This window comes from Gopherus flavomarginatus, chromosome 5 (assembly GCF_025201925.1).
Source record: "Gopherus flavomarginatus isolate rGopFla2 chromosome 5, rGopFla2.mat.asm, whole genome shotgun sequence".
Lineage (NCBI taxonomy): Eukaryota > Metazoa > Chordata > Testudines > Testudinidae > Gopherus > Gopherus flavomarginatus.
In genome coordinates, this window is record NC_066621.1 from 3344244 (window position 1) to 3484137 (window position 139894).

At 49.2% G+C, this 139894-nt stretch overlaps 9 protein-coding genes across 12 annotated transcripts in view; 6 read left to right on the plus strand and 3 right to left on the minus strand.

Moving 5' to 3' along the window:
- Nucleotides 1-6313: 6313 nt before the first annotated feature.
- Nucleotides 6314-9368, plus strand: LOC127051291 (up-regulator of cell proliferation-like). The gene is made up of 2 exons (XM_050953378.1): nt 6314-8880; nt 9008-9368. The coding sequence occupies exons 1-2, from the start codon at nt 6368-6370 to the stop codon at nt 9366-9368; spliced, it is 2874 nt and encodes a 957-aa protein (XP_050809335.1). The 5' UTR covers nt 6314-6367.
- Nucleotides 9369-20234: 10866 nt separating this feature from the next.
- On the plus strand, nt 20235-21165 carry LOC127051292 (up-regulator of cell proliferation-like). The gene is given in 2 exon segments (XM_050953379.1): nt 20235-20789; nt 20791-21165. Coding segments are annotated over 2 exon segments (930 nt in total).
- Nucleotides 21166-36893: 15728 nt separating this feature from the next.
- LOC127052845 (sulfotransferase 1C2-like) lies at nt 36894-45613 on the plus strand. Its single transcript, XM_050956966.1, has 8 exons — nt 36894-37014; nt 39265-39481; nt 40668-40793; nt 40863-40960; nt 41206-41332; nt 42104-42198; nt 42584-42764; nt 43394-45613. The coding sequence occupies exons 2-8, from the start codon at nt 39313-39315 to the stop codon at nt 43504-43506; spliced, it is 909 nt and encodes a 302-aa protein (XP_050812923.1). The 5' UTR covers nt 36894-37014; nt 39265-39312; the 3' UTR covers nt 43507-45613.
- A 9842-nt stretch (nt 45614-55455) lies between these two features.
- FUS (FUS RNA binding protein) lies at nt 55456-69146 on the plus strand. 2 transcript variants are annotated; one of them, XM_050956820.1, is made up of 15 exons: nt 55456-55546; nt 56781-56805; nt 57730-57884; nt 58525-58666; nt 59113-59309; nt 59746-59938; nt 61535-61569; nt 63055-63087; nt 63417-63526; nt 64503-64632; nt 65810-65911; nt 66552-66690; nt 66780-66868; nt 67013-67163; nt 67786-69146. In XM_050956820.1, exons 1-15 carry the CDS (start codon nt 55534-55536, stop codon nt 67823-67825), a joined length of 1554 nt encoding a protein of 517 aa, XP_050812777.1. In that variant the 5' UTR covers nt 55456-55533; the 3' UTR covers nt 67826-69146. The 2 variants fall into 2 exon arrangements, with proteins under 2 accessions (XP_050812777.1, XP_050812778.1); XM_050956821.1 differs by lacking the exons at nt 63417-63526; nt 64503-64632.
- An 11570-nt stretch (nt 69147-80716) lies between these two features.
- Nucleotides 80717-88932, plus strand: PRSS8 (serine protease 8). 3 transcript variants are annotated; one of them, XM_050956930.1, is made up of 7 exons: nt 80717-80829; nt 84094-84120; nt 85131-85293; nt 85790-86061; nt 86474-86640; nt 86926-87319; nt 88007-88084. In XM_050956930.1, the coding sequence occupies exons 1-6, from the start codon at nt 80784-80786 to the stop codon at nt 87301-87303; spliced, it is 1053 nt and encodes a 350-aa protein (XP_050812887.1). In that variant the 5' UTR covers nt 80717-80783; the 3' UTR covers nt 87304-87319; nt 88007-88084. The 3 variants fall into 3 exon arrangements, with proteins under 3 accessions (XP_050812887.1, XP_050812888.1, XP_050812886.1); XM_050956931.1 differs by lacking the exon at nt 86926-87319 and having other exon boundaries at nt 88007-88932; XM_050956929.1 differs by having other exon boundaries at nt 86926-88099.
- Nucleotides 88933-89898: 966 nt separating this feature from the next.
- On the minus strand, nt 89899-99136 carry KAT8 (lysine acetyltransferase 8). The gene is made up of 11 exons (XM_050956881.1): nt 98929-99136; nt 97828-97902; nt 97225-97400; nt 96958-97011; nt 96684-96848; nt 96321-96410; nt 95788-95928; nt 95274-95367; nt 94834-94984; nt 94369-94523; nt 89899-91451 (listed from the first exon to the last, which is right to left on the minus strand). The coding sequence occupies exons 1-11, from the start codon at nt 99134-99136 to the stop codon at nt 91387-91389; spliced, it is 1374 nt and encodes a 457-aa protein (XP_050812838.1). The 3' UTR covers nt 89899-91386.
- Nucleotides 99137-102094: 2958 nt separating this feature from the next.
- LOC127052914 (zinc finger protein 883-like) lies at nt 102095-117795 on the minus strand. The gene is made up of 5 exons (XM_050957060.1): nt 117256-117795; nt 116621-116734; nt 111264-112205; nt 109790-109791; nt 102095-104403 (listed from the first exon to the last, which is right to left on the minus strand). The coding sequence occupies exons 2-5, from the start codon at nt 116697-116699 to the stop codon at nt 103657-103659; spliced, it is 1770 nt and encodes a 589-aa protein (XP_050813017.1). The 5' UTR covers nt 116700-116734; nt 117256-117795; the 3' UTR covers nt 102095-103656.
- A 14719-nt stretch (nt 117796-132514) lies between these two features.
- LOC127052905 (pyrin-like) lies at nt 132515-136614 on the minus strand. Its single transcript, XM_050957053.1, has 2 exons — nt 136111-136614; nt 132515-132824 (listed from the first exon to the last, which is right to left on the minus strand). Exon 1 carries the CDS (start codon nt 136375-136377, stop codon nt 136114-136116), a length of 264 nt encoding a protein of 87 aa, XP_050813010.1. The 5' UTR covers nt 136378-136614; the 3' UTR covers nt 132515-132824; nt 136111-136113.
- A 3219-nt stretch (nt 136615-139833) lies between these two features.
- The window catches only part of LOC127052865 (uncharacterized), a 2018-nt gene continuing 1957 nt past the window's right edge, over nt 139834-139894 (plus strand). The window contains exon 1 of the mRNA XM_050956991.1: nt 139834-139894. This exon is cut by the window's right edge and continues 343 nt beyond it. The gene's annotated coding sequence lies outside the window, so the exon portion shown is untranslated.

A 139894-nucleotide genomic window follows, 5' to 3' on the forward strand; every position in this document is an offset into this window, starting at 1 on the left:
AGAGTCTCCTTCCCATGGGTCCAGATGATGAAGATGTCATCAATATAGCGTAGGTAGAGAAGGGGCATGAGTGGACGAGAGCTGAGGAAGCGTTGCTCCAGGTCGGCCATAAAAATATTGGCATATTGGGGGGCCATGCAGGTGCCCATAGTGGTGCCACTGATCTGGAGATATATATTGTCATCAAATTTGAAATAGTTGTGTGTGAGGATACAGGCACAGAGCTCAGCAGCCAGTTGTACTGTGGCATCATCATGGATAGTGATCCTGACAGCTTGTATTCCATCTGTGTGTGGGATGTTCATGTAGAGAGCCTCTACATCCATGGTGGCTAGGATGGTGTTTTCTGGAAGGTCACCAATGCATTGTAGTTTCCTCAGGAAATCAGTGGTGTCACGGAGATAGCTGGGAGTGCTGGTGGCATAGGGTCTGAGTAGAGAGTCCACATATCCAGACAGTCCTTCAGTGAGAGTGCCAATGCCCGAGATGATGGGGCATCCAGGATTTCCGGGTTTGTGGATCTTGGGTAGTAGATAGAATAACTCTGGTTGGGGCTCTATGGGTATGTTGATTTGTTCCGGTGTTAGTGTAGGGAGTGTCCTGAGTAGATGGTGCAGTTTCTTAGTGTATTCCTCAGTGGGATCTGAGGGAAGTGGCCTGTAGAATTTGGTATTGGAGAGTTGTCTGGCGGCCTCCTTTTGGTAGTCAGACCTGTTTATGATGACAACAGCACCTACTTTATCAGCCTCTTTGATGATAATGTCAGGGTGGTTTCTGAGGCTGTGGATGGCATTGCGTTCTGCACGACTTAGGTTATGAGGCAAGCGATGTTGTTTTTCCACAATTTCTGCCTGTGCACATCGGCGGAAGCATTCAACGTATAGGTCCAGACTGTCATTTCGACCCTCAGGAGGAGTCCATGTGGAGTTCTTCTTCTTGTGCTGTTGGTGGGAGGGTACCTGTGTATCAGTGCGCTGTTCAGTGTTGTCCTGAAAGTATTCTTTGAGTCAGACGGCGGAAGTAGGCTTCCAGATCGCCGCAGAACTGTATCATGTTGGTGGAGGTGGCTGGGCAGAAAGAGAGTCCCCGAGATAGCACAGACTTTTCTTCTGGGCTGAGCGTGTAGTTGGATAGATTGACAATATTGCTGGGTGGGTTGGAGGTACCACGGTTGTGGCCCCATGAGGCAGGTAGGAGTTTAGACAGCTTACAGTCCTTTTTCAGTTGTAGAGAGATGAAGTGAGTAATGTAGATCTCCTGTCTCATTTTAGTGAAGTCCGTTTGTATGGAAGTTTGGTTATTAATGAGAGTCTCCAGGTTGGAGAGCTCTTTTTTGATGTTTTCCTGTTTGCTGTATAGGATGCTGATCAGGTGGTTCCTCGGTTTCTTTGACAGAATATAGCATAATCTCTCACTGTGGTCTATGTAGTATGTAGATAGCAGTGGATTTTTTACCTTTAGTCCATTTGGTATGATGCCCACCCATTTGCATTTGGAAAGGAAGATGATATCTGTCTGTATTTGTGCAAGTTTCTTCATCCACCAAGCATTCTCAAAACTACAATACCCGCACGAGGAAATAAGGAAACAGATCAACAGAGCCAGACGTGTACCCAGAAGCCTCCTACTGCAAGACAAACCCAAGAAAGAAACCAACAGGACTCCACTGGCCATCACATACAGTCCCCAACTAAAACCCCTCCAATGCATCATCAGGGATCTACAACCCATCCTGGACAATGATCCCACACTTTCACAGGCCTTGAGTGGCAGGCCAGTCCTTGCCCACAGACAACATGCCAACCTGAAACATATTCTCACCAGTAACTGCACACAGCACCATAGTAGCTCTAGCTCAGGAACCAATCCATGCAACAAACCTCGATGCCGACTCTGCCCACATATCTACACCAGCGACACCATCACAGGACCTAACCAGATCAGCCACACCATCACCGCTTCATTCACCTGCACGTCCACCAATGTAATATATGCCATCATATGCCAGCAATGCCCCTCTGCTATGTACATCGGCCAAACTGGACAGTCTCTACGGAAAAGGATAAACGGACACAAATCAGATATTAGGAATGGCAATATACAAAAACCTGTAGGAGAACACTTCAGTCTCCCTGGCCACACTATAGCAGACCTTAAGGTGGCCATCCTGCAGCAAAAAAACTTCAGGACCAGACTTCAAAGAGAAACTGCTGAGCTTCAGTTCGTCTGCAAATTTGACACCATCAGCTCAGGATTAAACAAAGACTGTAAATGGCTTGCCACTACAAAACCAGTTTCTCCTCCCTTGGTTTTCACACCTCAACTGCTAGAACAGGGCCTCATCCTCCCTGATTGAACTAACCTTATTATCTCTAGCCTGCTTTCATATATATACCTGCCCCTGGAAATTTCCACTACATGCATCTGACGAAGTGGGTATTCACTCATGAAAGCTCATGCTCCAAAATGTCTGTTAGTCTATAAGGTGCCACAGGATTTTTTGCTGCTTTTACAGATCCAGACTAACACGTCTGATACTGATACTCTGATACTTGTTAAAAATCAGTGCCTTATATCTAACTGGAGTGTTTTAACTTCCAGCTATTGGTTCTTGTTCTGCCTCTCTCTACTGGGTTAAAAGCCCTTTAGTATCTGGTATTTCCTCCCTGGTACTAACACACCGTAAACAAGTCACTTCTCCCATCCTTTTTGATATACCAGACACATTGAGCTCTTTCAATGTCTCACTATAAGGTGCCTTCTCCAGACCTTGAATTATTTATTGTGTCTTTTCATTGCACCCTCTCCAATTTCTCATCATCCTTTTAAAAATATATGGACATCAGATGTCAGTGACCAAATCATGGGCATTCTTTCCTAATGGTTGGAACAACAGTCTGGCCTATCAGTTAGACCTGAATCCAGTCCAGGCAAGCTCCTGCAGCGAAGCCAAAGGTCAGAGTAGGGAATCAGAAGCCAAAGCTTAAGCCAAAGGAGCCATAGTTGGGGGTTGGAGCAAGGAGTCAGAAGCCAGGACAGGGCTTGGTGCTGGGGCAGGAACAAGTACAGGCTGAGTCTCTTTAAGAACTAATCTTTCTTGCAGATGGTATCTTATTCACAGAATGGAGTTGAATAGCAGGATACCATTATCCCCCGCAAAAGGGAAGGCAGAGGGTCAGTGAATAAGTACTAATCACTTGGATCTCCTGTGTTTCTCTTGGTAGATTCATCAATCCAGGAGCCGAAATCAGAAACTCAGCAAGTTCCTGAAACAGCAGACCCAGAACTTTTTCAAGGTATTTGCTCTTAATATATATGTATCTCAGATAGAGCTGAGCAAATGATTGATTTTTTTATTATCATTAGCTGAAGCAAAAAATCTGGAAAAAAAATAATTTACAAACTGAAACCATATTTTTGTTTTTTTTCCCACCTAAAAGGAAAAAAACATAATAAAATTAATTATGAGGTGAACAAAATATTTTATTTGACCTAAAAAAGTTTGAGGGTTTTTTTAAGTTTTACATTTTATTTTGGGTCATTTTCAGGTGTTCGTCACATATACACCTGCTCTTTTTTAGTCTAGTGAAGTTTCTAAATGAAACACCATTTCAAAATGAAAAATTAAAAGATTTAGTTTCAAAATGGCTAAAATGGACATTTAACTTTTAAAAAACAAACAAACCACCTTTTTTTAGGGGGATGGGTCAAAACTATTCACTGAATTCAACCTCCGAGGGAAGAATCCAACTTTATGCTACATGAAAGAAATATAAATTTCTGACAGTATTTGTGAATAATGATTGATTATTAGTCAAGGCTGTAGGAGACTCAGCAATTGCTGGCTGTGGCTCAGCCACCACTAGAAGGGGCCAGAGCTCCATAAAGAGTGTGTGTGGTTTATAACAACTAGCCTGATACTTAGTTGTACAATGATGTAACCAGCACTCACTCTACCTGCCTATGGAAGATACAAAGAGACCTTGGGAACATATTACAAAAGAATGTATGGTTCTGAGAGTTTGGAACAGTTGAGAAAAGTTTTTTTCTGGCCTGCCTATAGAGTGTAAAGACTCTGATCACTAGCGGGAGAAGAGATAGGGTAAAGTGTGGTATCCAGCCAATATTAGGGTAGGGGGCAGATTCTTTATTTTATGTATTCTTAAGTGAGGTGTTGTGTGCTACAGCCCTAGTGTAGAAAGGCGGTGGGGCTGGGCTCCAGGGTTCAACTTAAACCTCTGAAAAATACCAAGTGAGGGTATAAGCCAGCCCCACAACACACCCTTAACTTTACGTTCCAGAGCTGGCAGTAGTCATTGGAAATAGTTGTCAAAGTAGTGCCATTATTAGTAGACATGAAGAATGACTAAGAACGTATGTACACCACTCTCTAAAATAGGACTCTGTATTATAAGTGTTTCCTGATGCTCAGCAACCCCTTTGATCACTGTGACATTGAGGAGAGTTGCAGCTACTTGCTTTTCTTTGATCACACTAAGTCCTATTACTGAATATGTGGCATGATTACATTACTATAATGCTGCTGCTTACTGGAGACTTTCATCTTCCCTTTGTTTAACTAATGCTATTCTCCTTAACAATGCATTTTAATCTCAACCTGCATGTGGACTTTAGAGTACTTTGAAATGTTAGCTCTTAAACAAGAAGCTTTGCTCCCACAGCAAAAATTCCAGAAGAAACCCATACAGAATGCAATTAATAGGCACAAGAACCATTCTCCGAAACCTGCCGAGGGCTGGACTAGATCTCACAGCCCAGGGCTACCACTTAGCTACAAAACTATAGCATGTCATCTTGATCCACCCATTTACTCTGACAACAGGTTACCTGCAAACTCTCTGCCTTGCAACAGAGCCTCAGTCCTACTGTCCATGTACAAATGACTTTGTCTCATCAATTTTGCTCAAGCATCATCGGAGAGCCAACAGTTTGCCCTGATTAAATTTATCAATATTGCTTTCCCAGAGAGGCAGGGGGCACGGGACAATACCTGAGATCAGTCCCACCTGGGTGAGATCAGAGCCATTGTTTGAGCACCAGGTGTGTCCAAAAATATTGTAAGAACTTTAACATGTCGATGTAGCATGATTTTTAGGAGTTCTCTATCTAAAGAACCACTTGCCCAAATGACCTCAAATTTGGATCACTGAACCTACATGGTGACAAGTTTCAGAGTGGTAGCCGTGTTAGTCTGTTTCAGCAAAAACAACAAGGAGTCCTGTGGCACCTTAAAGACTAACAAATTTATTTGGGCATAAGGTTTTGTGGGTTGGAACCAATTTCTTCAGAGGCATCTGAAGAAGTGGGTTGCAACCCATGAAAGCTTATGCCCAAATAAATTTGTCAGTCTGTAAGGTACCACAGGACTCCTCGTTGTTGGTTTGGGGTTGTTTTTTTTTTTTTGTTTGTTTGTCTACATGGAATCCTCATGAGGTACAGAAATTTTCAAAACAATCTGATTCAGAATGTGGATTTCACACACTAAGGTCTGGTCCTACACTATAGACCTATATTAGTAAAACTACGTCACTTAGAGGCGAGAAAAATGCGCACCCCTGAGCAATGGAGTTACACCAACCTAACCCCCCAGGTAGATAGCACTATGTTAGTGAGAGAGCTTCTCCCATCGACATAGCTACTACTTTTTGGAGAGGTGGATTAACTATGCCAACTGGAGAATTCTCTCCCATCAGCATAAAGTGTCTCTACTAAAGCGCTACAGCAGCACAGCTCTGTTGGTGTAGCTGTACTGATGCAGCATTTTAAGTGTAGACCTGCCCTAAGGAAAACTAGCTCTTAAACAGTAAGATAGGATCTCTGTAATTAAAGTTGAGACTACCTCCCTCCTAGAGTTCTTCAGCCTTGACATCAGTGCTAAGTATGACCAACATTATGTAGATACTGTGTTTAAGATGACTTCATCTAAAAAGTTTATGTTCATCTTTTTCCTGCAGAGAGAAGAAAAGCCACACAACAAGTCCTAGAAAAGCTAAACCTGGTGCAGCACAGAAGAAAGAAGCTCAGGCTGACAGATATCCAAAAGATCAGCTCAGAGAGTCTAGAGAACCAAACTCCTCAGATGTTAGAAGATTTACCTTGGCAGTTCATGAGAAAGGTCATGTCTTTGAATGTGGGGGCCAGAAATACAAGTCTTGTACATAGGGCATACGGTAGTCAAGGAATTGGGGGGGATGAGGAAGGAGCAAAGGAAAAAGAGGGAGATATTGATTGCAATAGTGTTTGTGTGACTAAGGCAAAAACTAGTGAGTCTCTGCACTCCCTTGATGTTCTCTGCGCCGTTCTGCTTTGCTCAGACAGTTTCCTGCAGCAGGAGATCCTGTTCAGAATGTCCATGTGCCAGTTTGCCCTCCCTCTGCTGCTACCTGCCCTTGACACCCCCAAGTGCACCCTAATGCTCTGGGCCATGAGGGACATTGTGAGGAAGTGGAGGCCTCACCCCCTGGCAGAGAGCAGAGGGTTCAGGGAGGAGAGCCTGGTGCTCACCAAAATGCCAACCATTTCCTTTGTGCGACTAGGGAGCTGCGGCTTCTCCAAGTCCCAACTTCTCAATGAGGTTCTCAGCCCCTCCCAGCAGCACCACGATTTCTTCATCCATCGTGACATGGAGTCTGGGAATGTCCCTCGGGAAATCGCAGATGGGTTGGTCGAAATTTCCTGGTATTTCCCTGCGGGGAAGGAGAGTTCAGATCTTTTTGCAGAGCCCGTTGCGGTTACAAACCTGCGTGGAGACATTAAGTCCCACTGGCTACAGTTCAGCTTTTTAACACAGGTCTCCTCAGCAGTGTTCATAGTTACTGAGAGCATCAGTGAGAGAGAATATAAACTATTATCATCTCTGGAGGGTTCAGATACGAAATACTGCTTCATCCTCAACGCCCAGGCTGAGAAACACAGTGAAGTCCATGAACAACTTGTAAGGTTAGCACCTGTGCTGAAATTGTGTAAACCCTGTGTGCTGGTTAAATCCACCCTCTTGAATAAGACAGAATTTGTGGAAAAGGTACAGACTACCATAGGAACAATAATGAATTCTACAACCAAGATGGACAATATGGAAAGCATTGCTGTTCATGCACGTAAACGAGGAATCCAAGTAGATGAGGACTGCGAAGAATGTCAGGGGGCAAAGAAACGTGTTAAAATTATCACCGAAGAAATAAGTAATGTGGTAAAGTACAAGAAGGAAATTATGAGACCCCTGCGCCATCCAAGGAAGATGCCAAGAGTAGAACAGTGCAGAATAGGACAGCAAGGAGATACCCCCGCTGGGGGAGAGAATAGGTTGAAATTATATACACAGCACAAGCAATATGACCTTGCTCATGGCATGGAGAAATTTATTCAAGGAATAGAAAAACTCCCACGAGAGGAAAATGTTTACTTCTTAAAGTGGATGACACTTTATCTGGATAACATTGCAAGGAAGAATAAGATTTCTCAAATGAAGGCCAACTCCTTAAGAGTGGAGCATTTCATGCGTGGATTCGGGCATGTTTATGAGACAGAAAGCACACAGGTGAAAGAAGGCAAAATGCTAAAAACCCAAAGAAAATACAGCTATCTCCCAGAAATAATTGCTGACCTGATGCTGGAAGGGTTTCCCATGGAGCTAATCGATGGAGATGCACCCAACGTTCAACTGCAGTGCGTAACAGATGTTCTGACTCAGCTCCATGCCAAACTGGGGGGAAGGTCCAGAATGCTGGTTCTAACGGTGCTGGGAGGACAGAGCACTGGGAAATCCACCCTCCTCAACACCATGTTTGGCCTGCAGTTTGCAGTGAGCAGTGACCAATGTACGCGAGGAGCCTTCATGTCACTCATTAAAGTGGCAGAGAACTTTCAGCAGGAGCTGGGCTGTGACTTCATCCTGGTGATAGACACAGAAGGCTTGAAAGCCCCTGAACTGACCAGACAGGAGGATTGTCATTTTAAAAACTATCAGCTGGCCACAGTTGTGACTGGACTGAGTGACATAATGGTCATTAATTTGGAGAATGCCACCAAAAAGAAGAGTGTTCTGCAAATTGTGGTCCACGCATTTCTCAGGCCCAACCACCAGTTTGTCCATCAGAACATCAGTGATGTGTCTGCACCTGATCAAAACATGAGAGACAGGAAACGCCTCTTGGAGCAGTCGTGTGAAATGACTAAAGCTTCAGTAGAAAAACAAAGCAGGGAAATGGTGTTTTCTGACATTATAGCGTATGAACTGGAGAAACACAATTGGTACATCCCTGGACTGTGGCATGGAGTCCCTCCCATGGCTCCAGTGAACACTGGATACAGTGAGAGTGTGTGTGAGCTAAAGAAATACCTGTTTGAATCCATAAAGAGCTCTTCATGTCACAGAAGCATCAGGAACATTCCCCAGTTTACTGAGTGTCTGAAGAGCCTGTGGAATGCTGTAACGCATGGACATTTAGACAAGACCTATAACCAACTTCATGTGGAGTATTTAGAGTCAGCATATAATTTCAATGAGGAAATGGACCCCTCAGTATCTGAAAAAGTAACTTTCATCCAGAGTCAGCCACCCAATGAATTAGATGTTGGTAAATTACTCTGTGAGAATCAGGACAAACTGTTTTGTGAGGAACAAAAGATATTGGATAATCCAAACAAATACTTTGAAAGCAGAGCAAAAACTCTTCATCTGATAGAAAAACACAGAGAAGAATTTATCAGGACAACAACTAGTCTGAAATGTGAACCTGAACATTATTCAATTAGCAAGTGCAAAGAAGTACCTCAGAGGCAAAGAACAGATTTTATCAAGTCCATATTTAGGAAAGTATTTGAAAAGATGTTCTTAACAAGCCACAGGGAGAAAAAAAGGTAAATTAAACAAGTGAGAATCTGAGGAAAAAAGGAAAAAAGCATCAAAGTTATTGCTTATACTTTTTGCTGAGAAAATGATGATCCATCTGGAAAAGGACCTGGAGAATCAATTGAGTACCACCAGTATCAAGATACCAAAATTGAAAAATTTGTTAAGTTATAAAACAAAGCCTTTCAAGATTAAAGTTAAGTATTTTGAATTAAGATATTTTAAACGTGTAAAAGAATTTTATACCAAACGGCATCAGCATAAAGCACAAGAACTTGTTAAATTCTTAATGTATAATTACAAGAAATACACCGCAGAAAAGATCAAATCCAGAGCAGACTATGATGACACTTACTGCACGGAATTCTTGCTTATGATCAATGAGTGGCTACAACAGGATGATGTTCAGGAACTTCACACCAATACTTACTTTGAAATTGTCTTGAAGATTCACAAATTGCGGGAAACTCTTTTTGAATTCCAGAAGACGTGTTAAGATTTTATCCAAGAAAATTACCCTTAGCAGCCTCTGGAGAAGCTGAGACCTCAACATTTCTCCCTGCTCAGAAACCTACATCAACAAGAGACCTGGGGGTGGTGGGAAGTGAACATCTTTCTTAGGTGGGCATAATCCACTGAATATGGTAAATGGAGCTTTTTCCTGTTCCTTATGCAGAAGAAGCTGTTGGAGGAGAAGAATGCTCAGAACTGTATGAAATATATTAATGATTATGAAAGGTTTGTCAAAACCTATATATGGACATGACTGATAGATGACTACAGATAGACATGGGGTTTGACAGTTTAGAGAAATAAATTCTCTCCACAATTCTCCAGAAAATCCAAGATGCTCTGAGACCCTCCAGAGGTGAAAAAGTGAACACAATCTTTCTATTTTTAATCAAATTTTGTAAAACGCTGCCAGTATATTTAATCATCCTCAAAGGCAGTTTAGCTCAAATAAGTTCTAGAATCACAGCACATATTTACACATTTTCTTCGTTTATTAAATATTTTCTTTCTTATCTGCAAGAACAACTGCTAGCTGAATTTGTAAGTTTAGAAATTGAAACTAAACTTTCCAAGCTGAAACTGAAGCCACAGGATGAAATCTTGAAGCAAATATTTGGCTGGGGGAAGCAGTGTCCACTATGCAAAGTCCCCTGTGAAGCCAGAGGTACTAATCATAAGGAGCATTTTGCATCAACACATTGGCCACAAGGGCTCAGGGTTGGAGGAGACAGGATATCACCACTAACAAGCTCTCTGATTCTTTATGTTCCAATTATATGGTTTCCAATGGCACGTTCCAGACTTCCACCCCAGGATGGAAACCTCCTCTCTATAAAAATGATTATTTCCCCAATCTCCCAGAGCCCTGGGGAGAAATAACCAAAGAGCAAGCATGGGAAAGCATAGAAGTATATAATGGATTTCAGTATAACCATTCTGCTGGGAAAGACTGTACTGAACCCAATTACAGTGGAACCCTGTTTGTCCAGTCTAATTGGGATAGGGCCAGATCAGATAATCAAAAATTCATATAATCAGGAGAATGGATAAAAAGCTCTCTCTCCCTTATTTTAAGATGGGGGGTGCTCAGGGCCTCGGCCTGTCAATCCCCCACATGGATGAGGTTTGGGCTGATAGCCCGAGCCTTGCCGCTTGGGACTGGCAGCCTGAGTCGCACCGTCAGCCCCAGGCGGCTGGTGATTCGGTTAATGCAGAGAGCTAAATAATGGAGGCTCGGATAAATGGGATTCTACTGTACTTTGGTGGAGCAACAAAGAAATTACAAAATTAAACACCGTGAATCACAATAATTTCCTTATTAATTTTCTGAAAATTAATACAGAAAAGACGTTTCATACACTGCTTCCCTATCCATTCACCGCGATGACACATTCCTCCAGGAAGTCCAGCAAATAGAGGAATATGAATGTGTCTCCATCCACTAGGACCTCAATAATGTCCCTCACCACTGCTTGAAGTCATGCAAACCCTTTTAGGCCTACACGCTTAACCTTCAATAATGTGACTTCAACATTCATGAAGCTTGGAAAACTGAATGGAGTTCACAAAAAGTCTCAAACAAACACTTCGCGAAAGACCCGATGCAGAAGATCCCTGTCTTCAATCTTCTGCAAAGTTCATGGGCAACCCTAAACTACATCCATGTGAACCATGGCAGATGCAGATACTTGATGAACAAATGGAAAATAAATAAACTCTCCAGTGTGCGACTGTGGTCATCCAGAACAGACTCCAATTCACAGTATGAAGAAGGCATCATAGCAATGTGCTCTGCTACTCCAGATGCAAGTATCTGGCTTAATCGTCTAAATGTAAGATTACAGTTGTTGATCTACATATGATGAAGAAGTTTTGTCAAATTACAATTTATTCTCCAAATAAATTGATTGAGATAATGAAGCCTGGTGTATGTGTGTCTTTCAAGAATAACCACCTTGGGGTTATCATTAGACTTCTCCTAACAGTACATACAAACTCCATCAGGTCCAAATGCCAATGGTCAGGCATATATGTGCATGGCCCAGTCTTCCCACTGCCTCTATCTATGTGGTTAATGCTCTGATGGAAACTGAACAGGGGCTGGTGTTGTCTCTGGGCTTTGCATGGGGCAGAAGAAAAGGTAAGTCTCCTTGTGCCATCCCTCCATCCTGCCCCACCTCAAATAGGGCCTTAGATCAGAAACTCCTTGGGACATGGACACTGCTTCTTAACCTGCTGCAAAGATCTAGGCACCTATGGTGCTATGGAGCTGCAGTTATGGCTCCTAAGTGTCAGGAACCAGGATGTGGGCAATCATGTCAAGTGGTCAGAGCACAATTCAGGCACCAGGAAACAGAATCAAGGAACAAAACATCAGTCAGAGGACAGATGCCAAAGCCATGTGTCAGAGTTGGAATCATAGTCAGAGAGCCAAGCCAAGGGCTGAAGCTGGAGTCAGAGAACAAGGGCAGGGGCCGGGAACAGGGGAGTGCTCAAGATAGAAACTAGGGATGAGGCTGGGAGTCAAGTAGCAGACAGCAGGCTCTGTAGCAGCAGCAAGCCAGGATCCACCTTGCCGCACAGACAACTTGTGTCTCTTTCTGGCTTGAATTCTGTACCTGGCCCAGTCAGGGGCTGGGGAGCTTCTCCAGTCAGGAGCTCGTGGTAGGTACCTTTAGTGGAGCATAAGACCTCCCAGTTCTCCGGTGCCTCATAGAACTGTCAGGTGGTATTGAGGATGCATGTACATAAACCGCTTCCTGATTTGTAATCTCTACCTTTCTCTCTCTCTCTCTCTCTCTCTCTCTCTCCACAATGGCTTAGGAAGTCGCTCGGGCCCTGTCTTAAAGGTCAGCATGGAGTAGGACAAGGGAGGCTTCCTCTGGGGCAACTGGGGCGGGGGGGGATCAGTTGATGAGATTCAAGCATAAGCATCTGACTGGAGGAGGATTATCAAGCCATCCCCTGGGGCTGGCTGAAGAAAAGGCATTCCGGGGGTAACACTGACCTGCTGATCAGCCACTGTGGAGTGGAGATGACCATGGATATGCTGAGAGACATCAACCACAGAGACCTGGCAGAGAGACTCAGAGGTAAGGAATAATCTAGGCAAAGACCAACCCTGTCCTTGCTGTGAAGGGGAGAAACTAGGTGGCTTCATATATCCATTCCATCTCAAGTAACCCTCTCCTCCCCATTGAGCACCTGCTTCCTGTGTCTGTGTTCATGAGCCAGGCTACAGGCACCACCTCAGCCCCTATCCAGACTCACTGACCAGGATCCTTCTAACTGCTTTCCGTTTACCGGTCACTGATGAGGACAGAGGCATTGCACAAATCAGGAAAGACGGTGCCTAGAGCCAGATTTTCCAAATGTTGGCAATAGATAATTTTACTCCAATTGCAGGTGCTGAGTACTTGAAAATGTGGCCCTGAGTTCTTTTGTCTGGAAACTATGATAAGATCCTTGGGTTGAAGATGATTAAAAAAATTCTAGATCTTCTATAGCACATCTCATCCATAGATCTCAAAGCACTTTAGAAAGGGAAGGTGGAGTTATCATCCCCTTTACAGAGATGGGGAAACTGAAGCATAGTGAAGGGAATATGCTCCTCCAAGGTCTTTCAGCAGGCCACTGGCAAAGCAGGGAATAGAACCCAGATCTCCCTAATCCCAATCCAGTGCTCTAACCATTAGGCAATGCTGCAACATATAGTTATATATTAATGATCATTTATTATAAACAATGCAGGCCTCTGTCACCATTCTTGTCAGATCATTTTAAAAACTCATCTTTCCTCTTTTTAAAGGGAGTTCTCTTTCACTGTCTGAAAAGTGGCAGGGAGACGGAAGGGGAAATGGTCATGAAGTAGTAATAACTGATGTCTCCTGTATATTTCTTGCTAGATTCTTTAAACCCAGAGCAGAAATCGGATGCTGAAACATCCCCAGAGACTGGAACAACACAACTTTCCCAAAGGTATTTCCTTCTAAGTCAGCATGCGTTTTTTGTAGCTGAAAGGGCTACTATCAAGAAAGAAACTCGACACTGCTTTTTTAACCTGACCTATTTTACCCTAGATAATCCCAGTGACTGGACGCTGGGAAGAAATTGAACTATCCTCCTTTGTGTCTATTAACTACAGTTATCCCTTTTCATCTGAGTGACTAGCCAAAAATTCAGGGTCTTTTGGTTTGTCCCAGACAGGGAACTTGGCAAGAGTCAACTGTTTCTTTGATGCAATTTGTTTATTTACAAAGCCTTGTTTTCCCTGAACGCAGGCAGAACCCAACAATAGGAGACAGTGTTTTCCCACATCTCCAAGTCTCTTGTAGCAAGTACACTTCTCAGAAGCTCTCTGTGGGCTTCTCTCAGAGCCACACAGCATGCTTGATGCTATGGCTGTTTGACTTTCTGTCTCTGGGCATCTCTCCCCTTGTGCGGAGTCTCACACACACACACATTGTGTCTACCCTGCAATCAGAAGTAGCGATTGATGCTCGTGTAGACATGTGGGTGGCAGTTATAAGAGGCCAGGGGAAGCTAACCTTCTCCAAATGGGGTGCACTGGCCTGCCGCCTTTGGAATGTCACTGCCAAAAGGGCACCTGTGCCGTAGACCCACCCATGGTCATCCTCTTCCCGCCCCTTCCCTGAGGCTCCCACCGCCCGCCACTTGCTCCTTTTCGTGAGGCATGAGCAGCAGGTCGCCTCAGGAAAGGGGGTGAAGAGGCACTAGTGGCAGGAGGCAGGGCCTTGAGAGAGGGGGCAAAGAGCAGGGGGCAGGACCATAGTCCTGGCACCCCTGCCCCCCTGCTTCTAGGGAGCTTCCAGTGCTCATGCCCAACCTCCCCAAATGCAGGAGTCACCCACTGCTACCCAAGCTAGTTTTAATCTATCTAGCTCATGTTCTAGAACAGTGAAGCCATGGCAGCATGGACTAGCCACCCACGTAACTATCCAGAATTCTAGGCGCCGTTGTACAGTTTGTGCGGCTGCCGCTTCCCTATCAGTACTTGGGCTAGCTAGGTCAGACCTAGCTTGGCTGTGCCATGCTGCAATCACCCACCCTGTGTGATTACAGTCTAGACAGACATACAGACCAAAACAGTTCCACTAGTCCAAGCCCCTGCATTTGAAACACCTTTTACACGTGGTCCAGCTTCTACTCATGTTCTTCCACCTGCCCGTGTTTTGAGTGATACGGCGGCTTCAACCACTTCTTTACATTGATCCTGAATGAAAAGAAGTGGTTAGGCCTGGCCCAGAACCAGGTTAACCCATAACAATACAATACCTCTTATGTGGCTCCACGCAGCTAGAACTTGCAGCCACCCTTCTGGCCTATGTCAGGTGCAAGGGGTTCTGTATGAACCTGTGTAGGGAAAGTGTGGGATGCAGACATGGGAAAAGATCATCTATCCTGCATCTGGAGGACAGGGCCTCTGAGCAACACCACAAGGGCACATGGAGTAGTGCAAGCCCATGGATGGGGATAGACTCATGTGACCCTCTCATTAAGAAACTAGGGAAGTACAACCTAGATGGAGCTACTATAAGGTGGGTTCTTTTCAATGTCTTCATTAATGATTTAGATCATGGCATAGAGAGTTCACTTATAAGTTTGCAGATGATACCAAGCTGGAAGGGGTTGCACATGCTTTGGAGGATAGGAGAAACTTCAAAACAATCTGGACAAACTGGAGAAATGGTTAGAAGTAAATAGGATGAAATTCAATAAGGACAAATGCAAAGTGCTCCACTTAGGAAGGAACAATCAGTTGCACACATACAGAATGGGAAATGGCTGCCTAAGAAGGAGTACTGCAGAAAGGGATGTGGGGACATAGTGGACCACAAGCTAAATATGTGTAACACTGTTGCAAAAAAAGCAAACTTCCTTCTGAGCTGTATTAGCAGGAGTGTTGTAAGCAAGACATGAGAAATAATTCTTCCACTCTATTCCATGCTGATTAGGCCTCAACTGGAGTATTGTGTCCAGTTCTGGGTGCCACATTTCAGGAAAAATGTGGACAAATTGGAGAGAGTCCAGAGAAGAGCAACGAGGATGATTAGGGGTCTGGAAAACATGATCTATGGGGCTAGATTGAAAGAACTGGATTTGTTTAGTCTGGAAAAGAGAAGACAGAGAAGGAACATGATAATAGTTTTCAAGAACCTAAAAGGTTGTTACAAGGAAGAAGGAGAAAAACCTCTGATGATAGGACAAGAAACAATGGGCTTAAATTGCATCAAGGAAGGTTTAAGTTGGACATTAGGAAAAACTTCCTAACTGTCAGGGTGGTTAGGTACTGGAATAAATTGCCTACGGAGGTTGTGTAATTTTTCAAAGCAGGTGTCAAGGCTGATTCCTTACTCTGGCACTTGAGTGAAGAAGGTGGGGGCCCACAAGGACTCCAAAATCAATACTGGCTACTGCAGGCTGGTAATGCTGCCACCACCGAAGTGCAGAACCCCTTTGAGAGCCCAGGAAGGCGCATTTGGAAAATTCCTCCCCTGTGTGGTACCCTAAAACCCTTTCACACCCCCTGAGGGGAAGAGCTGAGAAAGGAAAAGAAAAATAAAGAAATCAACTGTTGCCACCAGCTAACTAAAAAAACATGCACAAACCTCTTAAGACATAGAAATCCAATCAGGTTCTTAAAAAAGGTACATTTTATTTTTTAAAAAGGAAATACATTGGGAATTCAGTCTATTGCTAGGTTTTAAAAAAGATCAACTGCAGAATTAAGCACCAAGAATAGCTTTCTTGGGGTCCAGCTTAAAGGTTACAAGCAAAGAAAACAAAAGCACCTGGGGTTAGCATAGAGGAATCCACAAACCAAAATAAAAAAGGATCCCAATCTTGTCTGTCTAACATTTCCTGTGCTACTTACATATCTGGGATTCCAAATGAGTAGTTTCTAGGTATTATACTGATGGTTTTCCATACCTGGCCCAAAGCTTTTTACAGCATAGTTGCTGCCCTGTGTGCTTCTGTCCGACAGAACAAAAGACCCACACACCCAGCAGTTTTTCCCAATTTGAAAGTGTACAGCTTTCCTATTGGTTCCTCTGGTCAGTTGCCAACTCAATTTAAACTTCTCTTAACCCTTTACAGGTGAGGCAATTAGGGTACAGCTGCTAAGGAGGATTCTATAGCTACTAACTGGCTGGGTGTCCATAAAAGGGAGCTACCCCCCGTCATTTATCACAGCAGGTTAGACAAACACCTGTCAGGGATGTTATAGATGGTGCTGCTCCTGCCACGAGTGCAGGGGCCTGGACTTGATGACCTCTCAAGGTCCCTTCCAGTTCTATGACTCTTCTGTGCACTATCCATGGAGAACAACATGGGCTCCAGTGTGCAAGTCCTTATGGACATTTTCCTCCAGGATGCTGCTGAAGCTTCAGGAGTGGGGGATGGAATGAGGGATTTGATCCTGAACCCTTAAGTGTTTATAGTAGTTCCACACTTTGTGGCTTTTGGGTGTCTTGAACTGTTTCCTTCTAGTTTCCTGACATTCACATTTCTCTTTATTATAGAAGCATGAGCAATTGGTCTCAATACTAGGGGGAGCCAGGTGAAATTCTCTACCTTGGATTATACAGGAGGTCAGGTTAGATGATCGAATGGTCCCTTTGGGCCTTAAAATCTAGAATGTATAACAACTGAGTTGCTCAGACACTACAGTGACTAGCAATGTGGGGGCACACAAGTATTGAGATAGAGGCAATATAGAAAGATGTTGATTTACCATTAGATCATCTAGTCTGACCTCCCACATAGCACAGGCCATAATATTTCACACAGTTGCCCTTGTACTGAGCCTAATAACTTGTGTTTGCCTAAACTGTCTTCCAGGAAAGCCTCCTGTCTGGAGCTGAAGACTTCTAGAGATAAAGAATCCACCACTTCCCCAGTGAGTTTGTTCCAATGGATAATCACCTGCACTGTGAAAAATTGGTGCCTTATTTATAATTGAAATTTGTCTGGCTCTTAACTTCCAGCTCTTGGTTCTCGTTCTGCCTTTCCCCTCCACATTAGAGTCTCTTTTGGCACTTGGTATTTTCTCTCCACCAAGGTACTTTTCCAGAAGATTGAGAGGTGACTTGATCACAGGGTATAACCTAAATTGATTAAGCTTTTAAAGTCTCTCACCGTTGGGCATTTTCTCCATCCTTCCAAGCATTTTTGTAGCTCTTCTCTATACCCTCAATTTTTCTAACAAGTTTTTAAAAATGTGGACACCAGAATCAGATGCAGTATTTCAGCACTGGTCTTACTAATCCCATGAGGAAGAAGGACCTCTCAATTTATAATTAGCACCTTAAATGCATGTGGATTTATAGATTCTAAGCACTGTGATCATCGAGGCAGACCTGCTGTATAACAGGCTAGAACTTCCCTGAATTAATTGGTTTGAATCAGATCTTGATTTAAAAATTGCTAGTGATGGAGAATAATATGGAGCTTTACACATAAGAGAGTCCCTTCAAGATCACAACTAGCCAGAGTCTGATCTAGTTTATTACAGGGTGTCACATTTTGGGGTGCAATCCAGACCAGTAAGGGGTTGTATCACCACCTGCCCTGTAACCCTGGGTGACTTAAATGCTCTGTTGCTATAGCTCACAGTCTGGAAACCAACAGCCAGCAGACAAACATGCAAGTTCCTGAGCTGTCTATGTGCTGTGCAGCCCTGATTCAGCGCTCTGACCCCAGCTGCCTGCCAACAACACAACAGTTCCACTCTGGTCTCCACCAGCCCTGGTTGCTACTTGCAGAGTGATCCCAATGCACTCCCAGTCCTGAATTTTCCCCAAACTGTCGTCTTGTAGTGTCCAGCCCTTTCCCAGAACACTCAGCATCAAAGAGCAATGAACCTTGTTTGTTAAAGAGACAAAAGCACAGCTTCTGGTTTTTAACTGGAGTGAACAATCACATCAAGTCAAATAGCATTGGGCCGGTTAGATTAAAAGTAAAACAAAATGATTAAAATCAATCAAAAAATAGGTTTTAAGTGCATTCAAGTACAAGGAATATAGACCAATGGTTACTAGTACATAAAAGTAAAAACACTTTCTAGTGGCTAAGACTTAACTCAATCTATAGCCTTAGTTCAAGGTAGATTTCTTACCTATCTTCTTTCCAGCCATATGCTAACTTTCTCTTGGTCAGGACCATCCACAGACGTACAAGGTGCTGGTTTCCCTTGTCTTTCCAGGTGAAAGATCCTTGCCTAAGCATATTTCTCATCTATATTCAGTTCCAGATACTTCAGTTCCCATGACTGAAGGACCCATCTTCCTCAGCATGCAAGAGCTCTGGCCCCGTGTGTCCAGTAATGGATGCCAAGAAGGCTTCTTCTCTCTCCTTATAACTCCCCAACCTCACTGTTTTGTCCCCAGACTCAAGGTGAACACAAGATGTTTTTCCCTACCTGTGGACTTCCCATCCCCCTGCTGATTTGTGTGTAAGTGGGGCTTCCATTGTTTTTGGTCACACCATGCTTAATTTCACTGGAGACAGGTAAAGAGCTGCCTTCCTTCCTGTCTGGGAGAAAACCTGTTTCTGCCTTTGGTAACAGACTTTAAGGAATATCATTAAGTATCCATAAATCCTCATACAGTATTAATGACAACATTGTGTTGTACATTAAATGTTGGGGGTAACAAAATTTGTTAGTAACATAATTAGTTATCAGAACTTTTTCCAATCATGTGAACACTTCTTTCAGTTTAAAAGGCTTGACCCAAAGACCATGAATGTCACTGGTAGTCTCTGACAGCAAAGAGCCTTGACCAAAGGCTAGAGTGCAGTTCACCTTTGCATCAGTAAGACACCATCAACATGGAGTCTCACCATGCCCTTTTTATAGTCACTTTTCAGAGCAGTTGTGCACTTTAGCCAACACATAGGTGATTATTGTGAGTGTCAGGCCTAACAAGAGTTGCTGACAGAGTAGCAAACCATAAAAGGACCTCTGTGTTACACATGGTAAATCTGAAGCGATTCCACTGAAGTTGATGGAGTCATAGAATATCAGGGTGGGAAGGGACCTCAGGAGGTATCTAGTCCAACCACCTGCTCAAAGCAGGACCAATTCCCAACTAAATCATCCCAGCCAGGGCTTTGTCAGGCCTGACCTTAAAAACCTCTAAGGAAGGAGATTCCACCACCTCCCTAGGTAACCCATTCCAGTGCTTCACCACCCTCCTAGTGAAATAGTGTTTCCTAATATCCGACCTAGACCTCCCTGGAGTTACTCATCTGAGTTACACATGTGTCTATCTGGATTCAGTCCACCTACTCAATGGAACCAAGGTTGGGGATTCTTCAGTCACCCCGGTGTACATCCAGAGAGTTACCATTGACATTAATGGGATCAAGGCCAGATTCTGATCTGTTATCCCAGTGTAAATCTGGAGTGGCCCAGTGAAGACAATGGTATTAAGGCTCATAGTGAATGCCACTGGGAAGGGATGATAAGCAGGGAGATGCCTGACTGTAGGTTTTCCATTAGAAATATCTATGATTCTCTGAAAATGGCCCCAGCCACAAAATAAATTAGTGGGGAGGGGAGAAGGAGAGGACAGGGTTTACAGTCTACATCTGAGATGACATTCAGCCTGAATCTCTGCTCCTGTTTTACTGTCTTTCTGCAGAGAAAAATGCATTTCCTCATGTTCCTTCCAAGCTAACCCTAGAGTAACACAGAAGTTCAGAGATCTCCAGGAAATCATACGTGAGATCCTAGTGACTGGGAATCCGCAGACCTTAGTGGATTTACTGTGGCTTTTCCTGAGGAAGGTCATGGCTCTGAATGGGATGGCCAGAAACACAAGTCATGTGCATGGAACACCTTGATCCTGAGAACAAGACATTGGATGGAATTTCTCTGCACCCCCTCGATGTTCTCTGCGCCATTCTGCTTTGCTCAGACAGTTTCCTACAGCAGGAGATCCTGTCCAAAATGTCCATGTGCCAGTTTGCCCTCCCTCTGCTGCTACCTGCCCTCGACACCCCCAAGTGCACCCTAATGCTGTGGGCCGTGAGGGACATTGTGAGGAAATGGAGGCCGCACTCCCTGGCAGAGAGCAGGGAGTTCAGAGAGGAGAGCCTGGTGCTCACAGCAATGCCAACCATTTCCTTTGCGCGGCTGGGGAGCTGCAGCTTCTCCAAGTCCAAACTCCTCAATGAGGTTCTCAGCCCCTCCCAGCAGCACCACGATTTCTTCATCCATCGTAATATGGAGTCTGTGAACATCCCTCAGGAAATCACAGATGGGCTGGTTGAGATTGTCGGGTATTTCCCTGGTGGGAGCAAGAATTCAGATCTTTTTGCAGAGCCCGTTGTGGTTGCAAACCTGCGTGGAGACATTGAGTCTCACTAGCTGCACTTTAGTGTTTTTAAGAGAGGTCTCCTCAGCAGTGTTCATAGTTGCTGAGAGCACTGATGAGAGAGAATACACTATTCTCATCCCTGCAGGGAGGGATCAGACACTAAATACTATTTCATCTTTAATGGTCACATGGAGAAGTGTAGTGAAAATTTCTGCAATTCCTTTAAAAATTCACTCTGGTGCTCACACTGAGCAAATTCAATTTGACAGTGAAGGAGAGCACCATAAATTACATAGACTTGGTAGACAAGCTGAAACCACCGTGGGAAGTTTAGTGAATTCATCTTCCAAGAGAATGAATATAAAAGCCATGGCTGTAATAACACATAGCATAGGAATCCAGGTGAATGGGACTGGGAGATGTCAGGGCACCTGAAAACATGCTAGAGCAGGGGTACTTAATAGGTGGACTGTGGGTCAAATCCAGACTGCCAGACACTTTTGAATGGACCCCAAAATCTTTTTATTAATTATCATTGTTATTATTTTCTCTGACGTCTGGATCCTGAGTATACCTTGATCAAGAAATTTGGACCTTGACCAAAAAAAATTGACTAAGCCTGCGCTAGGGAAAAAAAAATCACTGTGGAGACACTGAGACTCCAGGGAGCGCTGTGGAATAATGTTGCTACAGCTGGGAAGGGGAGAGTGGTCAGAAACTGAAAAGCCAGATAGAGGCTTTCTACAATCATTCTGTAGTTCATTTGAGTGAGAAATGAGCAAAGCTCCACACCCAGCTGTGTAAATGTGACTTTATAGATGACAAGTAAGTGTGTTACTGAAATAGGAAGGCTCAAACTCCAAGATGAACCTTTTGAAATCCTTGGCAAAGATGGAAAAAACACTGTGCTAGATGAAGGAAAGATCTACCTATGCTGAGACTGCTAAACATCATCTGAAAAAGAGCCCCTTGGAGATACATACAGAATGGAATAAATATGACTCAGCTGGGGGAATGGTTAAATTCAACACTGGAATAAGACAATTCTCTCAGGTGGAAATACACTACTTCTTGAAATGGATGAAATTTAGCCTAGATTATATTGTGGGGAGCGGGGAGAATTTTCTAGACTGTGGGTTGGAAGGGGGCAGGGAGGAAAGCAAAAAAAGGTACGTGTCCAAGACATGATAGAAACTGCAACAAGAACAACATTTGTCAAAACTAGATAAACTAATATCTGCTGGTTTCTTAGAGGTGGAGCATTTCATGCATGAAATGGAGTGTTACGAGGTTTCTTACCATCAGTGGAGTGAAGTTCTGGGACAGTCTTCCAAAGCAAGTTGTGAGGACAAAAAAGCTAACTTGTTTCAAGACTGAGCTTGATAAGTTTCTGGAGGTGATGATATGATGAGATTGCCCACAATGGCATATGGCTCATCCACAGCCACTAGTAGAAAATACATCCAACAGCCTGCGATGGGACACTAGATGGGGAGGGCTCTGAGTTACTACAGAGAATTCTTTCCTAGGGGTCTGACTGATGCATCTTACCCACATGCTCAGGGTCTAACTGATCGCCATGTTTGGGGTCAGGAAGAAATTTTCCCCCAGGTCAGATTGGCAGAGACCCTGGGGGTTTTTGCCTTCCTCTGCAGCATGGGGCACGGGTCGCTTGCTGGTTTGAACTAGTGTAAATGGTGTATTCTCTGTAACTTGAAGTCTTTAAACCATAGATTTCAGGACTTCTGTAACTCAGCCAGAGGTTCTGAGTCTATTACAGGAGTGGGTAGGTGAGGTTCTGTGGCCTGTGATGTGCAGGAGGTCAGACTAGATGATCATGATGGTCCCCTCTGGCCTTAAAATCTGAGGCTGAAAGCTCAATGGTTAAAGGATAATTTACTTTGACTTCTTAATATTTTAGCTCCATCTCCCAGGATAGCAGCTCAGGTGATGATGGAAGGGTTTCCTATGAAGCTGATAGGTAGTGATTGTTATGCTGGCAAACCAACTAACCTGTGTATGACCCATAACAATGCAACAAAAGGCAATAGAATTGTAATCAGGACAAAAATCACTTGATGTAAAGAGACCAGCAATCACTAACCCATTTGTTTTTAGTAATAGGAATCAAGAGAGATGCTAAATAGTTGTACCTATATCCTGCTGGAAGTTTAACAGTGTAACCAAATTAGTGTGTAGATGATAAATCCCTTTCATGTCTTAATTGCCTTTTACATTATGTATGTGACTTTGTTTGTTTGGTCAACATTAAGATCAAAGATATGAGACATTGCAGAAAGCTAATAATATTATCTACATTGTCTTCAGCTTATCTCTGCGTGTTATGATGAATGACCAGCAGTTCCCATCTGCAAATCAATGTAGTGGAATTAGCTATGTAGGCATAAGAGTATTCACTTCAAAGGCTGGGCTTTGTGGGCTCAAAGAAGAGAAGTCTTCTGCCATACGCTGTGCTCAAAAACTGCAGCTATAAAAGAGAAACCTTAGGCCTGTTACTTGGAATACCCTGGAAAATGCATGGAAAGGCTCTAACAGACTCTACATCTAAGCTCCCCTTTGGATTCTGACCTGTTGGGATGATTCCAGAGAGACTTGTGTGCAAACCAGCAAATTCACTGTCAATGCTACAAATCTGATCTAAGGACTTTCCAGTCATTTGTATGTATGTGATTTCTTAACCATTTATAAAACTCTATTCTTTTCTTGTATTAATAAATCTTTAGTTAGTTTACTAAGGATTGGCTGACAGTATGATATTTGGGTAAGATCTGAAATATATGATTGACCTGGGGGTAAGTGCTGATCTTTTGGATTGGTAGAAGCTTATGTATAGTGAATAGGGTTTTCAATAACCTCTCACTGTACAAGACCAACTTGTCTGGATGAAAATCAAGGGCTGGAATGCCTAAAGGGGATTGTGTTTGTGGCTTCTTGCTAATCAGTGTTGGAGAAAAACTCAGTTCTCACTTTTTGGTTGGGTGCAGCAAAGTCAGATACTTTATTTCTCTAGCAATTGCGTGGAGGGGGAGAGTGCGCTAGGACACAGGGTTTCCCCCTCCTAGGCAAGTCTCTCTCCAGGTAAACAATTACAGCAAGCATTTATACCTTTTGTTACATACAATAATAAGCAACAGCTGCATTTTGTTTATACACAGGTCATCCTGATAACTTATTTTTCTCACTTATTTTGACTCTAGTCCACATTCTGTCTTATCTACAGAAGGTCGCAACAACTTCTCAGACAGTTCTTTCCTACTCGCCTCACACAATCCTCACTTCTACAAATCTCGTGTTATTAGGGTTACAGCTAGCCTGACTCTTGCTCACAGAGGTGACTGTTTGCATTGAAATCCCCTTCCAATCACTGTCAGGCCTTGCTCTACTTCCACACTCACCCCTTTTGTATTTCTAGTACAACAAATATTCTCAAACCTCTATTTGCCTTAAGCCATGGATTTCAGATTCTACATCAAATGTTTCAAACTTAGGGGTTTTGATTGGATGTAATGACAATGCATGATTAGCCTGGACATGAAAGGTATTATTATTATCACATCCTTTACCACAACAACATAATCCTAAACTAAATAACAATACAAAAAATAACATTCCCATAATAATAATATGATGGGGTTGTTGGACAGTTTTAGTCACAAAGCACAATACATCATACTTAGTACATAAAGTAGACACTCTATAAGCTGTATGAAAGGCATTCTTTTCAACTTGATATATATATTTTGAAGCATATGAATTTGCCCTTCTACTTCAGAGATTCTTTGAACCTCTGGTAACAGTGAAAGCACATTTTGAAATCAATCAGGCACTACACTAGTCCAATTAAAGGATACCTGAAACCTAAGGGCTACTTGTGAAATTTTATCTGCAGGCCAGTAAATAATATGATTGCCCGCAGCAGTAGTGAGATTAAAATGTATATCTCGCAACGTGGTGGCTTCAACATACACACAGCTATTATTAGCTTGAAAAAGTAGGTGTCCTGTCACGGTAGTTCATTGTCCCCTACCTTCCCAACAAACATTGTCATGAACAGTGACAACTTCCCCTGGCTTCAGTTTACATATACACTGAAGCTGTGGGGGTTCTAACAGCCAAATGTCCATTGACTCCTTATTCCTATCCAAATGTCAGGTGTTATTCTAAGGGCACTGACTATAAATCAGTTAGGTATACCAGGTGGTCTAATCTCCCAGATGTCAAGGTGAATAATCCAGTCCCACATGCATCCTCCCCATGGACCTGGCAGGATTCGGCATGTGGGAGCCCACACCTCTCCTACGAGTCCATATGCTTGGGAGGAGCAGTGTGAATATATACAATTTCATCCTAAAAATCTCCAAGTATGTCTTCATGGCCACAGATCAGATGGTACTCCTGAAGTGTCTGTAAGGGGAGTGGGCCATGCCTGGTGCTTAAGATCACTCCGAATGGCCATCAGCTGGTCATTCAGGAAATCCTGAATTTCTGAACATGCTAGATCCCACTGCAATGCCTTCCCAGCCTCAGTGATATTCAATACCATCTCTGTCAGTAATTTCTGGGTCATAGAACTAAGGGCAGAAATAACTTGTAACTCACCAACTCCAGCCTGCACTTGGGTTAGCTGTGCCAGTGGCCTTCTCTAGTTGGCCTAATTTCTCATCGTGTTCTTGGTTCCTAAAAATATTCCAAACTGCTGCTGCACTATTGGCCCCATCCCATAGGGAAATGGTCAAATCCCTCTTCTTTCTAAAGGAAATAACCCAGGCCCTCTGTTGTGCTAATCTAATGGCAGCCCCTTGTGAGCAATTTGGGTATGTAGAGGAGATCTGGAAACTGGATAAGGGCAACGTAAATGTGACAGTCTCAGTGTAGTATTAATCACAGTCCATTGATATCCTAATACATCTCTCTTTTGTGTAGTACTATATCACATCTGTTATTTAACTAATCTCAGATACTTTCAAGAGGCATTAACATTAATAGCATAGGAGGGGGTGTATTGCAATAAGGTACAGGTTACATTATTAGTCACTGGACTAATTTCTATACAGGTGAAATTTCCTGTGGCAGAACAAACTCTTTGAGTATTCTTTTGATTATTCACTAATTGGGTGACTAAATAACAATAAGGGCCTTTTTCATCTAACACATTGCAAACTCCAAGAACAGCCATCATAGCTATTTCACTATGGAACCCATCAATTTCAATTACAGATTCTTGGGGTTCATTTGTAGTGATATATATTTCTATTTCCACTAATCCATTTGTTTTCCACTCAACTGTTTGCTTATGTGGGATATCCTGAACTTTAAAAATATTTTTTCTTTTTTCCACACAATCTTTAAATAAATCACTTAAGTTTGAAGGCCTTGGCCATTGGTATATGGCATTGTCTGTATTTGGATGTATTACAGGGGTAACAGTGTAATGGAGGAGATGGCAGGGGCAGTGGCAACAAGGTACCTTTGGTACTTGTCATTTAAAATTCAATTCGAGAAGGCAATACATGCTGAAGAATTTATCCAAAACACAGGGCGCAGCCTGTAGAATAAACCCCAACATCCAATCAATACCACATTCCCAAGCATGGGTCCCACAAATTTCTTCCTGCCAGTGTATAATTCTTTGTTTCTTCACCAGGGTCAGTTCTTAATGTCCTTTATAGTCAGGAATTCCTGGATTTTGGCAATTTCAGTAGAGCGAGTGTTCCTTCTTTCCTGAAACAATTGTGGTTCAGCATCCTACAAGGGAGAGGTTACCAGCACATCACCCTGTAATGGTTTTGCTTCTTCTAGAAATATCCAAAGGCACAGTAGGTCTGTCAGTGGACAAGGGAGAGGTTAGTAGCACTTCACCTTATCCTTTTTCCCTGCTGTCCAGAAGGCACAGCAGAGCTAGAAGGAGAAATAGGCTAATCATCAGTAGGAGAATCCTCCCGAGGTGGAGGGGTCTTTTTGCAGTGAGAAGCATGGGGCCAAGCAGACAGTCCTTGGCACTTCACAGCAGTGTTGGAAGTTAGCAGGACTTGGAAAGGGCCTCTCCAGCATGGAGCCAAAGCAGTCTTTTGTTGGTGGACCTTTACATAGATCCAGTCTCCTGGTTCCAAGGAGTGGCAGGGCTGCTAGGGTCTTTGGGTAGCACTTCTTTACCTGTGAGAAAAGAAACTTAACACATTTCATTAATGCCTGGCAGTGTTTTGCAGATTTTACAGCTGCTTGGGCACATTCAAGCCTCCCCCTTCCCCCTTTTCTTGGTTGTCAGCCAATCCTTAGCTGTGAGTAGAACCCTTGAATGGGGCCAGCATCTTACCTTTGGACTGAGCTTGCTAGCTATTATTTTTTCCAGTTAATTTGTTCTGTTCTTTTTCCTTCTCATTTTTTCCTTAAATTACTTGCTTGTCTCCCAGCGCCACTTTTTATCAACTCAAATCACCATTTCAAGTATTGTCCTGGGTATTTGAAATCCGCATGCTTATACTTACTTACTTCTTCCTTCCACTATGCCCTCAAAATTTCCAACCTGTTTTCCAATCTCTCTATCTGTTGCCTGCCCATTTGGGCCCGATCCTGCTTTCCTCGCTGAACCGTCCCTTCCATGGGCACTGGCTTGTTCCACTACCAGTTTAGCTAGGAGGGTGGGCTTCTCAACTAGCCCCCACCCTTCCTGGTCTCTTCCTTTAAACATTCTTACTCACAAGGCTGTCCGAGTCCTCCCTCGTGAGGCTTGCCACCTGGGCAAAAACACATGGCCCACTGGCGTTTAATTATTCAATTTCCTCTTGTGGCAAACACACTGCTGTTACGGCATATGCTGAGCACAAATGGTTAAAACAATGAAAAATCAATCAGGTTCTTAAAAGAATTTTAATTAAAGAAAAGGTAAAAATCATCTCTGTAAAATCAGGATGAAAAATAACTTTACAGGGTATTCAGATTCAAAGAGCCCAGAGGAACCACCTCTAGCCTTAGGTTCAAAATTACAGCAAAACAGGGATAAACCAAGAGCACAAACAAAGACTTCCCTCCACCAAGATTTGAAAGTATCTTGTCCCCCTATTGGTCCTCTGGTCAGGTGTCAGCCAGGGTTACTGAGCTTCTTAACCCTTTACAAGTAAAAGAGACATTAACCCTTAACTATCTGTTTATGACACAGGTAAAAGGATTTTGGTGTCTATGGCCAGGAGGGATTTTATAGTATTGTACACAGGAGGGTTGTTACCCTTCTTTTTAGAATTATGACAGCATCCGTGCAGCCTTTCTAGGCAGACCTAGAGGACCTTCCTCTGCCGCTGTTTGTGTGGGGGAGAGTGTAGTAGGACAGGGGGTTCTCCAGCAGGGGGCAACGAAGGCCCAGGCACAACCCGGCACAGGTAGCAATCAGCATCAAATTCCAGGAGGGGGGATTTGGACAGAATATCAGGAAAACCCCTTGTGGGATGCATTAAAGTTGGGAATCGCCTTCCAAGACCAGGGCTGGGACCTGGTGCCATTTAAAATTAAAAATTGAGCAAAGCCTTGGAAAGCTGATTGTAGGGAACAATTCTGTACTGGAAAGGCCGCGGGGGCAGACTATGAATCGCTCATAGTACCCTGTAGCGCAGCATTGAGGTCAGCACTGACAGCCAGGGGAGAGCACCCTTTATCATCACTGGGTGTTGGGGACTGTACTGAGTGTGAGGGGGAAGTGCCTGCACCCTGCTCCCTGCACACAGTGCCCCCTCGCACCTGACTCCAAGGAACTACGCTATCAGCTCCCTTTCCCGCCTGCCCCTGGCCAGCCCAACCCTGTTTGGCTCAGGAGAATGGTTCTGACAGAGCCCTGTTGGCCTAGCCAAAGCGTCCCCACGGTTCTTTGCATAGGGCGTGATATCGCCACCCTGATTAGACAATTCAAACACATGTGCTCTGGGTCAGGCAGTGGGCGCATGGTGGGCAGAAGCTGTTTGGATTCAGGAGCCATCAATCACGCCAGCAGCAGGGTATTTGAACAAGAAGGAGCCCTTGATAAGGCCACTCCTTGCTGGATCGCATGGCACAGCTCGACTGCCCTGCTGCTCAGAGTCTAGGTACGTAATTGTGTCTCAGCCTTTTCTCCTACCTTCTCTGGCAGCCCGGCCATTATCCTAGGGCGGTGGTGTCTGGCTTTGTATTCCACTGGGCCCCCTGAGCTGTACATCAACGGCTTCTGCAAACTGAGCGGCAAGCCGTGCATTGTGGAATACAGGGGACAACACTGGGCTGCAGTTATAACCCTAAATGCTGCAGGACTGGCTGGCTCAGAGAATAGGGTAGGGAGCTTTTCCCCTCAAGGGGGAGCTGCCTCCGATCCAGCCCCAGGACAGGGGACTGGCCAGTTTAGGGGATCAGGGAATGGGATGCGGGCCTTTTCTCTCTCAGGAACAACAGCTCTGATCCAGTCCCAGGGCAGGGGGACTGGCTGGCTCATTGGGTGGGGAAGGGGACTCAGAAGCTTTCTTCTCAGATGAAGTGGAAAGAAGATCCAGGAGTCCTGGATTCAATCTTCCACCGTAACCATTAAACCACAGTTTCCAGGAGAGCTGGGAATAGAACTCAAGAGTCCTGTATCCTCGCCCTACTCCCCCCCTAACCCACTAGACTCAACTTCCTGCTTTTCCCTGCAAAGTAGACCAGATGCTAGCCATCTTCAGTGTTTTCACTGTCACGTCATCTAGACCTGCTATGAGCCTTGCCTGTTTTAGACCTACCCCTGCCCTCCCCCATTGCCGGGACAAGATATAGGCAAGGAGTCTTCCTCCACAACAGCACAAAGATGTTACTAACCATTGGAACAAACTTCCAGGGAAAGTGGTGGATTCTTCAGTTCCAGAGCGGTCGGCTTGGTTACAATGGCGCTATGCCCATTTAGACCAGGTGAGGAAGTAGCCCTGCTGTGTTATGCCTCACTGGCATATAGTACAGCTAGAAAAAGGCTCTGGCTGTACCTACACATCACCCTAGGGAATAGGCCAGGGGTCAGCAACCTTTCAGAAGTGCTGTGCCGAGTCTTCATTTATTCACTGTAATTTAAGGTTTTGCATGCCAGTAATACATTTTACCATTTTTAGAAGATCTCTTTCTATAAGTCTATAATTAAACTACTGTTGTACGTAAAGTAAATAAGGTTTTTAAAATGTTTAAGAAGCTTCATTTAAAATTAAATTAAAATGCAGAGACCCCAGACCAGTGGCCAGGACTCTGGCAGTGTGAGTGCCCCTGAAAAGCAGCTCACGTGCCACCTTCGGCATGCGTGCCGTAGGTTGCCTACCCCAGGGATAGAGTTTGAACCCTTGGACTGTCTCCTGTTTCCCTCTGGGCTAAATCGTGGAACAGATAGCTGTACTGTTTGGCAATAAATATCAGTCAATTCGGCACCAAGGGGCTCCTTAAGATTTAGAGCTGAGCCTCATCAAATTTCCAAGTGGGTGTGTGGTCTCTATGGAGCCGGTGTCCTACTCCACAGGTGTCTTCTTCTAGATCTGTAGACAGCAGTCCCAAAAACAGGACACACATAATTACCTGGTCAGAATGGAATGGATGTGTCTGGTTTAAGCTGTTTAGTTCTTGGAGGGGAGGAGGGTCTAGTGGGTTAGAGCAGGGGTGGGGCTGGCAGCCAGGACTCCTGGGTTCTATCCCCAGCTCTGAGAGGGGAGTAGGGTCTCATGGGTTAGAGCTGGAGGGTGGGGGCTAGCCAGGACTCCTGGGTTCTATCCCCAGCTCTGGGAGGGGAGTGGGGTCTCGTGGGTTAGAGCTGGAGGGTGGGGGCTAGCCAGGACTCCTGGGTTCTATCCCCAGCTCTGGAAGGGGAGTGGGGTCTCATGGGTTGGAGCTGGAGGGTGGGGGCTAGCCAGGACTCCTGGGTTCTATCCTCAGCTCGGGGAGGGGGAGGGGGGGTCTAGTGGGTTAAAGCTGCAGGGGAAGGCTGGGTGTTCAGGATATCTGGGGACTAGCTCTAGCTCACAGCAGGACTGGAGTCACAGTTCCTCCCAGAGTTGAAAACAGACCACAGGAGTCCTGATTTCCAACCCCCGCTCTGATCCACTAGACCCCACTCCCCTGCTGTAGCTAAATAAACCCCACTGCCTCTGTACGATCTGATCTGTGCTCTTTGACTCTTCTCAGCTTCGAGAATGCCCATTAAATTCACATTAGCGCTCCCTGTGGGTGGAGGGGCCATGCCATGGGTTCAAAGAACAGCTGCAGGACCCTGCAGCAGATGGGTGAGGAACAGAAACTGCCCAATCATGTGAAACTGACCAACTTGGATTAAAAATGCTGCCTGCTAAGAGCAGTGCTGGGGCTTTGCCTAGCTGATCAAGAAGGAAACTTTGCTCCCCAGCGGGAGAAAGTTTAGTATCCAGATTAAGCAGCTTTATAGACTCCGTCAACCATCGGAGGTGAGAAGGAGGCTGGAGGAGCTTTGTCAAGACAACAGGCGGAAGGTAAAAAGCTGAGGAGCTGTAGGTGGGAGTCTTGGCTCAGATCCACTAAAAAGCCAACAGTAATATCCATACTTAAGTTCTCTAACTTTATGGCATAACAGGGGGCTTTGTTTTAAAGGAGTTATTGCAAGAGATGAACTGATCACTCCCAGAGTTTGGGGATAATTGACTGCAGATTGGGATTCTCTGGTTACTACAGTCCAGCTAGGATCAATCAAATGAGCAAAAAAAAAGACAGTTTAAGGCATAAGTTTCATGACCCAAAGTGAAAATTTTCAATTTTGAACATTTTTGAAAATAAAAGTCGGTTAACTACGCTCAGGATAATGAGTCACTTTTGCGGGTGCTTACAAGGCGCTCCTCCCAGGCGTGAGGGGCTGTGTGGGTGAAAGCCCAAAGGTGCTCGGAAGTTGCCATCATGGGCCAGCTGAAGGCAGGAGCTGACCTTTATAGTGAAAGGAAGATGGTAGGTCAGGTGGGGATTAGCGATGAAGGGCCTTGAAAGGGACAACAAGCAGCTGACACGTGACATGCTAGAGAAGAGGGCAGGGATAGCTCAGTGGTTTAAGCATTGGCCTGCTAAACCCAGGGTTGTGCAGTCAGCCCTTGAGGGGGCCATTTAGGGATCTGGGGCAAAAATAATCTGTCAAGGACAATACTTGGTCCTGCTGTGAAGGTAGGAGAGTGGACTTGATGACCTTTCAAGGTCTCTTCCAGTTCTATGAGATAGGTATTTCTCCATATTATTATTAAAGGGAAAGCTAGGGGAGGGATGTAGAGAAAGGTGATGTGGACAGAGGGATGGGCCATATTCAGAATGGCTACGTGCAAGACAACATTGCATTAGTCAAGATCAGAGAGAAGGATGCTTCAGTAATTGAGAGCGGAGATGAGGAGAACCTGGACACCAGTTTTAGCTATGTCGGTGGATAGGAAAAGCCATATCTCAGAGACATTCCAAAGAACAAATCAGTAAGATTTAGACATGGACCTCTCTCTACGTCCCACAAGCAGTGACTTTCCAATGTGCTGGGGGGGCTCGACCCCAGGCCCTGCCTCCACTCCACCGCTTCCCCCCAGTGCCCTGCCCCACCTCTTCCCATCCCCACTCCACCCCGCCTCTTCCTGGCCCGTTCTGCCTTCTCCCCCGAGCGCACCACATCCTTGCTCCTCCCCTGTCTGCCCGAGCCTCCTGCATGCCACGAAACAGCAGATTGCAACAAGTGGAAAGTGTGGGGCGGGAGGGGGAGGTGCTGATCAGCGGGGTCTGCCAGCACATAGGATGCACTGGAGGGGTAGGGAAAGGTGCTGATGGGGAGCTGCCAGTGGGTGCTCAGCACCCACCATTTTTTCCCCTTGGGTGATCCAGCCCCTGAGCACCCATGGAGTCAGTGCCTATGCTAGGTCCTCACACCCAGGCTGAGTCCAATAGAATGGTGGTGTTGTCCACCGTGATTGAGATAGGAGGTAGGCCCTAGCAGGGAGGGCCTGGGGGAGAAAGATTAAGAGCTCTCCTTTAACCATGCTGTGCTTAAGCTGATGGATAAACATCCCCGAGGGGATGTCAGAGAGACAGGCAAAGCCTTTAGCTTGTACAGAAGAAGACGGGGATGGAGTAGAGAGCTAGAGCCTTGAGGTGTCAGCATCAAGACATTAGCTGAGTTTGTGTTGGACGTAAAGCTACGATGTTAATATTTTTAGTTCTGTTTAAAAAATAGAGTTGAGTGCTTATAAGTTATGGCGATAGATATGGTTGAAAATAATACATTCTAAGCCACGAGAGACTCTGATCATTTTAACATTCGTTTTTTCATACAGATTCGGGGCAAAAGTCAAAATTCTGCATTTTTTTACAACATGAAAAATTCTGAAAAAATTTAGATTCTGAAACGGCAAATTGTTTTGCTTTTAGCCAGTTCGACATTAAACCGCCTCTGACTCAGGTGCTGCAGAGCTTCATGGGAGTGGTAGGCCAGATACCCCATGCCTCTTGAGCACCACCTGCTGCCACGGGTGGTACTGCAGGCCTTTCCCATTCCTGGCACTGCCTCAGTGGATTGCCAACCTCCCCTGGCAGATCTTCAGTGGCTCAGCCCTCTGACTGTCACACAGTCAAAATTAATCCCTTCCAGGATAGCAAAACAGTCTGTCTGCCCTCATCAGCCCCAGCTCTGGGGCCAGGTCAGGACCTGCCATGCTCTGCAGCACCTTTTATCTAAGCTTTCTGGGCTCTGATTGGCTGCATCCGTGCAGCCTCTCTAGGCAGACCTGGAGAACCTTCCTCTGTCTCTGCTTGTGTGAGGCAGGGTGTACTAGGACCGGGGGCTCTCCAGCAGGGGGCGACGAAGGGCCAGGTGCACCCCAGCACAGGTAGCAATCAGCATCAAATTCCAGGATGCGGGATTTGCATTGAGTATCAGGAAAACCCCTTGTGGGATGCATCACAGTCGGAAATCGCCTCCCAAGACCAGGGCTGGGACCTGGTGCCATTTAAAATTTAAGATTGAGCAAAGCCTTGGAAAGCTGATTGTAGGGAACAATTCTGTACTGGAAGGCAGGGGGGACAGACTATGAATTGCTCGTAGTGCCCTGTAGCACAGCATTGAGGTCAACACTGACAGCCAGAGGAGAGTGCCCCCTACTTAGCCCCCCATCTGGCACCCTGCGTCACGCAACCCTTATCACCAGGCTGAGGTCTGCTCTGACTGCCAGGGGAGAGCGCCCCCTACTGAGCCCCCTCATCCCACTCCGTGCAGCACAGGGCCCCCTAGTGCCACACTGGAGTCAGCACTATCTGCCTCAGGAGGGCGCCCCTTATCATCATGTGGGCATTGGGGACTGTATTGAGTGTGAGGGGGAAGTGCCTGCACCCTGCTCCCTGCACACAGTGCCCCCTCGCACCTGACTCCAAGGACCTGCGCTATCAGCTCCCCTTCCCGCCTGCCCCTGGCCAGCCCAACCCTGTTTGGCTCAGGAGAATGGTTCTGACAGAGCCCTGTTGGCCTAGCCAAAGCGTCCCCACGGTTCTTTGCATAGGGCGTGATACCGCCGCCCTGATTAGGTGATTCAGACACATGTGCTCTGGGTCAGGAAGTGGGTGTGTGGTGGGCAGAAGCTGTTTGGATTCAGGAGCCATCGATCACGCCAGCAGCAGGGTATTTGAACAAGAAGGAGCCCTCGATAAGGCCACTCCTTGCTGGATCGTATGGCACAGCTCAACTGCCCTGCTGCTCAGAGTCTAGGTATGTAATTGTGTCTCAGCCTTTTCTCCTACGTTCTCTGGCAGCCCGGCCATTATCCTAGGGCGGTGGTGTCTGGCTTTGTATTCCACTGGGCCCCCTGAGCTGTACATCAACGGCTTCCGCAAACTGAGCGGCAAGCCGTGCATTGTGGAATACAGGGGACAACACTGGGCTGCAGTTATAACCCTAAATGCTGCAGGACTGGCTGGCTCAGAGAATAGGGTAGGGAGCTTTTCCCCTCAAGGGGGAGCTGCCTCCGATCCAGCCCCAGGACAGGGGACTGGCCAGTTTAGGGGATCAGGGAATGGGATGCGGGCCTTTTCTCTCTCAGGAACAGCTCTGATCCAGTCCCAGGGAAGGGGGACTGGCTGGCTCATTGGGTGGGGAAGGGGACACAGAAGCTTTCTTCTCAGATGAAGTGGAAAGAAGATCCAGGCGTCCTGGATTTCAATCTTCCACCATAACCATTAAACCACAGTTTCCAGGAGAGCTGGGAATAGAACTCAGGAGTCCTGTATCCTCGCCCTACCCCCTCCCTAACCCACTAGATTCCACTTCCTTCCCAGAGCCAGGGAAAGAACCCAGGAGTCCTAGCTCCCAGCCCCAACTCAATGGGCCCCACTACCCTCTCAGAACCAGGGATAGAACCCACAAGTCTTAACTCTCATCCTCCCCCAATGTAACCCCTAGACACCATTCTTCTCCTAGAGCTGGGGCTAGAACCAGGAGTCTAATGTCCATTCCCCTGTGTTCTAACCACTAGCTCAGCCTCCTGTGTGCTGTTACCACTGTGATACCAAGATGTCAGGCACCTCATAAATAGCACAGGGACACCTACAAGTCAAGTTTTCATGAGACGGTAGCACTCAGAGGATGTATCTACACCAGCTTTTCCCTGCAAAGTAGACCAGGTGCTAGCCATCCTCAGTGCTTTCACTGTCACGTCATCTAGACCTGCTATGAGCCTTGCCTGTTTTAGACCTACCCCTGCCCTCCCGCATTGCCGGGACAAAATATAGGCAAGGAGTCTTCCTCCACAACAGCACAAAGATGTTACGAACCATTGGACGAAACTTCCAGGGAATGTGGTAGATTCTTCAGTTCCAGAGCGGTCGGCTTGGTTACAATGGCGCTATGCCCATTTAGACCAGGTGAGGAACTAGCCCTACTGTGTTATGCCTCACTGGCATATAGTACAGCTGGAAAAGGCTCTGGCTGTACCTACACATCACCCTAGGGAATAGTCTAGGGGTCAGCAACCTTTCAGAAGTGGTGTGCCGAGTCTTCATTTATTCACTGTAATTTAAGGTTTTGCGTGCCGGTAACATTTTACCGTTTTTAGAAGATCTCTTTCTATAAGTCTATAATATATAACTACTGTTGTACGTAAAGTAAATAAGGTTTTTAAAATGTTTAAGAAGCTTCATTTAAAATTAAATTAAAATGCAGAGACCCCCGACCGGTGGCCAGGACCCTGGCAGTGTGAGTGCCCCTGAAAAGCAGCTCACGTGCCACCTTCGGCATGCGTGCCATAGGTTGCCTACCCCTGGGATAGAATTTGAACCCCTGAACTGTCTCCTGTTTCCCTCTGGGTTAAATCGTGGAACAGATAGCTGTACTGTTTGGCAATAAATATCAGTCAATTCGGCACCAGGGGGCTCCTTAAGATTTAAAGCTGAGCCTCATCAAATTGCCAAGTGGGTGTGTGGTCTCTATGGAGCCGGTGTCCTACTCCACAGGTGTCTTCTTCTAGATCTGTAGACAGCAGTCCCGAAAACAGGACACACATAATTACCTGGTCAGAATGGAATGGATGTGTCTGGTTTAAACTGTTTAGTTCTTGGAGGGGAGGAGGGTCTAATGGGTTAGAGCAGGGGGGGGTTGGCAGCCAGGACTCCTGGGTTCTATCCCCAGCTCTGGAAGGGGAGTGGGGTCTCGTGGGTTAGAGCTGGAGGGTAGGGGCTAGCCAGGACTCCTGGGTTCTATCTTCAGCTCGGGAAGGGGAGGGGGGTCTAGTGGGTTAAAGCTGCAGGGGAAGGCTGGGTGTTCAGGATATCTGGGGACTAGCTCTAGCTCACAGCAGGATTGGAGTCACAGTTCCTCCCAGAGTTGAAAACAGACCACAGGAGTCCTGATTTCCAACCCCCGCTCTGATCCACTAGACCCCACTCCCCTGCTGTAGCTAAATAAACCCCACTGCCTCTGTATGATCTGATCTGTGCTCTTTGACTCTTCTCAGCTTCGAGAATGCCCATTAAATTCACATTAGCGCTCCCTGTGGGTGGAGGGGCCATGCCATGGGTTCAAAGAACAGCTGCAGGACTCTGCAGCAGATGGGTGAGGAACAGAAACTGCCCAATCATGTGAAACTGACCAACTTGGATTAAAAATGCTGCCTGCTAAGAGCAGTGCTGGGCTTTGCCTAGCTGATCAAGAAGGAAACTTTGCTCCCCAGCAGGAGAAAGTTCAGTATCCAGATTAAGCAGCTTTATAAACTCCATCAACCATCGGAGGTGAGAAGGAGGCTGGAGGAGCTTTGTCAAGACAAGAGGCAGAAGGTAAAAAGCTGAGGAGCTGTAGGTGGGAGTCTTGGCTCAGATCCACTAAAAAGCCAACAATAATATCCATACTTTAGTTCTCTAACTTTATGGCATAACAGGGGGTTTCGTTTTAAAGGAGTTATGGCAAGAGATGAACTGATCACTCCCAGAGTTTGGGGATAATTGACTGCAGATTGGGATTCTCTGGTTACTACAGTTCAGCTGGGATCAATCAAATGAGCAAAAGAAAAGACAGTTTAAGGCATAAGTGTAAGCTGAGAAATGAGCTAGTCTGTTGGAGTCAGGACACCTGGGGTCTCTCTTTGCCACTGACTTGCTGGGCAATTTTTTTTTGCTAAATACTCCCCTGGCTGGGCTGGATCGAATGGAGTTGGACGTCTCTGGGCCTTTACACCCTCATCTGCAAAACAGAGGCTTATTAATGAAATTATACACCGTACCTATGGTGTTTATATGCCCCAGTTGTCCCAGTAGCCGAGCACCTCGCAATCTTCAATGTATTCGCACTCAGACACCTCTGTGGGGCAGGGCAGGGCTATTATACCCATTTTACAGATGGGAAACTGAGGCACAGAGGGTACAGCCATGCTGCAAAATAAATCCACAGGAGCACGTCTCCAAGTCTGGATCTATATACCCAGGCTCATGCTATAGGGCTAAAAACAGCCACACAGGCATTTCTTCTCCGGCTCTGAGTTCCACCCGCTTTGCTAGGTTTCAGAACCCTGATGGGAACATCTACATGTTCTTTTTAGCCCTATAGCACACGCCCAAGTCTGTAGGCTCAGGCTTTGAGACTCCCTGCTGCGTGTGTTTTTTCTGCTGGGTAGACGTACCCAGAGAGACTAAGCGATTTGCCCAAGATGACACGGGAAATCTGGCAATTGAACGAGGTCTTCTGAGGCAAAGGCTGCTGCCCTACTCACGGATCCACCCGTCCTCAACACTTACTTAAAATGTACAAATGAATAACTGTTATTTTCAAATGCCAGCTTTTTGCTCAACTGTTTTGCTCTCTGTGTGAGTCCTGTCTTGCTGCTTTAACAGCGGTTTTACTCTGTTAGCATCGTGGAGTCAAGATCTGAGCCAGACTCGAATCTGACTCCTGCATCACACACAGGTTGTTCTTTATTCTTAACTGAGTTCAGACTGAAGGCTTGTTACTGCTGATGGGAGAAGGAGAGTGCTAGTACCGTTATATAAGGCACTGGTGAGACCTCATCTGGAATACTGTGTGCAGTTCTGGTCTTCCATGTTTAAGAAGGATGCACTCAAACTGGAACAGGTTCAGAGACGGGCTACTAGGATGATCCAAGGAATGGAAAACCTGCCTTATGAAAGGAGACTCAAAGAACTTGGCTTGTTTAGCCTAACCAAAAGAAGGCTGAGGGGGGATATGCTTGCTCTTTATAAATATATCAGAAGGATTAATATTAGGGAGGGAGAGGAATTATTTAAGCTTAGTACCAATGTAGACACAAGAACAAATGGGTATAAACTGGACACTAGGAAGTTTAGACTTGAAATTAGATGAAGGTTTCTAACCATTAGAGGAGTGAAGTTCTGGAACAGCCTTCCAAGGGGAGTAGTGGGGGCAAAAGACATATCTGGCTTTAAGACTAAGCTTGATAAGTTTATGGAAGGGATGGTATGATGGCATAGCTTAATTTTGGCAATTGATCTTTGATTATCAGCAGGTAAGTATGCCCAGTGGTCTGTGATGGGATGTTGGATGGGATGGGATCTGAGTTACTGCAGAGAATTCTTTCCTGGGTGCTGGCTGGTGAGTCTTGCCCATGCTCAGGGTTTAGCTGATCGCCATATTTGGGGTCGGGAAGGAATTTTCCTCTGGGGCAGATTGGCAGAGGCCCTGGAGGTTTTTCGCCTTCCTCTGCAGCGTGGGGCATGAGTCACTTGCTAGTGGATTCTCTGCAGCTTGAGTTCTTCAAACCACAATTTGAAGACTTCAATAACTCAGACATAGGTTAAGGGTTTGTTATAGAAGTGGATGGGTAGGGTTCTGTGGCCTGCTTTGTGCAGGAGGTCAGACTAGATGATCATATTCGTCCCTTCTGACCCTAAAGTCTATGAGTCTATGAGAGAACCCTTCTTATCTCTCTGATCCCTGGCTCGGTTTACACGGTTGGTATGCACTGCTTAAATGGAGACAAATACTTGATAGTTATTTTTTCAGCATCTCAGCCAGGACACTAGTGAGTGTTTAATACTTGCTGTGCCTCACCCCAGAGGCGGCTGCATTTCAGTGCTGGATGATCATCTAGTCTGCGATATACTATGTCCAAAGAACAGACTAAAGCGCTCACGCTGGAAAAAGAGGGACATCCAGAACTGGGCGAAGTGGAGGGGATTCCGCTCGCCCAGGTCACCTGTAATGAATGGCAGCGGATCCAGAGTTTCCAAGCCAGGCCCGACGATCTGCTCATCTGCACCTACCCCAAAGCAGGTGGGTGTTTGCTGAGGGGAAAGCTATAGAGAAAGTTGGGAGCACTGAGATTCAATTCCTGTGGCTGGGAGCATTGTTAAAGGGCTTCTGCCACTGTGGTAGGGAAGATTCAATAGACTGCTCAAGGAAGAGCCTTGGAGGTGGTAGACGACTGGTCAAGTATCGTGCGAAGGACTGTCAGGACAGGACCCGGACAGTGTGAGTGCCACTGAAAATCAGCTCGCGTGCCACCTTTGGCACACGTGCCATAGGTTGCCTACCCCGGTACAGACGTACTCTTTGAAAAGAAACATGGAGAGGGTGTCCAGATGTCCCAATTTTATAGGGACAGTCCCAATTTTTGAGTCTTTTTTTTTATATAGGCTCTTATAACCACCCCACCCCTGTCCCGATTTTTCACACTTGCTGTCAGGTCACCCTATACATGGAGAATACATTGTTACACCTTTTTGACCTAAGGGGATAGTGAATTTTTAGGGTCCTGTGGGTTCTTTTGGTTAGAAAGAGAAATTAACACAGGAATTGGTATTTCTTTGATGCAATTCTGTTTATTTACAAGGAATATAGAGAGTCCTCTGACCTGAGCACAGCAAGGATCAAACCACAGGGGACTGGTTCTTTGCTTACAATTCCAAGACTCTTTTCCAGGCAACCCTCTGCCCAAAATCTCTCTCTTGCTTAGCTTTGTCTCTGGGGCTTGCTTGCTGCTGGCTTCTCTTTTAGACACACAACTGCAATCAAGTGAGTAGATCCCCAGCCTCCTGTATTTGCATTCAATCTAGTCTTTGAGCAGTGGCTTTCATTATCTGTCCCCAGGGTGGCTTTTTGCTTTGTTTCAGCTATCACTAAGCAAAAGAGCATTTAGTTGCTCCGTCATTCAGTCTGAATGGAATATCCCTAGTTCTTATATAGCATTTTCTGTCATCTCATCTCAGAGCACTTTGCACAGGAGATTGGCATCAGTATCCTAATTTAAAGATGGGGAAACTGAGGCACAAAGAGGGAAAGTGACTTCTTCAAGGTCCCCCAGCTGGCCAAGACTAGAACCCTGGTCTCTCAAGTCTGGTGTTTTATCCACTAGCCTTGGTGCCTCAAGGCAGCCAGTAAACCCAATCTCCTTAACAAGATGGGCACAGCAGGTTTGGTTGGAATAAACACTCAAATCCACTCCTTTCCCGGTGGGAAGGCACAACATGGATCCAGGAGATAGTAGACATGATCCAGCAGGATGGAGACTTGGAGAAGTGCAAGCGTGCCCCTGTCCACTACCGGCACCCCTTCATCGAGTGGGTTCGACCACCCCAACCGTCAGGTAGGTGCTACTGGGGTGGGTGGGGCTGGTTCTTCACGCACAACATCTGAACCTCACTCCTGCCTGCAGGTGTGGAACAGGCTGAAGCCATGCCCTCGCCACGGACCCTGAAAACCCACCTCCCCGTCAAACTGCTGCCTCCATCCTTCTGGGAACAGCAGTGTAAGGTAATCCTTCCTCTAAGCACCATGCTCACAATGGCAGCCACTGCGCCCCGCCCCAGAGGTGGCTGCATTTCAGGGCTAGCTGAGTGATCCCTGTGCAGGGCTGCTGTGTGGGTATTCAACAGCTGGGAGCAGAGGTGTGAGGTAACCTCCTCCCCTCTAAACTTGAGCTTAGAGACCCCCTCACCCTGCAGCAGTGACCAATAGCAAACCCCTCTCCCTCTGTTGTTCCTGCCCCATCCACCCAGTTCCTGTACGTGGCTCGTAATGCCAAGGACTGCATGGTCTCCTACTACCACTTCCAGAGAATGAACAAGGTGTTGCCTGACCCGGGCCCCTGGCACGAGTATTTTGAGATGTTCATGGCGGGCAAAGGTGAGTTCAGCCCAGCTCCTTGGCTTGGTATCCAGAAATTCCTCTTCCTGTTGTCCATCCTGGGGTGGGCGCCGCTGCTGGGAGTCATCCCACCCTCTCAGCCCAGGGGTCCCCCCTAGAATATCTCACCCTGGGGAGGGCACCCTCTGCTGGGGAGATGTCCCCAGCCATGTGCTCTCAGTCCTGAGATCTCCCCCCTTGAGCTCCCCATTCCAGAGAGAGCACACCCTGCTGGGGAGACCTCCTATCTTTGTGCCCTAAGCCCTTGAGTCCCCCTAGAGCTCCTCCCCCAAGGAGAATGCGCCCTGCTGGGGAGAGCCCCTGTACCCTCAGCTATGGGATCCCCCCTTAAGCTCCCAGCCTGGGCAGAGCACCTCCTGCTGGGGACACACCCCACCCATATGGTCTCAGCCCTGGGGTCCCATCCAGTGACCCCAATCCTGGGGAGATTGTCCTCTGCTGGGGAGACACGCCACCCACACGGTCTCTGACCTGGGGTCCCATCCAGAGACCCCAATCCTGGGGAGATTGTCCCCTGGTGGGAAGACAGCCCACCCACAGTCTCAGCCCTGGGGTCCCTCCCGAGTGACCCCAATCCTGGGGAGATTGTCCCCTGGTGGGAAGACCACACCCCTGCACTCTCAGCCCTGGGATCCCCTTAGTGCCCCTGTGGTCTCAGAGAGTGAGCCCTGCTGGGGAACCCCCACACACACACTGCTCCGCAGCCCCGCTTGTGCTCATGGTGCTGTCTCCCTGCTCTTTCTGCTATAGTGGGCTGGGGTCCGTGGCACGACCACGTGAAGGGCTGGTGGAAGGTGAAGGACATGCACTGCGTGCTCTTCCTCTTCTACGAGGACATGAAGAAGGTGAGCGGCTCTGGGGGGGGATTTGGGCGGGTTGAGGTGCGAGCCCCATAGGCACTTTGAAATGGCAGTATAGGGGACTCCGCATGGGATGGAGGGGAGAAATGAACCCTTCCCAGCTTATCTTTAAAGGGAGCAGGAGATGGGATTCCAAAGCTGTGAGCTTCTCTGCAGCAGTGCCCTGCTGAGGAGCACAGCGCTGTGAACTTCCCTGCAAGCAGTGCCCTGCTCTAGATTCCAAGGCTGTGAGCTCAATTAACTTCCAGACAGTATTGCCATGGACTGGTAGGGCCTCTAGTGCTGTGAGCTTCCTCAGAGCAGTGCCCAGACACTGCCTAGCAGGGGTGTTAGCACTGTGAGCTTCCTCAGAGCAGTGCCTTCCCCACAGGACCTGAAGCGTGAGATCCAGAAGGTGGCCCAGTTCCTAGGGAAGAACCTGGACCAGGAGCTTCTGGAGAAGATTGTCTATCACACATCATTCGACGTCATGAAGGACAATCCCATGGCTAACCGCTCCGGCGTCCCCAAGTCCTTCATGGACCTGTCCATCTCCCCGTTCATGCGCAAAGGTAACACAGTCCTGAGACCTGCCTCTGGGATGGGCTCCAGGACGCTCCCTGCTGGCGATAGGTGTGTGAGCCCCCCGACACACACACACTTCTGAGACAGGCTGTATACGCCCTGTTCCTGTCTGGACCTTGGTTGGCTGTTAAGCTTCAGAAGGGCATTTAAAAAGGGGAGTTGTGGTTTGGGTACCTCATGCTCCCATTCCCCTATTTGGGTCAGGCTTCCTGGCTGGACTACATCTCCCATGATAGATCGCAGTCCTTCCCTCTTCTTGAGTGCATCATGGGACTCTGGGCTATGGTGCATCATGGGATATGTAGTCCAGTTAGATTGCCTGGGAGTCCAGATCCCTAGGGCTGAGAGGGGAGTGGGGTCTAGTCAGGACTCCTGGGTTCTATCCTCAGTTCTTCCATCAACTCACTTCAGAAGGGCATTTAAACGTCTATAGTGGTTTGGGGCCTTGCCCTGCTTGACTCTCAGCAGTGCTCAGCAAGGCCTTGGGAGCTGTGAGCTTCCCCTGAGCAGTGCCTTGGCAGCTGTGATAGGCCTGGTCCAGATGCTGGCTGTGTCGAAAGTCCAAGCCCTTCCCCTTGCATGGCGACTTCTGTCTCTGCATCTCTGTTGTTCACAGGGACTGTTGGGGACTGGAAGCACCACTTCACTGTGGCACAGAATGAGCGCTTTGAGGAGGACTATGAGAAGAAGATGGCTGGGACCAATCTGACCTTCTGCATGGAGCTCTGAGGACCCTGCCTCTGAGCCTGGCAGGATCCACCCAGCCTGCCACAGCCACCCCTGTAGGCCCCTGAATCTCTACCAGTCTTTTCCAAGGTGACAAACCTTCTGCCATGGACCACTCCCAGGCTCAGCCAAACCCCAGGGCTTTTCTGTGGGGCAGCGGTGTGGGTTCTTCCACTGTATAACCCTGTCCTCTCTGTCCCATTTTCACATCTTCTTCCCTTCCCATTCCCACCTACTGCTCCTTCCCTCCTCCTGACCCACCATGGCCCGTCTCTACAACTGGCTGGAAAATGGGAGCTATTTCCTCCCATGGAAAATACTTTTTTTCTTTTTTTTTGCAAAAGCCTGAATTCCACCAAATTTTAATTTAGAAATGCTTCCTTATGGGAGCTGTTGTTTGGGTGCCTCATGCTCCCATTCTCCTATATGCATCAGACTTCCTGGCTGGACTACATTTCCCATGACATACCATAGTCCTCCCCTCTTCTTGAATGCATCCTGGGACTCTGGGCCATGGCACATCATGGGATATGTAGTCTAGTTAGGTAGGCTGAGAGTCCAGATTCCTGGGTTCTATCCCTAGGTCTGGGAGGGGAGTGGGGTCTAATGAGTTAGTGTAGTGAGCTGGGAGTCAGGACACCTGGGATCTAGCCTCAGCAATTCCACCTACTCACTGTTTGATCTTAGATAAGCCACTTTCCCTGTGATCTCCATTGGAAAGAGGGGAAATTAAATAACTATACTCTCTATTGCATGTCTCTAAAGCTTGGTGATGGGGGGCATGCAGGATCACATGCCACTGTCCCCCCAGTTTGCTGCTTGGCTTGTACTGAGCATGCTCTGTAACACTGCTGAAGCCAGCTGTAACCACTCACCCACTGTTGCTCCCATCATCTCTGCTCTAAATCCCCTTTTAGGTAATCGCAGTTGCCAGGGTTGAAGGAGTAACATAAATGTACTTCTCAGTTAGTTTCTGAAACAACTATTACTTCCCGTGTGGGTTCTGATGCAGCTGGGCTGGGGAAACGGGGCCAGATTTCTCCTCACCACTGAACCGTGCAGAACAAAGTGATTGCTTTTTTTAAAACTGCCGCTTGCCCTTTCATTAACCTCAGTTGACTGTAATGGAACAGGAGCTGGGAATGCAGTTAAGGGTGATCTGCTTTCTTAGGGTACAGAAAGAGACTGATCAAAGGATGGCTGAGGCTGGGGTCAGACACCCAGTTTGAAATCATACGTGTGAGCTGGCAGAACTCTGTCACTGGGGTTTCTAACCCTACAGCCAGCTGACGTCTTTTAGAAATCTCTTTAATAATTGATAAAGCTTTTTTTTATCTCCAGAATTCTTTTTGATGATCAGGTGCTGAGATTAATTTGTTGATTTGACTTTGATTTGGCAGTTGTAATTAACGCTGTCCCGCCCCCCCCCCAAAAAAAATCTTGACAGACGAGTTTTCCATCAATTGTGTGGTGATCCAAACTGAAAGGTTTTGTTCTCAGCTAAGCTTTTGACAGAAAAAAATCTCAACACAATTCTGAACCAAAACGGAGCATTTCATTTTGACTTGCTTGTTTCGTATCACCTTATATTTATTAACTGTTATACTAACTCTATCATTGAGTTATCAAGCCATTCTGATCAGGTTGTGTGCAGGCTTCTGAATCAAAACTTTCTTTTTGAAACTTCCTTTCCAGAAAAGCTGTAACTGCTTATCTGGATTTGCAACAAAATTCAGAGTCAAGATGTTGGATCTTCCCACGGGAAATCCTGTTTTCCAGCCAGCTCCAGTTGTATTGCTTTCATTTGTAGTTTGATTTTACGTTAGTAATAATAGCTTAACTTTGGTAGGAGGGGGGTTGAAGTGGCTTTAATAAAATTCATAAAAAGGTAGCAAGTCACGCTTCTTCCAGTAAGCGATTTGGGTCCAGAATCCTTGAAGATCTGGGTGAATATCAACTGATCAACCTAAAAACCTGACCCTCTCCTCTCAATTAGTCTCTATGCCTCACGCAAGACAAGTAACTGATAATGAGTGGACTGCAAAGCATAGCCTAGTGGTGACAATAAGTGATCTGAGTGCAAGTGATTTATTTTTTTGCTATCAAGTGTGAAAACAATAATAAAATATGAATGGTCTTAGTTTAATCTCATTCTAGTTCTGTTTATGCTCACAATCTGCTGTTGGACAAATCCTAAGTAAAAACAGAGTTTTCAGATTAAGACCACCTCCATTCTCCCTACACGGTGTTCTAGTCCTTCAGGATCACCTTCACAGGCAGTATACTAATGACTCACTCATTTGGTGCTGAGGTGCAGCTGACAGTGGGGTGGGGAAGGTAGGTAGGTAAAAGCCTCACAGAAAGACGGCACAGGGATGGCTTGCCCCAGGCTGAGATGCAGCCACCTCTGGTGTCGGGCATCCCAGCTCTTTAAGGATAAAATCTAGGAGTCTTGGCTCCCAGCCTCCCCTTCATTTAGCTACAGGACCACAATGCTACTCTGTGTGTCTCACTATACTGCCAGCATTTTCATTGCTAAGGACATTTGCATTCTTAGCATGTCCCCATATCCCTCCTCATGGCTCATGTCAACTCTTTCTGTGTATGCAGTGGCAGATTAACCACTGGGCCAACAGGGCTTGTGCCCAGGAGCCCTGGGTAATTGGGAAACCCCTGGAAAAATGGGCACCCCCATGCCCCAACCCCACCCTCCAGCAGGAGCGCTAGGCAGGCAGGGGAAGCCTCCCCACCAGCTCCCCAGAAGGAGTGCTGTGCACGGGAGCAGGGCAAGTCCCTGCGCCCTGACCCCATTTCCCCTGGCAGAAGTGCTGGGAGGGGGACTTGCTCAGGCCCAGGGCCCCACAAACTCCTAATCCACCTCTGCTATGTGCCACACTGTCAGCATCATCTCTGTGCTGGGAATAGACTCTCAGCACCCCCTGCCCCCAACCACTGGACTCCACTGCCCTTCCAGAGGCAGGGATAGAACCCAGAAGTCCTGAGGCCCAGCCTTTGCTCTAACCATTAACTCCCACTCCCCTCCCAGAGCTGGTAATAAAACCCAGGAGTCCTGGCTCCTATGCCAAAGAGGGCTTGAGGGATGAGATAGTTAACTCTGGCTGTGCTGTTCAAGGGCCTTATTAGAGTCTACTTTAAGGAGACAGGGCCCTGCTTGTGAATTTGCCTGTGGGTGTGTTTTATGCATCTTCAGATACAAAGTCTTGCTAGATCCTTTCATTAAAGAAAGGAGACTAGGAAAGGAGGAGCTGACCCGGTGCTGCGGCATTCAGAAACCTGGCTATTAAGTAACCAGACTAGAAACACAGGGCCAAATTCACAGAGTTTGTTGCCAGAAGGAACCAGTAGATTAGATCATATTCCAGTGTAATACAGTTTCACCCAGAAGTCACTCCTGTCTTGAGCCCAATAACTTGTGTTAGACCAGGAGTACCCAACCTATGGCACATGTGCCAAAGGCAGCACACAAGCTGATTTTCAGCGGCACTCGCACTGCCCGGGTCCTGGCCACCAGGCCGGGGGGGGGGGGGGACTCTGCATTTTAATTTAATTTTAAACGAAGCTTCTTAAACATTTTTAAAACCTTATTTATTTTATATACAACAATAGTGTAGTTATATATTATAGACTTATAGAAAGAGACCTTCTAAAAACGTTAAAATGTATTACTGGCACGCGGAACCTTAAATCTGAGTGACTAAATGAAGACTCGGCACACCACGTCTGAAAGGTTGCCAACCTCTGTGTCAGGCCTTTCAAAAAGGCATCCAGGCTGCTTTTGAACATTTCTAGAGATGGAGAATCCACCACGGCCCTGGGGAGTTTGTTCCTGTGGTTAATCACCTTCAATGTTCAAAACTGGTGCCATATTTCTGACTGGAATTTTGTCTGGCTCTAACTTCCAGCCCTTGGTTCTCCTTCCACCTTTCTCTACTAGTTTAAAGAGGCCATGGATACTTGAGATATTCTCCCCACAAAGGTCCTTGTACACCAGCATCAAGTCACCTTCTCAATCTTTTTGATAAACTAAACAGACCGAGTCTCTCATGCTCAGGCATTTTCTCCAGTCCACCATTTTTTTTCAAAGCTCTTCTCTGCACCCTGTCCAATTCTTCAATCTCCTTTTTAAAATGTGTCTGCCAGAACTGGATCCAGCATCTGTGTGACCATTGTGGTGCAGAGAGGTTAAATGGCCCCTCCACAGATTCCCAGTTGGGATAGATCAGCAGAACTCCCTTGCCCTCAGTGGAGTGACAATGATTAACACCAGTGATAATCAAGTTTCAGAGCAGCAGCCAGGTTAGTCTGTATCCGCAAGAAGAACAGGAGTACTTGTGGCACCTTAGAGGCTAACACATTTATTTCAGCATGAGCTTTCGTGAGCTACAGCTCACTTCTTCGGATGCATAGAACGGAACACACAGACAGGAGATATTTATACATACAGAGAACATGAAAAGGTGGAAGTATGCATACCAACAGGAAGAATCTAATCAATTGAGATGAGCTATCATCAGCAGGAGAAAAAAAACCTTTTGAAGTGATAATCAAGTTACCCTGGCCCTGATTCTCTGCCACCTTGCACCTTGTGTTGCCATATGAATCATATATTTGGTAGTGTTGCCTAGTCAATGTTGGTGTCTCTTTTTTTCTGCCTGGAGCACACAACAGTTGATCTTCTGATGATTGGGATGCTAGGCCTCATCTACATGGCCACTTTACAGCGCTGAAAAAACACTCCCCTGAGTGCAGCAAGTTTTGGTGCTGTAAAGTGCCAGGGTAGACAGTGCACTAGCGCTGGCAGCTACACCCTTCGTGGGGATGGGTTTTTTACAGCACTGGGAGAGCTCTCCCTGGCCATGTTAAAGTGCTGCCATAGCAGCGCTTTAACGCTGGTAGTGAAGACATACCCTAAGTCTCACTAAAGTCGTTGGGCTCAATATAGGGGTATTTGTTTGGGTGTAATTGAATGACCTGTGCTATACATGTTCGATGATCTAATGGACTCTTCTAGGCTTAAATTCTGGGCAACTGGGGCTCAAAGAGAAACACCATATACAGTGCTGCAGTATCTGACCCCCTGACACAGACAATCCAAGACACAGAATCCAGGCCTAAATGTTGTTAAAGGACTTTTTTTCAATATACCGAGAGAGGTGTAAGCAGTTGTTGGATCTGAAACTGCTTTTCATTGATGAAATATAAAAGTGAGGCCGCCCCTTTAAAAAAAATACAGAGAGTGAAATGTAATTGAGTCCTGTAATAAGAAAAGGTAGCGCTAAGAGAGGATTGGCCTAGGTGCTTGCTCAGAGGAAAACAACAAGGTTTTCAATTTCCCATTGTATGTGTACAGGTGATCTGTGTATGGCTCTGTGTGTTGGCATGGTGATCTGTCTTTGGGCTGGATGTTTTTCATTCTAGGTGCGTGTGCATGTGATGTGGAAGTATCTGTATGACCATGTATGAGGGGGAATATTCAGGGCCGGCCGTTTTTGCTGGCCTAATGCACAGAGCACTGGACTGAGACTCAGGACTCCTGGATTCTGTTTCTATCTCAGCTGCTGGGTGCCCCATAGCAAGTCATTTCCCCTCCCTGTGCCTCAGTTTCCCCATCTGTACAATGCTACTTGTCTCCTTTACAAAGCTCTTTTGGGGATCGGCTGATGGGAAGCTCGATAGGACAGCTGGGTATTATTATTCTGGTCTGGGGGTCTGCGTGAATTGGTGTGGGATTGAATGTGGGTCTGTGTGTATTTGTGCGGGGCTGGCTATTTCTGCGGACCCATATGTGGGTCTGTGCAGATGTCTCTGTGTGTGGATCTCCAGAGCTCTGCACACGCCAGCACTCTTTGGTAGGGATCTGTGCGAACCTGTAGTGCACTGAGCCAGTGACCTACTTTCCACGTTGCCTTGCCAACGCCCAGCAAGGCCATTCATAAATGGCGCATGGGCCTCTGAGCCGGATTGAACCGGTTTCAGGGACACAGACAGGAAAGCCTTGTATTCCGGAAGAAACCATTCTGCAGAGACGAGGGGGATGGCAGAAAGGAGAATCCAGTTTCTTCCTGAATCCTGATCCAAGACACCGATCAACCTTTTCTAGTCTATATAGGTTCTTATACCACACTCATCACTGCAGTATCTGACCCCTCCGACACAGACAATCCAAGACACAGAATCCAGGCCTAAATTTTATTAATGGACTTTTTTTCAATTGCAAATTCTGCTCACCTCCCACGCTCTTTTTTTTTTTAATCAGTCAACTTAAACATGCATTCATTTTTTGTCACTAGGAAGAGAAACTCTGCACTCGGCAATAATTCTATGCCGTTAAATGGACCATGATCCCGAGGGGTTTTAAAAGAAATGCTGCTCTTTATTAAAAAAAAAAAAAAACCTACAGTGACAGTTGTGAATCAGATACTCTGCTGATGGGTACAACATAATTATTATTATTTGTGTTATCATAGCATCTAGGGGCTCTACACCAAATGTCGCTCCAGGCAAGAAGTGTCTTTGCCCCCCTCCTCATCTGTTAAACTTTTTAATACCTTATTTTTTTACTGCATATGTAGCCCATTTCACAACTTTGATGTACAATTTGTATGTATGATTTATCTGTCATATAAGATGATACATTTGCACTCTACAGGATCTGTATTTACTCAAGCCATATAGAAGCAAATTTTAAAAACTGTTTCCTCTAGACTTATAGAAACTTTTTAATTTTAAGAATAACTGAAACGTTTACTAACATCAGGAAATGGAATTGTCATCAAACATGACATGTTAAGCATGGCAAAAGAACTAACAGTACTTCTTTTATATTCGTTCGGAGATAAGGGTTCAATAGATATCTCTGGCATCTCATTAAATATGTCCTCTATTAGCTGATATTTATGCTCCTCAAGTCTTAAAACACAATTACACAATAAAACAAGGTTAACAATATTGCAGCTTGGTCCTCACTTCAGTTTGTTCTTATATCTCACTGACTGACGCCCTGTATATACCTGCAAAGGCATGGCTGACAGCACTTGTAGAATATTAGGGTTGGAAGGGACTCCAGAAGATCATCTAGTCCAACTCCCTGCTCAAAGCAGGACCAATCCCAAAATGGCCCCCTCAAGAATTGAGCTCACAACGCTGGGTTTAGCAGGCCAATACACAAACCACTGAGGTATCCCTCCTGCCCCCATCCATGTCTGTGTGTGGTTTGAGCAGACTGCATGGGTCATTAAAAGGACTGGCCCAGGAGGTTTAAGGAAAAGTAGTTCTCAGATATCATAGTAACTCTAGCTCAGGAACCAGTCCATGCAACAAACCTCAATGCCAACTCTGCCCACATATCTACACCAGCGACACCATCACAGGACCTAACCAGATCAGCCACACCATCATCGGTTCATACACCTGCACGTCCACCAATGTAATATAAGCCATCATATGCCAGCAATGCCCCTCTGCTATGTACATCGGCCAAACTGGACAGTCTCTATGGAAAAGGATAAATGGACACAAATCAGATATTAGGAATGGCAATAAACAAAATCCTGTAGGAGAACACTTCAGCCTCCCTGGCCACACAATAGCAGACCTTAAGGTGGCCATCCTTCAGCATAAAAACTTCAGGACCAGACTTCAAAGAGAAACTGCTGAGCTTCAGTTCATCTGCAAATTTGACACCATCAGCTCAGGATTAAACAAAGACTGTGAATGGCTTGCCAACTACAAAATCAGTTTCTCCTCCCTTGGTTTTCACACCTCAACTGCTAGAACAGGGCCTCATCCTCCCTGATTGAACTAACCTCGTTATCTCTAGCTTGCTTGCATATATATATATACCTGCCCCTGGAAATTTCCACTACATGCATCCGACTAAGTGGGTATTCACCCACGAAAGCTCATGCTCCAAAACATCTGTTAGTCTATAAGGTGCCACAGGACTCTTTGCTGCTTTTGTAGTTCTCAGAAAGTCTGGAAGGTTCCACAAGATTCTACAAAGGTCCAGAACATTCTAGGAGGTCAGTGAAAAATGAATCCACGTACGGAACACCTGAAACCCGTTACTTCAAACATTCTATCTTCCCTTTTGTCACTAACAACAAAAACAGCACCCCGAGCCCGGCACTCCCCAAACCCTGCACCTCAGGCAGTCACCTGGGTTGCCCGCCCCTAAATCCAGCCCTGGGCCATAGTCATGGAATGTATGGGGCCGAAGGCCCTTGGCATGGCCAGGTGGTGTAACAAACACAGAACAAAACATAAGAACGGCCATACTGGGTCAGACCAAAGGTCCATCTAGCTCAGAATTCTGTTTTCCAACAGTGGCTAATGCCAGGTCCCCCAGAGGGAATGAACAGAACAGGGAATCATCAAGTGATCCATCCCCTGTCGCCTATTCCCAGCTTCTGGCAAACAGAGGCTAGGGACACCATCCCTGTCATCCTGGCTAATAGCCATTGATGAACCTGTCCTGTATGAACTTATCTAGTTCTTTTTTTAACCCTGTTATAGTCTTGGCCTTCATGACAACCTCTGGCAAAGAGTTCCACAGGTTGACTGTGCTTGTGTGAAAAAATACTTCCTTTTGTTTGTTTTAAACGATGGTCCCTACCCCAATCTAAGTATAAGATGAGAGACAACAAATGGATCTAGGTAGAAGGAGGAGCACAAAGAAACAATGAAACAGTCACGGTCAGCACTCCAGCAGCCTAGCCCTGTTAAAAAAAGAATGGAGCAAAAATCTAGTTTAGATGGTTGACAGTCAGACTGGACTAGATCTCCCCTGCTCACACCAGTTTTATCCTGGTGCAACACCAGGGGTGTTGCTCCTGATTTACACTGGTGTAAATGGGCTCAGAATTAGGCCTTTACTCTGATTAAGCTCCCTTACTCTGATTAAGCTCCCACTCAGTTCCAGTTCTGTGTTTTTAAAACCTGACATTTTATTGTTATCAAAAAGATGATCTGCATGAAAGAAAGGTTTGTTCAGAGACTGTAAGAACATAAGAATGGCCCAACTGGGACAGACCAATGGTCCATCTAGCCCAGTATCCTGTCTCCTGACAGTGGCCGGTGCAGGCTGCTTCAGAGGGAATGAACAGAACAGGTAAATGTCTTGCACCGCATTAAAAGAAGTACATGCTTTAAAAACTGTCTTCATATCTGTGCAGAAAAACACATCTCTGTCCAGCCTTGGCTTGTCCAAATTCTTGTTTCCCCAGGGATCCAGAGGCTTCGCATACAGAGAGGGGCTTTTTGAGTACGTATATTGCAGCACAGCTATCATGGCATTTATGAGCTTTTTTAAACTAACAGTGACTGATGTCCCACCACACTGTGCAATGATTGATCATGCTGATCAAATTAGCTAAGTAACTGATTAATTAATTTGAGAGAAGAGGAGGGTGAGAACCAATTTCTGTTGGTGAGAGAGACAAGCTCCTGAGCTGCTGCTTCTTCTTCAGGTCTGGGAGAATGAGTTAATTACCTAAATAACTACTTTGGATCAGTAGAGTCTGATACTAGCTATGACAGACAGAACACTAGACAGGACCATGGGTCTGATCCAGGATGGTAATACCTGTGTTAAGCATAATTATTGTTTGCAGTGTTGTTATAGCCATGTTGGCTCCAGGATATTAGGGAGACAAGGCGGGTGAGGTTTTATTGGACCAGCTTCTGTTTGTGGAACAAATTTTTGAGCTTAGGGACTACTGTATATTAGCTCCAAAGCTTGTCTCTTTCTCCAACAGAAGCCGGTCCAATACAAGATAGTACCTCACCCACCTTGTCTCTCCTAAGCACAGTCAGTGTGATGTGACTACAGAACCGGGCAGTGCAAAACGTATCCAGTTTCAAATTAGCACTTGAAAAAACAGAGCCATTTGGGAGCAATTTTTGGTTGTCACAGAGTTGAGGCTAGAGCAAAACTGGAAACCTAACTGTCAAAGGTAGTTTGTTATTACTGAGGAAGGATTGTACAGTGGTTAGAGCATTAGCCTAGGCTGGAGTGGATGTAGGTTCAGTTCCCCGCTCTGCCCCAGACATCCTCTGCGAACTTAAGTCACTTAGTTCCTCTAGGTCAGGCCCTTCAGGGTATTTAGGTACCTAATTCGTGCTGAGTTCTGGGCCAAAATCCCCCCCGCCCCCCATCTGTGCAAATGAGGGTGACAGATATTGCAACTGCATGCAGTACCTTTGGGAGCCATGTTGTATTAAGTTCATGGTTTATGTCTCACTGTGGGTCAGGGATTGCACGCGACTCCAGTGGGCCACAGCTCCTTCAGGGACAGTGCGGTGTGATGAAGGTGAGTTATTTAGGCAGTAAATACCTAAGAATAAAGGTGTGTTGCTTTGGGAAGGCTGGTTGATGACTGGTATATACTGTGGTAGCTCCTGGAGAAAAGCTAACCTAGGTGTTAGACCCCAGTCCTGGCTGAGGACCCCATCACGCTAAGGGCTGTACAAACACAGAAGAGAGAACCCCTAACAGCTTCTGTTCTAGTACCCCAGTCCCTGCTGAGCCAGCCAGCTGGGGAACCAGAGCCCTAAGAGGGAAAGACTTCATCTTCCTTCAACAACGTGCTCTGGAGCCAGATCGGAAAAGGAGAGGAGGGACTGTTTTTTAGGATGTGTTACATTATGGTCCTCTTGAAATAGGGAGAAATCTGACCCACCCTCCTCCCACCCAAGGACTGCCGTCCTTCCTCAAGCAAATGGAATTACGTTCTTAGGCCACACTAAACTGGGATGATCCTAAAAAAGGGGTTGGGCTATTGGGCTATGCAGGCCCATGGCTCTGATCCAGGGCAGGATACTGGGCTGGATGGTCCCACTGATCTAAGACACCAGTGGAAGTGGGATGAATCAAGAGCAAGACTGGAAACGTTAACATACTATATGTCAACACAGGATTAATCCAATTAAATCAGCTTTTGGAAATACCGTAAACAAATGCACAGAATGATTCAGATCCTAGACAAACAAACATGGATCCACACACACATTTAGACACAAACATGTACCTATCCATCTATATAAACTCATGTACTCAGTCCCACATATACACACATACTCTAGCTCTTAGCTAGTGCTTTTTGTTTGTCGATCTCCAAACGCTTTACAAAGAAGTTAATTACTGGTTTAGTTAGGGAAACTGAGGCACACCACAGGGAAGTGACTTGCCCAAGATCACACAGCAGGCCAGTGGTCTAGAACCCAAGAGTCCTGAGTATTGATCCAGTGCTTTAGGCGCTATCCACACTGCCCTAAAAGCAACACAACTGGACAAACCCACCTTCTTCAACCAATTCAATGAGCTCTTATTGGTATAACGAGCTAGACAAGTGTTGCCTGCACAGACCCACAAACCTCTCTCTCTCTCTCTCTCACATACATACACACACAGACCCACAATGATCTCGCTCTCTCTCTCACACACACACACACCTGGAGACAGACCCACAATGATCTCACACACACACACCCCCAGACCCGCACACAGACCCCACGGGCACACACTGCCCTAAGCACAGACCCTGCACACAAACCTCCCCCTCACACGCATCCAACCACACAAAAAGAGACCCCCCCCAAGCCCAGCCCCTCCCCCACAGAAAACACACACGCGAAAACTGCCTCCCCCCCGGATCCTCGGCCCCTTTGGTTCCTTCCACCCTGCCCTATTACCTCATTCCTCCGCCTGCGGGTGGCCTGTACCATTCCCCTTCCCGGGGGGGGGAGAACAGGGGCTTTTTGTGCACAGAGAAAAGCCGCCCGGCCGGCCCATGGAGAACAATGCGCCCGGCTGCGGGACGGTGTCAGGGGGGATCCAGCAGCGCGGCGCAGCGCTGGGCACGCGCCATCCCCCCCCTGCTGCCGGGGAGTTGGTACAGGCCGACGGCAGGGGGTGGGGGAGGGGAGAGTATATGTAGCGCCCGGGTGGGGGCGGGAGGCTCAGTCCAGCCGCAGCAGCAGCGCGTGGAGGGGACTCGGGCAGCAGTAGCGATGGCTTCTAACGGTGAGGCGCGGGGGGGCGGTTACAGACACCATTGGGCCGCGCCAGGGCCCCACACACGCGCACTGGCGGCTCGGGACGGGAGCAACCCCCTGGGGGGGCAGAAGAGCCGGCCCTGTGGGGGCGGGGCTGAGGGTGCCGTGCGCCCCCCCCGTAGATGGGGGGTAAATGCCCCCATGGTAACGGCCCCCGGGCGGGGCGAGCCTCAGTCCCCCCCCCTTCCCCCACCGGGCGGTGTATCCGCTGCAGCCGGAGGGGGAGGGACGCGGGAAGCTCCCGCCCTCAGGGGGTGACCCCCGCCCTGGCTGCAGGAAGCGGGGCAATATCCCCCCGGAATGGGGGGCATTGACGTACCCCTGGAGGGGGGTGGGGCCCGGTGCATTGTGGGAAAAAGGTGGGGCAGCGGTGGGGCCCCTACTGCTCGCCTCGCGGTGGCCATGTTGTGCCTGCCCCGTCTTCACGCTTTGGGGGTCGGCACGTTCTTTTCGAGCTGCGCCACCCAGGCCTGTGGCCGCCATTTTGTGGGGGGGGGTGCGTGAACCGTTTCCCTTCTGCGCACCTGAGTGAAGTGCGCCTGCGCGCCAGAGGAGGGGGGGAGCGAGCGCGTGGTGGGGGAAGAAGGGCGTTGCGCAGAGTAACACATGCTCGGTGTGGCGTATAGGCCTCTGCGCGCTGCTCGGAAAGCTGAAGGCGCGCATGCGCGGCAGAGACGGGAGGGGCTGGATGCCGCTCTGGGCACGCGTGCGCAAGTTAGCGCATGCGTGGTGCTCCTGATTTTTTTTTGCCGCAGTCTTCCATCCGGGTACTTCTCGCTCCGCCCCCTCCTGATCGCGCCTGGCGCGCGGCGCGGGTTCATTGGACCCCAACCGCCCAACCAACGGTCGTCCCCCTCGCTCCACCCCCCCCCCCCCCACAGGCCTTATGGCTCCCCTAGGGGGTAAATGCCCCCCCCCAGCTGCCTGGGGCTGTACGTACCCCGCCCCGTTTGCCATAGGTACAGGGAATAGCCCCCCAGTCCCCACTGTTGTGCTACCCATATCGGGGTGAATTGCCCTGCTGATCCATTCCCACTGCCCAGGGGTTGGGTCAGGGCGGGTGGGGGCCTTCCTGCCACACACAGACACAAGGGCTTGGACTGATGGCTGTAGCAGCCCCCTCATCCCCCTCTGTCACCTCTCAGGAGCTGGGCATCGGTTTGCGGTCTAATTTGTTCCTTTTCCTCTTTTGTCTCTTGCAGATTACAGCCAGCCAGCCACCCAGAGGTAAATGTCCCTGCTTCTGTGTTATGAAGTGGCACGGTATAGATTTGTGTTGCTATCTGATGCGAAGGATGGCAGTGTTAGATACCCCTGCCCAGCTGTCAGTCAGCTTTGCAAAAGGAGGGCAGTGCTGGCTCATCACGGGCACACTGGGAGGCTTCATCCTGGGAATCTTTTCCCTTCATTTCACTTCCATTGGTGTCTTAGATCAGTTGGACCATCCAGCCCAGTAACCTGCCCTGGATGGGATCAGCGAGCCTATCTACCCCAGGTTCTGTTTTCCAACAGTGACCAGCATTATCTGGATTAGAGAAAAGTCCTCCACCACCACCCCCAAAAGAACCCCACTACCTCAAAGAGTTAGTCAATAACTTGACCATAAAGGGAGCCTCCTCCTAGAATTTACCCCCTTGATTTGTAAGCTCTTTAGGGCAGAGACTCTACGTAGTATAATATTGCAAAGGTTCATGACAGACTGCTAGTTGGCCGGACTGGAAGCTTTTATATCCCTTGCAGCACTCCTGGGTACCCTTAAACTCTGGATATTTTTATTATCCTTAGGAATGTCCAGTTCAGTCACATGTCTTAGGTTCTAACCTGTTTCGTTTTGAGGATTAATCAGTTAATATTTGAACATGGCAAAAAGCGCTTCTCTACTTAATGCTCTGTAGATCAGTTGACAAACCCATCAGTTCCTGCTGTTAAATCTCTTGATTTGTGGCTGCTCCCGCCATTCATGGCTCCTAGCATGCTGTGGTTGCTCCCAAATTGCAACAAATAGTGTCATGGCAATTTCCAGATCAGTCTGCTTAGGTGTATTGGACCTTTGAAAAACTCTCTCTAAACTGTTGCATCCTTAACAATGGAGTCATTGCATCCTGTCTGGAATATCTAACCTGATGGATGTGTCTGATCATTCTACCTCAGCTATGGGGCTTACCCAGCACCACCGGGACAGGGATACTCTCAGCAAACCAGCCAGCCCTACAGCCAGCAGAGCTACAGCGGTTATGGCCAGTCTGCAGACACCTCAGCGTATGGACAAAACAGTTACAGTTCTTCCTATGGCCAGAGTCAAAGCTGTAAGTGCTAGAGTCTCTTGGTCGAGGTGCATTGTGGGAGATGCTCGCAGTTCAGGCTAAAGTGAGGCAGGTTTTCACTGCCAGCAAGTCCCATCACTTTATCAGTGCAAAGCATTTTTTTCTCCTGTGACACAGAGCCAAGTATTTGCCCTTCAGTCTGCTCTGCAGATGGCCAATCCCATCAAAGAATCCATTCGTTATTGCAGCTGTATTGCTGGTTCAGTCCCTACCCCAGCAACTGTGCATCTCTTAGCCAGCTGCTGTATCGCATCCCCAGAGGTACCTGCATTTCAGGGCTGATGGAGGGATTCCCCATATGTAGAAGTTTAGGGTGATACTTATTTCTTCTCTAGTGCTTTAAATCAGTAAATCTCATGTCATTGCCCCTGTCTTACAAATGGGGAAACCGAGGCACAGAACAGCAAGGAGACTGCCCAGGTTGGTGGCAGAGATGGGAATAGAACTTGTCTCCTGAGTCATGGTCCAGTTCTTGACACACTGAGCAACACAGCTGTCTCCACAGCTCCTATGGGAAATGAAGTGATATGCTGATGCCTCTCAGTCGTTTCAGTGCAGTTCAGGTATAGAAGGAGGGACCCAGCCTCACCATATTTTAAGGAGCTCTTTATTTTTTTGCTAGCTGGCTATAGCACTCAGTCAACACCCCCAGCTTACGGAACAACTGGATACGGTAGCAGCCAGACCTCTCAGACCTCTTATGGGCAACCCTCGTCCTATCCTAGCTACTCCCAGCCACCGGCAGCCAGCTCGACAACTGGAAGGTACAGCTAAAGAGTCCTCGTCTTCCCATAGCTCTCCCTGCATGTGTCCCTTCTCCTCTTTTCTAGCATCCTGTGTATGTGGACCTCAAAGCACTTTGCAGACACTTCTACATTTAGCATCACAACACCTACTGTGAAATTTTAATCTTTTTACAGGTTGTGGGGGTGGGACTTGCCCAAGGTCACAGTCAGTGGCAGAGCTGTGTGTAGTCCCAGCTCTCCCCTTCCCTCCCTGCTCTAACCCACTAGACCCCGCCCCCCTGTTCTAACCTGTTAGACCCCACTCCCCTCCCAGAGCTGGGGATAGAACCAAAGAATTGGTCTGGTGCTTTGTCTGTTAGACCACACTACCTCAGTGATCAAGGTATCCTACAAGCCAAATACTTGGTGAATTGAAAAGAGACTTGATGTGTATTTAAAGGGCAATGATCTTTTTTAATCTGTAGTTATGGAAGCGGCTCCCAAAGCACAAGCTATGGCCAGCCCCCAAGTGGAGGCTATGGCCAGCAATCCAGCTATAGCAGCCAACCACAGAGCTCCTATGGACAGCAGCCTTCTTACAACCCTCCACAAAGCTATGGGCAGCAGAGCCAGTACAGCAGCAGTAGCAGCAGCGGAGGAGGCGGCGGGGGCAACAGTGGATGTGAGTTGATCTTTATTGTGCTCCGTGTGTCATGGTTGAAAGCCTGGGAAACTTGGTCTGGGGGGAATCCAAATTCCATTGAGGGAGAATGGAAGTCACTACAGTTTTCAAAGAAGTATTACGCGTGTCTTAAAGCTGATAAGTTACCCTCTTTTTAAGGTACTTTCATGCAGGCATCTTAATTTTTAACCCTGTGAGTTTCCTCTCCTCCCCAGCCTGTAGGCTTGGATAATGACTATTGCAAGGTTATACAGCAAGTTGGTGGCGGCTCTGGAAATACAACCCTGGAATATGAACTCCCCATGCTGCTCTAACCCACTGGACCCCACTTCCCTTGCAGAGCTGTGGATGAACCCAGGAGTCTTGATTCCAGTGTCCCTGCTCTTATCACTAAGATTGTCCTGTTTTTGTAACTTTGAGCACATGTTCTCTCCAGCCAGCAGCTATGGCCAGGACCAGTCATCCATGAGCAGTAGTGGTGGCGGTGGTGGTGGCAGCTACGGTAGCCAGGATCAGAGCAGCTACGGAGGTGGCCAGCAAGACCGTGGTGGCAGGGGCAGAGGAGGATATGGCCGGGGTGGCTTCGACCGTGGTGGAAGAGGCAGCCGTGGTGGTCGTGGAGGCATGGGGTAGGTGTCTAGATGCTTGTGGTGGGAGAGGGAGTGGGTTTAAATGTTACTGTCTCTAGCTCTGTCTGAAATTAACATGTTAGGGGAGGGTGTGTTGCATTACATAGAAGCTCTTGTGTGCATGTGTGGAATGCCATATCATACTGCGTATGGTAAGGGAGTTGCAGTGTTTTATAGGGGGGTGGAGATTGACTGGCAATAAAAGCTTTTCCTGTATGTGAGGGGCAGACTCCCATTACTGTCTACCTTAAGAACCAATGTAGGTTCATATCTACAGTAGACAATTTATGCATGGGGGTAAAATACCCCACTGGTGGTTACTATCAGAGTTGTCTGACATCAGATGTCTTAACATATCAAATGCACAGTGTGAATTCCAAGCGCTTGCTGAACTTTCATGTTACCCTGTCTAGGTATCCACTGAAGGTTTATAACTATCGCTATTCAAAGGGCCTATAAATCTCTCTACAGCAAAGGTTTATTTGCATTTTGTCTGGTGCTATAATCTGTTCACCAAAGCACCTGGGTCATCTTGGTAAGAAACAAGGGATGTAAGTCTCCTCAGTCAGAGGAGAAGTTGTCTTCTTTCCAACCTGGTTGCTTACAACCTGTGTAGCAAACTTGGTTAATTCTGTGGTCCAGCCACACACTGGAGATATTCCATGGGTTAAAGGATGTATTTGGGCACCCACTTAGCAGCTTCAGCAGCTGTGATCACATTTATATACGACTTGCTTTTGGTTTATCTCACTATATACACACAGAAAAGCAGTGTCTTAAACTGCCCTGGTGTAACAATCCTCCCTCAGCAGAGGGTTGCTCAGTGGTCTGTTAAAAAGGAATAAGTTGAGAAACAGATGCCAAATAATATTGATTGTGAACTGTTGATCAGGAGTTTAAATTGTTTTTTTAGAAAGGTGAGTATTAGCTTGGGGGGAAATCAAAGTATTGTTGATGTTACTTGTTATCTGCTGTTAACACTACATGTTATCTGTTAACAAACTCTGCATTTTATGTGCTACAGGTATGAAAGTCAATGAACTTTATCAATTCTCGACCTTCCACATGTTAGCTAAGGGTGAGGAAGGGAGAGAGCTTATGTTAGGTCCAGGTTTAGTGGTCAATCAGTTTATTATGCTATGCTAGGGAACTTGGGTTGGCTTTTTAATATGCTTTCAAAGCAAATATCCTATGTATCTATGTTTAGGTGGTATCAACACCGGGACTGGGGGGAATACACTGTACAAATAAGTTGTAACATGCAGTTCATGGATTCCTACCCACGCTAGGACTGCATCGAGGAGTCAGCATTGTCTCAAGTGTACATCACGACGGCTGAAGTAATAGGAGAAGGTTGGAAGCCAGAGTTGCACTTGTATTAGATTTGTCCATTCCAATTTTACAAGACAAAGGGTGTATTTAAATAAATAAAAAGCCTAAATATGCTGAGGGACAGAACAAGGTTGAAAGGAGCATTCTTTAGGCTTTCAGAAAACTTGAAAAAACAAGTGTTGGTCAGGATTTTAAGATCTGGTAGTTTTAGTGAACCTTTTAGCCATGGAAAAAGCTTCATTATCTTCTAACTTATCTCCTCAGCGGTGGTGAGCGTGGTGGCTTCAATAAGTTTGGTGGTAAGTCCAAAGAGTTCAAAACTTGAACCAAAAAAAGTATATATATATATTTTCCAGAGACTTGTCTTTCATATGCAGAACCTTTATGTGTTAGGAAAAGCCACCATTTATCAGATATAACCTATGGGAGCACCCTCTGCAGCCTTCTATACCAAATGAGTTCTTGAGATACATACGGTGTCACTTATTTCTACGTCCACTGGGCTTCTACTTTGACCAAAGTTCTTGGTGCCAATACATCTTGGTTGAATGTTTTGCAACAAGACACACACAAAAAAGTGTGCTTTGGGGAAAGAAAACGAAAGTGCTACTTCCTAGAAGTGTCTGGTCTGTGTGTGGTTTCTTTTTTAAAAAACAAAACACACAAGGAGCTTTAAGTGCTGGTGATTTTTGGAGTTAAAACATGGTAATGGAATTGCATGCAATCCTGAGGATAACAATGCAAAGAGTTTACATACCTTTTTATGGTTCCTGGTAAAGAAAATGGGGGAAGTCCCCAAAAACTGGAATGAATTTCTGGTCTTGTGTAAACTTCCCTTTGACTATATTACATGGTTTTGTAAGCTTATACCTTAAGAAAGATGGTTTATATTTAAACTTGTATCTTAAGAAGGAAAAAGGTATTTTTTGCACTCAAACATACCAAACAAAATATATCTGAACACTTCCAGGAGAGTTCCCATGGGTTTGCTGAAAAGGGTTTGGCATGAATGATTTCTTGATCAGGTCAATTTAGTTTTAAGAGACCAGTGTTGGGCATATGCTTTTAGGTTCATTAAGATAATTATTGATCTGATATGGGTGTGATTAAAGGTATAATGGGTGAAATGTCTAAATATAGCAAAAATACTAATATATATATATCTATAAATGGTTTGTATAGGTAAATAATGGTTTAAGTGAAATAAAGCTATATTTATGCAAGGTTAGTTCACTTTAAATGTGTGGCATGGGCTAATGCCACTATATCGCTGCATAAATCTTAAAGCTGTTAAGTGTGTGGTTATATACTGTGACACTAACCAGGGTAGCAAGTGGTATGATGCTACAACATGATGTTACTGAAAGATGTGAATGACAAAGGTGTATATAAACATGTGGACAGAGATCTCTTTGGGTAGTAGCTTAAATTGTATATGCAAAGGTCTCGATTTAAACAGACCTCGGAAGGTGATACTAAGCAGAATTAAACGTGTGTTATGAGGGCTTTTGTAGTTGACCCTCCACATAGAGTTGGAAAGACGTTTTCTGTGTACAGTATGACATCTGAAAAGAGTTACTGGTTTTGCAGCACTGTCTTCAAAGTACCTTAAGTTCTCTGACTTCACAGTATTTTGCCTTCGGCTAAAGTAAAGTAAACATAGGCTCAACATCAGAGCACATGTACCAACACTGGCCTGCTGTCTTTAATGTGTTTAGTATGTGTGGGACATGAGTCTGTTTCCACCGACTAACTAGATTTCTCCTTATTTTCATGTGCAAAAGGGCCCCGGGACCAAGGACCACGCCATGATCCTGGTACGTGACTGTTCCCAAAGAAGTGTGGGTTCACAGGGTCAATTATCTCGTGTGTTGCAGAAGTGGCTTGTGTTAACTTAGGGGGATGATCTGAAGTTGATCTAAGACATAAGCATCATACCCATTTCACAAAAAGAAAAGCTAATTTAGAGCAGCTTAAACCTGTGAAAGTTTGCATTAAATTCTTGTGTAGCCTGTGTACCTACTAAGGTGTGGTCTTGTTAAAGACACTGCTACGCAGCTATTGCTGTAGCATCTACAGTGGGGTAACATTTTTCTCTTGATTGACCCTTGGGTATGAAATTGAGTGACACTCGCTTACTTTGCAGCTTCTGAACAGGATAACTCTGACAACAACACCATTTTCGTCCAGGGACTCGGTGAAAATGTCACCATCGAGTCGGTTGCTGACTACTTCAAGCAAATAGGAATCATTAAGGTACCAGCACAGGGAACTAAATAGTCTGGGTTTGCAAGAGCAGCATAGCGAAACGGCACTTCTCTTGTCATCCTGTACCCCCTTGCCCTTAACGTACAATCCAAGCAGTCTTACCGTGGAAGGAGTTTGGTCTACTAGCTGAGAATAGGAGAGTTAGGACTCCTGTGTTTCTGGTTCAGGGCAGGGGAGTATCGTGGGATAGGTGAGGTGGGAGCTCAGCACTCCTGCATTAGACTCCCAGTTTTGTCATTATAGAACTGGGATATAAACTTCTAATATTCAAGGCCTAGTTAAAAAGCTTTAAACGATCTGAACGGAAGGTGCTCAGTAGGCAGTATACAGATATTACTGGTACCTTATGTTTGGACTGTGGTGCGATGCCAGTGTGGCTCTGACTGATACCAAGGTAGTCCCTGCTTTGACCATCTTGCAATCCTCATGACTAAGGCTGTTTGTCATGGAAGTCAGGAATCCGTGACCTCCAGAGACCTTGGTGATATTCCATTCTCTCCTTTAGCCGAAGGACTGGAGCTGGCAGCCAGCAGTGAGAAGGTGACAGCCTCCTCATGTCGCTCCCTACAAGGTCCAGCAGCAGGCGACAGCCTCCTGAAGGGGCCCTCTTCAGGGCTCTTGTGACAACCTCCCCCATCATGCAGAGGAAGGGGGGACACCTAGGACCAGCGGATGCGGGTGTCCTGTTTTCGCTTTGGGAATTGTTTACTGCCTGTGACTTGTCCGTGACTTTTTAACTAAAAATAACCATGACAAAATTTTAGCCTTACTCATGACTTACTGTTGATGGTTTTCAGAGATCTTTAGATGCAAATTTCACAAATAGTCACTAGTCTTAAAGCAATAGAATATTTCCCTCCATTTTTCAGTCCACTCAACAAGGGAAGTGGATAGGGTAGCCTTCAGCCGTAGGTTAATCTCCAGAAGCTAAACTCATGAGATGTACCCCTTGTTTGTGTTGCAGACAAACAAGAAAACTGGGCAGCCCATGATTAACCTGTACACAGACCGTGAGACCGGGAAGCTAAAGGGGGAAGCCACTGTGTCTTTTGATGATCCCCCATCTGCCAAGGCAGCCATCGATTGGTTTGATGGTAAGTTGCTTCCATCCAGCTGGGCCAAGGAGTTCCTGAAGAAGCAGCATAAATGGTGGAGCTGGGAACCAGGACTCTCTGCCCCTGGTTCAGGGATGGGAGTGGGATCTATTGGGTTAGAACAGGGGAGGAGTTGTTCTAATTTTAGTAGTGATTTGTTATGTCGCTTCCCTTCTGAACCTTGGATTTTTCTCTTTGTGAAATGGGGATGATACTTATGTCTTGCATAATACTTGGCTACTTCAGCACCTGATACTGCAGTCATTTGAGTCAACGGCAGGGCTTCAGTTGACATCAGCATGAGTAGGATTCATTCCTCATGCTGCTATGTCTTAAGGCTTGTCTACATTTGGAAGTTAATTCAAATTAAAAGTGGGAAGTGAATACAGTAGCCGTTCCAAAATAGCTCCATGTGTGGACAAGCCCTTAGCTGTAGTGCCCTGCTTTGATTCAGAGACCAAGGGGTTAGTGCTGCTGGTCAGGAATCCTGCTAGTATTCTTTCAGTGGAAAACAAGTTGCTTTGAAATGAGGCAGTTTTTCCTGTGGGACTATTTCAGTTCTACTGGAATTTTGTTTTCCATTAGGGAAAATGAATTTTTAGTTGGCAGGACATTCACGTCATCAATATGACAATCTCAATCATGTGAATTGTAGTTCAGGTGCCCCTTGAGCTCATTCTTGGACTAGGCTTCATGGCTAGACTATATTTCCCAGAATGCACTGTATCTCAGACTAACAAAACACAGCCGTGAAGTTGTGCATTGGAGGTGCATCTCCATCAATTCTAAGGCCAGAAGAGGGACCACTGTGATATAGTCTGATATCTTGTGTGACACCAGGCCAGAGAGTATCCCCTCCTCCCCCCAAAAAAAAAATTCTTGAAGCATGTAGAAAAACATTCAATCTTGATTTTAAAATGGTCAGTTATGGAAACAGGTTATTTTAATCAGAACTCTATTTTAAAAAAAATTGATCCTACGTTTTCATGCCGATGTGGGACAAAATCAAATCTCCAAATTTCCATCCCAGGATAGGAATTACTTATTTTAAAAATAAAAATTCAACCGGTTGTGGGTTAAAGTGGGGTGGGGAACATTCCTTTTGTGATGGTAAAAAGGAATCATAAAGCTCTGTGTAAGCTGAAATTGACATGTCTGGTTTCTTTCTTCCAATCAGGAAAGGAATTTTCCGGCAACCCCATCAAAGTCTCCTTTGCTACCCGGAGGGCAGACTTCAACCGTGGTGGTGGAAATGGACGGGGTGGCAGAGGCCGTGGAGGTATTTAGAAATGTTTGCTCCTGATGGGGATGGGTGCTCCAACCCTATCGGGAGAGTGGCCTGTTTTTCAGGACCTGGACACAACCAACCAAGTCTCGAAACCATTAACAGAGACTGGGCTAAGGCCTAGCCATATAGACTTTAAATATTTGATCAGGTCAAAGGTCAGCCCTGTTAAGTGTCCCCCTCCTCCTTATCACGCATGCTTACCTGTGGATTATAGGTACACAATACACCTATGGGTCGGCCATAATTTTTGTGTCCATTCTTCATTTGTGGCATAATCTTATCTGTGTCAGTGCATACTGGGAAAATTGTGCCTCAGCATGAGTGACCAGATGTGAGACAACATATTGGACAGTGCATTATGGGATCACTTGCTGCACAGAGTTGGCTGGCCAGTGGGTGACCACAGTTAGGGGATGTGGCTAAGAGTGAAATAAGTTGTGATCTGGTTGTAGGAAGTTAACCAAAGGCTGCTAGCAAGAGAGATGGCTGCTGAATCCAACTCTCTGGTGCTGTTGTGGTTGAGCTGGGGAGTGTCCTGCACAAAGGATCAGTGCTTTGGGAGTTGTGGATGCAGATGGCTATGTCCCTTCCAGTGAGGCTGACCCCTTTGCTATGTCACTCCTTAATGCAGGGCCCATGGGTCGTGTTGGATTTGGTGGCGGAGGTGGAGGAGGCAGTGGCAACAGTGGCTCTAGCGGAGGTAACCGAGGTGGCTTCCCCAGTGGAGGCGGTGGCCAGCAACGTGCAGGGGACTGGAAGTGCCCTAACCCGTAAGTAGAGGCTTTGGCAAGCAGGGGAACCAAGCGTTAACTTTTGAGTTTACCTGATACTAATGTTTCTCAAACATTGCATTTTCCAGAGCCTGTGAGAACATGAATTTCTCATGGCGTAATGAGTGCAACCAGTGCAAGGCACCAAAGCCGGAAGGACCTGGAGGACCACATATGGGTAACTTAAACCATTCTGTTTCTCCTGCACACCAGTAGAGGGAAGGCCTCATGGGTGGGTGAGATTGTGTATGCTCCAAATGCTATTGCCTTGGAGGTATTCTTGGTACCAATTTCACTCCTGTGCTTGTTTTTCCCTTTGCAGGAGGAGGATTTGGGGAAGAGCGCCGTGGAGGCAGAGGTGGTTATGACCGTGGCGGCTTCCGAGGAGGCCGAGGCGGTGATCGGGGTGGCTTCCGAGGAGGCAGAGGTGGAGATCGGGGTGGTGGATTTGGGCCAGGAAAGATGGATAACAGGTAAAGCAAACGGCACAGAAAGGGCATGATGCTATAATCTCTGTCCTGGAGTTTACTCCTAGTTCTGTACGGCTGCAAGTGTGACTCAAGGCCTGGAAAAACCTGCCCTCTGGTGTGACAATCTCCACCTAGTCAGTTGATCCAAGAGAAGGTTAGAGGGTGGCTTGATCAGTCTACAGGCAGTTCAGTGGGCTGGCAACTGAAGCCAGACAAATTCACACACGGAGTTATTTTTTGTTTAAATTGAGAAAGTAACCAACCATTGGCACAAAGGTGGTTGTGATGGATTCTCTGTCACTTGGGTCTTTAAATCAAGCCTGGTGCCTTTCTCAAATGTCTGCTGTAGCTCTGCCACTCATCATGGGCTGGATGCCGGCATCGCTGGGTGAGATTCTAGCCTGTGTTGTACTGGATGGTCAGACTAGAGAATCATAATGGTTCCTTCTGACCTTAGCATAGATGAATTGGGCAAGTCGCTTCTCCTCTTAAATGTTGCGCCATTATCCACATTTTATAGAACAGTTATTAACTTGTTCGTTTATAAGGATCACTTAGCTGCTTGTGGGTGAAGCTTAAAATACTTCCCTTATTCTGTCCTAACCCTTCCTCTTTGTCTCCACAGGGGCGACCACAGACAAGACCGCCGTGACAGACCCTATTAAGACTGTACAAATTCCCAGACCATGTGACTTAAACTTTTTTATTTTGTATGTCACTTTGTGCTGCAGACTGTGTAAAGCTCGTTCCATTTGTGTAAAACTTTGTATTGCCCTCTCAATTTTACCCATTTCTTTTCCCCCTGTATCTGGAAGAATTCCCTACATTAAAAAAAAAAACCATTGTTTTAGTTGCTGTGTGTAGGTTTTTTGGGGTCAGGGCTTCAATAAAGGCAACTTCAGTTTACACTAGAAATCTGGGGATGCCCCAATGCTAGCCCTGGATGTTTAATATACATCAATGTATTATGCTATGAATAGTATTAACATGTAATTGAGCAGACATAAGCGGAGAAAGATATCTTTATCTGTGGTTGAAATGTCAAATTCTTGTTTACACTTGTACACTAACATTTGAGTTCTCATCTTTATTCCCTGAAGCACCATCATCCAGCATAGGAGTGGTCAGCTTAGTAGGGACATTAATGTGTGAGCCCTCTTATCAGTGTCTACACAGAAAGTTTGTTTGCTGGGATTTGGGTGGGGAGCAGGGAATGGATGGAAAACAATTTTTTCTGGGTTCTTGTGCTACCCTATGGAAAGTGGTAGCTGCAGAATTAGAAAGCTATTCTGTAAAGATCTAATAAAGTGTGTGTGTGTGTGTGTGTGTGTGTGTGTAATATATCTTCATGCAAACTACAGGGATATTAATCTCCAGGAACTTGAGTGTGTTAAATACAGTTATGTAGAAGTGCCACGATGCAACAAATGTCTATTTTGTTCATGCATAATTAGAACAATTAAATTCCAATAGGTAAGCAAATTATGCACACACCTATGAAATCCTATTGCAGACTAGAGAATTGCACAAGTGAAACACATGAAAGTTGTTAGCTTGCAAAATTTTATCCCTTGGCCTAAGGTATGAGAGGTTTTTTCCACTTGTTATGGTGAATTTGGAGCAATAGTCTGCTATGGTAATGAGCCACACAACTAGGTGAACAAAAAGCATCCCTGTTTTTCTAGAATCAGAGTTGATAAGCTTAAACTCACACAGGAAGGAAGTGACCAGAAGTCACATCTTATCCAGGATGTTGCTCATACGGTCAAAACTGTGGTGTCTACTTGCACAGAAATGCGCATGGGTAAAAGGTGGACATGTGTTGGACTGCTAACCTTCTCTTGAAATGCTGTTGTAGAAAATTTCAAGGGAGCAAATTGTCCAGGTCAATCTAACTTATGGTTGGAGCTGCTGCAGTGTGTATGAATGTAATAAACTTTAACTTCTAAATATGCTCAATAAAAACAATCCCAGGTGATAAATGTATATCACTGTTCAAATGTTTCTTGATTTCAGAGGCTTCATGGCTTTGTAAGCAGTGATAGTTCATTGTGCTCAGCCCCAAGAAACAGCAAAATGGAAGGTGTAGGATGTAGTGAGATGTTACATGAGTAAAAATCCAGGTCAGGTGTGTGAAGGAAAAGCCTTACCATGTGAATATTGAAAAAGCTTCAACCAACTTTAGGAGTGTAATTCTAAAGGAAGGAGACTATGAAACTTGAGGCAGGAGATCTCTCTCTAAACTTCAGTATACTAACATCCACCTGAGTGGAACCCATAGCAGCTGTTCTCACAAAATCAAGAACAGGATGATGGACTGCTTGGGGAGTCTGGTCCTATTACAAAAGCTTTTCATAGCCTAGTCGATGTTTCTGGCAGAAATGTGCTATGGGATGAAAGCAACACCTTGGTCTTAGTGGAATACATTTGAAAAATATTTACAGGTACAGTTGAAGTGTGGGTCTCAGGCAGCAAGAGTTCAGAGCCAACTGCCACAGACTTCCAATCTCTGTCTACCCACTTTAAACAAAAAAGTGACTGTGAAACAAATTGCTCTGCTTCAAATGCTTTGAGGTAGGGCTGAGACATGCTAGAGGAGTGGTCCCCAACCTTTTTGTGGCCAGTAGCACATTCATGTTTTCAGAAGAATGCGGTGGGTGCCAACAATTTTTCAAGGCTTATTTTGTATTTGTACATTAAATAATACAAAAAACATTTAATGTAACTATATGAAGCCAGAGAGAAGCCGTGAGGACAGAGAACACCGGCGCCAACAGCTCCGGAGTTCTCTGTCCCCATCAGGCATAGGGCAGCAGCTTGTCTCCCTTGCTGGGCACTAGGTGGGCCCTGCGCCTGCTGGGAACAGAGAACACCATGCTCACAGCTGAGTTCTATGTCCCTGTCAGGTGTGGGGCCACGGCTTCTGTCCCCTGCTGGGCACTAGGTGGGCGCCATGTTGCAGACCACTGCTAGAGTGAGTGTGAGCCAAAACTATTGCAATACACCAGTTGTGGCTGTGTTACCTGCCCTAAACCACTTGTGATAGAGGGTCAACAATGTTCTCTTTCCAGACTCATGCCATGGTGTGATTGGGGGGAGCTCAGCAGTAGTCCCTAGATGTGTCCATGAAGAAGAATGCACATAAGGTTCTACTTAGGCCATTTACTGTCACATGAATTACCTCATTTTGGGGAGTGATGTTTGCCTCTAATCCTTTGAACCCCAAGCAATTTTTTGGCGACATCTCAGAAAGTGCCCTAGACTGAGGTTTATAAATTTGTTTTAGAAACCCAACTATGTAAACAGTAATAAGTCATTAAAACAAGCTGGCATTCATCCAAGAGTTTTGAAGGCACTCAAATTGCAGAACTACTAAGTGGGGCTAATCTAACATTTTTACTTGAGTGCTGGCACATGTCCATTCCACTGTGGCCCCAAGCTTAGTTGCTGGAAAATTCCCTTGGTGGTACCCATTGGCTTGGCTGTGGCACCCCCAGCTGATACCATGCTGCCTCAGTTCCTTCCTGCGGGCCCAAACTACCAGATTTATGGCAGTGACCGCTCTTCTTGCTAGGCCAAGCTGGTCTCAGTGGTCTTCATTTTCCGTTTGTTCAGACTGTGTATAGTTAAATTGGTGCTTCTCCATCAGTGGAGTTCTGTTCGCTGCCCGGGTCGAGGCATGCCTCAGTCACAGGGCTTGAGTTGCCTAAAGTGCTTGGGTGAGGCTCACATTGGTGATCCCTGTCAGATCTGCCATGAGTTGAAACCTTCAAAGGACTGGGAGGCCTCCGAGAGAAGGGAACCTCTGTTCCACCAGGTAGCACCCGACCCGGATTCTGGAACCAAGCCCAGTACTGAGCTTCAGGATCTGCATCTTTGGGTTCCCATTGGTGCAGAAGAAGAGGAGGCTGGTGCAGTTCACCTCCTCCTCCCTGGAAGAGGCAGTGACCAGGCTGGACGTGTCGCCTCCTGAAGACAACTGAGGTCCAGTAGGAGCTACTGAAGATGGTGACCTCAAACTCAGGCTTGCAATCAAAGAGGTGGTGAAAGAATCCTCCCATAGCCTGGTTAACATCCTGGCCACAGCGACCCCCCTCAATGAGGCCATTATGGACCCAGTGAAAGCCCTGTGGCAAACCCTCACCTCCCTTCCCCCCGCAGCAAAAAGACCCAAGATGCACCTTGTGCCCTCCCAGGGTTATGAGTTCCTATACTCTCATTTCCCCCCATCCCTGGGTCCCTGCGGCCAATGAAAGGAAGGGGTAGGGCCTATGAGGAGCGACTCCTGAAGCAGAAGACCCCAAGAAACTGGACCTTTTCAGTAGAAAGGTTTATTCGACTGGGGGACTACAGCTCAGGTTCGCCAACCAGCAGGTGTTGCTGGGCAGATATGACTTCAACGTGTGGCACTGCATGTGGACGTTCAGAAATTGGCTTCCCCAAGAGTCCAGGCAGTTCTCCCAGGTGGAGGAGGGGAAGGCCATAGCCAGGGCCTCCTTACAGGCTGCATAGGAGCTCACGGCTACAGTCTCCTGCTGGAGGTCCAGCAATGAGTCTCCTACCGCTGCAAGTGCCCCCTTATGCAGACACAGCAACACCCCCTCCCCAAGTGGCATAGAGCCGCAGTCGATGTACTTAGTTTGACACAGTGCTAGTGCAGACACTGCCTACGTTACGTTGACTCAAACTGTCCTCCAGCAGCTGGGGCACAAGGCCCCACACTGACCACTCTGGTCACCATTGTGAACTCCGCTGGCCGAAAGCCCCTCCTTCCTCTTTAAAGCCCCGGGAAGTTTTGAAATTCCTTTTCCTGGTTATCCAGCCTGGCGAGCACATCTAGCAGCTCTCTATTGTTTAATGCAACTGCTCAGCTGACCATGCTTGCTACACGCGTGCCAGACGTGCTCCTACCTGGAGCAGACAGGAGGTATTGGATCTCCCAGGCCTGTGAGGAGAAGCGGTTGTCCAGACACAGCTCCAAACCGGCTGTAGAAATGTTGATGTCTATGAGCAGATTGCTCAGGGGATGCAGGAGAAGGGGTATGACAAGCCCACTAGAAGGCCAGGGAAGCCAACAAGTGATCTGGTGCTGAGCTGCTGACTTGCCACTTTTCCAAAGAGCTGCACGTCATCCCACCACTGCCCCTAACAGCACGGCAGATACCGCTTGAAAACCAAATCACAAGCCCCTGCTATGAACAGCGAGAAGGATGTGGTGGACAAGAAAGAGGAGTATAGGGGCTGGGCGACTGGGGATCCAGCTGTGTAGCCAGCCAGGACCTGGTTTTGACACCACTGCAGTCCACCCAGCGGAGCACAGGCGAGCCTCACGCAGGGAAAAGAACCTCAGGAAAGCGTGTAGATTAATTTTCCCTTATAGAATATTTTCATTAATTTTACTTGTGCTACAAGAGGTTGTGGTCCAGGGCTACTATCTGCTTTTCCTTCCTCTCCAGAGGAAGGCAGCGAGGCCAAGTGGAGCAGTTTGTTTATGTACGCAGGGATGTCCCTGGAACCCTCCTGAGAGATCTCGCTGGAACTTCCATGGAGGTACTCTGCAATCCTCGGCCCAAAGTTTCTGGGGAAGGCGTGCCAGTGCCCTATGCTATTAGAATAATGCAAATGAGCAATTCCCACCTCATTTCCCTATCTGCCATGTCCCATGCAGTGACTGGCACCGTGCACAAATAATCCCACGCAGGAATGAGAATGTAGTGAGGACGGGGAACAAGGGGAGTGAGTTCAGCATCTTAAGTTTCATTTTCTGTAGTGCGTGCGCTGGCAATGGAACCTGTGTGTGCGGTCATGTAGCTGCTGCCATTGCAGCCTTCTAGGTCTCCCCCTCCACCGCCGTGGAACGCCTGAGCCAGATGAAGAGGAGAAAGAAGAGGACTCGGGGTGATGTGTTCCAGGAGATCCAGCAAACCAGTGCTGCATCAGACCATGAGCAACCTGGAGAAGGAAGGAACGGACAGGAGAAAGGCCCAGGAGTCCCAGGAGGAAAAGAAGATGGAGATGCACCAGGACATAATGGGGCCTCTCAGATGCTGCAGACTCTGGCAGACCTGCAGATTCAACAATCCTGGCCTTGCCTCCCTCTGCAGCCCATTGAGAACTCAAGATCAGGACCTCCCCATTCCCCGCCCACCAACGTTTCACATGGCCTCAGTGGTCAGTGCCCTACCCCTGTCAATCCATCAGGGGATATTCAAGACAATCACAGCTTCACATACGCCGGCCTGTGAACACCAGGGTGGGTGAATGTGAATGAGTAGCTGAAATGGACCTGAATGTTCTTTCCCTGCATAAATTCTGTCCTCTTTTTTATTAAGTTCTTAATGTGTTTGTTTTAAAATTGCATGTTTTTGTTGGTTTTTTTTGCACTAATTTTGTTAAAATAAAATTCTGTTATTTGGAACATCTTCATTAGTGCAACACATATGCTGCTGAGTGCTCAGCCGTTCTGAAGGCGACCAATTACCTGTAACTGGATGTCACACGACTCACTCAAACAAAATTAATAGTTGTAATGTCAATGTTACATCTCTGCACATTATACAGCCATCACCACGTGACTTCTACCAGGCCACAAAAGAGCAGGGCCAGATAGAGTATGTTACTACGAACACACACTGCTCTGGCTCACTATTAAAATGGCTTTTCATAGAATCACAGAAACATAGAAGATTAGGGTTGGAAGAGCCCTCAGGAGGTCATCTAGTCCAATCCCCTGCTCAAAGCAGGACCAATACCAACTAAATCATCCCAGCCAGGGCTTTGTCAAGCTGGGCCTTACAAACCTCTAAGGATGGAGATTCCATCACCTCCCTAGGTAACCCATTCCAGTGCTTCACCACCCTCCTAGTGAAAAAGTTTTTCCTAATATCCAACCTAGACTTCCCCCACTGCAACTTGAGACCATTGCTCCTTGTTCTGTCATCTGCCACCACTGAGAAAAGTCTAGACCCATCCTCTTTGAAACCCCCCCCCCACACTTCAGGTAGTTGAAGGCATGGCCAGCTCCAGGCACCAGCTAAGGAAGCAGGTGCTTGGGGCAGCCAATGGAAAGGAGCGGCACATCGGGGTCTTCAGCAGCAATTCGGCGGCAGGTCCCTCAGTCTCTCTCTTCCTCTTTGAGCTGCTGTCGAAGTGCCATTCGAAGAGGAAGAGAAAGAGCGAAGGACCCACCGCCAAATTGCTGCAGAAGAATGAAGCTGAGGGTTGGGATAGTAGGTTGTTGCTTGCTAAGCCTCTGTTCCACCCCACTGTACTCCAGTGGGCTGGAGATAGGACCCAGGAGTCCTGACTGACAGCCCCATCCCACGTCATTTTTGACATTTACTCTTGAGCTACTATGGCATCATCTGCCTCTTTCTCTCTCTCTCTGTCACACACGCACACACCAGGACCTTGTTTTTTCTCCCCTGCCGATGGGAGCCTTTGGCCTGCCAGGATGGAGGAGCCTGGCTCCAGGTGGGCAGCAATAGCTCCAGCTGCTTCTAACCAGCCAGAGGTGTGGCTCAGGGAGTTGGGTGTACTTCATAAATGGGAGCTAGGGCAATGAAGAGGGTGGAAACCTTGAATCCTTCTGCTGAACTGCCTGGTGGGGTGTCACCCATCTGTGAGTGCCTGTTGATCACCCCTTCCCCCCGCTGCCACCATTCTTCCCTGCCTTAACCTCCCCTTATCCCTTACGGTAATGCTGACATTTAAATCACCACCATTAAGTTTCAGAGTTAACAACATTTGTATAAATGGGACAATTTGCCTCCTCTTACTCATGGCTTCACATTTCTGCTCAGGCTGCCCCAATACACCTGGAACACTCCTCTTCACCCCTCTCCACACACATACTGCCTGCCTACCCTGTGCCTGAATGTGCTTGCCTCCAAGCTGCAGCCCTGGTTGGGTTTCAAGCTGGGTCAGTTGTGAGCAGGGGCCTTGGAGTTGGATTTTATTTTAGGAAACACCACCTGGTGCCTTGTTCGCTGCCCTGACTTACAAGGAGTAGAGCTACTGCTGTTGGAATAAAGTGTTATTCAGCTTGAAACTTTAAAGCTCATCATTAATTTTCAGAGCTAACAATGCTTTTCAGATGAGCAGGGGTGTTTCACACCTGGTAAAGTAATTGCCTCTCTGCAGACTCAGGCAGCTGCTGCTACAATGGTTACACTTACCATTTTGGGGGGAGGAGACATAATTTTATAGCAAAGGAAAGCTGAGATTCTGGAGCATGATTCTGCAGGGCTGTGACTTACCCACATACACAGAGGGACCTGCTTGTAGGATAAAGGAAGGCGGCCAGCAAAATGCTCTAAGTGACCAATATACCCGAAGGCCAGCAGGGGGCAGCATGACAGAAAGGGTGGAGGGGAGGGCGCTGTGTGCTTCTAGGTTGTCTCATACTCATAGACTTTCAGGCCAGAAGGGACCTTCATGATCTAGTCTGTTCTACTGCACATTGCAGGCCTCAGAACCTCCCACACACACACACTTTAATAGACCCCCTAACCTCTGGCTGAGTCTCTGAAGTCCTCAAATCATGGTTTAAATACTTCAAATTACAAAGAATTCACCATTTGCACTAGTTTAAAACTGCAGTGGAAGGCGAAAACATCAGAGTCTCTGCCAATTTGACCTGGCTGAATGGCTCAAGGGAACTGGACATGGGGCCTTTCTCCTCTAGGAGGCACCAGCTTCAGTCCAGATCCACGGTGAGGAACTGGCTGGCAGGCTCGGGGGTAGGGCATGGGGCACGGGGCTTTGCCCGTCTAAGCTGCTAATTCTAAGGTGACTCCATATTTCAAACGTGCTTCCAGCTGAAATGTACTCAGCACCAGGTGAGCCATCCCCATGTGGCACGGCTGCTCCCCAGCGACAACTGCATTTCTGATCCCTTAAGCCACCAGCCTCATTAACCCTTCAATTAGTGGCAGCGACGATGCTCTGCCCTGGGGTAATCGCAAGCTTCCTGCTCTTAGGGGAATCCACGCCCATCGGCTGAGGACTCACACGGATATAACCTGGCTGTTTATGTAACCGTATGATGTAGGCAAATATGTGTTAGCTGCCCACACCTCAACCCTGGCAGCTGGGACACCTGTTCATCCCTTAACTGTCCCCTGGTGACTAAGGGCTGAGTCATGGGGATGTGTTGCAGTGCAGGTGACTGGGGATGGATGGGACAGGAGGGCAGAGGGCTGGGGCAGAGAGATGTCGGCTTGCCCACCAGCACAGCAGTTGCCCAGCTCCACAGGCAGCTACATCTGAGTGCCTGGTGTTGCAGTGCAGCTGTTATCCAGCTGTCCCTCCCCAGAGGCAGCTGCATCTCTACACAGGGTGAGCCATCCCTGTATGGCAGTCTTCACTGCAACTCTCTAGCAGCAAAGGGCCAGTTCCCTGTGCATAGGCTGCCCTTGGGTTGGGGGTGGGAGCCAGTACATTGGCTTGGTGTTTGTGTCTGGGGAGGCCAGTTCTGGTGCCTGCCAGCACCTCCTGCTGGTGATGGTGAGCAGTTACACAATGGGGGAGGGGGTGTGCCATCAGCCATGGGGAGAGTGTCATTGGGGCATTGCTACCCTGCTGGGGTGGGTGTCAGTTCCCAGCAGGGCTGAGATAGGGCAGCTGCTCCTTTTGGGGAGGGTGTATATCTGTCCCCGCTGCCCTCTAGTGGCTGTGGGGGGGAGGGTCCACTGCCCCCTACTGCACTGACTGGGCATATTTGTGTTTATATTCACCACTGTCCCCTACCAGGCTGCAATGTCCATGTGCTGTGTTTCTTTCTTTCTTTTCCCTGGCTTTCCCGGCTATCTGCACTGACGCCAATAAACAAATCAAACTATAAAGATTAATTAAAAAGGAAATGACTCAAGAAGGCAGGGCCTTGCTCTCGATACCATTGATAAGAGGTGGCAGGAAGAGTAGAAAATGTACAGAACTGGAAAGTTAACCCAGGAGTCCTGGTTCCCAGCCTCCCCTGCTCTAATCCACTAGATCCCACTTCCCTTCTAGGACCAGGGCTAGAACCCAGGATTCCTGTACCTCCAGCTCCCCCTGCACAATGTCACTCCCCTTCCAGAAACCCCAGCCCTGCACCTCTATCCCCCTAGATCCTGCTCCCCTCCCTGAGCTGGGGATAATACCCAGAAATCCTGACTCCCAGCCCCACCCTGATCCACCCCACTAGACCTCACTCCCCTCCTAAGGCTGGGGCTAGAACCCAGGTGTCTTGACTCCACTCTGCCCTGGCCGTGTGAGTTTTCCCGGGGGTGCCCTTTTCAGCCCCCAACCCCAAATCTGTGGTCAGTTTTTCCAGCCCATAAACTCCAGTCACCGAAACTCAGAGAGGCTGGGATCTGGGGCTCTGTGTGTGCCCAGCCATTGTTTGTTACCTGCGGGTGAGAAGTGCAGCAGAAGCCTGTGTGCACTCATTCCCTGGCAACTATTCACTGCCCCCCCCCTTGATAATGTCACATTCTTCACAGATCACTGCTGATAAAAGCCACTTGAGCACATTCCTGCCTCACTTATTAAGGGTAGCTAAACTGGCTTCAATGACGCTAACTAGTTACCTGTTCCAGACTTTGTGCTTGGAGGCAGATAAGAACTGAGACTTCAACCTCTGGACAGTGGTCCAAGAATGGGGGAAGACATTAGCAGCTGCCTTTTTAGGGTGGGGAACGGGACATGGGGTCTTTCCCCTCCAGGGGACACTGGTTCCCATCCAGGCCTAGGCTGGCGGGACTGGCTGGCTTAGGGAGACAGGGAATGGGAGATGGGGCTTTTCCCCTCTAGGGATCATGGGCTGTGATCCAGCCCTGGGGTGGAGGGCTTGGCTGGCCCAGAGGCAGGGTTGCTAATTTATTCCTGGAGGTCTCATCGCACGACAGAATCTTTAATGAAAGATTAACCTTGGATTCCTGGAGAGGTCAGGACAATCCTGGAGAGTTGGCAATCCTGCCAGGGTTCAGGAGGCAGGGGCGGGGAAGGATATATGGCTTTCCTAAAAGTGAAAAGCTCATGTCTAGTTCCCACACCCCCCGAGTTCAATTAGCTGTATTGCAAGGTGTTCATCTCAGGTGAAGGGGATTTCAACAGCTCATTTAACAAGACATTTGCTTGGCTTTCCCCCAGACCCCCCACCGATCTGTACTTTTGCCTCATGGGCTTTCAAATTGACTGGATGCCCAGGAAAACCACAAGCATATCCACCACGCCCTTCCTGGCCTAGGACAAACCCACCCAGCTCATCACACCAGCAGCTTGTTTGGGTCTAGAGAAGAAATGCCACCGCAATGGGGTTGTCCTCTAGTGAAATGGTTTTGAGCAAAGTTGCAGTTGCCAAAATGAGTAGGTGCAATACCTACTGTCAAACTCTAGGGGGAGCCAGGAGAAGATACCCAGCCTGCCACCCCCCCCCTCCGCAGCACAGCGCCCCCTACCACCACACTGGGGCATTGGGGCCGGCACTGACTGAGAAGGGAGATATCTTATAAATATCAAAGCTATTAACTAACCTCTGCCATCTTGCTTTAAAAACAGGGGTGGCTCTATGTTTTTGCCGCCCCAAGCACGGCAGTCAGGCAGCTTTTGGCAGCACGCGTGCGTGCGGTCCGCTGGTCATGCGGATTCAGTGGCGCGCCTGCGGGAGGTCCGCCAGTGCTGTGCCATTGGTGTCCCCACCGCCGAATCGCCGCCGAAGCCGAGGGACCGGTGGACCTCCCACAGGTGAGCTGCCACAAGCCGCCTGCCTGCTGCCCTCACAGCGACCAGCAGGCCGCCCCAGCGCCTTGCTGCGCTAGTGCCTGGAGCCGCCCCTGTTTAAAATGTGCCCCCACACTGCCTTCAGCTCAGCGCCCCCTAGTGCCACACGGCCCTGAAAATAGCAGAAGTCACAGCTCAGCCACATCCTGGCACCTGTGCTGGGGGGTGGGCGGGCAGCTCCTCCTCCGAGGGGCCACTTGTACCCATGTAAGTGCATAAACCCCATCCCACTGCTCAGGGACCCCTGCAGGACAGGGCCCACATCCTGGGGCTCAGGACTCCTGGGTTCTCCCCCCAGCTCTGGGAGGGGAGTGGGGGCTGGTGGGTTAGAGCAGGGGAGGGCTGGGAGTCAGGGCCTGCCCTCACCTCATAGCTCCAGTCACTCCCTGGCCCAATGTGAAGGTGGTTCACACGCTCCAGCCCAAAGGAAGTGGGGTATGTGGGAGGGGCTGATGGCTTCCCCTCCCCATGGATCGGGGCTTTCATCCCGAGGGCAGGTGTGAAAAGAGCCAACCTGCCCCCTGCTGAGCCCAGTTAGCACCTTCCCTCCCTGCGCCCAGCGGGGGGCCATGGGAAAGGAACTGCACACCTCACATACACACCCACACCAGCAGCCCCGCCCCAACCCCCACAGCATTCACACACATACATATCCAATTCATACATACACTGCATTCACATACACACACACACATCCCATTCACACATACCGCATTTACACACACACACATCCAATTCATATACACACACCCCATTCACCCCTCTCATTCATACAAACACACACACACACTGCATTCACCCCTCCATTCATACATACACACTTCATTCACAAACACACACCCCTTTCATGCATACACACTGCAGTCACACACACCCCATTCATACATACACACTGCAGTCACACACACCCCATTCATACATACATTCCACATCCACCCACCCACCCAGCTTCCCCCATTCCCTCCCCAGCCCAGTGCTAAGGGCCCGGCAGCCCAGCAGGGCTGGGGAGGGGAGAGGGACGATGGGCCTGGCTGGCCCTGCCAGTAGTGACCAGTCCCTCCCCCTGCCCGGGCAGCAGGGCCCCATCCCTGCGGTGCTGGTGAGGTGACAGGGAAGTGGCTCACGTGCATCAAGGCAGGAACAATTGTTCCCTTCCGGCCCAGGAGAGTGAGTCAGCCACATGTGAAACCAGAGCCAGGAATGTGCCAGGAGTCACAGAGAGACCCTACCATAAACAGAGGCGTCCCATGAGAGACCCCACAATAACAAGGCGGCCTGTGCAACGGAATGAGAGACCCTACAACAACTGAGCAATATGTGCAGTGTAATGGGAGACCCTACAATACCAAGGCAGTGTGCACCCTACAATAATAAAGCAGTGTAATGGGAGACCCTACAATAATAGAGCAGTGTGATGGAAGACCCTACAATAACAAGGCTGTGTGCACCCTGCAAGGGGAAACCCTACAATAGTAGAGCAATGGAATGAGAGACCCTACAACAACTGAGCAATAGGTGCAGTGTAATGAGAGACCCTACAATAACAAGCAAGGTCAGTGCCATCCGGGACACTACACTAAAGCAGCAGCCTGTACGGTATAAGAGCCCCTACAATAACAGAGCCGTGTAATGGGAGACCCTACAATAACAGCAGGGGAGCGGCCCCGCTCCGGCCGCTCTGTCAGCGGGCCGGGGGCGGGCCCGGCCGGGAGGTGGATCCCTGCGCAGCAGGTTGGGCGGCTTCTCTGGCTCCGGGCGCCGTGAAGAGGGGAGGGAACGAGCGCCGCGTCCCAGTGTCCCAGCCAGTGCGGAGACAGCGCACCTGCCCGCCGCCCTCCGCGCCGCCCGCCCGCCCAGGAGATGGGGGCGCCCCTGAGGGCGCTGCTCTGCCTCCTCCTCAGCCTGGGTGAGTGCGGGCGGGGCCGCTCGACCCGTGCCCCCACCTCCCCCCTTCTGCTTCTCCCCAAATCCCGCTTCTCTGGTTCCCCAAACCCCGCTTCTGCCTCTTCCCAAACCCCCCTTCTCTGGTTCCCCAGATCCCTCCCCCCTGACCGTTCCTCTGCTCCTTCCTTCTCCAAGTGCCCCTGTCTGTCCCGGTCGCCCAGCGCAGGGTCCCAGCTCTCCCACCCTGGGCGGAGCTGTGGGTCTGGGACCTGGCCAGGCCGGGCAGGGCTGGGTCTTAAAGCGCCCTTTGGTGCCCCAGGGCCATAGGTGCTGGAAGTAGGGGTGTTGGTTATGCTGCCGCACCCCCTGGCTTCAGGTGGTTTCCATTATATACAGAGTTCAATGGCTCTCAGCACTCCCGCTATACAAATTGCTCGGGGGGGGGGGGAGAGTCAATATGGGGCTGAAAATCACGTGTGTGTGTCTGTAAGGTGGTTATGGGTGAGTGGGTCTGTGTGATGCAGTGTGTGTGGGGAATGTGCGGTGGGTGTTTGTGGTGTATGTGATCATGCAACGTGGTGGTGTTATGTGTGTCTTTTGTGATGCCTGTGTTGTGTGATCCATGTGTTGTGGGTATTGTGAGGTGGTGGGTGATGCACACAGTGTGTTACAGGTGAGATATGCACTGTGTGTGTGTGTCCGGTGATGTTTGTGTCCAGTTACAGGGGTGTGTGTGTCATGCAGTGTTTGTGTATGTGCATTTCTGCAGGATGTGTGTGTGTTGTGTGATGGGATGGACACTGTCATTTTGGAATTAGAGTGAAAAACGCCTGCCAGTTTTTTCTGGCTTGTTCTGCAGTTGATTGGTTTGAGGATTTGTACATTCCTGCAGGGCAGGTTTCCCTGGTCTGAGTTATCCTGATTTGTAGGGGGGACGGGGATGGCTAATCCTGATTTAGGAAGAGGTTTTGTCTGTCTGGAAAGGCTTGCGTCCGAAGCCAGCAGGGCTCCTGGGGTCTGTTCCCAGCTGTTTGGAGGAAGTGCTCTCTAATGGTTAGAGCAGGAGGGACTAGCAGCCAGGACTCCTGGGTTCTATTCCTAGCACTGGGAGGGGAGTGGAGCCTAGTGGGTTGGAGCAGAGGGATGCAGATGAAAGGCCCCATTGCCAGACCTCCTGAGCCAGCCCGGCCCCTTTGTCTCCTTGTACAAACAGTATTTGGGAGACTGTGAAACTCCCTAAGGTTCACCTGAAACTCCCGGTAATCAGACACTCTGAAAGGCGCTGAAACCCAAAGCACAGCAGCAAATGGCCCATCAGCCCCTGCATTGTGTGTGTCTTTGCTCAGCTTGGGTGTCACCTGGGCTGCAGGCTACAGACATGAACACTTGACCTCCCTCTCTTTCCTCCCCCCTCTCCCCCAGCAGGCTGCGTCTGCTCCTAGTTCTCAATGCAGCAAGCAACAGGGCTCTGGGTGGCTCATGGGAGCAGGGAATGGGACACAGGGACTTATCCCCCTACAGTGATTCTGATCCGGCCACAGGGTGGGGGCACTGACTGAGTCTGGGGGGCAGCGGATGGGACATGAGCAGGGCCGGCTCCAGCTTTTTTGCCGCCCTAAGCAGCGAAGAAAAAAATGGGGGGGGGGGGGGGGAGGGAAGAGACAAACCAGATTGAGCTGCTGCCGAATTGCCACCAAAGAGGAGACGAGGGACTGAAGGGCCCACTGCCGAATTGCCACCGCAGCCCCAGACGTGCCGCCCCAACAACGGATGGACTGCCGCCCCTTTCTATTGGGCGCCCCAGGCACTTGCTTCCTTTGCTGGTGCCCTGGAAACGAGGCCTTTCTTCTCTAGGGGCCCCTGGCTCAGATCTGGCCCCAGGGAGGGGGAACTGGCTTGGGGTGAGGAGGGATGGGGAGCAGGGAATGGGAGATGTTCCCACGGCTGAGGTATGTGAGCAAGGGTCTATGTAAGCCTGGCCCCTGTCCTAGGGTTGCACAGAGATCTCAGCCTCTGATCTGCCCCCATACCCAGCGCTAAGCCTTGGCTCCCTGGAGTAACGGCACAGAACCGAATTGAGGTGCAGCCTGTGGGTTGGGTTGGGTCGGGTCATGTCTAATGCTGGGCCAGGCTTCCACCGCCCCTGTAGTGCTTCTGAAGCTGGCCCGGTCTCCTCTAGCAGAGGAGGTTATGTCCCTGTGTCATGCTGAAGTAACCTGTCCCACTGGTCTGGCTCTATATTTAGCCTCTCCACTCAGGAGGGAGGAATGCTGGGCGGACAGACAGTCACAAATAGCTACTGGCCCATGACGGTCCCAGGCTCATGCAGGTTACTTGAGGTGATACTGAATCAGAAGTGCCCTCTCTGTGGGGAGCGAAGGAGATGGGTGTATATGGCCCACTGAGGCTGGCTCTCGCTGGGAACTGGGCTGAGACCTGGCAAACTCACTTCACACCGGCCACTTAATGGGACATCAGCTTGGGTGGTTTGAGAGCAATACGGATCCAAGCTAGCTCCCTCTAGAGGGTAAAGGCCCTGGATCCCATTCCCCGCTGCTTTGAGGCAATCAGTCGCTCTGCCCTGGGGCTGGATCGGAGCCAGCGCCCCATATGTCCCATTCCCCTGAGTCATGCAGAGCCTTGAGGAGTGAAACTCTGACAACTTGTCGACTTGCTGAAGAATCTGGAATGACAATGGCAGGCCGGGGCCCTTCCTCTGAACAGGGAGTAGTTCCTGGAAAGGAGGTGGCGCGGGCTGGGAGACAGAGACAAGGCCACAGAGAATAACCCTGCCCGGCTGCAGTGACATGCCTGCCTTGGCCCAGGGGCTGGGCTGGGTAGGAAAGAGCTTGGAGAAACCTGGCTTGGAGCTTGGAGAAACCTTGGTGTTCCTGGCTCAGAAGGTGGCGCTCTTCCCTCTGTCTGACAAGACTCCTGGGTTCTATCCCTGGCTCGGGGAGGGGAGTGGGGTCTAGTGGGTTAGAGCAGGGGGCGCTGGGAGCCAGGACTCCTGGATTCTAGTCTGGGCTCTGGAAGGGGAGTGACATTCAGTGGGTAGAGCTTAGCTATTACTTGGTAGCTATATCAGCATCTTTATTATTGGCTACCAAGTGGGTCCTGTCCCGGAAATCTGACAATCTATTCCCCCAGCAGAAATGGAGGTGCCCCTTTCTAGCCCCTCCCCCAATTACCCCAGAGATGCTTCATTTCAGTGGCCCCGGTGCTGATGCGTGTTGCCCAGGGATGCATTCCTGATCATGCCTCTTTTTTTTCCTCCTCTGAACAGGTGTACAGGAGACCTACGGACAATCAGGTAAAGATCTGGCTGGGAACGCAGCCTGTACGAGCAGCTTGACGGTCACTTTTCTCCTCCTGATCATTTTCCCCAGAAGCCCCCCACTTCAGGCATTTATTCAGCTAGTGTCATTTTCCTTGGTGGTTGTTTGTGTAGCCAGGCGTCAGCATCAATAGGGGATATTTGTGTTGAGTATAACCAGCCCCCATAGTGATGGGAGGAGAATTTGAGCCCACCATCTCCTGAGTTTTAAGGCATGAGCTGCTACCAGTAGTGCTAAGGGAGGAGGTCCCTTGACTTGCACCTATTGTAGGCTCATTAACCTCATATGTGGGAATGATGGTGCACCCCCAAAGGGGAAAAGGAATGAAGATCTATCCTCCCTCAGGGGTCAGGTCTACGTTAAAAAGTTAGGTCAATCCAGCCACCTCGCTCAGGGATGTGAAAAATCTATCCTGCTGAGCAGCGTATTTCAGCCGACCGAAGCCCTGGTGTAGACGGCGCTGCGTTGACAGAAGAATTCTTCCATTGATGTAGCTGCTGCCTTTCGGGGAGGTGGATTAAGTACAGCGATGGGAGAGAATCTTCCACTGGTCTCAGTAGCGTCTACACCGCTGTAGCGTTTCAAGTATAGACAAGCTCTTAGTCTGGGTTATGTTTGTGTTGGGAAGTTGTGGTGCAAATGGTCTCTCAAAACTTTTTGGATGGCAAAAATTGGGTTTTCAACCAAATTTCTTCCCCTCACCCCAAAAGGTCTGTTCTCTACAGAAAATTTAGATGCTTTTGTGGAAAAGCTGAGCAACCTAAAACCAAAACTAAACAAAAATATGTTTTGGGCCTTGTGGGTTTTGTCCCCAAATCTGATAGAGGGGTGGGATCTAATGGATTAGAGCAGGGAGCAGAGGGCAGGGTGGGTTGGAAAGTCAGGACTCCTGGGTTCTAGCCCAGGCTCTGAGAGGAGTGGGGTCTAATGGTTAGAGCGAGGGGCTGTTTCTGTTTTACTCACTGTTGCTCTGCCCCCCCTGCAGGAACATGTGGAAGTGCTATCATGGGACGGATTGTGGGGGGCACAGATGCACAGGATGGGCAGTGGCCTTGGCAGGTCAGCCTGAATTTTCAGAGTGGTCATGTGTGTGGTGGCTCCCTCATTTCCCCCCAGTGGGTGATCACCGCGGCGCACTGCTTCCCACCGTAAGTACAGGCCACAGAGGGGGTCATCTGGGCTGGGCCAGGCTCTGAGTGTTACCCGGGGTGGAGCTAGTCATGAGGAGTCTGTATCTTCCATCCATTTCTGACCCTAAATCTGTTTGACTGGGTTTCTGTGGACAGACTGCCAGCTGCCCCCACGATCCTACCAGAACCAGAGGTAGAATCCAGGGTTCCTGACTCCCCCCACCCCCCATCTCGAACCACCTAGACTCCCCTCCCAGAATGAGGATAGAATCAGAACCCAGGAGTCCTGATTCCCATATCCGCCCCACTCTAACCCACTAGACTCCACTCCCAATGTGTATGTGTACCTCTACCTTCCACAACACAGAATCTGCCTGCGCATGGCGTGTTTCCTTGCACCTACACTGCTGCTATCTAAGGGAGATTTACTCTCCATTAGCTGAAGCTTTCTGCAGCCTGAGGTGCTGGCTTCTCTCCTTGCTGAGGTCCCACGTCTCTCTTCCCCACCTTACAGGGAAAACCCCATCACTGACTATGAGGTGACGCTGGGAGCCTTCCAGCTGTCCAGCCCTACAGCTGACATCAAGGTGGTTGGGGTGGAGCAGGTCATCAAGAACCCTAGCTACACGGATGAGGGCTCCGGCGGGGATCTTGCACTGGTGAAATTGAAAGAGTCAATCACCTATACACGTACCATTCGCCCCATCTGCCTGCCATCTACTTCCGTCAGCTTCCCTAGCGGCATGACCTGCACTGTGACTGGCTGGGGGAATGTGCTTACCTCTGGTGAGTGAAGGGTTAATACAGCCACCTCTGGGCAGAGGCAGCTGGATAATAAAGATGCACATGGGGATGGCTCGCCTGGTGCTGAGATGCAGCTGTGTCTGGGGTGGGGCAGGGCAGCTGGATAACAGCTGCCAACAATTTTGGAGAGGAAGTGAAGGTGAATTGTGTGTTCAGTTGAAACTGCAGGGAGGATTTTCGGGTGTGTAACAGCCCCTGAGCCTTGCTCTGGGATCTGGACTCACATCAATCTCCCTTACCCCTAAGCCTGGCTTCGAGCCTGGGCTGCTGTGGAGTGAGTCCCTTTGCCTGTCCCCTCCCCACACAGTGCCCCCTGGTGGCTCCCTGCCCCCTGCACCTTACTGAGGAGCCAGCTGCCCAGCCTGACTTGACTGATTTCTTTTCCCCCATGCAGTCAGCCTACCCAGTCCCAGGACCCTGCAGCAGCTGGAGGTGCCAGTGATTGGGCTGGAGACCTGCCGCTGCCTCTACAAGATCAACGCCAACCCAGCGGATTCTCACGTGATCCAGGACGACATGATGTGTGCGGGCTATGCCGAGGGCAAGAAGGACGCCTGCCAGGTGAGCGGGATGCTGGGCATCCATCTGTGCATGGCTCTAAGGGTAGGGCTACTGGGAGTCAGTGCTGGCTACTATGAGCATTGGCCCAATGGTTGGGCTGTAGATTTTCCATCCCTTCTGGGCTTAGGTGCCACTGCTTGACCTTTGACCTCAAGGCCCCCACCCGCGCTCTGCCAGTCTCCACCTACCACGATTAAGCTTTGTAGTAACCATCCATTTGTATCCCACGACTGCCACCAATCCCCCTCCTAATGCCATTTCCCTCTCCCCACCCTGTTCTTCCAGGGTGACTCCGGGGGACCCCTCTCCTGCCGTGTGGGCAATGCCTGGCTGTTAGCTGGGGTGGTGAGCTGGGGGGACGCGTGCGGGTCCCCCAAGCGGCCTGGCGTCTACACCCGCACCTCGGCCCACACAGCCTGGATTAAACAGATCATCCCGGCGGTGGAGATGAGCGACGTGCGCGTGAATCAGGAGCCAGTCTCGGAGGAGGGGCTGTGTCCCAACACCACCAGTCGGCCTGGCCCCTATGACGGCTTCCAGCCCCATCCTGACTGGCCCCGGCCAATCACCCCCAAACAGCCGTTCGACCATGCTACCTCCCACATCCTCGCTGCCAGCCTGCTGTTCTTCTGCCTGCTACTTCACGTACTCCCTGCCCTATAGCGCCCCTACTTTCAAGGTCAGCTCAGCATGGGACTCCACCCCCCATGGCAGTCCAGAGGCATCCTGCCCCCCTCCCAAACTCAGCAGGATGGTCCCGAGATTTCAAAGACTTGGGTTTCCCGCCCCATCCCCTTATTGTTCTCGTTTGTTTCCTGTGTTGTGCTGCTCTGTCACGATCAGGGAATTGACATGACTTCAGGGCACCGAGCTGGCAGCAGCCCGGTTCGTGGCAACGTCGTTTCTGCCTCCGGTCCTGCAGACCCCTGAGTTCTGGCCAACAGGGTCCTGCAAACTTCTCCCAAGCCTCGCTCTGGCACCAGGGCTCACGGCAACCCCTCCAGCCTCGCTCTGGCACCGGCGCTCACGCCAATCCCTCCAGCCTCGCTCTGGGGCTCATGCCAGCCCCGGAACCTCGCTCTGGCACCTGGGGTCATGCCAACCCCTCTAGCCTCGCTCTGGGACTCATGCCAGCCCCTAAGCCTCGCTCTGGGACTCACGCCAGCTGCTGAGCCTCGCTCTGGCACCTGGGGTCACGCCAACCCTGCCAGCCTTGCTCTGACCCCCAGGGCCCCACTCTGTGAAAATCAGGGCCCTGTAGGCAGCTCCCCAACTCCTGTTCCCAGGCCTGGTTCTGTCACCATGATACCTCCAAGGGTAGCCTAACGAGCTCCCACCCTTCCTCTTCTCACCCTGATTCTTCCAGGGAGACTCCGGGGGACCCCTCTCCTGCAAAGTGGGTAGTGTCTGGCTGCTGGCCGGAGTGGTGAGCTGGGGGGATGCATGTGGGGCCGCCAACCGCCCCGGCGTCTATACCCGCACCGCAGCCTATGCTGCCTGGATCCAGGAGACCATCCCAGACGTGGTGCTGAGCGACGTGAGCGTGGATCTGGAGCCGGTCTCTGAGGAGGGGCTGTGCTCCAGGGCTGCTGCTTGTCTCCTGGCCCCCTGGCTGCTCTGCTGGGCCTTTCTGAGCCTGGTCCAGGCAGGGTAACCTCACCCTCGCCAACTCCAAGTGTAGACACGCAAGGCAGGGAGAGGATCTTGGGGACACAGGATCCGCCACTGATCATAGCCATTTGGCAGCGGATACTCCACTAGAACTAGATTTTGCCCCCAACTTCCCCTCCCTACAAGGCTATTTTAGGGGTCCTGCCTGGGCAGCCCTTTGACTGTGGTTGTCCCCAAAGGATTCTGGGAGGAGGCAGATTGGCCCCAAAAGAGGGGTGCTCTGGGAAACGTTCCCTCTTCCTTACACCTGCGTCACGCAGAAACAGCCGGGTTTCAGTCCCGGCGTGAGTCAAGTCGACAGGACCTAATGTGACATGTCTGGCAGGAAGCTCTCAGGCCCCTCAGCGTCAGCCGAACCCCAAGGGCTGGGCCGGGCAGCACCTGCAGAGCTGGTTTTTCCACCTGAGGAGAGTCACTGAGTGAGGGCAGGTTCTAAAGGGATTAGGGTTCATCACACACGCCCAGATGTGAGCTAGAGGCTGGTAGCACATGGGACTGTGTCTGCCTGTCTTTTATCTGGGGCATCAGGCCAAACCTCCCGCTTGTTCTAAGTTGGGGTGGGGTGGGAAGGGCTGTTTGACTCCAGAAGGAGGGTTTAATAAAGAGGGTGTTAGCCCTGTATTATGGGAAAGGTTCTGTTATTTATTTTAAAGGTTTTGTCTAACCTCTAAACATTGCCCCCATCCCCGAGCCAGGGCTAGGGCCCCAGCATCCAAGCCGGGGTTGGAACCTCAGCATCCACGCGCCCGGCCTGGCCTCGCTCCCCTCCCCAAAACCCCGGCATCCACACACTCGGCCCCACTTCTCTCCCTGAAACCCTGGCATCCACGTGCCTGGCCCCGCTCCTCTCCTCAAGCTGGGGCTGGAACCCCAGCATCCACGTGCCTGGCCCCACTCCTCTCCCGAAGCTGGGGCTGGAACCCCAGCATCCACGTGCCCGGCCCGGCCCCTCTCCCTGGGGCTGGAACCCTGGCATCCACGCGCCCGGCCCCGCTCCTCTCCCCAAGCTGGGGCTGGAACCCCAGCATCCATGTGCCCAGACTGGCCCCCCTCCCCGAGGCTGAAACCCCGGCATCCACGCGCCTGGCCTGGCCCCTCCCTGAGCTGGGAGTTCTAGACCCCAGTTCTAGGGGCCCTGCCCCACAAAGGATGGGTCATAACTGGCTAAACCTTGTTTGCTGGCTGAGTGGTTGGGAACAGTTAATCCAGGGCTGGGCAGTGCAAATACACCCGGTGAATCCGGGTTGGAGCTGCTCCAAGGAACCTGCTGGCAGAGTCAGAGAGAGGTGTCGCTGGGGATATGGTGCTGAGCTGGCTGGGTGCAGGGAGGTCTTAACTCTTAGGGGAGTGGCTGGGGCAGCGAGGGGGAGGCCAAATATAGCCTGGAATGAATTTCTCTGCTGCCTCCCTCACTGCCAAGATCCCTACCCCAGCCTGTGCTTCCCACCTGCCAGGATCCCTCCCTCAAGCTTATTCTCCCCACACTGCACATGTGCCAGGATCCCCACCCCCACTTGGGCAATCCTGCTAAACTGTGCCCCATACCCTCTGTGTGACCATTCCCAGGCAGGCTTCCTGACAGGCATGGGCTGTTCACGCTTTTCCTTTTTATTTATGAAAAATACACACTTCTTAAAACAGAAAAAATACACCTGTAGGCAGTGAGCAGAATGCAGGGAAGCCGTGGGGACTGGCTTGGGGGCTGTTTGCATCAACCTTTCCCCCACGCGCCAGCCCCCTGGCAGCAATGCTTACTTGCACCTCCAGCTGGTGGAGCCAGCCTAGGGATTAGCAGAGTGTGAGATCGGTGCTGAGGAAAGAGCCCTGAGACAGTATCTGCTGTGTATCCCTGGCCCAGGGCATCCCAGCCCTTCGGCCCTGGGAGAGACCCACACACCTCCACCCCATGCAGTGCTTGGCTGCTGAACTGAGACCAGCCAAACTCAGCAGACATCCCCACGTCCCTGCTTTTCCTCCACTCCCTTGCGGGGAGCACAGGATGTCTGGAATGGGGGATCAGGGAGGGAGCCCAGCAGCGGAAGTGGGAAAAGAGAACTGGAACAGGGCAGGAGGGGCATAGGGAGCACTGGATGGTGAGGGGAATCCTGGCCTAAGGAGTGCAGGCCAAAGGGGCAGGTCAGGGGGGAAGAACTCTAGCAGCAGGGGGGCAGCCGGGGCATGAAAGGTTCCAGAGGGGACTCAGCTGAGATCCTAGTGCGGAGATGTCCACATAAAGGAAGCTTAGCAGAAGGGGCATCTTCATGGCCAGAATGGACCCTGCCTGCAGCAGCTGGGGCACATTGGTGGCGTGTGTGTGGGGGCGAGTAAGTCAGGGCTACAGTATTCTGCCCCCCCCCCCCCCCCCGAGACCCCAGCTCAGGGCAGGAGGTGCACCGCGCCAGAGCTGACTGTAGGTTAGAAGGGAATCACACACTGCCCCTGTCCTGTTTCAGGGCCTGTGTGACAGATCCAGTCTCCCAGCACAGCTGTCCCAGGACCTTCCCCCAGTGCTGCTTCCCCATATTGCCAGCCCAGGGGATCAACTGGACAGGGAATGTTTGCCCAGCAGAGAACACCCAATGACATGCTGTCATGTTAACCCATGGGCATCTCTCCCCCCTTCCCTGCCAGCTGAGTAACTCCTCCTGCCCCAGACTCAGCTGCTACTGCCCACCATAGCCTCTGAAGCAGCCTGTACCTTCACTTCCTCCCTGCACTCCCCAACACATGAGCCAGCCCACCAAAGTGATATTGACCAGAGTGCAGCGTGCAACTGACGAGCTGGGCAGCAGACACTGGCAGTGGTGCGGGGACCCCCCTTTTCTAGTGCTGTTTGGGAGGGCAAAGCTCAGCCCCTGGCCTATTCCGCCATGCAACGCTCAAGGGGAGAGAGATGCGACAGGACAGGTCACCCGCCCTGCTGAATTGGCACTGGCCTAATGAAGGACACAGCCAGCTGGGTCGCCCAGTCCTCCCAGCTGGTTGGTTGCTCCGGTGCTCTGTAGTCAGGCGGGGTGCAGCCCAGATCCTCATGCAACTGAGGGGTCATTTGGACTCCTGAGTCCCACCGTTTCTTCACTTCTTGGAGATCTTGGCCTGCTTGTGTTTGGGGGGTGCCCACTTGAGACAGATGGAATCCACTGAGGAGGGAAAAAGGGGAGGGGGAGAGTTTGACAGAATCTATGAACATCCCCATCCTCCAATGCTCTCAGGCCAGAAGGGCCCAATCAGATCATCATCTGACCTCCAATCTAGCACTGGCCAGAAACTCTCAGCCTATTACCCCTGTGTCAAACCCAGCGACTAAAGCACCCTCAAGAAAAGAACCCTGTGCAGACTGGAAGCCATTAAGGGACAGACATTTCAGCATTGCCCTGGGGAGTTTACGGAGGGGATAGCATGACACGACTGCCTACAATGGCACGGAGCCGATCTACGACAGCTAGCAGCAAATATCCCCAACAGCCGGTGACGGGACACTACGTGGGGAGGTTGCCGATTTACTACAGAAAATTCTTTCTGCCTGGTGGGTCTCACCCACATGCTCAGGATCTAACGAATTGTCATATTTGGGGTCAGAAAGGAATTTCAGATTGGCAGAGACCTGGAGGTTTTCGCCTTCCTCTGCAGCATGGGCCACGGGTCTCTTGCTGGTTTAAACTAGTGTCAATGGTGGATTCTGTGTTACTTGAAATCTTTAAACCCCGATTTGAAGACATCAGTAGCTCAGCCGGAGGTTAGGGGACTATTACGGGAGTGGGTGGGCGAGGTCCTGTGGCCTGCAATTTGCCGGTCAGACTAGATCAGGATGGTCCCTTCTGCTTTGAAATTGTAAGTTTGTTCCAAGGGCTGATACCTACACTGTTAAAAACTGGTTCCTTATTTCTAATTAGAATGTGTCTGGTTCTAACTCGCAGCCTTTGGTTCTTGTTCTGAATTTCTCCACTAGATTAATGAGCCTGTAAGCACCCGGCATTTTGTCCCCCGGGAGGTACTTTTACACCAGGATCAAGTCACCACTCAGTCTTCTTTCGATCATAGATTATCGGGGTTGGAAGGTACCTCAGGAGGTCATCTAGTCCACCCCACTGTTCAAAACAAGACCAATCCCCCAACTAAATCATCCTAGCCAGGGCTTTGTCAAGCCTGACCTTAAAAACCTCTAAGGAAGGAGATTCCAACACCTCCCTAGGGAACCCATTCCAGTGCTTCACCACCCTCCTAGTGAAATAGTGTTTCCTAATATCCAATCTAAACCTCCCCCACTGCAAGTTGAGACCATTACTCCTTGTCCTGTCATCCATTACCACTGAGAACAGTCTAGATCCGTCCTCTTTGAAACCCCCTTTCAGGTAGTTGAAAGCAGCTATCAAATCCGCCCTCATTTTTCTCTTCTGAAGACTAAACAATCCCAGTTCCCTCAGCCTCTCCTCATAAGTCATGTGCGCCAGCCCCCTAATCATTTTTGTTGCCCTCCGCTGGACTCCTCTAATTTTTCCACGTCCTTCTTGTAGTGTGAGGCCCAAAACTGGACACAGTACTCCAGATGAGGCCTCACCAATGCCGAATAGAGGGGAAATGATCACATCCCTCGATCTGCTGGCAATGCCTCTACTTATACAGCCCAAAACGCCGTTAGCCTTCTTGGCAACAAGGGCACACCGCTGACTCATATCCACCTTCTCGTACACTGTAACGAGGTCCTAGGTTCTTTTCTGCAGAACTGCTGCCTAGCACTTGGTCCCTAGTCTGTAGCAGTGCATGGGATTCCTTCCATCCTAAGTGCAGGACTCTGCACTTCTCCTTGCTGAACCTCCTCGGGTTTGTTTCTTTTGGCCCAATCCTCTAATTTGTCCAGGTCCCTCTGTATCCTATCCCTACCCTCCAGCATATCTACCACTCCTCCCAGTTTAGTGTCATCTGCAAACTTATTGAGGGTATAGTCCAAGATAAAGAGATCACGCTCCTTATGCCTCTCACTTTCTCCACCCCTCCAATCATTTTTGGCTCTTTAAAGGCTGCTACAGGGAAGCGCTGGACTCTCATTAAGGCTGCTGTATAAATGCACTTCAAGTAGAGGTTTATTCTGGCCATTTTATAAAGAACCCCTGAAATATTCTCTATACAAACCCTCAGCTGGTTATTGCAGGGAAGCAGACTGCACCCGTGGGAAAGCAGTCAGTGTTGGAACAGCGGAAACATGCACCCAGAGCTGAGCTCTGGGGTCAGGCAGCTGGGTAACAGCAACACTGGAGGGGCATGGTTCACCTGGTACTGAAATGCAGCCAGCTCTTGCATGACAGCTGTTAAACAGCCGCTCAACAACGCTTCAATGGCATTAGAGGATTCCAGGGTAATCAGTGTCTCCCATCCAGTTTCCAAGCAAAATTCATCCTTCTTCCTCCTCCTTCAATCCAACCTTGTCATTTCAAGCCCAGAGGTAGCTGGGTAAGCTGTGCAGCGTTGCTGTTAGCCAGCATGTCCCGCCCTAGAGCGGCTGCATTTCAGTGAGGGGTGCGCAATCCCTGCATTTGCCATTGGCGAAGAGCTTGGAGCTTTCCCTGGGAGAGGGGGAAGGGGCAAGCTGGCTCACTGAGAGTGCTACTTTCCCAGCCTCTGGTTACATAACCCGATGCGCCCATCACCTGCCCTTGGGAAAACAATGTCCTGCTTCAGAGAAACCAGAAACCTGAACGCAGCCAAGGAATGTTCAGTGGGGTGTGTATATGCCAGCCTCTAACAGGGCCGCATTGTGTTTGGGCTTAATGCTGCTTCACGGCTCTCTAGGCCTAAGCACGCAGAGTAGAAACACGCCAGGGACCTCAACAGCCTTTCCAAATGGGGCAATGTTCCCTCCAGGGGAAAGGCCCTGTGTCCCATTCCCCACCCTTAAGGGCCAACCAGTCCCCCCAAGCTTGGGGCCGCATCAGAGCTGGTGCCCCCTAGTGGAGGAAGGCTCCGTGTCCTACTCCCCAGCCAGTCCCCCGCCCTTGGGCGGGATCAGAGCCAGTGCCCCCCAGAGGGAAGTGGCCCCATGTCCCATTCCCCGCCCAGTACCTGTGATGGGAGGCTTCTTGTACTGGGCGCTCTTCAGATGCTCCTCCACCAGCTTGGGCGTGACGCAGATGACGTGCTGCCCCTTCCAATACTTCACCATGTTGAGGGACTGCAGCGTGCTGATGATGTCGTTCTGAGTGATGCTGGTCATCTGGCTGCACAAGAAAGGGGGCAGAGGCGTTGGCAGCACCCACGGCCTGCACCAGGGTGGGGCTGAGTGCTAAGCAGGGAGGGCTGGTTCAAGGCTTGGATGGGAGAACTCAGCTGCGGATTTGGGGCTCAGTCAGGGGTACGAGCCCCTCGCAGGCAGAGCTGGCCCCAGTGCAGCGCAGGGGCTCAGCAGGGGGTGCTCTCCCCTCACAGTCAGGGTTGGCCCCAGTGCAGCACTGAAGAGGCTCAACAGAGGGTGCTCTCCAATCCGGGTCTCCGGTGCAGTCTGCCCCCTAGCCCCGCTCCCTCGCTCACCTGAGGTCTTTAATGGACAGGGTTCCTCGGAAGTCCCGCAGGATCTCCAGCAGCACCCAGGACCAGTAGCTCCGGTAGCTCAGCTTGCCCAGGTCCGAGAGGGGCTTCTCTGGGGAGCCCACTGTGCTTTCCAGTTTAGACAGCTCATAGCCTACAGGCATGGAGAAGCGGGAGGACAGATCAGAGCCCCCGGCCTGGGCATGCGGGGACCCTACGCCATTCCCCTCTGAGAGCTGTGTGTGCAATGAGGTTGTGGGGAGAGGGGCATCTCAGGACAGAACTCATCCCCACCCTGTGCTGCTGGGATCTCCTACAGGGGGCAGCAGGGAGTTCGCTCCCTGGCTGCCCAAGAGGGAAGCCAGTTTTCCCATCTGAGAACGTACCAACTCATTGCACACATGGCCAACAGCATAACAAAGGCAGACACCAGGGCTACTCACTGAAAGCGATGAGAAACTTGCCATAGCCCCGTCTTTGGTAGGGGGGCAGGGTGAGGATACAGGCCACGTTGTTCCCATCTGGAGACTCCTTCTCCTGAGCACAAAGAATGTACAGACACAAGGTTACTGCAGAGCCACACCAGAGCTCTGAGGAGTGGGGGAGGACAGGGCAGCGTACTGAGGGGGAGAGAGGCTGGGCACAGACTGGCACAGGACGGGGAAACTAGCGTTCCACATCTGGGCTCAGAGATGACACATCTGTCCAAAATCGCTGCAGAATGGGGGAGGACTGGCGGGAACTGACAAAAGGTTGTTCCGATTCCCAGTTCCCTGTTCTAAGCGCTTGATGCCCATCCCAAAACTAGGGATGGGACCCAGGAGCCCTGGCTCCCAGCCCCCCTGCTCTGACCCACTAGACTCTACTTCCCTGCCAGAGCTGGGGAAAGAAACCACAAAGAACCCAGCTCCCAGCCCTGAGATTGCCAGCCTCTCAGCATGGGCTCCAGGCCGTTACCTTGGAGAAGTAGCCAACGATGTGGGCGCCCTGCCTGTCTACCTCAGTGAGGATGTAGAAGACAAAGGGCTCAACATCAAAGTAGAGGGTCTTGTGGTCTAGGAAGAGCTTGGCCAGGAGACACAGGTTCTGGCAGTAAATCTGAGCAGGGGCGAGAAAAGCAGCCATCAGACAGCACTGGACTCACCCAGCTTGGGGCACCACAGACAAGCAGCGAGCCAGGGAAGGAGTGGGAGCCCGGAATGGGGGAGCTCTGGGGAGCAGACCAATGGGAACGATCCTGTCCTGGATGAGGACGGGTTAGGTGGGCCTGACGGAGCAACTCCATCTCTGCTGGGGAACCGAATGTCATGGGTGCTCCTGCCCCAGGTGGGGACTTGCTAGACAGGCCTGGATGGGGAGTTCGGATCTATAGCTCTGCCGCCTTTGTTTGGACAGAGATGTGCCGGGCTCCTCAGAGGAGGACAAATGCATCGTGATAGCAGGGAATTCCCCACTGGCCACACATGGGATGGCCAGCAATACCGCCTCACCTTGTGATCTTTGCCATCTACTTCATAGACAGAGATGTTGTTCTTCCTGTAGATCTCCTTCCCTGGCGGCTGCCTCCACTGGCACTGGCCCTGAGATGGAGAAACTCTCAGACACTGGCCAAGCCAACACAGTGCTGCTGGTGCCCCTCAATCCCAACATGCAGCCCCCTGCTAGCCCAGCCCTGGGTTAGTTCTCCCACCCAAAGCTCTGCCAGGGCCCCTCAATCCCAACCCCCCGGCTACTCTCCCAGGCCTGGGCCTCCGCTGCCCCTGCTCCCAACAGATATGCCATTGCCCCTCAACTCCAACCCACAGCCCTGGGCTCCCCACCTCCACCAATACTGGGACTTGCTCCTTACTTACTAGGTGGTACCTGTAGCTCTTCTCGAACTTCATGTATTTCAGGCAGTACTCGCAGATCCACAGTTTGGGCTGCTTCCCATAATCCTCTGGGAAAGGTGAGAAATACCAGGCGTCAATCTCATAGTGGCCAATGTGGATCTTATCTACGTATTTCACCTTGGTGATCTGGGAGTGCAGAGAGGGAAGGAGGACAGTCTAGGTTAGTGATCAGAGCAAGGAGACAGAATCCCACCCATTTAGATGCCAGGCCATGCCAATGCCCAGGGGCACTCACCGCCTCATGCTCCTTCTCCAGGGCAGCTGTGGTGGGATCCATCTCTGCGTAGGTCTGAGGGAAAACAGCAGAATATCAGGTAACTTCCATGCTGTAGCACAGACTTTAGTTGAGTCCTCACTGAACCTTCCACCCCAGCTCCTGCAGCACAGCGCCCCCTAGCACTGCACAGGGTATAGGGGCCAGCACTGACTGCCAAGGGAGAGCACCGCTTACTGAGCCCCTCAACCTCAATCCCTGCCACACAGCATCCTCTGATGTATTTACCTTCTGAACATGGTTGATCTCATCGTGTTTGCGCTTCTGGTTGCGGGTGATCTTACGCTCGGGTTGCTCGGACAGCTCGTTCATGTATTGGTCTGTGTTTTTCTGAACCGCATCTTTGACTGTCTTGGTGAGGGCCAGCCGGTTCTTATCTACCCACTCATCCAAGCGCCGGTTGACTGTGGTTAGGATGGGACAGGATGGAAAAAGTCTATCCAGCCTCACTCTGTACAGTGACTTTCTCACTATGTCCCCAAACACTCAACATCTGGTCACTGGAACCAAGCAGTCCTGATCCCCTCTAGAAACTACACCCCTTCCAAAGCCAGGCAGTATAGACATACCCTTAGATCTCAGGTGTTACAGAAGGGCAAAGTCCTCTTTGCCTCATGGAAATCCTGTAATGGGGAGTTCTACCGGCTAATTCTCCATCCATTTGGGTGAGAGACTCATTTTGAAGGTGAAAATGAGGCAGTTACTGAACATAAACTATGGTGGGAAAGGAATGACCACCACTACAATCCTAGGTGCTACTGTAGTGCGCCTAATAAAGAGCCACCTACATTAATCCCTCTCCCCAGGAACAGAACCCAGGGCTGCACTCACATCCGGCATAGTGCACGTAGTATTCCTCCCGAGCCTCCTGCTCATTGAGTCGTGACTGGATTACCTCGGCTGAGTCTGCAAGGTAATCACTAGGTTAGTGCCAGCCTAGTTACTTGTGGGGAGCGGGCACAGGTTAGGTGCAATAATGTATGCCTTGGAAAACGATAACCCCATTCCGCCGAAGGGTAACCAAACGCTTTGCTAAGGGCATGTTCTCCTGGGGGGAGGGGGGGGAGCATTCTTAGTGCAGAACGAGAGCGTCCGCCCATGGAGCTAGCTGTGCTTTAAATTTACACTCTGGTTTATTTTGTAATAGCTTCCCCATGAAATCTCTGTGCAGACATGTCCTAAATCTCAAGTCTGCTTGAAGCAGGGGAAGTTTAATGTCAGTTTATGGTGGTATAGGGAAACAGGGGTGGATCTGGGATGTACTGTGTGGGGAAGGCCTTATGCCAGGTCCTGTGGGCACATGGGGGATATGGGGGTGGGAGAGGGAAGGTCTGATGGCAGGTGGTACTAGGGAACAGAGAGATCAGTGAGAGGTATCACAAGAGGAGCTGGTCTCTCCCCCCAGGTCCCCTCCGTGTGCCAGCACAGGGATGGGGAGAGCTAGAGGACGAAGTGGGAGGGTTGGAGGCCCCGGCTTGCGGTTCTGTATTGGAACAGGGGTTATGGTGATAGGGGCTCTCTCTCGGGCCAGGCCTCGTCCACACACAGACCCGAAGATGGGGAGGGGCTCACGGCAGGGGCCGTTACCAGGGCCACAGGCAGGGTCTGGAGGCCCAGGCTGAAGGTCTGCGCCACGGAGGGTGTCGTGGGGGGAGGGTCAGAGGGGGTCACGCCGCGGGGGGATCGAGGGAGCGGAGTCAGAGGGGGTCGCGCCGCGGGGGGTGTCGTGAGGGGGGAGTCAGAGGGGGTCGCGCCGCGGGGGGCGGGGTCAGAGGGGGTCGCGCCGCGGGGGGATCGAGGGGGCGGGGTCAGAGGGGGTCGCGCCGCGGGGGGCGGGGTCAGAGGGGGTCGCGCCGCGGGGGGTGTTGTGAGGGGGGGATCAGAGGGGGTCGCGCCGCGGGGGGGCGGGGTCAGAGGTCGCGGGTCTCTCACGCCAGGTCCCGTCCGCCCGCCGGCACAGGTAGGTCTCCCCGATCTCCACGGTGACCTCGGCCTCGCGGAGCGGCCCCGGGCTCAGGGGCCGGGCCGCTCCCCGCCCGTCGGCCTCCCGCTCCTCCTCGCCGCCCGCCCCGCGCAGCGGGTCCGGCCCGGGAGGGCTCCCGCCGCCACCGCCGCCTGCCCCGCCCGGCTCCGCCGCCATGACAGGCCGGAACTGCGTCACCGGAAGTGGCTCGGGACAACAAACCTCCCCCCCGAAGCTGCGCGTGGCGGGCGCCCGGAGGTTACGTCAGGCCCGCATCACGTGACCGAGGCAGCCTTGGGGGAGAGGTGCCCGGGCGGGACCCTAGTATCCCATCATGCCCCGCGTCCCTCCGCCGTATCCCTGCGTCTCTCAGCATCCCAGCATGCACCGCGCCCATCGCCCATCCCTATCCCAGTGTTCACCCTACCCCGCCCTCTCCCCTCTCCCGGGGGGTTGGCAGCTTTCTAATCCCACAAAATTGAACAGCTAGCCCCGCCCCTTCCCCGAGGCCACGCCTTATGCCCCGCCCCTTCCCCGAGGCCACGCCCCTCCCCTCTACATCCCCCCTCTTTCCGTGGCTCCCTCTCCCTCATCCTTCCTCACTTTCACTGGGCCAGGGCCAGGGCCGCCCGGTGGGGGGGGGGCAAGTGGGGCAATTTGCCCCAGGCCCCACAGGGGCCCCGCGAGCCCTGGCCTGGTGGCGGTCGGGGTCTTCGCCGGCATTGCGGCAGGGGGCCCCTTCAGTGCTGCCAAAGATGCGGAACGACTGAAGGGCCCCCCCCGCCGCCGAAATGCCACCGAAGACCCGGACTGCTGCCGGGTGAGTGCAAGCGCCGCAGCTCCTCCGCTTTGCCCCAGGCCCCCTGAATCCTCTGGGCAGCCCTGGCTAGGGCAGGGGGTTGGGGTGCGGGCTCGGGGGTTGGAGTGCAGGAGGGGACGAGGGCTGTAACTGGGGGTGTGGGCTTGGGGATAGGACAAGAAATGAAGGGTGTGGAAGGGGGTTCCAGGCTGGAGCAGGGGATTGGGGTGCAGAAGGGGGTGACAGCCCGGAGGTGGGGCCAGAAATGAAGGGTGTGGAAGGGGGTTCCAGGCTGCAGCAGGGGATTGGGGTGCGGGAGGGGGTGAGGGCTCCATCTAGGGGGGTGGGCTCTGAGGTGGAGCCAGGAATGAGGGGTTTGGGGGGACACAGGTTTGGTGTGTGTGGTTGGGGCACAGGCTTACCTGAGGCAGCTCCTGGTCAGCGGTGCAGCGGGGGGGCGAAGGCAGGCTTCCTGCTTGTCATGGCACTGCTGACCGCGCTGCGCCCTGGAAGCAGCCGGCAGGTTCGGCCCCTAGGGGGAGGCGCGACAGGCGGCTCTGTGCCACGTGGCTCTCACCCGCAAGCATCCCCCACACTCTGATCCCATTGGCTGTAGTTCCCAGCCAATGGGAGTGTGGAGCTGGTGCTCGGGGCAGGGGCAGCACACAGAGCCCCATCGCCCCCTCTCCCCCCCGGCCTAGCTGCCGGATCTGCTGGCCGCTTCTGGGGTGCAGCACTCTGCCAGGACAGGTAGGACTAGCCTGCCCTAGCTCCACAGCACCACTGACTGGACTTTTAACAGCCCGGTTGGCGGTGCTGACCAGAGCCACCAGGGTCCTTTTCGACTGGGTATTCCGGTCAAAAACCGGACACCTGGTCACCCTAGTATCCCAGCATGAATTGCTCCTTGTCCCAGTGCCCCTCCGTGTCCCAGCATGCACCACTCCCCATCGCCCAGCCTGCACCCCTCACTGTCACCCTATCCCCCTGCATAGAACCCAGGAGTCCTAGCTCCCTTCCCCCCCTCCTCTAACCTACTCAATCCCACTCTCCTCCCAGAGCTAGGACAGATAACCTGTAAGTCCTGGTTCCCAGCCTCCTGTGCTGCAACCCACTTCCCCTTCCAAAGTGTCTACAAAACACACTGCCAATCTGATAAGGATTTTGAAATATATATGATTTATTTACTTTTTACGTCAAAGAAAACATTATCAGTTAACCTGGAGTACAGTCAGCATAAGACAACCATAGACAAGGAGGAGAGAATCTAGGTTCCTTCTCCCTCCAAACATGACACAACGAAGCTTTATTCCAACATAATGACTCAAGTACATGTATAAAACTATTGGCTTCTACCCATGGACCAGCAAACAGTATATCAGAACTAGCTAAAGTGAATCTCTTATATTACCGTAAGCATTGTCGTTAGGCCTTTGATTTGTGTTGCCAACAGCTATGGGTATAGTTTGGCCAATGACCAGAACATCTGTTTGGGTTACATTTAAAGTCACAAAACTAAACCCCACTAGGCTGAAATTCACAAAACAGAATTAGGACGATCCAAGGCTATAGCCCAGTATTACTAGAATAAACAATATGATCCTTTACTATGTGACCACTCAACAATGGCCCATTTGAGCATAGCACTCGGCCAAACAACACTGGACAGTACGTAACACCAGGGATATGCATCTTTTTTCCATCATAGCCTCAGATGCAAGGAGGTAGTAATTTGAGTCACTGTCTATTGACCCTAAATAACATCATAATTCATCCATGTAGTGTACTGAATGCCCTCTAGTGGTAGGTCTATTTACAGTAGTAATACTTATATCGCGCTTATAAATATTAACTAATAAAAACTTAGGTCAGTAGTGTGTTATCACCCTATTTAAGAGTGGGGAAACTGAGAGCAAGGAAATTACTTGCCCCCTTATGGGTCAGCAGCAGAGACAGAAATAGAACCCAGGTGTCCTGACTCCCAGTCCTCTCTACTCTAACTAGACCACACACTCTACCCTTAGAGGAGAAGAGACACCAAGAATCCTAATCCTCCTTTTAAGGCTTGTCTATATGGGGAAACTGACCAGAATCTATGTGGAATAAGCTTCCCAGGTGGCCACTCTATTCTGGAATAATTAGCGAGCTTCTGAAGTGAACCACTTAGGGCTTGGCTACACTTGCGAGTTAGAGCACATTAAAGCAGCCACGGGAACCCTAACTCACTACCCGTCCACACCGGCAAGGCACGTAGAGTGCTCTGACTCCACAGCTAGAGCGCTCCTGGTACTCCACCTCAGTGAGTGGAGTAACATTTGATGTGCCTTGGCTACAACTGTGCTCTGATCGGCCTCCGGAAACATCCCATAATCCCCTTAAATCAAGTGGCCACTCTTGTCATTGTCTTAGAATCACTGCAGGAATGCGGATATGCTCTTTCAAAGCTCCGTTTCTGACAGCCGGCTGCTTATCTACTCTGAGACAAAGCAACCATTACTGTGGAATGCTGTGTGTGAGAGGGGCGGGGGGAAAGGGGAGTCTGCTGCTGTCTGAACTTACAAGACAGCATGCTGACATGCTCTCAGCCCCCCAAAACCCCACTCTCTCTCCCCCCACATACACACTCACTGTCACACTCCGCTCCAGCCCCATCATTTGAAAAGCACGTTGCAGTCACTTGCATGCTGGGATAGCTGCCCATAATGCACCGCTCCCAATGCCATTGCAAGTGCCACAAATGTGGCCACGCCAGTGCACTGGCAGCTGTCAGTGTGGACAGACTGCAGCGCTTTCCTTATTGCACTCTCCGAAGGCTAGTTTAATTCAAAGTGCTCTATATCTGCAAGAGTAGCCATGCCCTTATTCTAGAATCAAATACCTCTTCTCTCAGAACAGAGAACCCATACAGGGAGCTACTCCAGTCAATTTGCCAATGCAGATAAGCCCTTAGACTCCTCCTCTCTTCTGCTGCAATGGATGGACCCTGTTACAATGACTTGATGCAATGAGGTTAATACTGAGGTGGGAAGTTTAGACTTTAATTCCCCCTCAACCTTCCTGCAACTACTTATACATCTCAACCTCAGCACACTATCAGTGCAGGGTTGGTATTTTACCAATACACACAAACACAAAACTAGCGCCTACAAACCGATATAACACAGCCAAGAGACCAAGAACACTGCCTTTGGAACTGTTGAGAGTCTACAGTCTGTTAGTCGCTATAGGAAGGGTTCTCGACTGTATTAAGTGATTTTTTATCTAGTGTGAGCTCTGACCCCATCAGGGGAGTCATGAACAGGTGTGTGACCACTATGCCCTAGATGGGAGGGGAATCCCAGGGCAGGGTGTGGGTAGGGTTCCAACACACTGAATTAGTATCTCTCAGACTGGGAGCATCTTGCCTCAGCTAGATTTGAACCACTAATCTGGAGGTTAGCTCTGGTGATGTCCTGGTAGCTTAAACCAAGGCTCACCGTAACATCAGTTTTCAGCTACTCCCAACCTCCTTCCCCCGCCAAATTCCCAAATACTCAATCACAGCTGGGAACGGAACTCATTAGTGGTCACTCTTGGCCCCGCCTTGCACTAACCCACTAGACCCCCCACCCAAGAACTCTAGGTAGAACCCAGGAGTCCTGACTGCCAGCCCACCTGCTCCACCCCCAGACCTCAACCCCCTCCCAGATCCAGGAAGAGAACCCAGGACTCCAGCCTCCACCTGCTGTAACCACTAAATTCCACACTCCTTCCAGAGCCAGGGATTGAACCTATCACTCCGGACTCTCAGCCTCCCCGCCCCCCCTCCCCGGCACTAGACCCCACTCCCGGAGCTGCAGGAAATCTGGACAAGGAATTCCCGTACTCCAAGACAGGAGGCCCAAGGAATTCCCGTACTCTAAGTTAGGAGGACATTGACCCTACCGAGAGTCAGGACAGCCACCGTCTCCTCCCCCTGGTGCAGCTGCTGGTGGCGGGTGAACTGCTGCTTGTAGCGGAAGCTCTTCCCACAGGCACTGCAGCTGTAGGGCTTCTCCCCGGTGTGGATGCGCCGGTGTTTGACCAGCTTGGAGTTGACGTAGAAGCCGCGCCCACAGTCGGGGCAGCGGAAAGGCTTCTCGCCGGTGTGGATGCGCTGGTGCTCGATGAGGGTGGAGCTCTGGCTGAAGCGCTTGCCGCACACTGTGCACTCATAGGGCCGCTCCCCAGTGTGGGTGCGGTGGTGGGACACCAGGTGGGTCTTCTTCTTGAAGCGCTTGCTGCACTCCCCGCAGGCAAAGGGCTTCTCCCCGGTGTGGGTGCGCTCGTGCTTGATGAGGTTGGAGCTGAGGCTGAAGCGCTTGCCGCACTCCCTGCAGCCGTAGGGTTTCTCGCCCGTGTGGGTGCGCAGATGCTTCACCAGGTTGGAGGTGCGGCTGAAGCTCTTGCCGCACTCGGGGCAATGGAATGGGGTCTCTCCGGTGTGGGTGCGCTGGTGCTCGGTCAAGGCAGAGCTGCGGCTGAAGCTGCGCTGGCACTCGGGGCAGGTGAAAGGCTTCTCGCCCGTGTGGGTGCGCTGGTGGCCCAGCAGGGTGGAGCTCTGGCTGAAGCGCTTGCCACACTGGCCGCAGACGAAGGGGCGCTCGCCCGTGTGGATCCGCATGTGCTCGATCAGCACCGAGCTCTGGCCAAAGCTCTTCTCGCACTCCGTGCACCGGAAGGGCTTGTCTGCTGGCCGCCGGGCGGCAGGGCGGGGAGGTTCCAGGATGCCCAGAAGGTTGATGAAGCCTGGCTCGGAGCAAGCGTGTTTAATTCGTCTCCTCCTTGGAGGGTTTCTCTGGTGGTTTCCGGGGACACAGACACTGGGGGACATCCCATGTGGCTCTGCTTTACTTGCTGTCCCGACACCTGCCAGGAGAAGAAGGATTAATAGATTATCGGGATAGAAGGGACCACGGTGATTATGTCTTCTGACGGCCAGCAAAGCGCTCGGATTATCAGTCTTTGGGGCAGGTACTCTCTGTTTGCAGGTACTCAATGGCTGCTAAGCACTACTGTAATACACCTAATACGTAAATGCACTGCACCTAGCACTGGGGGACCCTGATCCATGACTGGGCTCATAGGGGCTATTGTAATACACCTAATAAATCATCACCATCGGGGATCCCTCGATTTGAGGATGATCTAGGTAACCTGCTCAATGGCTGGGGAAAGGAATTCCCTCCCTGCACCAGGGAGAAAAGGGATGGCGAAGGATGTAAAAGATCCTAATCAACAGGGACTGGAAGAGGCCGGCTCTGCCCCAACATCCCATCTGAGCCCTTGGCGGGGAGGGAATGGGGTGTCCTCAGCCAGGCAGGAGCCTGCCATAGGGCCCTGAGCCAGACAAAGGGGGGAGGATCGAGGAAGCCTTGCTGGGGTCCCAGCTGCTCCCTTCTCTCCCGGACGCTGCGAGCCGGTGTCACTGATTCATCACCTGGGAGCTCCCTTTCCTCCGAGCCCCGCGGCTCGGCCCCGCGCTCCATGTGGGCGATCGGGGCAGGCGCTGCGAACCCCGCTCAGCGGGCGGGACCGGGCTCCCGGCAGAGCCCGGGCCATCGGCTCAGCCCAGCATGCCGGGGGAACCCAGTGATGATGTCATCGCCCCGGGTCACGTGATGAAGGGGGCGCGGCTGTTACTAGGAGACCAAGGGAGACAGACAGGCCTAGAGGGCCTCACTGTCTTGGTTCCTGCAGGATACACTGTTATTAACAAAGAGGAGCTGTGGCCCCATTGTCATCCGGTATCCCAGCATGCACCACTCTCTCCTAACATCCCCCCCACCCAGCGTTCCCTCCTGTCTGTTACCAGGATCTGCCCCTTATCACCACCTCCCAAAGCTGGTCGGGGAACTCACGTATCCTACCCCCCTTCCTTTAGTTGTGAGACCCCACTCCCCTCCCAGAGCTGGGACGAGAACCCAGGAGTCCTGGCTCCCAGCCCCCACTCTAACCCATCAGAGCCCACTCTCCTCCCAGAGCTGGGACGAGAACCCAGCCCGGAGTCCTGGCTCCCAGGCCCCCTCTCACCCACCAGACCCCACTCCCCTCCCAGAGCTGGGACGAGAACCCAGGAGTCCTGGCTCCCAGCCCCCCTCTAACCCACCAGACCCCACTCTCCTCCCAGAGCTGGGACGAGAACCCAGGAGTCCTGGCTCCCAGCCCCCCTCTAACCCACCAGACCCCACTCTAACCCATCAGAGCCCACTCCTCTCAGAGCTGGGACGAGAACCCAGGCTGGAGTCCTGGCTCCCAGACCCCGCTCCCCTCTCAGAGCTGAGATAGAACCCAGGAGCCTGGCTCCCAGCCCCCCTGCTCTAACCCACCAGACTCCACTCTCCTCCCAGAACTGGGACGAGAACCCAGGCTGGAGTCCTGGCTCCCAGACCCCGCTGTAACCCACCAGACCCCACTCCCCTCTCAGAGCTGAGATAGAACCTAGGAGACTGGCTTCCAGCCCCCCACTCTAACACACCAGAGTCCACTTCCCTCCCAGAGCTGAGGATAGAACCCAGGAGTCCTTGCTCTAACCCACCGGAGTCCAGTCCACTCCCCTCCCAGAGCTGGGGATAGAACCCAGAAGTCCTGGCTTCCAGCCCCAGCAGCTCTAACCCACCACAGCCCACTCCCTTCCCAGAGCTGAGAACAGAACCCAGGACTCCAGACTGCTAGACCCACCCCAGCTCTAATCACTAGGCACCACTCTCCCAGGGTGCAACACTTTCACAGTGCACTGCAAGACAAAGCTGACATTTCAGGGACTTTCACATTTATTTTCGGTGACAGTCTACTGATGTTTTACGAGAAAGAAAGAAAACAGCAGCAGTTAAGCAGGAATACGGTCAGTACAAAACAACCAGAGACACAAGAGCGGAGAACCTGAGTTGTCTGCCAACACAAAACGACACAGTAACATTTAATTTAATGAATCGATTCAAGAGCATCTCTGATATAGAAGTCCTATAGTGGCTGATGCACAGAGAGATTAGCCCTAGTAGTATTGACAGTTAAAGCTAAATCTCCTGTGTTATAAGCATCTCAAGTGGTTTTGGCGTTAGATTGGTTTTAGATTCATATAGTGGATATTTCATGTACGTAGTGTTGTCAGCTCCTGTGATTTTATCACAAGTCACACAATACTTGTTTTTCCTAGCATCTCAACTCCTGAACTTATCTATGTAAAAAAATCTCAGGTTTCATTTCAAAATATAAGTTTCTAGCCCTTGTGGTTACAGAGAAAAGTGTGAAAAGGCGGCCTCTAAAGGCACAAAGAAAAAGAACCACAAATTTCTCATGTTTTAAAAAAGTCATGATTTTTTAACCCTATCTTTTGGGGGGTGGGGGGAGGGAGGACACTGATTCATAGACTTTGAACACTTAGGATTGGCAGTACTGCATGAGCAATCTGGCTAGCCAACAAGAAGTCAGCATAGTTTACATTAAAATTCACAAAAAGAAAATCTGTTACATTTAAATTTACAAAACAGAACTGGACAGAATGACCCAGACTGATGTGGTCAGGTAAGAGCCCCCTATTTCTCAAATTAAACAATATGATCCTTTATTACATAATCACTCAACACTGGGTCATTTCCTATGGCATTCTGCTAAATGATACTACGTGCTAAATCATTACCCCAATGGATATGCAATGTTTCCCCGCTTTAATATCAGGTTGCCATTTGTGTCACTGCCTATGGACCCTAAGAAATGTAGCAATTTGTCCATCTAGTGTTTGGAATGTCCTCTAATGATAGGTCTATTTACAGCACTCTTTAGTTTAGGAAATGCATGTTGGACTGTACTACCCAGAATATTTAGTAAGGAACTGGATGTTCCTGTGTTTTGAGAACGAAATATAAAGAACTGTGCATTGCATGGATCAAATCGCAAGGTCTCCGCAGCTGATTCTGCTCTCCCTTACACAGGTGTAAATCAGGAATAACTCAGCTGAGATAAGTCCTCTGAAGTCACACTGCAAGTCAGTAACAGAACTGGAAATAGAACATAGGAATCTTGATCCTGCTACCCCCTAGCTCTAACCACCAGACTCTATTTCCTTCCCAGAGCTAGAAATGGAATCCAAGGATCTTGATTTCCAGTTCTCCCGCCTTCCCCTCACACTGTAACCACTAGATCCCACTCCTCTCATCAAGCTGAGATCAGAACCCAGGAATTGTATATCGAGTCCTCTGCTCAGACCATCACTCTTTTCCATCATATTAATGGAAGGACCCTATTCTAGTGTCTATTCATAATGAGTAGAGTTAATACTCAGGATCAAAAGCTTTGCTTTGATTTTCAACCTGGCTTTTGTGTGAGAATTAAAATCTCAGCTGTAACATTATCTCAAAGTAGGGCTGTAAAAACACACAAGAACTAGTCTATATGGCAATGTAACACCACAATCAAGCGTCTAAGAATGTTGTCTTTATAACCATTAAGAGTCTAATATAGTAATCCCTCTTAATACAGGGGTTTGCAATCATATACAGTAAAACCTACTCTAAGAGTCACCTCCAATCTACCTACCTACCTCTCTTTGCAATCATCACTCCAGAATCACAGGGCTAAATTCGGTCAGAAGCAACCTCTTTGAATTATCCCTAGTTTACATTTTGCTTTATTAAAAATAATATTGAGTTTATATTTGGGTGTGAATTTAATCCCACGGAACGGTGCCCTGGGAGACTGGATTCTCTAGGCACGTTCATAGGAGTCTGGAAAGTGTGAGATGGAGCTTGTCCAATACACGCACCCTGTGCCTCTCCCGCTGTGCCTCACCCTGCCCTGGAGACTGGATCCACGGCGTACTCTCAGAACGGATTCAACCCTGCCTTGAAAGGATGTCTTGGGGGCAGAGAACGAGAAGGGAGCTCAGTCGCTGTGGTCTCTGCTAGGGCTAAGGATTAGGGCTGGTGATTAAGGGATGTGGATGCTCGCCTGCTGGGAAGCAGACTGAGGCTCAACAAACTTGTTTCATACAAGGGATCACCGGAATGATAATTGCAATTGTCCTAGGCTGATTTGCATAAGTGACCTACAGGCTGAACGTCTAGGAGGCAACTGAGATTCTGCAGTCGCTGAAGAGAGACATTAGGTGACCTCAACATTCAGGCACTCCCTACTACAACTCTTCCCCCCATTCAAATAGAGATTAATTCCCAAACTTTACAGTTAAAAAAAAAAAAAAGGAAAATAGAGGGACATCTGTCCAGATCAAATCCATCTCCCCCATAGTTCACAGGCTCCCTTGACTCTCACACAGCACCAGCATCCTCTGCCCAGTCATGCACCACATTCTTAGCCTTGGTGGGGGACAGAACCAGTACAGTGTGCAGGCAAAAACCTTTCTGCTTGCTCCATCTTGGCAGGTGCCTGTGGGTTTGTCCAAAAAAACAGAATCACAGAACCACAGGGTTGGAAGGGACCACAAGGGTCATCTTGTCCAGCCATCTGAGACAGGAAGATGGTTTATTTCCCCCAATGGCTGATGTCTAGAAGACAAGAGGACACTTGTCTTAACAAATTACTCCATCCAATTTCCCAGGAGAAGCCTCTCCAGAGCTCCTGGGGATCCCAGTCCAAGCTGGAATCTGAAATGCTCCTTCTGCCCTCTGGCACCTCTGCCTCACTCCCCACAGCTTTGTGAGCCGTGGCCACATCCTGCTCCAGCCCCACATTTGGATGAAACAAGACGAAATGGAGGGCACGAGACCGAAGCACTTGGCATATCTCCCCGAATGAGTACCACAGGGACACACAATGCCTTTGTGCCTCATATTACGATACCGCCTGCGTAAGGGGCAAAGGTGAATTCGGCCCCTTTTCAGGCTTTAGCCTTACTGCCTACGGAGCTACTTAGTGCCAATGTAATGGTGATTTTGTGGCAGACACACCCATCCTGCTAAGAACAAGACTGAGACCCAATCAACTCATTCCATGTAAGGGACTCCTACACCATCAAATGGTGATGGCTTCAGGCCATGCTACCTACTCAAGGTCCCCACCTCTTGCAATAACCAGAATGTCCATTTCATGGGGTGGGGGTTCCACCCAATCTCTGATCTTCCAGACATTTGCTCCTTTTGTGGTGGCATTAGGCCTCAGATACCTTTCCAGATCCTGTAAGAGCTGAGGCTGCCAGCTGAAGGACTTGCTGTCCATAGTCTAAGGGTTTGTCAACATGAACATTTAGTTTGTGGCAAGGTGGGTTGTGAATCAACTCCCCACTAGTCTGCTGCAGACTAAATGATGGCAGAAAGTCTTCTTTGAAATTGGACTAGATCAAAGTGCATTAATGAACTGTTAATACGTGTCAGTAAGGTCCACAGGGACAGCGAGTCTGTGGCAGGCTAGCACAGAGTAGACTGACATCCCGCTGCTGCAAACTAATTGTAGTCAAGACCTAAGAAACAACAGCCTTCCAATGGACTTAGCCTGCTTTGCAAGATTTCCTCTGTTGTATTGACAGGGAATGGCAACAGAAACTGACACTGTTAACCTGTGGAATTCCCTGCAGCAGGATATTATGGAGGCAAGTATCTCACTAAATCATTCAAAAGAAAAAAAAAGGATTTGATGTTTGTAGGAATAAGAATAGCACCTGCAGTGACACTGGACAGGATGAACACTGAAATGTCAAGGACATTTGACCCTCATGATCCATCATGGAAGCCGAGAGCCAGTTGCAGTCCAGAAGGAACTGCTTTCTCCCTCAGTGGTACACAGCACAGTGAAGTGCATTCCATATTTCCTTTGCAGCACCTAGCACTGGCCACTCTTGGAGGTAGGATAGTGGACCAGATGGACCATTAGTCTGAACTGGTGCTGCAGGGACAGGCGTGGGAGATATTGGGTAGATGGGTCCATTAGTCTGATCCAACAGGGCAAGAACTAGGGGGGATATTGGGCTAGACAGTCCCACTGGGCTGACCTGGGGCAGCAGGGAGCTCCATGGGAAACTTTCAGATATTTTGATCCACCGGGAAAGGGGGATGATACTGACTAGACAATTGATCTCATCTGGGGAAGCAGGCGTATCAGGTTAGATGGGCCCATTAGTCTGATGTGGAATAGCAAGGAGTGGGGTACAGGGTTAGATGTAGGGAAGGAGGAGGAGAAATACCACGTTGGCCTGTGCTGGAGTGGCAGGAAGTGTTGGGGAACAATGTGGAGCTAGACAAGCCCATCAGGAATTCCCATATTCTTAAAACAGGAATCAGAGAAACTCCAGCTGCAAGAGAATCAGAGCTGGGCCAAACAGCTTAGAGAAACACACATCAATTCCAGCTCTGCGTTCAGCCCAACAGAGCTCAACCACATGCTGACTTTAGTCCCTGATCCCCCTCATCCCCGGGGTGGGAGCTTGCCTGCTTTAAACAGTCTCTGTGATCTGTATGAGCGGGGCTGCCGCAGCCCACGGTCCCAGGGTCAGGACGGCCACTGGCTCCTCCCCATCCCCCTGGTGGAGCTTCTGGTGACGGGTGAACTGGGGCTTGTAGCGGAAGCTCTTCCCACAGGCGCTGCAGCCGTAGGGCTTCTCCCCGGTGTGGATTCGCTGGTGCTTGATGAGGTTGGAGCTGACGCAGAAGCACTTCCCGCAGTCAGGGCAGCGGAAAGGCTTCTCGCCGGTGTGGATGCGCTGGTGCTCGATGAGGGTGGAGCTCTGGCTGAAGCGCTTGCCGCACACCGTGCACTCATAGGGCCGCTCCCCGGTGTGGGTGCGGTGGTGGGATACCAGGTGGGTCTTCTTCTTGAAGCGCTTGCTGCACTCCCCGCAGGCAAAGGGCTTCTCCCCGGTGTGGGTGCGCTCGTGCTTGATGAGGTTGGAGCTGAGGCTGAAGCGCTTGCCGCACTCCCTGCAGCCGTAGGGTTTCTCGCCCGTGTGGGTGCGCAGATGCTTCACCAGGTTGGAGGTGCGGCTGAAGCTCTTGCCGCACTCGGGGCAATGGAAAGGGGTCTCCCCGGTGTGGGTGCGCTGGTGCTCGGTCAGGGTGGAGCTGCGGCTGAAGCTGCGCTGGCACTCGGGGCAGGTGTAGGGCTTCTCGCCCGTGTGCGTGCGCTGGTGCTCGATGAGGGTGGAGCTGCGGCTGAAGCTCTTCTCGCACTCACTGCAGGTGAAGGGGCGCTCGCCCGTGTGGATCCGCTGGTGCTCGATGAGATTTGAGCTCTGGCTGAAACTCTTCTCGCACTCTGTGCACCGGTAGGGCTTATCTGCCGGGCGCCGGGGCTCCAGGATGCCCAGCAGGTTGATGAATCCCCTCTCCCGGTGGGCAGACCGACGACGCCTCATCTTCGGAGGGTTCACACGCAGCCTCCCTGGTCCACCCTGGTTCTGGCAGGCTGGAACAAGCCCCGAGACCGTCCCACATGGCTCCGCTTCCTGCTGAGGATTCACCTCATCCTCACTTGCCACCCTGTCACCTGCCGAGAGAAGAGGAGAATTAAATCACAGTAGGCAAGTGTGGAAACCAGGACTCAAATCCATCCCTGCAGACTCTGGATTCTGCTCCAATGTCACTCAAGGAAAGGATGGGACAGGCTCCTACCAGGGATCAATCTGGTGGGCGCTGAAAGCCATCACTTTAAATTGTCACAGGCCTTGGCCTGTTGTGAATTCCATTCCTACCTCCACTTGCCAACAGCCACTTTTAAGAATCATTGTGGAAAACCAAAGTGAATCTGCTACAGCATCCAGGGTATTATCTATTTAATGAATCCTTTAAAGTGGTTTTCTATAGTCCATGCAGAATCTGGTGCTGCGGTCTTTATTTCTTAACCAGCATTATGGGTGAGGCCGAAGAACTGGCTGAAGGCTGAATTATATCTTCCTGATACATTTCTTCAGTGGCTTGTAAAACCTCTTCCCTTTTTGCTTCTGGTAAATGGTTAGGTGGCTGTTAAATGTCAACCTTGTGGTGGACCAGGGCAGTATAATCTATATCTTTGTAGAATCAGAACAATTAGATTCCTAACCAGAAAGTCTCTTAGACCATTCTGCTGCTAGTCATTAAAATGTACAGCACTGCATTGGAACAAGTTCAACAGAAACTCTGGGCAGGTCTACCCTAGAGCCGGGATCAACACTCTGAGATCGATCCACCGGGCTGTCGATTTAGCGGGTCTAGTAAAGACTCGCCAAATCGACTGCAGATCGCTCTCCAGTCGATCCCTGTACTCTACCCCCGATGAAAAGAGTAAAGTAAGTCGATGGGACATTTTCTCCCATCGACCCCCTGCGGTGTAGACCCCGCAGTAACTCGACTTAAGGTATGTAGCTGGAGTTGTGTAGTGTAGGTGGACTTACCACGGTAGTATAGAGATAGCCTCTGGGAGCTCACCTTCACCCCTTTCGCTCTCTAGTTTTTTTCCCAATACCAGCATTTACTCGATCTATAGGTTCTCATTTTGCCACTGTGGGTCCCTTTTTGTACTAGTTGCTGTTTGAAACATTCAGCAAATGAAAAGAGATCCACTCCTGCTTCAGTGCCACAAGAACTATGGCAGCTAGAATTCCCCTGGGTGTTAAAGCAGGTCTCAGTGCTCCCTATCTTCCCCCTTCTGGAAAGCTACCACCTCATGTAGCTGTTATTATGGTTTTTACCCCCTGAAGGTAGGACAATTTGCTCAAAGCAAACTAGTTGCTTACAAACAATTTGTTTCACCTAGGCCATATCTTTCAAGGGAGTTTCTGCAGAATGAATTTGTAAGACAACTTTCTGGTATTTGTTATAGTAATTAGCCATAATGAAATCCAAATCAACTGTCAGATCCTCCACTCTATTGGCTATCAACTTCTTGCTCAAATTCCCGAGGTCCAGTTTTCAAACCCAATTTTCCTTACTTTTGGACTGGTGCATGTTCCCCAGTCACTGTCTCCATTTGGGACCATGTAGCTGGTTCAGTTTTAGATCCTCTATTCCGTAACATGGTTAACACATCTGGTCTAATAACTTATCTCTGAGCCAATGTTCGTTATTCTTATGCATTTCACAGATCTTGTTACATATTCATATGAATATGTAACAGGATCATATTACACGTTCATACTCCCATTACTGTTGTGTAACTGCCCAGATCTTAGCAAATACTGTGGATCTGATCCTTGTAGTTCCAAGTTTGCCCCTTCATCTTGGTGCTTCTCATTTCCCAGTTTGGTTGATGGACTTTCACTAAGTGTCTGTGAGGCTCAGTTCTGGCTTGTCTTAAATTTATAACAATTCTTTTAGTAGATAATTTTTTTCCACAAGTACCAGTATTTAAATGAACTGCTACCCTTCATTTTTGCATTATTACCAATTTCCATTGGTTTACAAACTGAATTGAACAACTTTTCCAATCACTCAAAAATGTCATGAACCAGATTAGAATCCTCTGTTCCAGCAGGCACATTAGACACCGAGCTGTACTTGCAAAGCTCATGGGAAACATCTTCCTCTCTAGCAGCTGCTTCTTGGTCTGCTGCAAGGAAAGATTCAAGTTCTGTGGCAAATTCCACAGCCTCTCTGAGCATCCTTGGCCTCCTTTTTCTGATCTTGATCTGCAAGTCCAAGTCCAGCTGAGCATCTATACATCAGTCCATTGCTAACGTATCTTAGCAGGCCTCACTGGTACCTGGGTAAGCCAGGAACACAAATCTCTGCAAGTCCTCTGCCAGTTTAGGTGGAGTTTCTTCTTCCCCTCTTCTTCTAGCCCTTAGTTATGCTCTGCCCAGCTCAGATCGATGGCTAGCCCCAAACCAGAAAACAAGGGCTTGTAAAAGCAGCAAAGAGTCCTGTGGCACCTTATAGACTAACAGACGTTTTGGAGCATGAGCTTTCGTAGGTGAATACCCACTTCGTCGGATGCATGTCAAGGGCTTGTACCAAATCTGGATAACTCAGTTTTTCTCAGGTAAGTTCTGCCGCACCATCAGAGCTGGACCACTCAAGTCAGCTGCTAGAGACCCTCCCTCCCTTCATCTCCCCAAACATTCATTGGAGCTATGATGTTAAACTGAGCAAAATAACCCTCCCAGGGAGCTATCCCTCACAGTGGGCTTTTGTATTACTTTACTGGGACAGAGAGCCCAAACTCTCCCCTCTGAGGGTTACCAATGTCTGGTCTTACCCAAGTTTTCAGGCTGGCCTGATTCCTTATCCAGGCAACTGACTTCCACTGTGGTCTGTGACCCTTTAAATTCCTTCTCTAGGAGATCTCTTAGCTCCTCAAGTCCTTGCTGTAGCTCATCTCTGTTAGCATGTTCCAAGCTGGCCATAACTTCCTTAGTCTCCTCTATTTCCTGGAAAACCTTTTGGTCTATGATAGTCAGTTTGCTGATCACCTCACTGATCTGTCTTGCCAGTCTGGAGTGGATGTTTTGTAGCTGGGCTTTGAAATCTGCCCCGAATACGTTGTAACTGCTTTCCCAACAAAGATACTATCTCCGAATGCAGGTCATTTCTCAGTCCTTTCTGGGAAACCTCTAGATGTTGCTTTAATTCCTTTTGAGAAGTCTCCAGCTCCTGTTTTAGGTCTTGTTTTAATTCCTTGTAGCCATCTTTGATTGTTGCAAGCACCTCCATTATCTGTTCCAGCTTGGTTTAACAGGAATACAACTCAGTTTCTCTCCTGGAAAATCCATCCCACCTTCAGCCCAGTGTGGACCCTTTGGCCTGACCAGATAGACAATATTCAAGGTTTCGCCAGGTTTCAGAGTAGCAGCCATGTTAGTCTGTATCCGCAAAAAGAACAGGAGTACTTGTGGCACCTTAGAGACTAACACATTTATTTGAGCATAAGCTTTCGTGGGCTAAAACCCACTTCATCGGATGCATGTTTTGCCAGGTTGTTTCCATTAGGAGAATAAATTGATCATATGAGTCAGGTATATTATTTGGTTCAATCTACTTTGTTTACAAAGAATACACAGGACGTCTTGTTTCCCTGAACACAGTAGAAAAAAACAACAGTAGGCACTTTCCTTGCTCACTACTTCCAAGTCTGCTCCTCTAGTCCATTCAGTGTCATGCATATAACTTCTTCTGTCCCTGTCAGCTGGCTTTCCACCTCTCTCTCACAGATGGAGCTAGCCAAACAAACCCCTGGCCACTGCGTTTGCCCCCAGTCCAGGGAAACCGCTCAGACCACATGGCTCAGCCCTGCTCAGGCTTCTCCATGTGGTCCAGTGCATGCAAAATTCATTATTTATTTTCTTAATTTAATTAATTTTAAATGGACTTTTAAAAATAATGCATTAGCTATGAAAAGAAATAATCTAATCCTCCTGAGTTGTTTGTTTAATTCCACTTTTTTTCAGCGTGGGAAGTAAGACTGCCAGCTATTGTAGGTGGGTAAAGGCAGCTGTAGCTTTTGGGGAGTCAGGTACAGTGGAATAAGAAGACTAGTTGGATGTTTCTGTTAAAATGATCAGCAGTGAAATAGTGAACAGTCTGAATATTTAAACTGCCATTGTTAGGTTTCAGAGTCAATATCCCTTTGCAACGAATGGGGCAATTCATACACACACAGTTGTTTCACGTTGTCGGCAGGGTAGGTAGACATCACTGCATCGATACAACGGGTTTTGCTTTTAAGAATTTCTTTGCAAGTGTACAAGTGACACAAAAATTGAAATTTGAAGCACGATTTTGTGTCAATGTGTGGATGCCATGGCAAAATAATATACAGGGGGCTATGCTGTGAGTGCCAGGAGACTAGGATACCTGCTTGGATGATACTGAATGAGATGAGAAGAGAAAAAAAAACAGAATTGGGGAGGCACCCAGTGGCTTTGCTGGAATCCCAGCTTTCCTTTTCACTCCTGGACAATCTCTGAGCCAATGTCATTCATTCCTCACCTGTGGGTGTGTCTCTCTGGATCTCCCTTTCCTCAGAGCCCTGGAGATCCAGGATGCACAGCTCTTCCTCCTGCTCCATCCAGGAGATCACAGGAAGTTCGAGAATTGGAAATCCTGGTTGTGGGAAAGAAAATAGGTGAAATCAACATCCATCTGTACACGAAAGGAAACAAGCTCCACCAGAATAAGGACTTGAATACTGGTATAATTTCATTTACCCTAGAGGATATACGGCTATAATTATTTCAGTAAAAAAAAAAAGCACTCCCGCCCCCACTAAACCACAATAGTTACATCAGTACAAATTCTGTATGTAGGCTAGCCTTTAGACAGTACGTTCTTTTACTATATGCGTGGACAGTGTCCTGTACCATGGTGCCACATTCTCAGTTGAGGCTTCTAGGTGTTACTGTAATGCAAATAATGGTGATGATAACAATAATTAGAGCCGGCTGGATAATATTCACTAAAAAAAAAACTAGCTGGTTAATTTATCCCCCATCAATTAGTGGGAAAAAATGATTGCCCAATCTTTGTTTTTCATTGTGTGACTAGCCTTCAAATATCCAACCAATTTTCCTGTTCGCCACCAAAGAAATTGCCAAATTCATTTCAATTTAATGTACCAGATTTACCTTCCTTTACTGATTCAGGGTCAAATGAACTGCATTTTCCAAGTCAGAGGCGTTGGGATAGGATATATAGATAGCCTAGCATAATAAGATCTAGGGATGGAGAGAGGTAGAAAGAGAAAGAAAGAGATTTATATGGGGATAGAGAGGGGTGTATGAGAGAAGGGGTTTGTGGGGGACTGAGAATGAGATGTATGGAGCTAGAGAGAGAGAGACACACAGAGAGGGGTCTGTAGGGTGACCAGATGTCCCAATTTTATAGAGACAGTCCCAATATTTGGGGCTTTTTCTTATATGGGAACCTATTACCCCCCACACTCTGTCCTGATTTTTCATATTTGCTGTCCGGTCACCCTAGGGGTGTATGAAGATGAGGGGGTGAATGGAGAGAGAAAGGGGTTTGTACGGGGTGGGAGAGAGAGAGACAGGGACTGAGGGGTGTGTAGGGGGATGGAGAGATAGAAGCACTAGGATCTAGGGACAGAGGAAGGGATGGACAGACAGACACAAAGATTTCTCCAGCATCACAGACAGTCTGGCATAACTCCTGCCCCATGCACCCCCCACCCCAGCCTCAGCAGCAACCTACCCTGCCGCCCCGGGGAGACAGCCCCCCACCCACTCCCTTCCCATCCCCACCCTTCCTGCAGAGCCCTCGGGCGACTGAAAAGCCTCCCGCCGCCGCTGCACGGAGCGCGGGGCTCGGGGGCGGCCCAGCCTGCGGGGAGCTGGGGAGGCGCGCGCGCGCTCCGAGCCCTTTTCCCCGGGACACCGAGCCGCTCACCCGCAGCCGCAGCTCAGCCTAGCCTCGGGCACAGGAATCGGCTGCGGTGCTGCCCCACTAAGCGCCTCCCCGGGAAAATTTCCCGGCCCGAGGGTTCCTGGCTGCCAGCGACCCGCGCCAGCCCGGCTTCCCCCAGCCGCCGGGCTCCCTGCGCTTTGGGGTTTCTCGGGGCGGGCGCCTCTGAGGGTCAAGGGGAGCGAGCTGGGGTGACTGAAGATACTTATCTGTCCGTGGGAACTGATCCCAGCTGCAGAGACAGGACGAGCTCTGTCTATGGCCATGCCTGTAGTTCAGTATAAGCATGGCCATAGAAAGATCTCTCTCTTCCTGTCTCTTCAGCTGGGATAAACTCTAGGGTGACCACATGCCCCGATTTTATAGGGACAGTCCCAATATTTGGGGCTTTGTCTTATCTAGGTGGCCATTACCCCCCAGCCCCGTCCTGATTTTTCACCCTTGCTGTCTGGTCACCCTGCCTATGCTACAAAATTCAGGCAGTTTAATTTAAGGCTGCGTCTGCGCTGCGGGAAGATCTGTAAGACATATCTGGCTTCAAGACTGAGCTTGATACGTTTATGGAGGGGATGATATGATTAGGGTGACCAGATGTCCCGATTTTATAGGGACAGTCCTGATTTTTGGGTCTTTTTCTTATATAGGTTCCTATTACCCTGTCCTGATTTTTCACATTGGTTGTCTGGTCACCCTAGGTATGATGGGATAGCCTAATTTTGGCAATTGATTGATCTTTGACTATTAGTGGTAAATATGCCCGATGGCCTGTGATGGGATGTTAGATGGGGTGAATCTGAGGCCATGGCTACACTGGCACTTTACAGCGCTGCAACTTTCGCGCTCAGGGGTGTGAAAAAACACCCCCCTGAGCGCTGCAAGATACAGCGCTGTAAAGCGTCAGTGTAATCAGTGCCGCAGCGCTGGGAGCGCGGCTCCCAGCGCTGCAAGCTACACCCGTAAGGGATGTGGTTTACGTGCAGCGCTGGGAGAGCTCTCTCCCAGCACTGGCGCTCCGACTACACTCACACTTTTTGAAATTCCAAGTGTAGCCATACCCTGAGTTACTACAGAGAATTCTCTCCTGGATGTCTGGCTGGTGAGTCTTGCCCACATGCAGGACCGGCACTAGGGATTTGAGCGCCCTAGGCAGACAGCAATTTCATCGCTCTGCGCGCTGGTCCCTTGGCTCCGCTGGAGCTGCCACAGTGGTGCCTGGGGATGGTCCGGTGCTCCGTGGCTCCGGTGTAGCTGCCGCCGTCGTGCCTGCGGGAGGTCCACCGGAGCCACGCAAGCAGCCCACCATCCACAGGCACGACGGCGGCAGCTCCACCGGAGCTGCGAAGCACCGGACCCTCCGCAGGCACGACTGCGGCAGCTCCACCGGAGCCGCCTGCCGCCCCCTCCGGCAAAACAGTGCCCACCATTTATTCTGGCGCCCTAGGCGATTGCCTAGGCTGCCTAAATGGTAGCGCTGGCCCTGCCCACATGCTCAGGATTTAGTTGATCACCATATTTGGGGTCAGAAAGGAATTTTCCTCCAGGGCAGATTGGCAGAGGCCCCGAGGCGGTTTCTCCTTCCTCTGCAGCATGGGACACGGGTCACTTGCTGGAGGACTCTGCACCTTGAAGTCTTTAAACCACAATTTGAGGACTTCAGCAACTCAGATACAGGTTAAGAGTTTGTTACAGGAGTGGGTGGGTGATTCTGTGGCCTGCGTTGTGCAGGTCAGACTAGACGATTGTAATGGTCCCCTCTGACCTTAAAGTCTATGATTCTATGATTCTATCTGCCGTGTAGCAGCTCTATGGCGGCAGGAGAGAGTGCGTCTGTCCACATAATTAAACTACCCCCCACGATTGGCATTGCACTGCTGGCATTGCTCTCCTGCTGGCGTTGCACTGTGCTCACTACCTCTTATGCCGACGAAATGTGTATCACTCAGGTGTGTGGTTTTTTTCACACTTCTGAGCAACATAAGTTTTGCTGACATAAGTGGTAGTGTAGACACGAACAGAAGAATATTCACTAGGAGGGTGGTGAAGCACTGGAATGGGTTACTTAGGGAGGTGTTGGAATCTCCATCCTTAGAGGTTTTTAAGGCCTGGCTTGACAAACCCTTGGCTGGGATGATTTAGTGGATGTTGGCCCTGCTTTGAGCAGGGGATTGGACTGGATGACCTCCTGAAGTCTCTTCCAACCCTAATATTCTATGATTATATGATAAGAACATAAGAACGGCCCTACTGGGTCAGACCAAAGGTCCATCTAGCCCAGTATCCTGTCTTCCAACAGTGGTCAGTGCCAGGTGCCCCAGTGGCAAAGAACAGACCAAGTAATCCTCAAATGATCCTTCCCTGTTGCTCATTCCCAGCTACTGGCAAACAGAGGCTAGGGACACCATCCCTGCCCAGCTAATAGCCATTGATGGACCTGTCCTCCATGAATCTATCTAGTTCTTTTTGGAACCCATGGCCTAACATTCTGCAGTAATTACTTCGCTTGTGTGTATCTCCTCTTTGTTTCTTGTGTCGGCCATGCACGTTCTCGCTAGGAGCTCTTGTATCAATTATATTGTCAGAGTGGAGCATTGTGAGATGGCTTCTGAAAGGCAGCAACAGTTAATGTAAGCAATGAAGTGTCTACACTGACACCGTGTCAACCTAACTACATTGCCATTGACTCTATGCTTCTCATGGAGGTGGAGTTATTAAGGGTGTGTCTACAGTACAAAATTATGATGACCTAAGTTACGTCAACATAAAGCCATCACAGTAATTAAATTGCATTTGCATGTTCACACTATGCTGCATCCACACTGACGCTTCATCGACCTAACTATATTTTCGTAATTGATACGCCTCTCATGGAGGTGGAGTTATTAAATTGGTGTAGTGGGTGAGTTACATGGGTAAAAGCTACATTTTAGTATAGATGCTTACAAAGTTAGGTCAACATAAGCTGCCTTACATTGACCTAACTCTGGCCTGGTCTACACTACAGGATTAGGTCGAATTTAGCTGCGTTAGGTCAATTTAAAAATGACTGTGTCCACACAACCAACCCCATTCCGTCAACCTAAAGGGCTCTTAAAATCGACTTCTGTACTCCTCCCCGACGAGGGGAGTTTGCTAAAATCGACCTTGCTGGGTCAAATTTGGGGTAGTGCAGACACAAATCGACAGTATTGGCCTCCGGGAGCTATCCCAGAGTGCTCCATTGTGATCGCTCTGGGCAGCAGTTTGAACTCTGATGCACTAGCCAGGTATACAGGAAAAGCCCCGGGAACTTTTGAATTTCCTGTGAACTCAGCAGCACTGTGGTTTCAGGGTTATGGAAAGGTCCTGGCTGCCGGGGAGATGGATTTCCTTCACCACTTGTCTGTGCATTCTCCTTGTCCTCATCCCTTTTTATCTCCCCCCAGGTGCAAATGTTTCTACGCTCCCCCTATCATCTGCATCCCTGAGGTTATCGCAGATTAGAAGGTGAAAAAACACACTCGCGATTACATATTTTCCAAGCTCATGCAGTCCTCCTGCACTGATAGGGCACAGCTTAATGCATGGAGGCATTCAGTAGCAGAGGCCAGGAAAGAATCAACTGAGCACGAAGAGTGGAGGCAGGATGCAATGCTGAGGCTAATGGGGGAGCAAATGGACATGATGAAGCGTCTGTTGGGGAAGCAAATGGATATGATGAAATGTCTGTTGGAGCTGCAGGAAAGCCAACAAGAGCACAGACCCCCACTGCATCGATTGTAAAATCACATGCCCTCCTCCCCAGGTTCCATATCCGCCTCACCCAGACATCCAAGAACGTGGTGCGGGGGGAGGCTCTGGGCACCCAGCCACTCCACTCCAGAGGATGGCCCAAGCAACAGAAAGCTGTCATTCAAGCAGTTTGATTTTTAGTGTGGCTACAATAAACGATGTGGCCTTGTCCTTCCGTCCTCCCCCACCCCACCCAGGCTACTTTGTCCGTTATCTTTTTTTTTTAATAAATAAAGAAAGAATTAATGGTTTCAAAACAATAGTTACTTTATTTCAATGAGGGGAGAGTGGCTGGCTTACAGGAAATTAAAATCAACAAAGGGAGTGGATTTGCATCGAGGAGAAACACACACAATTGTCACACCGAAGCCTGGCCAGTCGTGACACGAGTTTTCAAAGCCTCTCTGATGTGCAGCACACCTTGGTGTGCTCTTCTAATTGCCTTGGTGTCTGGCTGCTCAAAATTGGACGCTAGGTGATTTGCGTCTGTCATAAACAGATAGCTAAGGGTTAATGTTTCTTTCACCTGAAAAAAAAGTAACCTGAAGCACCTGACCAGAGGACCAATCAGAAAACCATACTTTTTTCAACTCTGGGTGGAGGGAAGTTTGTGTCTGAGTTCTTTGTCTTCTGTCTGCCTGAATCTCTCTCAGCTATGAGGAGGATTTTTCTATTTCCTGCTTTCTAATCTTCTGTTTCCCAGTTATAAGTACCAAAGATCAGATAGGGGATTTTTATGTTCTTTTGTATTTACATGTCTATAGTTGCTGGAGTGCTTTGAATTGTATTCTTTTTGAATAAGGCTGTTTATTCATATTTCTTTTAAGCAATTGACCCTGTATTTGTCACCTTAATACAGAGAGACCATTTGTATGTATTTTTCTTTCTTTTTTATATAAAACTTTCTTTTAAGACCTGTTGGAGCTTTTCTTTAGTGAGGAACTTCAGGGAAATTGAGTCTGTACTCACCAGGGAATTGGTGGGAGGAAGAAGTCAGAGGGAAATCTGTGTGTGTTAGATTTACTAGCCTGACTTTGCATTCCCTCTGGGTGAAGAGGGAAGTGCTTTTTGTTCCAGGACTGGAATTAGAGAGGGTGGACTCCCTCTGCTTAGATTCACGGAGGTTGCTTCTGTGTATCTCTCCAGGAGCACCTGGAGGGGGGAAGGGAAAAGAGTTATTTCCCTTTGTTGTGAGACTCAAGGGATTTGGGTCTTGGGGTCCCCAGGGAAGGTTTTTTGGGGGACCAGAGTGCCCCAAAACACTCTAATTTTTTGGGTGGTGGCAGCAGTACCAGGTCCAAGCTGGTAACTAAGCTTGGAGGTTTTCATGCTAACCCCCATATTTTGGACGCTAAGGTCCAAATCTGGGACTAGCTAACTGACAGCGTCAACCTCCCATCCCGTCATAAACATCTCCCTCTTATTCTCACAGATATGATGGGGCACACAGCAAGCAGCAATAACCATGGGAATGTTGGTTGCACTGAGGTCTGACCTACTCAGCAAACAGCGCCAGCGAGCTTTTAAATGTTGAAATGCACATTCTACCACCATTCTGCACTTGCTCAGCCTGTAGTTGAACTGCTCCTTACTACTGTCCAAGCTGCCTGTGTAAGGCTTCATGAGCCCTGGGAGCAAGGGGTAGGCTGGGTCCTAATATTCCCCCATGAGACCCCAAACATACCCACTCTAGGCCCCCCAGACTCTCCTCCTGCACCCCCAAAATAACCCCCTCAGGGACTGACATAACCTTAGTTCCAGATTTGGACCTTAGCGTCCAAAATATGGGGGTTAGCATGAAAACCTCCAAGCTTAGTTACCAGCTTGGACCTGGTACCTGCTGCCACCACCCAAAAAATTAGAGTGTTTTGGGGCACTCTGGTCCCTCTGAAAAACCTTCCCTGGGGACCCCAAGACCCAAATCCCTTGAGTCTCACAACCAAGGGAAATAATTCTTTTTCCCTTCCCCCCTCCAGGTGCTCCTGGAGAGATACACAGACACAAGCTCTGTGAAACTACACAGAGGGACTCCCCCTCTCCGTTCCCAATCCTGGAAACAAAAAGTACTTTCCTATTCCCCCAGAGGGAATGCAAAATCAGGCTAGCGATCCAACACACAAATCTCCCCTTGATTTCTTCCTCCCACCAATTCCCTGGTGAGTACAGACTTAATTTTCCTGAAGTAAAGAAAAACTCCAACAGGTCTTAAAAGAAAGCTATAAAAAGAAAGAAAAATAAGTACAAATGTTCTCTCTGTATTAAGATGATACAACACAGGGTCAATTGCTTAAAAGAATATTGAATAAACAGCCTTATTCAAAAAGAATACAAATCAAAGCACTTCAGCACTTATATTCATGCAAATACCAAAGAAAAGAAACCATATAACTTACTATCTGATCTCTTTGTCCTTACACTTGGAAACAGAAGACTAGAAAAAAGAAACTACTTCTCCAAAGCTCAGAGAAAGCAGGCAGCCAGAAAACAAAGACACAGACACTCAATTCCCTCCACCCAAAGTTGAAAAAATCCAGTTTCCTGATTGGTCCTCTAGTCAGGTGCTTCAGGTGAAAGAGACATTAACCCTTAGCTATCTGTTTATGACACGCCCCCCAAATTGCAGACAGTGGGGAAGCTCACTGGCGGCGATTTCCTTTTAGAACTTGAAAATAAACAGATTAATACAACACATGCACCTTTACATATACTACTAAGTATATAACTAACAGACTTCTACATTTTAAGAAAACTTTTTAACTACTGAATTCTGGGAAACTCTCACGGGAGAGTGCATCAGCTACTTTGTTAGAAGCTCCTGTGATGTGTTGAATTTCAAAATTAAAATTTTGGAGAGCTAAACTCCAACGAAGAAGTTTCTTGTTGTTCCCCTTGGCAGTATGAAGCCACTTTAGTGCAGCATGGTCAGTTTGTAGTTGGAACCGCCGTCCCCAAACATATGGGCGTAGCTTTTCCAGGGCGTACACAATGGCATAGCATTTCTTTTCACTGACTGACCAGTGACTTTCCCTTTCAGACAGTTTCTTGCTGAGAAACACGACAGGATGGAAGTTGTGATCTGTTGCTTCCTGCATGAGCACTGCTCCTATACCACGCTTAGATGCATCGGTGGTTACTAGGAATGGCTTGTCAAAATCCGGGGCCCTGAGCACAGGGTCAGACATGAGCGTTGCCTTAAGTTGGGTAAAGGCCTTTTGACACTTATTAGTTCACTTAACTGCATTTGGCTGGGTCTTTTTGGTCAGGTCGGTCAGTGGGGCAGCGATTTGGCTGTAGTGGGGTACAAATCGCCTGTAGTATTTGGCCAAGCCTAAGAAGGATTGGACCTGCTTTTTGGACCGTGGGACAGGCCACTTTTGGATAGCATCCACCTTGGCCTGTAGGGGGTTTATGGTTCCTTGACCCACCTGGTGCCCCAGGTAAGTCACTTTGTTTTGGCCTATTTGACACTTTTTGGCCTTAACAGTTAGTCCTGCCTGCCTGATGCGCTTAAAGACCTTTTTCAGGTGTAGTAGGTGTTCGGGCCAGGAGTCTGAAAAAATGGCCACATTATCGAGGTAGGCAACTGCAAATTCTCCCAGTCCAGCTAGTAGACCATCTACCAGCCTCTGGAAGGTGGCGGGTGCATTTCGAAGGCCGAAAGGAAGGACATTGAATTCATACACCCCCGCATGGGTGACGAATGCTGACCTCTCCTTGGCAGGTTTATCTAGCGGTACTTGCCAGTACCCCTTGGTTAAGTCTATTGTAGAGATGAACTGGGCACGTCCCAACTTTTCCAATAGCTTATCGGTACGTGGCATTGGATAGCTGTCCGGACGAGTTACAGCATTTAGCTTACGGTAGTCCACGCAAAAGCGTATTTCCCCATCTGGTTTGGGTACCAGAACCACTGGAGATGCCCATGCACTGGTAGATGAGCGGATTATACCCATCTGTAGCATGTTTTGGATCTTCCGTTCTATAGCAGCTTGGGCATGAGGAGACACTTGGTAGGGTGGGGTTCTGATTGGGTGAGCATTACCTGTATTAATGGAGTGGTATGCCCGTTCAGTCCGTCCTGGGGTGGCTGAGAACAATGGGGCGAAGCTAGTGCACAGCTTCTTGATTTGTTGCCGCTGCAGACGTTCCAGGGTGGTTGAGAGGTTCACCTCTTCCACGCCACCGTCTTTTTTCCCGTCGTAGTAGACACCGTCAGGCCACTCAGCGTCCTCTCCCTGGACTGTAAACTGACAAACCTGTAAGTCTCTGGAATAGAAAGGCTTGAGAGAATTAACATGGTACACTTTAGGCTTTAGTGAGGAATTGGGAAATGCTATGAGGTAGTTTACAGCTTCCAGGCGCTTTTGGACCGTGAATGGCCCTTCCCATGATGCTTCCATCTTATGGGCCTGTTGCGCCTTCAAGACCATAACCTGGTCTCCTACCTTGAAGGACCGATCTCTGGCATGTCTGTCATACCAGGCCTTTTGCTCTTTTTGAGCATCCTTTAGGTTCTCTTTAGTAAGGGCTAAAGAGTGTCGGAGGGTGCTTTGTAGGTTGCTTACAAAGTCCAGAATGTTAGTTCCTGGAGAAGGCGTAAACCCCTCCCATTGCTGCTTCACCAACTGTAATGGCCCCTTAACCTCGTGACCATACACAAGTTCAAACGGTGAAAACCCTAAACTGGGATGTGGTACAGCCCTGTAGGCAAACAGCAACTGCTGCAACACTAGGTCCCAATTATTGGAGAATTCGTTGATGAATTTTCGTATCATGGCCCCCAAAGTTCCATTGAACCTTTTCACCAGGCCATTGGTTTGATGGTGGTATGGGGTGGCAACCAAGTGATTCACCCCATGAGTTTTCCACAGTTTTTTCCATGGTCCCTGCCAGGAAATTAGACCCTGAATCTGTAAGGATGTCAGAGGGCCAACCTACCCTGGCAAAGATGTCTGTTAGGGCCAGGCACACAGTGTTAGCCCTGGTGTTGCCTAGAGCTACTGCTTCTGGCCATCGGGTAGCAAAGTCCACTAAAGTCAGTACGTACTGCTTTCCTCTGGGCGTCTTTTTTGGGAAAGGGCCCAGAATATCCACAGCTACTCGCTGAAATGGGACCTCAATTATGGGGAGTGGCTGGAGAGGGGCCTTGACCTGGTCTTGAGGCTTTCCCACTCTTTGGCATACCTCACAAGACCGGACATACTTGGCAACGTCCTTGCCCATCCCCTCCCAGTGGAAGGACTTCCCCAACCGGTCTTTGGTTCTGTTCACCCCAGCATGGCCACTGGGATGATCATGGGCTAAGCTTAAGAGCTTCCCTCGGTACTTAGTTGGAACCACCAACTGTTTTTGCGGCTGCCATTCTTCCCGGTGTCCACCAGAAAGAATTTCCTTGTATAAAAGTCCTTGGTTTATAACAAACCGGGATCGATTAGAAGAGCTGAGAGGCGGTGGGGTGCTCCGTGCCGCCGCCCAAGCTTTCTGAAGGCTGTTATCCGCTTCCTGCTCAGCCTGGAACTGTTCCCTTGAGGCTGGGGTCACCAGTTCTTCCTCAGACTGTGGACTTGGGCTTGGTCCCTCTGGAAGCGAAGTAGGTGATGGGGTTGTTTCCGTTGCTGGTGAACCGCTCTCCGCTGGTGCACCTGAGGGTATTTCAGGCTCTGGCTGAGCCTTTTGGGTATGGCTGTCTGTTGCTTCTGCCAGTTTTGGCTCGCTGGCACCCTCTGGCATTGAGTTTGAAGATGTAGTTGCACTTGCTGGTGCTGGTTGCTGTTCCAGTTCCGGGCCTGGGACTGGAGGTGCTGTGGCTGTTTCAGTGGTAGGCATGGAATCCGGGTCCACTACCTCTGTCTGGGTCTCTGGTAACACAGACGGGGCCTCTGTGGACGGCTCAGGAACAGGAATGGGTCTGGAAGCTTGCCTGGTTTGGCTACGTGTAACCATTCCCACTCTCTTGGCCCGCCTCACCTGGTTGGCCAAGTCTTCCCCCAGTAGCATGGGGATAGGATAATTGTCATAGACTGCAAAAGTCCACATTTCTGACCAGCCTTTGTACTGGACAGGCAGTTGAGCTGTAGGCAAGTCTACAGCTTGTGACATGAAGGGGTAAATTGTAACTTTGGCCTTTGGGTTGATGAATTTGGGGTCAACGAAGGATTGGTGGATAGCTGACACTTGTGCCCCCGTGTCTCTCCACGCAGTAACCTTCTTTCCGCCCACTCTCAAGTTTTCCCTTCGCTCCAAGCGTATTTGAGAGGCATCCGGGCCTGGGGATCTTTGGTGTGATGGTGGTGTAATGAATTGCACTTGCATGGTGTTCTTGGGACACTTGGCCTTGATATGTCCCAGTTCATTACACTTAAAGCATTTTCCATCTGATGGGTCACTGGGCCGAGGTGAGTTACTGGAGACTGGTGAGGTTGAAGGGTAGGGTATCTGTGGCTTTACTTGGGTGGTATGTGGGGTCTTTGGCTGTCCTCGGTTGTAGGGTTTATGGTCTGTGTGCCCCCTGAGGTAATCGTTCCCCTTGACAGTAGCTTTCTTGCTTTTTGCCAGTTCCATCCATTTGGCTCCAATCTCCCCCGCCTCAGCGATATTCTTGGGGTTTCCATCTTGTATGTACCGTGTGATGTCTTCAGGAACACCATCCAAGAACTGCTCCATTTGTATGAGGAGGTTTAGTTCTTCCAAGGTTTGAATGTTGTTTCCTGTTAGCCAGGCCTCATAGTTTTTTGCAATGTAGTAGGCGTGTTTGGGAAATGACACCTCTGGTTTTCACTTTTGGGTTCTGAAACGCCGACGGGCATGATCTGGGGTTATCCCCATCCTGTATCTGGCCTTGGTTAGGAAAAGTTTATAGTCATTCATTTGGTGCTTAGGCATTTCAGCTGCCACCTCTGCTAAAGGTCCACTGAGCTGTGACCTCAATTCTACCATGTACTGGTCTTCGGGGATGTTGTACCCAAGACAGGCTTTTTCAAAATTTTCCAAGAAGGCCTCGGTGTCATCACCTGCCTTGTAGGTGGGAAATTTCCTGTGCTGTGGAGCAATATTTGGCGCCGGGTTGTTAGGGTTGGCTGGAGTCTGTTGCTTAGCCTTTTCTAATTCCATGGCCTGTTGGTGGGCTTCCGTCTGGAGTTCTATCTGTCTTCTGTGGGCTGCCTCTTCTTCTGCTTGCTTCCTTCTATGGGCCACCTCTTCTTCTTCTTGCTTCCTTCTGTGGGCTAACTCTTCTTCTGCTTGCTTCCTTCGGTGGGCCACCTCTTCTTCTTCTATTTTTCTTTTGTGTGCTGCCTCTTTGATTTGTTCTTCTCTTTCTTTCATCTCCATTTGTCGCCTGTGTTCAGCTTCTTTGAATTGCTCTTCGGCCTTAATTTTTGCCTTAGAAGTCATGGTTCCTGTTTTCTTGTGTTGGGGTGCCCTCCGGTGTTTATCTTCTGAACTGCAGGTTCTGTTGCCTCCTGAAGTCTGCCTAGCAACAGTGCTTTTTTCCTTTTCTCTCTCTAGCTAATGTTCAATGAAAGGAAACCAGAAAAACCACTTTATTTGCATGCATATAAGTGCTGGTACTTGCCTCCTAATGGGAGGGCTATTGCATGACAAAAGACCCTCAACAATCCCTTAATGGCTTCTCGCTTAACATGCAAGCCACAAACTGCCAGAGAGAGCAGAAAAAAAAATTCTCTCTGGTTCCCTTTTAAAACCAAACTGTTTCTCTCTGCTAAAAAGCCCTTAGCAGAGAAAAGAAAAATATAATATTCCTACTGGCTTCTGGATTCTGTCTAGATCATCCCACCGCTGCCACCATGACATAACCTTAGTCCCAGATTTGGACCTTAGCGTCCAAAATATGGGGGTTAGCATGAAAACCTCCAAGCTTAGTTACCAGCTTGGACCTGGTACCTGCTGCCACCACCCAAAAAATTAGAGTGTTTTGGGGCACTCTGGTCCCTCTGAAAAACCTTCCCTGGGGACCCCAAGACCCAAATCCCTTGAGTCTCACAACCAAGGGAAATAATCCTTTTTCCCTTCCCCCCTCCAGGTGCTCCTGGAGAGATACACAGACACAAGCTCTGTGAAACTACACAGAGGGACTCCCCCTCTCCGTTCCCAATCCTGGAAACAAAAAGTACTTTCCTATTCCCCCAGAGGGAATGCAAAATCAGGCTAGCGATCCAACACACAAATCTCCCCTTGATTTCTTCCTCCCACCAATTCCCTGGTGAGTACAGACTTAATTTTCCTGAAGTAAAGAAAAACTCCAACAGGTCTTAAAAGAAAGCTTTATATAAAAAGAAAGAAAAATAAGTACAAATGTTCTCTCTGTATTAAGATGATACAACACAGGGTCAATTGCTTAAAAGAATATTGAATAAACAGCCTTATTCAAAAAGAATACAAATCAAAGCACTTCAGCACTTATATTCATGCAAATACCAAAGAAAAGAAACCATATAACTTACTATCTGATCTCTTTGTCCTTACACTTGGAAACAGAAGACTAGAAAAAAGAAACTACTTCTCCAAAGCTCAGAGAAAGCAGGCAGCCAGAAAACAAAGACACAGACACTCAATTCCCTCCACCCAAAGTTGAAAAAATCCAGTTTCCTGATTGGTCCTCTGGTCAGGTGCTTCAGGTGAAAGAGACATTAACCCTTAGCTATCTGTTTATGACAGGGACTGCCTAAATAGCTGCCTTAGAGCCCCCTTTACTCCCCAATAGAGACCGTTCAGATGCTAAATAGTCCCCTTAGTCTCCCAGTATCATCCCCTCATGAACCCACAAAACAGACCCCTTTGAGAGCCCCAATATTCCTGCTCATGGACCCCCCAAGAGGCTACCCCAATGTGTCCCCCCCAGTCAGCCCCTTCTTGATCCCAGTGACAGTTGGGGCCGTTACTGCCCCTCTCCCTTCTGGCTTGTGCTGCAGGACGGAGTCCCACAGGGCGGGGGAGGGGTAGTTTAAGACAATGGAGGGAGCTTGTGGGGGGGTAGGTTCATGAGGAATATTGTGGGCTCCCCCGGGGGCTATTGGAGAGACTCTGAGGAGGGATTTGGGGGTTGTTTGAGGAGGTTGGGATCCATGGGGGAATATTAGGGGCCTCGCACTGGGGATATTGGGGGCATCTTTGAGGGGTTGGGCACTCAGGGAGTTTTGAGGGGGTCTCTGAAGCAGATATTGGGGATCCATGGTTGCAGGTCCTTAGTAGGACTAGGAGGTCCTCAGGGCTGCCTTGGGGGGGGCAAGTGGGGCAATTTGCCCCAGCCCCCCACGAGAATATAGTATTCTATAGTATTGCAACTTTTTTTATGGAAGGGGCCCCCAAAATTGCTCTGCCCCAGGCCTCCTGAATCCTCTGGGCGGCCCTGGAGGTCCCTGAGGAGCTTTCAGGAAGCCCTCATGTGGGTATTGGGGTGGTCTTTGATGGAGGTATTAGAGTCTCTGAGGGGAGATATCAGGGGCCACTCAAGGTTCCTATCATGAGGTCTCCCAAGGCTGTATATTGGGGTGTTTCCGAGAGAGATATTTTGGGGTGCCTCTGAGGGGGATATCTGTATGTAAGAAGCACTAGACTCACACAGCAGTGTAAAGCGTAGGGTCTGGAGGGGAGCAGTAGTTACAGCAGGGGGCTGGGAAAGGAGGGAGTTGAGAGTCGGGACTCCTGGGTTCCCCCCCTGGCTCTGTCAGGGGAATGGAGTCCAGTGGTTACAGGAAGTCACGACTCAGCCTCAAAGATGAGACTTGTGGCCTTGTTGGACTGAGCTTTCTCCCCGGCCATCCCATGACTGTGACACTCACACCCTGACCATGAACCTCACTGTATGCAAAACAAAATGCAACTTGGTGGCTTGATTTAGCAACCAAATGAACCGCCACAACAAAATCTCCATATGGGGCGAGGGGAAGAAACTTAAAATATGTAAGTTGCATGGGGGAAAAGATATACACACTTGTATTGTGTGCAGAGCTCAACTGTATAGGTGAGTGTAATATAAAAACTCTGGGTTCCATTCCTGCCTCTGAAAGCCAGCCTGACCCCACCAGTCCCTGCAACATCTAGGAGATATGGGGATTGAGAGATGGGGCTCTTCAACTCTAAGGCACTAGGTTTAACCCAGCCCCAGGTTGGGGGGACTGATATGCTTCGGGGAAAGGGGGAATGGGATATGGGGCTTTTCTCCTACTGCATTCCAATCTACCTACAGGCTGGAAGGGCTGGTTGGAGGAGCAGCAAATGGAATATGACCCATTCATCTGTACATCACCAGCCTCTGGGAGACTGGTTAGCTGGCTGGAGTAGGGAATGAGATAAAGGACCCTTTACCTCAAGGGCACTAATTCCAATGTTTCAAATCTCCCACGCAGCAGTTGGGACTGAAAGCTGTTTCCATTGGGAAGTCATTTGCTGTGAAACGAGTACAGCGGGGCCTACATCCTAGCAAAACAGGAGCCCACATTTCTATTCCCCCCCTACTTGCAATCAACAAAAAGGCTGAGGCACTGAACAGGCCACAGGTGCTGAACTCCCCTTCCCATGACTGATGTCTCTCAAGGGCAGGCCTGAGGTGTGGTGGAGCAGAACTTTTTCCCTGCTGTGCCAAGCTGCACTGTCTCTGGGCGAACACACAGGATTCACTCTCCAGGGTCTGCCTTTCCCCAACGCTAAATGGACCAGAAAAATAACAGCGGTAAGTAACAACTGTAAAAATATCTCTTTATTTGATAAAAAATAGGAATGGTAGAAATCTGTGGTCATCCTCAGCAGGGAAAGACAAAAGCCATAAGACGCCGAGGCAGGAATTGGAGCGAGGCACGAGTGGCAGAGAAAGGTGTCTGCGATGCTTCTGTGACCTTCATCGTTGACCAAGGGCATGTGCTGAGAGACCTAGGTGGGTGTCAGGATCATGAGTTTTCTTGCTGTCTCTGTGTGGCAGGATTTGCAGCTCTTTAGAGGGGAAAGTGCATTTTGTTGTCTGGGATGTTTTCTTTTTTATTAGATTCCCCTGTAGGGAGAATTTGGTAGGAAGTGATTAGCAAAGTATTTTTCTTTGTGCAAATCACAAAGGGTCATAAAGTCATAGAGTTTAAGGCCAGAAGGGCCAATGGACCATATAGCCTGACCTCCTTCTTATCACAGGTCACCAACACCACCCAGCACCCAACAACCGTCACTAGACCAAAGTATTGCAGCCCTCAGGAGACTAAACTATTATGTGCCAGAGGCAGAGAATAGAAGGGACCAAGGTGCTCCAATGCCTGAGGCCCCTCCAATGACAGGGAAATGATTTAAGTGAAATATACCCAAATAATCAGATATATCCAGAACAATCAGTTGCATGCATACAAAACTGGAAATGACTGCTTAGGAAGAAATACTGCAGAAAGGGATCTGGGGGTCATGGTGCATCTCAAGCAAACAAGTCAACAATGTAACATTGTTGGAAAAACAACAACAAAAACCATCATTCTGGGATGTATTAGCAGGAGAGTTGTAAGCAAGACATAAGAAGTAATTCTTCCGCTCTACTCCACGCTGATTAGGCCTCAATTGGAGTATTGTGTCTAGTTCTGGGTGCCACATTTCTGGAAAGAAGTGGACAAACTGGAGAAAGTCTAGGGAAAAGTGACAAAAATGATTAAAGGTCTAGAAAACATGAGTGATGAGGGAAAATTCAAAAAATTGGGTTTCTTTAGTCTGGAGAAGTGAAGACTGGGGCAGGGGAGACACACAATAACTGTTTTCAAGTACGTAAAAGGTTGTTACAAGAAAGAGGGAGAAAAAATGTTCTCATTAACGTCTGAGGATAGGACAAGAGGCAATGGACTTAAACTGCAGCACGGGAGGTTTAGGTTGAACGTTAGCAAAAGGGATGGTCTAGATAATACTTAGTTCTGCCTTGAATTCAGGGGTCTGGACTAGAAGACCTCTCAAGTTCCCTTCCAGTCCTACAATTCTATGATAATCCTGGCAAGTCACTTGCACTCACACACTGCAGAGGAAGGTGAAACTTCCCCCAAGGTTCCTGCCAGTCTGTCCTGGGGGAAAATTCCTTCCCAACTTTCTCTATGGTGATCAGTTAGACCCTGAGCATGTGAGCAAGAACCAGCCAGCCAAGCACTTGAGAGAGAGAATGCCTGATTTCACCTCAGAGCCTGGGCCCATCCCAGTCCATTTTCCACCTCCAGCCTTGGCCATCCCTGATACTTCAGAGGAAAGAGATAAAAAAACCAATAACTCCAGAATACATTGGGATGGGGGGATGTCCCTTCATGACCCCTGCAGGAGACTGTTTGAAACCCTGAAGCATGAGCTTTTGACGAGCAAAAAAAAAAAAAAGTAGGGATCTGTACTGAAGTGCAGCCACCTCTGGGATGGAAAATGGCAGCTGTATACCAAGTACACAGCAACATTACACAGGGATTGCTCATTCGGTCGGAAATACAACCATTTCTGGAGTGAGACTGTTTAACAGCCACATGGCAGTGCTATAGGAAAGAAGTGAAGGAGACGCCTTCACTGCAGGAAGAAACTGCAGGAAGAGTTTAAGAAGTCAGAATGAAAATTCCTGAGCTGGGATCTGACTAGGAGCCTGGGCTTTCAAAAAAGTGTCACAGGATTTTTGTCTGGCCATGAGTGATCAAGGCTTTGATTTTAAATCTCACCACACAAACACATGCAGAAGCAACCAGCCTTTAACACGAAAGGAGTATGGTCTTCAAGAGCGGGTATGTAAATAAACTTTTTGGGGGTCCGTTCAAAAGCATCTGGCGGTCCAGATTTGGCCCGTGGCTCACCTATTTACTACCCTGGCACTAGACGCTTAACTAGGACAACCTCAGTATTTTCTCACCATTTCCAAAACTTCACATGTGAATAACTTTCAGAACTAACAAAGGGCAGGCTTGGAACTGGTACCACCTTGAGGGGAAATGCCCCCATATCCTATTCCCCAACACCCATAGCCACATATCCCCCCTGCCCTGGTGCAGGATCAGAATTGGCACCCCTTAACCGGCAAAAGACCGGTATCTCATTCCCCAACCCCTGTAGCCAGCCAGTCCCCCGTTCAGGGGTTGGATAGGAACTGGCAGCCCCTAAAAGCAAAGATCCCAGATCCCATTGCCTGCTAAGCCAGCCAATACCCCTGATCTGAGATTGGATAGGAGCCAGCACCCCTAAGAGCAAAGACCCCAGATCCCATTGCCTGCTAAGCCAGCCAATACCCCTGATCTGAGATTGGATAGCAGCTGGCAGCCCCTAAGAGCAAAGACCCCAGATCCCATTGCCTGCTAAGCCAGCCAATACCCCTGATCTGAGATTGGATAGCAGCTGGCAGCCCCTAAAAGCAAAGATCCCAGATCCCATTGCCTGCTAAGCCAGCCAATACCCCTGATCTGAGATGGGATAGGAACTGGCAGCCCCTAAAAGCAAAGATCCCAGATCCCATTGCCTGCTAAGCCAGCCAATACCCCTGATCTGAGATTGGATAGGAGCCAGCACCCCTAAGAGCAAAGACCCCAGATCCCATTGCCTGCTAAGCCAGCCAATACCCCTGATCTGAGATTGGATAGCAGCTGGCAGCCCCTAAGAGCAAAGACCCCAGATCCCATTGCCTGCTAAGCCAGCCAATACCCCTGATCTGAGATTGGATAGGAGCCGGCAGCCCCTAAGAGCAAAAACCCCAGATCCCATTGCCTGCTAAGCCAGCCAATACCCCTGATCTGAGATGGGATAGGAGCTGGCAGCCCCTAAGAGCAAAGACCCCAGATCCCATTGCCTGCTAAGCCAGCCAATACCCCTGATCTGAGATTGGATAGGAGCTGGCAGCCCCTAATAGCAAAGACCCCAGATCCCATTGCCTGCTAAGCCAGCCAATACCCCTGATCTGAGATTGGATAGGAGCTGGCAGCCCCTAATAGCAAAGACCCCAGATCCCATTGCCTGCTAAGCCAGCCAATACCCCTGATCTGAGATTGGATAGGAGCTGGCAGCCCCTAAGAGCAAAGACCCCAGATCCCATTGCCTGCTAAGCCAGCCAATACCCCTGATCTGTGATTGGACAGGAGCCGGCACCCCTATAGGGAAAAGATTCTCAGAACCCAGCCAGTTACCCTGCTTTTAGCAGAGCTGCTCCCCGGAGCAGAGATCTGCTTGCCAGCATCGCCCCCCTGAGGCCTTCTTCCTCCGGCCCAGAAATCGAAAGTGAAAGCAGCAAAGCGCTCGCTGAGCCAGAGATGGGCAGAAATTACGGCTCGTTGTGGGCCCACTCCGGAGTCAGATCCCCTCACCTCTTACACTCGCTCCAGCCTGGCAGCCAGTTCCCTCTGGTTGATGTCCTCCAGCACCTGCTTGGCCATCTGTATGGCCCCGGTCTCCAGGTAGTAGCTGATCATCAGGCTGCAGACATCCAGACAGTCTGCCCGCTCCAGCCGACCCCGGGGGATGTTGCTGCAGCCCGAGGGCGGCTGGGCCCGGTTCAGCTTCACTTTGAATTTCTTGAAGTCCATCTCTTCCAGCTCCTCCAGGACATTCTCCAGCCGGTCCCGCGCGCTCATTCCTATTGCAGCGGCAGCCCCCACCGCTTCGAAACTCTCCTTTTTCCTCCTCCCCTGTCTCCTCCCCCCGCCCCTAGCCTGGGAACCAACGCAATGAAATGCAAATGAGTTCCTGGAAACCAGGGCAGGTTGGCTTTCTGCAAGGCGCTCCAGATCCCCGTGGAAATCGCACCACGTGCCTTATCAGGGAAAGCCTCATCAGCCCCTTAGGGACCTGGGGTGGGCTGGAAACTGCCTTTCGCCCTTGCCCTGTCTCTTTCTGACTAGTTAGCCTTGGAAGACTCTGTGAGCTATCCCAGCGCTTTTACCCAGACTGATTTCCTAGGGAAATATAATTTAGGGTTTGATGCTGTTTTTTTTCCTTTGTTTTTTTACCCAGGGGAGCAAAATGTACAGGCACAAGCCAAACGTTTGAAAAGCAGCTCCCTTGGTCAAATATCTTTCCCAGGCTGAGTGGGCCACAGAGATTGAAAATCCATCTGATGGGCACATTCCGGGGGAGGAAAGGGAGAGAGAGAGAGAGAGAGAGAGTATGCATGCGCCCATTCTGCAGGATGCACAGGAGTGTCAGGTATCCAGGGCAGGTTGAAGTGCATGGGCAGGGGAGGGTGTGGGGGTGGAGGTGGAGAAGTCCTCCCTTCTGCTGCCAGGACTGCACCTACTCTGGGTGACCAGATAGTGTGTGTGAAAAATCAGGACAAGGGTAGGGGGTAATAGGCACCTTTATAAGAAAGAGACCCAACTATTGGGACTGTTCCTATAAAATCAGGACATCTGGTCACCCTAGTGGGGACACACTGTGGGACTCGTTCTCCCATAAAAGCTGTACCTTTTAAACTATACTGGTATAGTTACACCCCGCTAGTGTTGGACATGTTTTATCAGTATAAAGGCGATTGTAGTGGTATTGTTTATTCCTGTATGGGAAGGGGAATAAGAGGAATGTATAAGTGCATCCACGCTAGAGGTTGTACCAGGATAACTATTTTTTGTAAAAAATCACCCTCCTAATGGAAACAGCTAGCCCCCTCACCCCCCAAAATCTTTGAGTAGACTAAGCCTCAGGCTTTGTCCATACTATGTCCACTGTAAGGTCTCCCATGTAGCTGCTCTGTGCTGGCAGGAGAGAGCTCTCCCGCCAGCATAATTAAACCACCCCCCGAGTGACGATAGCTACACCAGCATCTCTCACCAACATAGCGCCGTCTGCACTGGCACTTTTGTCAGTGAAACTTTTGTCGGCCGTGTGTTTTTTTCACACCCCTGACCAACAAAAGTTATACCAACATAGCCACCATTCCCAGGGTCCACCAATCTGGTGCTAAAATTTGCGAGAAATAGATAACAACAAGGGGAAACAATTTGAAAAGTTGAATTGTTTTGTATTTGAATCAGAGAGAGAGAATTCTTTGGGGGATTGGGAAGGTGAATGAGGAATGTCTCAGTGACCTGTACTAGCTGTGGTCTGTGTCACAGCTGTTGCTGTCTCTTTCATATACTGGCCACTCTCAACTTGGTTTATCTTATATATGTATAAAATATCAGGATTGGAAGGGACCTCAGGAGATCATTGAGTCTAATCCCCTGGCAGATTTTTGCCCCAGGTCCCTAAATGGTCCCTTCAAGGACTGAGCTCACAACGCTGGATTTAGCAAACCAGTGCTCAAACCACTGAGCTATCATCCACAAAACCTCAAGAACAGCCTTATCTTCTGCAGTTTCCCCTAGATACTAAGCTCACTACACTGGCGTTGATCATTGCAGAGCAGAAAAGCGTAAGGAAGATTTAGGAGAAAGCAGAAAGGAAATATACATAATTAGCAACTGAGAGGAGCCCTCACTAGAACCTTTGGGTATATATTGATCTGAACTGTTATCCATTACTTTGGTATGACTCTGGAGTGACTCCATTTAAGTCAACTGATGTCAGTTATACCAGGGCAAATCTGGAGTGACACTACTGAAGTCATTGATGTCAGTTACACCCTTCAGAATCAAGCCTTAAATCAACTACTTCTCTGCAGTGGATAATTCAATTACATTCTTCTCCCATCTCCCAGATCATTTAGCAGCTTTTTTTACTGGCACTGTGAGTTTGAGTGTTTTCAGAGAAAGGAAGTAAGTATAGGACCCTTGTTGGCAGTGATTAACTTTCCACAGAGATACCTGTGTCCAGAGCACTTTTGCCAGCAAAGCCCAGGGGAAGGAATATATGGAAACACACTAACTAACCCATCCACTATGCCACAAGAATGATTACAGGCTCAGAAAACATGCCTTATGGTGAAGACTCAAGGAACATGTGATAGGGTACACTCCCCTACAGTGGTTCTGAGAGGGCTGAGGTGGGCCAGGTAGGCTCCATTAGCCAATTCAGTAGCAAGATGAGGGAATTATGGGTGGGAGGAAAGCCCTAATTAGGAGGAAGTTCACCTGAGCAGAGGTAGGCAGGGCTAGAATAAACTCAGGAAGTTAGCGACAGTAAAGGCTGGTGGGAGAAGGTCTGTGGTTGCCTTCTGGGTAGTAGAGTGAGAAGGAGGGAAGGCAGGGAAAGAGTAGGTCCCTGGCTCAGCCTGGTGGGAAGGGAATCCTGAAGACAGTGGTAGAGAAGAGAACCTAGTAGGAAGCAGCATTGTAGGAGTGGTGGTTAGTAGCATGGTTGGTGACTGAATCTTGGCTGTGTGTTGTAGGTCCCTGGGCTGGAACCCAGATTAGAGGATGGGCCTAGGTTACCCTCCCTGCCATGGGGGAGTGGCACCAACAGGATAGTGAACTGGAAGACTGCCTGGGCCACTGTCAGAATGACAATGTGTGAGGACTACTGGATGCCACTTGAACAGAAGAAACTTTGATGGACACTACTCTGGAAGGGGGGAATGCTGAGCACCCTCAGGGTGGAGTCATAAAGAGGCAGCAGCAACTTCGGACTGATCCACACTAAGCAGTTAAACCGATTTTAACAGCGTTAAATCGATTTAACGCTGTACCCATCCACACTACAATGCACTTTATATCGATTTAAAGGGCTCTTTAAATTGATTTATGTACTCCTCCCCAACGAGAGGAGTAACGCTAAAATCGATATTAACATATCAATTTAGGGTTAGCATGGCCGCAAATCGAAGTTATTGGCCTCCGGGTGGTATCCCATAGTGCACCACTGGCCGCTCTGGACAGGAATCTGAACTCTAATGCACTGGCCAGGTATACAGGAAAAGCCTCGCGAACTTTTGAATTGCATTTCCTGTTTGGCCAGCGTGGAGCTGTCATCAGCACAGGTGACCACGCAGAGCTCATCAGCACAGGTAACAATGCCGTCGCCTGAGAATCGAAAAAGAGCTCCAGCATGGACCGCACGGGAAGTACTGGATCTGATCGCTATATGGGGAGAGGATTCAGTGCTAACAGAACTCCGTTCAAAAAGACGAAATGAAAAAATATTTGAAAAAATTTCCAAGGCCATGATTGGAAAAGGCCACACTAGGGACTCAGTGCAGTGCAGAGTGAAAGTTAAGGA

Coding starts and splice junctions, on each gene's coding strand:
- LOC127051291 (XM_050953378.1), top strand. CDS start 6,368: ATGTCCATGTGCCAGTTTGCCCTCCCTCTGCTGCTACCTGCCCTTGAC. Junction 8,881..9,007: donor AGCCACAGGGAGAAAAAAAG/GTAAATTAAACA, acceptor GAGTACCACCAG/TATCAAGATACCAAAATTGA.
- LOC127052845 (XM_050956966.1), top strand. CDS start 39,313: ATGTCCAAAGAACAGACTAAAGCGCTCACGCTGGAAAAAGAGGGACAT. Junction 39,482..40,667: donor CTGCACCTACCCCAAAGCAG/GTGGGTGTTTGC, acceptor CCCGGTGGGAAG/GCACAACATGGATCCAGGAG. Junction 42,199..42,583: donor TCTACGAGGACATGAAGAAG/GTGAGCGGCTCT, acceptor CCTTCCCCACAG/GACCTGAAGCGTGAGATCCA.
- FUS (XM_050956820.1), top strand. Junction 63,527..64,502: donor AGCAAATAGGAATCATTAAG/GTACCAGCACAG, acceptor TTTGTGTTGCAG/ACAAACAAGAAAACTGGGCA. Junction 64,633..65,809: donor AGCCATCGATTGGTTTGATG/GTAAGTTGCTTC, acceptor TCTTCCAATCAG/GAAAGGAATTTTCCGGCAAC.
- PRSS8 (XM_050956929.1), top strand. CDS start 80,784: ATGGGGGCGCCCCTGAGGGCGCTGCTCTGCCTCCTCCTCAGCCTGG. Junction 85,294..85,789: donor GCGGCGCACTGCTTCCCACC/GTAAGTACAGGC, acceptor CCCACCTTACAG/GGAAAACCCCATCACTGACT. Junction 86,062..86,473: donor GGGGAATGTGCTTACCTCTG/GTGAGTGAAGGG, acceptor TCCCCCATGCAG/TCAGCCTACCCAGTCCCAGG.
- KAT8 (XM_050956881.1), bottom strand. CDS start 99,136: ATGGCGGCGGAGCCGGGCGGGGCAGGCGGCGGTGGCGGCGGGAGCCCT. Junction 97,903..98,928: donor GCGGGCGGACGGGACCTGGC/GTGAGAGACCCG, acceptor ATTACCTTGCAG/ACTCAGCCGAGGTAATCCAG. Junction 96,849..96,957: donor TGGAGAAGGAGCATGAGGCG/GTGAGTGCCCCT, acceptor CTGCACTCCCAG/ATCACCAAGGTGAAATACGT.
- LOC127052914 (XM_050957060.1), bottom strand. CDS start 116,699: ATGGAGCAGGAGGAAGAGCTGTGCATCCTGGATCTCCAGGGCTCTGAG. Junction 112,206..116,620: donor CCAGAGAGACACACCCACAG/GTGAGGAATGAA, acceptor TTCTCTCGGCAG/GTGACAGGGTGGCAAGTGAG.
- LOC127052905 (XM_050957053.1), bottom strand. CDS start 136,377: ATGAGCGCGCGGGACCGGCTGGAGAATGTCCTGGAGGAGCTGGAAGAG.